Source organism: Gymnogyps californianus, chromosome 3 (assembly GCF_018139145.2).
Source record: "Gymnogyps californianus isolate 813 chromosome 3, ASM1813914v2, whole genome shotgun sequence".
Classification (NCBI taxonomy): Eukaryota; Metazoa; Chordata; class Aves; order Accipitriformes; family Cathartidae; genus Gymnogyps; species Gymnogyps californianus.
Window position 1 is genome coordinate 62,461,920 of NC_059473.1, and position 121,896 is coordinate 62,583,815.

Sequence of the window (121,896 nt, forward strand, 5' to 3'; positions counted from 1 at the left end):
ATAGCTGTCAGAGCACTGAAGCATATTTTTTTCATCTAGGGATTCATTTTCCTTCAAATTGCTTTGTTCATATTTAGTTCTACCCTTCGTGGCTGGCTTTGGAATGAATCACTTTCTTACACATCAGAAAAAAAAAGATCCATTACAGACGAAATGTCCCATATTTGCTTGAGAAGGACATGAACAAGAACATGAATTTTGCAAAATTACTGACTTTGCCAGCTTCCAAAAGAAATGTCTGTTGTGCTTTTTTACTTTTTTTGAGTCCTTGAAATCACGATTCCCATCATACAATTATCAGACAGAGGATTTTCAGGCAATATCAAACATGAATTATGCTGCAGGGTGTAGACCAAACCTTTAGAACTGTTCTTTTATACTAGGTGGAGATGATACAAAGATATCACTAATGGTTAGTGTTTTGATATGGAGACATAAGGCCAGCCCTGTGGCATTCATTAGTTCATGCTGCATCATCTTAGCAAAGGCTCTGCAACTGTTTAAACATGCTTAATAGTCACTTTGTACTGCTGGAGTAGAAGAGAATCTCAGCCTATTTCTGAAACATCTAACATTTTAAAATAAAACTGCTAAGTATCAGTGGCAATAAAATCAGTTTTCAGCATGTAAGAACTTCCTGCTCCTCTTACTCTTGTTCTTTCCTTCAAGTGTTTTTTGTGACAAAGAAACTAAGTAAAGATAACCAACTTTACACAGATATGAATGGCAAAAGTGACATTGCTGTCACTGAGAGAAATCCCTTGAAGTGGAAAGAACACCTCCAGCAAAGCTTTGGAGGGGAGATGAAAAACGAGCAAAACACAACATGCATTTTCAAAATTCATTCCAACATGAGAGAGGCATATAAAAGTGGTGTAGTTTAACCCCAGCCAGCAACTAAGCACCACGCAGCCGCTCCCTCACTCCTCCTCCCTCCCAGTGGGATGGGGACGGGAGTCGGGGAAAAAAAGGCAAAACTTGTGGGTTGAGATAAGAACAGTTTAATAACTAAAGTATAATACTAACAATAATAATAATGAAATATAATAATATTAGTAATGAAAAGGAATATCACCAAAAAAGGAAAAAAAAAAGAAAAAAAAGAAATAAAACTCAAGGAAGAAAAAAACCCAGTAATGCACAATGCAATTACTCATTACCTGCTGACCAATGCCCGAGCAGCGATCTGCCCCTCCCAGCCAACTCCCCCCTGTTTATATACTGAGCATGATGTTCCATGGTATGGAATATCCCTTTGGCTAGTTCGGGTCAGCTGCCCCGGCTGTGCTCCCTCCCAGCTTCTCTGCCAGCAAGCTGCTGTGCAAGCATGGGAAACTGAAAAATCCTTAACTTAGGATAAGCGCTACTTAGCAACAGCTAAAACATCAGCATGTTATAAACATTATTCTCACACTAAATCCAAAACACACTGTACCAGCTACTAAAAAGAAAATTAACTCTATCCCAGCCAAAACCAGGACAAAAAGATAATATCACATATATTTCAACCTTTCCTTTGGCTCAAGTTCCCAGCAAAAACCTATGCTGACAACAGAAATAGCTGCATAGTTTAAGATGTTACCACACCTCGCCAGAGGTTACGCAAATCTGCACCTCAGCACCTTCACAGCTTAGTCAAAACTGCTTTGAAAAGCGCATTTATCTCCAGTCACTGGATTTTGCATGGAAACAGCTGAGGTGAGGTGACTGCATACACTCTGCTCCATCAGTTACTCTAACAGTCCCTGCTAAAGACATACAGTGATAACATCTTAAATTGTACCAGCTAGATTTGCCTGGAACTCATCTAACCTCTCTTCGAGGTTCCACCATGCTCTTGGATCTTACATACATGGAGCCTGAATTAGCTAAGCTACTCTTTCACTAATTTCCCAGCATTATCACAGGCAGGTAACAGCCCTACTGACAACTCTTTTATGCTGTTGTCAAAGATCTCTATATCTTCCTACTTCCCAGCAGTCAGGAGAATGACTTGCTATTTTGGAATCACTGGCTGACCTACAAACTTCCTTCAGATCCATGGCTGGCAAGGTCATGAACCCATCACAGGGGACTGATTGTCCTACTGTTTACAAAAATAGGTAATGCCTTCCCCATAGTTAGCTTTTCTATTATTGTGTCAAGTGCTCCAGGAACTACATCTTGTCTCCAGGCCATTTGCTGTGGTAATTATTTCCTTAACAGAGGTGTGGTCCCACGTATGGAAGCAATGTTAGTATTTGATTTTCTCTGCAAAAGAAAATTTAGAAACAAAAGTCAACAGTGCTTGTATATAACCTGAAGTGAAGAAGCCTACACAATTCTGGGGCCAGTAGACACATTAAGCATTGCACCGAGGGCAAGTTCTTGGATACACAGCCTTGTTCATCTTCTTCCTCTTCTGCTTTCAGAAACAGAGGGAAAACAAATCTCAACTCCCCCAGGCAGTACACAGTCACATTCTCCTCTGGTTGTTACAGATTTGTTTCAGTGCCAAGTTTCTCTGTCTCTTTCTACACGGCATTCCCAGAAGCCCTGAATGCATTTATTAGCATTGTTAAGAGGATAAGTCCAAAATGAGAGAGACTTAAAAGTCTCTAAATAGTCCCATCTCAGCTCCAACTCAGCACTGAGCCTTAAATTTACTGTTTGGTTGGGGTTTTTTTTTCTTCACTAAATTTTCAAGACTGAGGCCCCTTCAGTGCTTAAAGAGTTGTCGTGAACACACACAGAGAACTATATCCTGGCTGGGGCAGGCTGGTGTACTCCCGTACCAAAACTGGCATCTCAGACAATCACAAAGCACTCGGTATCTGTGAACCCAGACAATGACTCAGGCTTTCGACAAAACAGAGGCAGAGGGGAAAAACAACTGTGGTTATCTGGTAATGCAGAGCTGTCTGGTCTTACTCCTACGGCAGAAGGCTTGGCCTCAGTCCTCCTCCTTTCCACCTGTGGGGCGCAGGGCTGCAGGCACTTGTCAGCTCAGGTCTGGAAGCAGAATAGCTGCACTGGAGTGACAGGGCACTGGAGCCTGTAAGCTGTGCTGAGCTCCTGCTCTGCTTCTCTGCTCCAGCTGGCTTGGACCCAGACAGCTCAAGTTTCTCTGCGTATCACTTCCCTCCTCTCCAGATTCTGGGGCCAGCGCAGGCAGAGAGGCAGCCCAGATCTGTTTGCACACAGGATTTAAGTTGTTTTCCTGTTGCGCGAAGCAGAGCAAACAAAGATGAAAAGGACAGCAGCTGGAATTACACAGCTTTGTAGAGATTCCATAACCATGTGTGCATTTCCTGTATCTGGAAATAAGGAGACAACTTTTCAAGCATTTTGCACTTGTAAAAGGCTGCTAAGTAAAGGGAAATTCACCCATCCTGCAACTTTAAGAGCTGCAGCTGCAGAGTGGAAACACAGAGCAGTAAGCAGTTTGCTTACCCACTGCTGCCTTCCTCATGCAGCAACTCTTTCTCCCTACTGCAGGGAGCATTTTTACCTGCTAAGAAGAACTAGCAGTAAGCTAGAAAACAATCAAAAGGGCTTTTTTTTCCTCCCCTCCCACTTTCTGCCTGGAGAGATTTAGAGCATGATTTCTGTGAGGAAAATAATCACAACCTGAAGCTGCTGTACCATCTTCTGGTTAACACTGCATGAAAGCATTCAGGGAGCTCCTCACCCACTTCCTTCAAAAGTCTAGAGGACAAAAAAATGAAAACATATTACACAGTCAGAGATGAATGAGGTACATCTATCATTCGTGGCTTTTTGTGCACAATCTGGTCACTCCGAAGAATGGTCATTCTTCAATTGAATCATGCTGCCGAATTATTTCTATCTCACTGTCGTGCTTTCTGTACAGTTACCTAACTATGTTCCTTACAGGAATTCAGTTTGCTTTCATTTCAGATTGCAAATAAGAAGAGAAACAACAGCAATAAGAATTACATAAATTTAAGTATGTGCTTTTATTTTGTACTTTCATGGCACATTTTGATTTGTAAACATTAAATTACCAGTCTCCTTCTTCATACGTTGAAAATAACCACCAGACATTTGAGAGCATTACCTGAGATTTTAAAAAAAAAAAAAAAAAAAAAGAGAGAGAGAGAGAGAGAGAGAGAGTTCTGGCATCTTTTACCTTACTCACATACAGTACCATTTTAGGAAGAATTACAAAAGGGAATGTTTTCCAAAATAGGACAGTTTCATTTTGGCTATAAAGACATAGAAAATACATCAAAACACCTTAGAATGATCAGCCTTATTCAGAGGATGTTGCAAGTCACTGTCTCAAACAATTCCATTAATGCATAGCTGAAACACTGCATCAGTCCTGCAGCAGCATGATATCAACGTTGTCATGAACACCTTGTAAAAGTAGCTCCCCTTGATAAGTGACAATCTTCCGTCGTTTTGCAGCCTTAAGAGTTCCCACTAGGGCTTCAAAGAGGTTGGCACACTTTTCATCAGCAAAGAGCACACCAAATTTCACGCTCACTTGTCCATCAGCATCTAAATACAAGATATAACATGAAACCACATGCAGATTTTCTTTCAGTTAGGAGATTACTGGGGAAACAAAGTGACATGCAGTCAGAACATTGAAAGTAAACCCCATGGTGTTTCCCAGTTTAGTGGGGAACATATTATGAATGCTGACGATAAATAGTACGCAGAACTCCTGCCTGGTATGACTTTCTCTTTTTTCCAGAGACTCATATCAAGGACCACATATCTGCTATGTTTATTTTTACTGATGACTTTCTGAAACCTATGACCAGCACAGGCTATTGAACCTCTTCAAAGCATAAGAAGGAAATTAGTTTTAAATAATTAAAATGTTAAAATATTTTTTCAAATAATTTTTTCCACTTATTAATATTTCACATTGAAAAAGATGCAATGTGAATTCATTTCTCACACAAAGCAAGAATTTTAAAATATACGTTAAGGTTAGCTAGTTTATTCCTAAAAGGCAGATGCAGTCATACAAAACGCAAGACGTACATATCCATTTAGGTTTTGAAAAACAAATGGAACTCAACGAAATTGCATCAGAACTGAAATATATGAGCAGGCAGCACATCCACAAATTGCATAAATATTTGTAAAGAAACAGGAGTTTTAACAATGAAAAACAATCTTAAGAGAAAAGGCTAGCTTCTAGGCAAGTTTAAGGAAGGTTGGGACTACACCTCTAACTCCTGGATTAGTTTTAGGCCTACAGATCAATTCCTTCCAAATAATACTATGATGAACAGAATTGAAGTGTATGAACTCTGAAGTTCAGAAGTTACCAAGGAAGGAGGTGGAAAGAAAAGGTGCCACTTTCTTCTGTGATGCCTGTAGTGAGTATTGGAAGTCTAAAGAAAAGGGTAATTTTGCAGTTGATTTTAGTGGGAGCAGGATTTCAGGCCTATATCCTCTGTGCTGCAGAGGCTTAAACATTTAACGTCATAACAGAACTACTTTAAAGGATGGGACACAGGGAGTACCATACAGTCCAACATTAAGTATATATGCAAGTTTTCAGGTTACCTGAGCCTGCTTAATTAAATTTGCCAAGTTTATAGGTTAATATAACATGACTACATCTATATGACATGTATGTCATATACATACATGTATGTATAACATGACTACATCTGTACAGTCAGAGGTATTACAATACTTACTTTTGGTTCCCAGTCGCCGAATCTCCTCAACTAAGAGGCTAATTTCATGTTCCACATTCATTGTGGTCTAAAAAGTAAAACAAATTTTGACAAAGTTATTAGGAGACCTGTAAATCCTTTGTGCCATCCTGGCCTGTTCTCAGTTCATCAGGAATGTCACAGCACTTTGTAAATCCCAGTAGCCTGGAGACACATGGCTACAGGATAATCCAAGATTTCAGTCTTGAATGGATAAAGAGCCTCCACACCTCCACATTTGAGGGAAGTGAACAGAAACTACAACCTCGGTACATTCTAAACACATATATAAGGAGCTAATCTCAAAATATGAAAAATGTGGGAAGGTCGGGGCGGGGGGAGGGTTGTTTGTTTTAAAGAATGAGCTTAAGCTGCCACAGAATCAGAGCATCCTGGTAACATCACAGGTCTTCAGGGGCTTTGCAACTTTCTGTCAGTGCCCTCAATAAAAATGGAACGTCTTCCTTTAAATTCCTCTCTGGGACATGTGGTAGATTTGTTTTTTTTAAACTACACCACAGCTTTCCACTTATCCTGGCACCATACCGCAGACATCCAGATGGTTACAGGAGGTCCACGCAGGCAGTGCCTGAAAGAACAGCAGCTACAGACCATGCCTGCTACTGAGAGCAGAACTGAACCAGAGACAAACTATGCAAGTGCCCTAAGAAGGCCAACATATATTTCCATTCATAGTGATCCCAAGGAACTACTACACTACCAAACATATCCTGTGCACCTCTTTGCTGTGAAACACAGCAATTTTCACCAATGTGCACCAATGCCTTGCAACAGTTTAGCCACATGCAACTTAGTAGATGGCAACACTACAGTCACATAAAACACTATTTGGCTACAAAGCGTCCGTGGTTAATAACCGCAGGCACCCGAAAGGTGTTTTGGGATCTGTGCTGTGCAAAGCGGCATCGACACAATGAAACCTTTAGATGTGGAACTCCTTAAGCAAAAACTGGCATCAAGGTAAGCACAAGAAACTGGGCCCCACAAAGAAAGCAAAGCGTCAAATGCAGCTTCCACAGGTGCTAACAGTGCAGCCTGGAACAAAAGCTATAGAGAGCACTTCTGGAGCTGAGCACTGTCTGGAAGGGGCTCAGTGAGCACTGAGACCCTCTCTATTGTTCAAGAAACCAGTATTTCTGCACAGATCTGGTAAGTAAGCGGAGTTAAAAAATTGACATCTGGATGCATCACAAACTCTTCCTAAGAGAGAAGCTTCCCCTCCTTTCTTTTTTTATTGAGTTAAAATAGGTAAGAGTGACATAGTTCCACTTCCTGACCCCTCATGATTTATCCAAGAGGAAAAAACCCTTTGTAATAGAGCCTGATTTTCAGATCCCAAATTCACTTGCAAAAATCTGTCTTTTTAACATGCAAAACTGAGCAAGCTTAGTATCAGCATGGGTTTCAGGCAAAGCCCCATCCAAACCACAGTTTCATCCCTAACGCATGGTAACAACAAACACTCAAATGGATATTAACAGACTCACACGTAATGTTGCAACAGGATGCGCTGCCGTGGTACCACTTCTGCAAAGCTGCCTTAAAAGGGCATGGCAGCAGGGCTGCAGAATTTTAATTGCCTCAGATGAATTCTACAAACTTTTAGATTTTGTTTAACTGAGCACTAAATATATTGTTACAAGTCACCGAGGAAACTATGACCCATCTACCAAAAAGCTTATACTATCATTATTAATTTGTCAAACTGCCAATTTTAATATTGGTCATTACAATGGTGTAATTAGCTTCTCTTTAAACATGTTCTTTTAACTTTAAAGGCTTTTTTACTTTAACTCTTTAAATTCCCATTAATTTAAAATTATTTTATCTCATACACATACACTGCCAATTTAAATAGCAACATTTAGAATTAAAAAAAAAAATTCTACATTATTATGCAACACTTTTGAGACCAGAGAACTGTGGCTGTGTAAGGAGCAAGGAAGAAGGGATTCTAGGTATTTTAAGAACACTTAAATACTTACTTTATATTGTCATATACTTGACACACCAACTATCAAAAGTGCACGCCAACTATTAAACGCTAATATTTCTGATGCCAATACATTGCTGGAAGCCAGCATGATTTTTCAGTACGTAGTATGAAAACTAAACTTCTCTTTATTTGCTGGAAATTCGCCTAGCAGTTATTTAGCACAAACACATCTCTCTGACCAAGCGCACCGACCTCGCCCGTTGCAGATGCTGCAAATACCTGAGAAGATGGCTCCTCGGCGGGCCCGCGTTTGGAGGCAGACCGCGGTCCCCTTCCCACCGAGGCACCCCCCGGCGGGACCCCCCCACACACCTCCCCGGGCTCTGCCGGGACACGGCCGGGCCGGGGCTCCCACCGCCGCCTGCGCAGGGCGCACCGGGCAACGGCCCCGCCCGGGCGAAGGGCAGCCGCCGGTAGCGGCGGGCGGGTGCGGCTGCCCGGGCAGCGCGCCTCTCTCCCCCCGGAGCGGAGGCAAGGACGGCTCCCCCCGGCGCGGCGGCACCCCCCGCCCGCTCCCGCTCCCGCTCCCCGCTGCCACTCACCCGCTGCCGTCGCCGCTCTCGCCGCGAGGGGCCGCCGCCGGCGGGAGCCGCGTGAGGCAGCGCGGGGGCAGCGGGGAAGGCGGGGGCAGGGCGGGGGGCGGGCGGCGGTTACCCGGCCTCCGCCGGGACCTCGCCCCGCCCGGCCGCCGCGGGGGCCAGGCCCCCTCCCGGCGCTGAGCTTCCCGCTGCCCCGGTGCGGCGCTCTCGGCCATTTTGGGTTCTGCCGTTGCTCGCTGCAGTAGGAGTCGGCCTGCCCTGCTGGCGTCCCTCTCCCGGTGGCATGCGAGGGCTGCCGGGCGGCAGCGTCCCGCGGGCACCCCGCCGCTGGCGCCGGGCCCGCCTCTACCTCGGCCCCTGGCAGGAGGCGAGCTCGCAGGCCGAGCGCTGGCCCTGCGCTCCGGGTTGAAGGGCTGTGTCGTTCTCCTCCCTGTGAGGACCTCACTCCTTTCCACATCAGTGACTCCCAACTTGGTGCCAGCTACAGATTTCACCAGCACACCTCGTTCTTTTCGTGACAAAGGCATTGGTGAGCATGTTCGGTAAAATGCCTTCCAAGGCCAGCCCTTCAGTAACTCTTCCAGTAGGTCTGCTCTCAATACACTGTGTTGCTTCGGTCACTTTCTGTCACCGTACCATGCCTCATACTCACCGTCTCCACTGGCTTCCCCAGGTGATACTACGCCACATTCTTTTCTTATGTCCCCCACATTTGTTTTCTCCTAGAAAAACAGTTCTCTTTCCAGAGAAAGTGACTGAGCTAGGTTAATATCATTTACCTTCGATAAAGTCATGTTGTGGTTTATCTAATTTTTCATTCAGCACCACGTCCTTGCACTCTACACTGTGGAGAGAAGGCAATTTATTCGCTACTGCTCTTGTCTCTCTTGCTTCCTCTTCACCTCACAGAAATATTTACATCTTCTCTCAAGGACAGAGGCACTAAACCCGAGAGCTGCATTAACTCCTACAAAGCAATGAGGCTGCCGCCAACTCGCTAGTCACAGGCAAGGCTCACACCAAATGTCTCCAGAAAATTCTCACCGGCACAGCTCAAGGCATTGCTGTTCCTGGCTGTCTCTCCCACCTCCTTATCAGGCATGACTGCCCCTAAAGCAGAGTTGGTATGAGAAGCTGTTTCCAGCCCTTGCAATTCACATTTTCATCCATTAGCTTCTGAAGGTGAGGCTGAGATACTTTCTCAGACTGTGAGCTGTGCCAGTTAGGTCTGGTCCCTTACTACATTCTCCCATCCCTCGTGTAAGGATGAATGAATAGCTAATGGCATCTTAAACCACTGCAGTGAGCTCTGCTAGGGGTCGTTTGGCAGAACCTGCAGATAAATTGATTTGCACAGTGGAAATGATGCCAAGAAGATCCCATTTTTATCACTCCAGGGACGTATAATGGGAGTCCAAGCCCTTTCCGTTTCCAAGGGGCTTTTTTGACGTTGGTGTTTTTATTAAAAGATTAACTTTTCCTTAGAATAATCACTATTTATCAGTAGCAGAATCTTTGGTTAGTCAAAAAAAACCCATGCTGCTTTCTGCCCAAGGAGCTCTATATTCAGCAGGTGACAGCATATCAAAACATTTTCCCAAACAGATTAGCTGTACTTAACATCAGCAAGGGGCGCTCTTTTCAAAAAACAAACCCTGATAAATTGATAGAGCTACATTCCTAAGTCGATAATGAAATTAATGAAATTTAAGTCTGTCTGAATTGAATCAAAAGACAGTGGAGAATTCTCAGAAAAATGCAGTATCTGAAGAGCATTGATGCTCTGTGTATATGATGGCACATGTGCTTATATTAAGGCATACTGCTTTTCCTAAGATCTTCGTTGTGTTGGCCAACACAATGCTAAATACCACAGCAAAAAAGATAGACTTTTAAGGAAAATCTGAGATAAAACTTTTAAAAGAGATTCTAATTAGTATGTTAGCAAATATGGCAAATTATTCCAGTTATTTAGCAGTACAGAATAAAAGTGCTTATTTTCTGTTTTCATTGTTAAGAACATGCTTTCAGTTGTATCACGCACGTACTCTAGATTTCTTAATCATCGGAACACCATTACATTTGCACAAATAATGTAGGCCTTAGCTCTGCGTAATGTGATTGTTATTATGGATAATTTATGTTTGATCAAGTAATTGTTTAGGACTTTTCAGACCACAGGTATTATTATTATGATGACGAAATCTATGTTAGAAATTCTAAGTCTATTTTGAATCATAGCCCCTAATTTATAAGCAGCAGATCAACTACACATCTGAGAAAGATGAACAAAAATCTGTAATTCCTTATCTTATTTTCTTTTAACCCTTTTTTTTGAGAAAGTACAAATTTTTTTTTTTAAATTCTGTCTTTTGAAAAGAAAGTGTCATGTACCCAAGTATTGGTCCCCAGGAACACATCAGGAGATCATCGAAATATGGTATGCTTTCATTGCTATTTCTTTCATGGCCCTTCCTTGTCATGTAATGTTAAAATAATTCTAGATAAATCAGTACTCAAAACCATCTGTTACCATGACAATTAAGGGAACAGTGATGCTGCCAAAGTATGAAAATGAGCTGGGCAGCATCAGAACTAAGTGACTGATTATGTCCTTACAGGGGCAGCAGCAGAGAGCAGGAAATGTGAAAATTATGGAGATGGTGATTTTCAGTCGTTCTGCTTCCACAAAATGATACTTTAAAAAAAAAAAAGTGCAAAATAGTCCTTTACAAGCACACAGGACAGACATGGAAATATTGCTCATACATATTTCATACAACTGGTTAAGGTCATCATCGGACTCATAATTTACATTCCCCTTTCTGCATTTACTAAAAGTGCTCCCCAAAAGTAATGAGATTCTGCCTTAAAACAGACTATTCTAATTTGACCTTCCTTGGCATCTCACTGTACTGTTACTGTCCCCCCAGATGCACAGTTTTACATCAAGGCAGCCAACAGAGGAATTATGCAACACAAGATTTAAAAACCAGCTTGAGAACACCACAGTAGACGTACTGGATCTGATCAAACAATCAATTTAACCCAACATTTTGCCTCCAGCAGTGACCAAGAGCAGGCATTTGGAAAACAGTATAATCAACGAAAACTATCGGTTGATCCCCTGGTTTCTCTCCTGGCTCCTGGCACTTACTGGAGCAAATAATTATTCCATCTTCTCCTTTCTCCATCACATTCATGCCTATAGCTCCCCCGTCACTCATCTTATTTTCAAGCTGAAGAGCCCTAGTTTTATTTAATCTCATGTAAGATGAATGCCTTTCCACGTTGCTGATCCTTCTTGTTGTTCTTTATAATTTTTCAAATAATTCCACGTTCTTTTTTTGGGATTGAATTAGTAGAACTGTCAGCATTATTCAGCATGTGGGTATAGTATATACAATGACATAATGATGTTTTCTGTTTTGTTCTCACTCCTAATAATTCCCAACATTTTACTCGCCTTTTTGAAAAGTGCTGAGCACTATCCACACTGGTTTAAAAAACTATTTCCAAAGTGGTAGTAATTGTCCTGTTACAGATAATTAGGATTATTTTCCCCCCAGTATATTACTTTGCATTTTTCAGCACCATTGGCTGTTTTACTGTGTGATTTGAAATAGGATCACACAAACTTTGTCACCTCTTTTCCCATGTCATCAATGACAGCTTTGAACAACACAGGTCCAGACAGAGATGGTACTAAGAATGCACTAGTAACCTCTCTTCCTCATGAAAGTTGACCATCAGCTCTACCTCTTTGTCTCCTCCTACCTTTCAGCTGTTTATTGATTCTGAGTGGAGCCTGTCTTCTTACCCCATGAGAAATTAGTTTTGTAAAAGTATTTAATGTTTACAGTAAACATGTTGTAAACATATCTGTTGTAACAGGTTTCTCCAGAGACAGGCACGTAGCAGCACGGGCCAAGCCTGAAAAATGTAGGAGAAAGTTACAAGGTCATTTGCTAGGTAATGGCCATCTTTTTCTGTTTTCCAGCATATATTAACTAAATATTCTCAAATTACTAGTATTTCTTGATAACCCATGCTGTTCTTGTTTTGTACAATACTGTTCTCTTGAATTTTTGTTGCATTATATGTGCTTGTGAATAGGCAGACATATGCACCACACATGCATACACACAGTTTTCTCTTGAGATCCTCCCCAGCTAAAAGCCATTAGAACTGCCACTGTGATTTGCAGATTTCACTGCTAGAAGAGATGTCTTCTTACATAGTCTAGGTCTTACTTTGTTCTTTCAACACATTTTTTTTGACTTGTTGATTTAGTAGAGACATGAGTTCCTGCCACATGTGCCTGTGTCCCATCCCTTTGCTTTCACACCAGCAACTTACACCTGTGCAAAGTGCCAGAGATTCTCCTTACTGTCTCCAACGCTGGACAGAAACTACAGTGCTGTGATTTAACCAGGAGTGCGCGTATGTGTCTTGTCCTAGCCCAGCCCCATTACGTATCTGTGCCGTTGGCCTGCCGTGAGTCACTTCTCAACATGGGTGTGCCGTATTTTGCAACCCACTGTAGGGTCGTGACTCAACATGAAGTCGTGAAGCCACTTCAGCCCAGGCTAAAACAGGTCTTTAAAAATATGTTTTCACATGATTTAAAGACTTCAAGTGGTAGAGGATCTCCTACATTCCTTATTCCTATGGACTTTGTAACACCACAGAAAAAGTAAGGTTCCTAGAACAAGACAGTGTCCTTGGCTGCAATGAGAAATTAAAAACCACAGCAGGTCAGTGCTGTTATAGAAATCTGAGGGGAATAAGCAATATTCAGAGAGTATGGTTGTTAGAGATAGTCAGAAGAACAACTATATTGTTTGAGACAAGCCAATCAACCAGGAAAATAGCACTCTATTCTCTTACGAACTCCGTATCCAAAGCATCTCCATCATTTTTGCTCCAATCATTAGTCTTACTTGGCCGCTCTCTCTGTCTTAAGTCAGCAGTTGTTTCAAGGGAGAAAATCATCTTACCAAAATGAAAAGCATAGTGATGCTCTGGGAAACTTTCCAAGAATTTTCCTGTAAAGCCGTGTTTTAAAATATTAATTGTATGGGCTCTTAGCTTTACTTTTCCTATAATGACCAAAAAAGCCCAAACCAAAACCAAAACAGAACAACGAAAAAACCCACTCTCTCTTTTTTCTCTCTCAATGAGTTGAAAAAGTAACCTAGCAAAACATAAGCATTTCTTTTAATGTAAAAGCAAACACGATGGACCCGCCTCAGAACAAGAGAGACTACAAATACCAACACAGTGACTGCTGACAGTCTTGGCACTTGAATGAGCACTTCCATTGAGGTAAATGGAATGATTCACTTATGCTGTTACTCACCTGTGTCTGTCCAGGAGAGGGGACTTATTTCAGAAATGGTCTCAGGGCATCATACCTTTCTTGTTATCCACTAGGTGCCTCAAACAATGTAATGCTGCTTCTTCCTAAATTAAGCATGTAAATCTTTACAACAGTTGAATAGAAAAGAGAAGGAATATTTAAAATCTTGACGTAAATTACTTGCTCTACCCCTAACCCAAGAGTAAACCTCTGTATGGAATGCCAGAAAGATGCTGCATCAGTACAGGCTAAAAGACTGGGCCCATAATGTTAGTTATACAGCACACACTGTAAAAAGAAGTATGGGATGACCCTAATCATGTGTCTGAGAGTAGTTACTTGAAAGCTGTAAGACTGAACTCAAAACCTCCCTAAATATGCACAGTCAGAATTAGTAGGGGGTTTATTCTGCGCTTGGGTGATGCTTTTCTGCACAAGAGGATGTGAAGTAAAGAGGATGTGCAGTAATGTCTTGAGGGAGCAAAGTATCAAAAAGTGTTTGGAGACAGTTTACAAAGAGAAAAAGAAATATATAAATATCTGATTGTATTTAATGTGTTTTATGGTGTTCTTTGCAATAACAGCTGAATATTTGAGAGAGAGGAACATGAAGACTAATTACTTTCTCAGATTCCTGGTATCAAAAATTCTCTTGTAGCAAGAAAACAGCAGTACATCTCCTGATCTCCAGACAGCATGGTAACAGCAGAATCATCCAGTCCGTCTGTCCCCTTGTTCGGTATGCATCATGAAAAAAAAATCACCTCCCCTTCTCCCTTTCCCTCCACACATATACATACACATACTGACATTTTGGGGACTTTTCCAGAAGACCAAAAATACTGGTTTTGCATAAAGATGTCAAATAATGGTGGCAGAGATGACAGTTACATTAATATAGAATTACTATGCACATCCACATCAAATACAGCTCTAGGTGTAATATCTTTATTTATTAGTTTCAAATTTCCTTCCTAAAGCTCAGGCATTTATAATGACTCACGACAGAAGTACATCAAATCTTTTCCTAAAGGAAATCTTATTGAAATAGAACTGTGGATTGACATTTGTCAGAATGCATTTACGTAACATGAAATCTTGTCATGGCAAAAGTCATTACACCAAATTATTTTTTAGTGAAATGTCAATAACTCCTTCTGGCCATGCAAGCATGGTTCACAGAAGTTTATAGTTGGCTAAAAAACATAAGAAAACTTTCTTTATCACTGGATTAATGATAGTTAATAATCATTTAATGCAAAAATCCTGTTTATAAGCATTTTTAGGGACAAACCTGTAATTTTGCTAGTCTACATTCCAGGTTCTTAGCTCAAAAACTGTGCTTAAGGTGCACATTGGATCATTTGAAGCTGATAATCTTTGCGATTACACTGAATTTATACTATATTTTAAAGTCAAGTACAGGAGCACTTTATTGGTTCCTGCATATGGGGAAGTGTATTTTTAGGGTCAAATTTATATATAAACTGCCTTTTAAGAATTCTTTTCTGGTTTCAAGATACAATGCCAGGTCTGAAATCCAAATGAGGTTCAAATTCGTAACTGATCAAACTTTATTAATTTCACTGGCACTGCAGCCACAAGTCTTTTGATCCTAAATAATTTGATTTCACATTGTTTGAAACTGCAACACAGAACAACGATCAGATTCCCAACACAGCTTCCCATAGAGCACTGCTAATGGTCTCACCTATTGACCTAATAGCCTAGGAGGAATTTCTCTCACGGTGTAGAAGGTCAAACTGTATGCTGATTTCAAATAGTAGACAAATACCTACCAGGGAAGTACTATAAGAACATCAAATTAATTTAAGCTTTTAAACACACCATATGGTTTGATTACAAATGATGTGCCAGTTTTCTCCTTCATCTAACACCTAAGTTTTATGAATTTTCAAGAATTTTTCATCTGCAAAGTTAACTGTAATTGTGAATCCCAAACTTCTGGAATAAGTCTTACCTTTTTTATTTTTCCTCGAGGAAATTTTGTCCAAGCATCTCTGACGTGTTGGAGAAGCTTAGATTTAAAAACATAGTTAAGAAAATTAAGTATAACCATCTTCTTGTTTGATTCATAGTTATTTTATGTAATTGTCTTATATGTATATAAATAATACTTGCTTCTTGAGGCGTTGTGACATCATATTTTGAAGCAAATCTTATTTGTTCTCTGTCACACAAATAGGACAAATGAATCTCACTTCCCTTATATTTACTTGAAGGAAGCACAAAAGCTGTCTTGCGCACAAGTGTTTTCTTTGTGGACTGTTACAGAAAATTCCCAGTGCACTTCCTCTGAATCCAAGTCTTCCTTACGTAAGTTTAGACCAGCTTCAACTTCCTTCCATTATTAGGAACCAGCATATTACTCCATGCTAAAAAGTTAATCTCCATTTTGAATTTAATGGAAGCTTATAAAATAATATAAGATGTCATGAAAGTATGCTTCTGATGGGCTGCAAATTTGGCAGAAACAATGGGGAGGGGGGTGGTGGGGCTGATGAGTCCAGACTTTATATATGTATTTCTGCTCTAAAACCCATAAATAACTGTAATTACGGTGCTAACAGGAAACAAAAATGGGAGGGGTAGTTTTATTTTTTCTTTAGACAATCAGTTGCATCATAGACTAAGCAAAGTAAGTCAGTGTAGGATGAGGAACTTACCAGCTACATAAACAAGGTATGCATGTCCATCAGAGGGAAAAGGTACATGTGGGCACAGGTACAGTATTTGGGATAAGGTACAGAGGAAATACTAGCCATCTTCCTCAGGAGTACATTCAGGAGAGGTAGCATCTTAAAATGGAAATAAAAAACCAGAACAGGGACTTATTCTCAGTTATTTTACAAAGTCACACAGCTGGAGCCATAAGAGGACAGTTGACAGAAGGCCTCTGGGTGGAGGAAAACCGGAGAAACCGTCTCTAAAACAGAGGCAACTGATCATTAGGTCAATCAGTGGATCAGTTCTGTCTAGTACTAGGGAGGCATGCAAAGCCAAAGACTCTGGCCAGCCAACTTTCCCTCTTTCCTCCTATTGAATTATTTCACTTGCCAGTGGAAGCAAAGGAGAAAAGAGATCTGATGGGAAAATGTAGTGAGAGCCTAACCTCTTGTTTTTTCTTAAAAGGGGGGGTTGTGACCTTTCATGCTCTAATCCTTTAGGAGACTTCCCTTGACCTCAGCTGGCATTTTCTCAGTGCACCTTTCAGAAGAAAGACTGACCACGATGCACACTGTTTAAAATAGCTGGTGTTGCACTAGGATGTACATCAGCCATGGAAAACTATTTATCTGCAGATGCCAGCAAAGTAGGACTGCTGTGAACTGCACAGAGAACAATTAACAATCTCTCTGAAAAGTCAGCAGGCATTTAAGAAATAATTGGGTAAAGTGCAGTGGCTAAGATTTTGAGCTGGAGTTGAAAGATCCCTAATTTTCAGCCACACTTTTAAATGGTGTTACCTGTGCATACACCTTACATCAGTATTCATCTCACCTGACTTTAGCTACCTAGAAGTAAGGTGTCTATTTTAAGTTAGTTATTTGACTAAATCCCTGCATGTATTCATAGTTATGTCTCTATAGTAAAGAAGAGAGATAAGTACCTCACCTTCCAAAAAGCACCACTATATAGAGAGCTTGTAGGTAGTAGGTCAGAGATGACAACTAACTTTTAGGTAGCTAAAGACACATGGAACAAATAATAGTTCTTTGGTCACAGCTGTAGGCTGAGAGACATATAAACTAAAGTACCAAGGCTGTATTGTTGACCCCATTCTATCAATTAACCAAAAATTCTCTAAGCAAACACACAAATTATCCTCAGTATTAACAGCTTCTCGCAATAGCAAATAGTCATCAATAAAGACTTGGTACGTCGGTTAATTGGTTACTACAGATCAGAATGTTTCTATCACAGAGGCAAACAGAAGGTGGAAGGACTAGTACCTCACACCAGAAGAAATGCAGGCGTTTTGTCGTTCATTTACTTTCTAAGGAATACACATCCTTTATTTCATTACTGGGAAATAGAGTTTGTATGTGTTCCCAAGCTAAAAACTGACTGCACAGGCTATTTTTCTCACAGGTCAGATGTGAGGAAACAGAGCCATTTCACTTCCTTCAAAATCTCTATATAAAGAGAAGAGGAAAATGGGACCAGACCTATTGTTCTTACAGTTTCCTGCCTCCTTTTTCACTATGCCTCATTTGAAAAAGCAAGGGTCTGCCACTTAGAGTGCATCATCTCTATTTAGTGTATTTGGATATCTAATAATATATAAATGGCTCTTGTAGTACACAGACAATATCAGAAAAGCCTTTACTGATAAAAAGGTTGTATGTCTAAGGTAGCTGCTGCCTCTGTTTTTCTTTCATATAAAATATAGTAGCTCTTCATTCAAAGTGTTCTCTCTCTTCCAAGATAATAAGATCAAACTATACAAATAAATAACCTGCCCACAAAATCTCAGTAAACTATTTTTGGGTTTCTTTTTGTCAGCTGTTTTTCCTCAGTCTTCAGTCATTTGAATGGCTGGAGTATGATGATCAAATATAAACAAGAGAAAGGTTTGAGCTACGAAGTACATTTGGCCCACTCTTGGCTACCCTAGTCCCAGGCTTTTTGCCAGGGTTGCAACAATTCTCATTGGAATGAAGTGGGACGTGGTACAAGAAGTTCCTGCTCTCACTCAGCAACGAGCTGTGACTGGAGATCTGGGGAAGCAAGCATGAGCCCACTGTACGCTCCCAGCAAGCCCTGCTTTGCTGTCTGGTGCTATTTCTTCGATCTGTACGAGATCCTCTGCAAAGGGACTGCAGGGATCGTGCCCGAGGCTTGTCCTTTCTGACTCAGCCATTTGTAAGACACCTGTAAAAACAAGCACTACCCAGACATTTCCCAAAGCTGGCCACGAAGAAACCTACTAGTACATCTCTCTCTGGGTCGGGAGAGGAAGAGGAGGGTGAGATAGCCTGCTACTTTCTAGCACCTGTTCAAGCTAGGAGATCTAGGCTGCCACCTTAGCCAGGTAACAGCAGCGCTTGGATTCCTGCAAAGAATCAGGGTTGCCTTTTATCACAACCGTTGTTTGATCTGTTGGGGAGTACAGGAGAGATACCAATTCGGGACACAACCTTTCAATCAGAGGGGCGACTATACATTCTAATCCCTTCCTAATGAAATTATTTTCTCTATGAGAGAGCCAAATTGCTCTTAGCCTGAAAGAAAAGGCGCACGGGAAGAGTAACGATGCAAAGAGCTGCTTTTCTTCACCTTTTATTTCACCCTCCAGTAAAAGAGAGATACGCGCTTCATGCGCTCAGAGTATTCTCTCTCCTCTGTCACAGACACAAATCCTGGCAAAGGACTTCGGCGGGAAGCACGCACAAGGGCACACACAAGTTAACGGTTACATGAAAAAATGCATGGATAGCAAAAGATGCAATCATCTCTGTATTTACGCACATATATTCATTCCATCCTGCCGGTTTCTCATACGCTCATTTTATGATTAATTTAAGAACTGTAAGATCTGAACCTTTTTCTAGAAGGAACAGGAGAAATAAAGTACTTGGCAATGATTCCACTTAAATTCAGAGAGCCGTAGCACTATGTAGGCTTAGCCCCAATTCTACCAAATATAGTCCCTCTAAAATGACTGGAACAGAACATGATGTTTCAAAAATAAAGAAATGTAATTTCTTTAGAACATTTGAATGTGTGTTAATTAAGTATATTTCCACTCTGCTCAAATAATAGGTTTAGTTCAAATAACATTTATTGATTTTACATTACAGGACTGTCATTAGCATTTGCTAACTGAGTCAAGTTTAGCAGGAAGTTATGATGGTAAGAGCTTTGCTTCAGGAATTATTTATACACTAATAGGAAAACTACATCTTCTCTGACATCTTGAGTCTCTTAATGCAAACAGAAGAAGTTTCAGTTCTGTGTATGTTGTATATATCTTACTGTTGAACTCAAAAAATGGGGTTTCTGTGAATAGGAATGGTAGTGCAATGAAAATGCTACCATATTTCAAAAACAATTTCTGCTCCCAAGTACACTAACGTAAACACAAAGTTATACTCCTCAATGTGATAGAATTATTATAGCTTTTACAACAATACATGTAAGTTGGGGACATGGAGGTGAGGTCAATGACCTAAAGGTAACTGTGGGTTTGGCTGTGGGGGTCAGGGCCAGCTGCGAGCCAGCTGCCGGAGGGGCAGCCACAGCCAGGGCCGACCTCGTCCCATGGGAGCTGCCTTCATCTGAGGCTCTGCTGCAGGGCCTGGCCGGAGCTGCAGCCCCAGCATGTCGCAGCCCTGCCTGTCCCTGGCTACGGGCCGCTGGTCCAGACCTCCCGGCCCTGCCCGGTGCCCTGGCTGGGGGTGGCGGGATGGGACTTAGAGGCAAAGATAGCCACTGCCCGTCTGGTCATCACGCTCGGCTCCCGGCTTCCCTTGCTAATCCCTGACAATCAATGTGGATAAAGAGATGTAATTGGAAATAGATCTTCAAAATAAGTCAAGATGTTCGGAAGAAAAAAAAAAAGAAAAAGATAGGACAGGGGACAAAAAAATAACATAAAAATTAGAAAGTGTGAAGAAATGAGAGTCTGTAAAACATATTAAAGCAAAGCTATATAGAGAGAGAGACCTTTAATTATTAGACTCCTTCCTACAGCCACCACAGATGGAGCATACAGCATTCTTAATATCCCTTCTATACCTGACTCAAACATCAGAGAAATGTCATAACACTGTTGTTTTTAACAAAAGAAGCAGTTTTGAAAGCGCACTGGGGTGTTTTTGATGTAGAGGACTTTAAGAAAAAGAAATAAACTAGATTATTGCTATCTTAAACAAATATAAGACACAGAGGGAGTTTTACATCTTATTTATCTTAACATATCAAGAGCAGCCCACATCACCATGGAGAAAAAGGAAGGGATTAAAATCCTTGGGAAACTGATCTTAATGGAAAACAGCTAAAAGAACAGGCTGAGTCAAATTCTGACCAAGAGGCAGAATCACACTGTGAAATAACAAACTGGTGAATCCAGAATAGAGAAGGTACCAACGCACAAGGAAAAGGCGAGTTGGAGTACGAATCCCAAGACTATCAATATAGTGGAGGATTGTATTGCTAGTGTGAGGAAGAAATACGTAGAAAGAAAGGTTAAAGGGAGGAATTAAAATCCTTGAGTAACTGTTTATAACTGAAAACTGTTAAGGAAAAAACAGCAAAATGGAAACTAAAATGTAAGTGAAATGGAAAAGGAAAGATACTTTCATACATATGGCTAAAAGCAGAGAGTAGGAAAAGGAAGGAGGGGTGAGTATATGTGTAATATGGGAAACAGAGATGTGGAATTTTGCTTTCAGGACTTCTTCACACCTTGTAACCATTTTCTGACAAATTCAGTAAGGTGCCAGAAGTTTCCTGAAGTAGCCGTTAACAACCCTCCCAGACGGAGATCATTATTCAATGGAATAATGATCCATTAGGAAGGGATAACATCCTCTTCCATCAGCAAGTTACAGTGCACTTCCACATTCAGGGAGCAAGAGAAAAAAGTACGAGAACAATGAGAACTGCTCAAGAATCCACGGAGACGGGAGCTAAGTAAATAAAGGTAGTGAAGGAGGTATAAGACTGTTTTCAGACTAGCTGGGGCTTCAGTAATATAAATTTTAGGGCTTCAAAACAAAGATAGATATTGAGGGACTACAAAGGTAACCCAAATCATTAAGAAAAAGTAATTTGAATATAACCTTATCATACTTCAAGGCAGTTGTTATCAATATATAAATAATTTTATGAAGAATCATGTATGTTAGATAGTGCCAAAAAGTACAAAGAAAAGTTAAACTACCTTACGCCTCCTGACTCTACAAAACTATTGAGAGTATATTTATAAAAGAGGATGTAGACACTGTCATGAATAATCTGTAAATAAATACGGCAGCAAGACCAGATGGATTTATAGTTAAATGTTGAAAGGCTCTAAAAGGAGTTTTAATTTCTGTAAGAAGAGACTTATTTGATAGTATCATGCAAGCAGGAGACATCCTCTCCTTTCGGAAGGAACAAGGATCGTTTTAAACTCTAAAGAGAGGTGGGATTTGACCAGCTGCTCAGGCTTCTGAGGTGCTGAGGTAAATATGAAAAGTCACGCTCCCTTCAATTCATCCTCTAAAGGAATTCCTCTCTGGAACCTACCAAACACATACAGCTGTGCTGGGGTGAGGGTAGGTGCCCCTCACCTTTTGAGATACGGAGATGAAATCTCATGTAGAAGTCTGCCAAAATCATAAAGGAGTAAAGGTTTCTCCTTTCCAGTGTCTTCCACTTTGATTTTTTTAATCAAAAAAGTTTTCCTTTAGAGCCTTTCATTTGACTGCTTACTCCTTTCAATCAATTGACGTATTTGGATGAAAGAGAAAAGGGGGCAATTTTTGAAATACGTGCAACTTTTACAAGGACCATGATAGATATATACAAATTAAAAGCTTAAAGGAGAGACCGGGGAAAACTGAGCAGGCACAATGGTGAATGATATGAAAAAGGCATTATTCATTCTCCATTGAGGAAATTTATACAGAGAAATATTATTAAATACTCCACAGATAGTAGATGTCTCCAGCCAGGATCCCATACATATTTCAGTGGTGACACAACAAACTAGGGAGGCTGCTGAGAAAGAAGTTATTTTCCCTCACGGGATGTGCCTGCACAGAGGTGCAGGAGGGACCAGAATGACCACATTGCGGTGAGTAATAACATGGCTTTAGATCCACCGTTTGCTTGCTGAATGCTCCTTGCAAAGGCGCTCTCCTTGTACAGAAGGAAAAAACAACACCCCCCTCATTGTTATGTCTGCTGCATGGCTCTGTGCGGAAAGGATTTTTTCATCCACCACGGAGAATCTCATAGCCTTTAATGTGGGAGGCCCTTTTGATGGAGAACAATCCCAGCAGGACTGGTAGAACAGAGAGTAGGTTCTTTGAAATATGGATGCCATTTCGTGGCAGGTAAAAGCAGCAGCAGCAGGTGAAACCTGACCATATGACAAAACTGATGTTTTTCAAAACTGCAAGAATGTAAACATCAAGGTTGGAAGGAGGTTGTAAACTGTAACACACAGAACATACATGCAGAAATTTACAAAAGTATGGGTACAAACATCTGTAAAGTGGCTATATTTGCATCTAAATGTTGCTTCTATACAAAGGAAATAAGGATGCTTTTAGAAAAGCAGAACAGGGACTACTTTCACTTGTAAGTTTTAACACCATTCTCAAAATATTCTTCTGTCTGGGAATAAAGTACTCTACCTCCAAAAGGATCTTCTTTTTTGAAAAGATCAGGCAGTAACAATAAAACAGCTCTAAAGTCTGAGACAGCAAGTTTTTTTAAACATCTCCCATTCATTTCTAGCCTTAATCTACTTGTCTTTCCACTGAAGAATCAGGATAGAACAAGTTCCCGTAACTCCTGATGAGCTGCAAGTAAAGGAGTATATTGACAGAGATTGTAAAACCTGCTCCACAGCATTATGTATGCGGAAGAATGTAGAAAGGCAATGACAAATAACCTCAGGGCCATTTTTCTAAACTTGGGGAACCAGGTGCAAGACGGAAAGTGGACCTAAATACATACTTAATAAGGCTGAAAGTTACTTGAAAATGTTTTAATAAAAAAATAAAAATCTGAGCATATAGCTTACTTTGGTGCAAATAAGGTGGTACATGAGACCCACTAACTGTTATAAGAACTCAGAGATTCAGAGGCCCATCAAAAGCAGGTAGACCCTAGACATGGCACTCCCACTACACTTGATGAAGACTAGACCCTGCATATGTGTGTGAGTTACGTTTATTTTTAGAAACGAGTCTCAGCATGTGTAACAACTCATTTTTAGAAACCAATAGTAATTTCACAGCTGATGATAAAAGATAGTGAAACCTGAGCAGTGTTTTAACTGGCATTTCCCTTAAATGAATAAAACATTACTTTTTTTTTTTTAGTAGCAATAGACATACATATTTCTGGTCACATATCAAGTTGTAAAAGTATTCCTTTTCTAAAAAAAATAATGTTTGATTGATTTATAATTTGGCTCTGATTCTAAGAGTTGTTATGGGCAGCGAAACAACCTTGCACTTCCTTCCATCTGGGTAATTAGACTTGGCCTTCCTATGACTATGATGATTTTCTCTGACTTTGATCTCTTAATAGGATAACTGCTTTGATATCAATATATGTCATCTGAGAGCTGCTTCACAGAAAATAAAATACAGTAAAATTAGGCACAATGTGGAGGCTAGCTTAACTCTTAGCTATTCAGAGCTCTGAATTCTAAGAAGATATACTAAAAAGAGAGAATAAAAGGTACAATACCTAAAAAGCCAAGAAAAGTTCCTCGTCTTGCTCTGTTTAAGCCATAATTCAAGGCAGTTAAATCAAGTTTTTTACGTACCAAAGGCTGAATCTACTACATCAAAAATGTATCACCAATGATACATTTTGGTGGGTATTTTGCCATAAACCTTCTTCTTTGCGTATCTAATACGAGCTCTGGGAAATGCTGTGATACAGATCTTTCCAAACCAAAAGAACTAAAAATAGAAATATGGTTTCATTGTTTGGGTCAGTTGCACTGAAAAGTGCAAATACAGAGAAGTTAATATATCTCACAAACATGCAGGAATACTATTTTCCTCAGTTCATCCTGTGGCAAACAGCGTATTCTCCAGGCAAACAAAACAAATCCTCATTGAGAATTCACTGAAAAGATTTTTCTTTTTTTTAATCTCATTAGATGCTAAGTCTGGCCTGATGGGAACAGGTAATGTTCTGAACAGCAGATCCCTCCTCAGCCTGCAGGTTTGCAAGGGGCCTATCAGGGAGGGGAAGGGAGATCGCATAGCCAAACACAGAAACATTGCACTGGGACTCTTTGAGGCAAAGATGCTTCCCCCACATGTAGATCTTGGGAATTAGAAATTAATTTGGTACACCTCATGTCATTCCTATTCTTTCTGCTGAGTTGTTGAACTAGCACAAAGCAAGAAGGTAAGTTTATGGTACAGGACCTGGAAATGAGACTCAACAACCTGTTTTCCAAAATAGCTACCTAGACGGCTTCAGAGTGGTGCTACACACAGTGAAAAGCCTGGCATATTCCCCAAAAGCATACAACTCTCCAGTAAGCAATGACGTGACATTTTCACATGACACACCACGGGTTTAGTGAAATATACAGTTATTAAACTTACTTCAGAATTGTTTGGCATTTGGACGTGTGGGAATAGTCCATTCTAGGGAACCTCCTCCCTGTATTTTTCTTTGTGTCTTGCACAAACTGTTGCAGCCAAGTGATCCCCATTAATGTTAAAAGAGTGCACCCACTGCAAAAAAGCAAATAATAAAATAGCAACTCAATTAAAATAGTAAGATGTTCAGATTACTTTTAGACATAAAATTAAAAATTATTTTGACAATAAAAGTATTTTGGGGTCCTTACACTAACTTATGAAGAACTTTATAGCTACAGATATATATTTATCTTTCAAACTCCAGTGCCCCAACTAGCATACAATCACTGAACCTGTAAGAAGCAAAGGCACTTGAACCCAGTCATCTGCTAGTAAGTGATTTAAAAACCTCTCCTACAAATGGGTCTGTATAACTAACAGACTTGCAGTATGCAATTTAGCTGTGGAGAAAAGGTTACATTCGTTTTACTTGCAGAGATACTGATGTGACAATAGCTCCAATTAAGTGACAGACGATGCTAAATTGGCCTTATCTAAGTCTATAAAATCATAATAACTAGACATAATATAAAGAAGTTAATTATTTATTCAGTATAGCCTATTTTGAGGAATTTTAACTAACTGAGAAATGTAATCAATCTGTGTGGTTTCATCATTAATATCATTTGGGGTTGCAAAAGCCTGGTAATGGTACATTTCTGGGAAGATCCTTTTGTCTGTTATTTTAACTATAGGCTAACATATCAGTGGTTTTCAGAAACTTTAGTTAGCAGCAAAAGGATATACTGTGTATTTCAAATGGCAAGAAAGATGAATCTCTGCTTTAAGTTCAGAACATAACCATCTTAAGAGGCAGAAAGGATGAGGTGCTTAAGAGAAGTAGAGCAGCTGGCAACAGCAATCTGGAAAGAGAAAAATCGGAAGATTTGTGAAGGAAGGTGAAGTGGAAAAAGGGAAGAAGGATAAATTAAAAACGAGAGGATGCCTCTAAGTATGAAGTACTGGACTGCCACCTTAGCGGGATTTAAATCAGATCAGGTAGTCAAAAGGGTCTAGCAGCAGACCACGCATTCGGCATGGGCCCTTTACTCTGTCAGGGATGTTAGACTTCCTCCAGAAATGAAAGTAGCTTGGAGGGAACCAACTTTGTCAGTGTACTGGAGCGAGAGCATAGATTTACCCAGAGAAACTCACAAAATCCAGGAAAACACAGTCAAGAGACACAGAGTGAGAGCTCTCGCTGAAGAGATAGGTGAGCTCTTGTCTATTCTTTCTCGGAAGACTGATGTATGGAGTTACTATCCAGGCTACTTCTTGTGTGTTATGTGGTGTTGCTGCCTAAGGCATTGATAGTGGAGAGAGACAGTATACTGAGGAAAGTAATAATTTTTAACAGGGCCTATGTAGCAGAACGGCTAATTCTTCACCAGTTACCAGGAAAAACCTGTACTGGTGACGGTCCTGTGTGCCCCCAGACCCTCGGAAGGCAGGCTCAGGAAGCCGCTCAACCCCGCCTCAGCCCCCCACGCTGGTGCTGGCGAGGCAGGTGGCTCGCTCTCGCCTGCTTTCCAGGCTGGTCCGCAAGAGGTGAACGCTGCGGAGCTTGCCAGCAAGGCAGGTGACCCCCAGAGCCCCGCGGGACCGGGATGCCTGCGTGGGCAGCGCTGCCGCGCGTCCCCACGGGATTTACCGGGGAGCTTCCTCGGGGGCCTGAGCAGCCGGCGGCAGTCACGGCCAGGCCAGCGAGTGAGACGCCAACGCCGCCGCCGCCGCCGCCGCGAGGAAAGCGGGGGTTCCCCCGCGGGGAGCCGAGTGCCAGCGCACCAGGGCTGCGGGCCCGGCAGCCCGAGGAGAGCTCAAGGCGTCCCTGAGGAGAGCTCCCACCGCGGAGCCACCGCGGAGCCGCCGCGGCCCTGCCCCCCCGCCACACCCATAGGGGGCGCTGCCGCGCACGGCCGCACCGCACATCCGGGCCCCGGAAGGGGGCCGTGCGCCCGGGCGGCCACCGCTCCCCCTCACCCCTTCCCCCCCTCCCGGGGACGCCGCCGATGGCGTCGGCAGCGCGACGCGGGGAGAGGGCGGGCCCGTAGGCGGTGGGGAACGCTGTTGGCCCTTTTCCCTGCTAGCCCCGCCCCCCCCGGGCCTGGCGCTTCCGCCGCCGCTCGCGCGGAGGGGGCGGGCTCCCCGCGGCGCGGAGGGGACGGCGGCGCGCGGCGCTGGGCGCTCTACCCCGCCTCCCTTTGCGGGGCGCGCGCTCGCCGGGCGGTCGGCGCAGGCGCAGGGGAAGGCGCGCAGGCGCGCCGCCGTGCGGGCGGGTGGGCGGCCGGTTGGCGGCGGGGAAGGTGTGAGCAGCCGCTCGCGCACGGCGGTTGGCTGGGGCGCGCGGCGGCCGGCGGCGTCCCCGTGTTCCCCCCCCCTCACACACACACCCCGCGACGGGCCGGGCGGCGCGAGGCAGCCCCGCGCGCTCTCCGCTGCCCCCCCGCCGGCCGGGCCGCCGCCGTTGGATGCGGGGCGGCGGCGGCGGCAGCGCCGCGCGGAGCCGGGGTGTAAGATGGAGGGCCTGACGCTGAGCGAGGCGGAGCAGCGCTACTACTGCGACCTCTTCTCCTACTGCGACACCGAGAGCACCAAGAAGGTGGCGTCCAACGGGCGGGTCCTGGAGCTCTTCCGCGCCGCGCAGCTGCCCAACGACGTGGTCATGCAGGTAGCCGTTGCGGGCCCCCGGGGGGCGGCGGGCTCGGGCACCGCCCCGCCGTTGCTGCCCGCGGGGAGACAGCCCCGTCCGGTGTTGCCGCCTCTCCCCTCCGCCGCGCTCGGCTCGGCCCTCGCCCCCTTGCCCGCCCGGCAGCCCTTTGGCGGGGGTCGTCCCGCCGGTGGTGGCGGGCCAGGGCGGGGAGGCCGGAGCGGGACCCGCCAGGAGACTCGGGAGCTATTGTCCGGCCCAGGAGCCGGCCACCTGAGCCCGGGCAGGAGGGGGAGGCTGAGACTCTCCGGCGGAGAGGGAAGGGCGGGGGGTGCAGCGAGTTGCTGCGCTGGGCATGCCTGTAGCAGGCCCCCCCTTATGTACTTGTGGGGCCTCTGACTACGAGGCTGGGAAGGGGCTGTTGATAATCTCTGCTGGCAGCGTCCAGCAACTGGTAGGAAAGTGTCTTGTTTGCTTTGTGTCGGCAGAGGCCATCCAAAGCATGAGAACCCCAAAGCATTTTGGGGATGTGGGGGAGATTCATCCCACAGTCTGCTGATGAAGAGCAACACAGAAGGAAATCTGGGTTTGTATCATTGGGTGGTACTGACGCTGATCCACTTCACCTAAGCCATGCAGTCTTTTTCGGACATCGTTTCCCGGCAGGTATTAACTTACCTGTAGTCATCAAAACATTTCTAACAATGAAAAATGCAGTGTTAAGAATGACACGGGCCCATACTTGCACTGTGTATGTGTACAGTTTTAGCACTTACTTCCTTGGCCAGGTTACGTCTAAAAGGAGTAGCAGTATTGCAGAGCTACCGACATACAAAAGGGAAAGTCTGCTCTGATGTGCCTTGTGTAATTATTTGAGGAAAGTATTCCCAGTGAACCATTCTTAAGAGCAGCTGTTTGTAATAATTTGCTGCTTCTGCAGTTCCCTCTGTCATTGTTCAGTGCTTTAAAGTTTATGTAGCGTTTTGAGCTGCTGTAGGTAAAACTGTATCTAAAAAGCCATGCTGCCTTTTATGCAGTTTCATCCTCAGCCTAGTGAGATAAGCAGCCCTTTTAACAAAGCATTAAAGTTACTGTAGCCAGAAATACAGTACACAAATTTCAGCGTTCTGCAGTTTCAGGACAATACTTAACTAGTGTTAGTGTTAATGTGTTTTGGGCTCCTAAGAGCAACTTGGTTAGTTAAAATGAGTTTAAGATGCAAAGAAGTAGAAGAGGGCTGAATAAGAAATGCTTCTTACTGGTAAAACTGGTAATCTCTTATTTGATGACTTGCTAGACTGGACTTAATGGTAAGAGAGTCTGCATGCTCAGTATTATGAGTGAGGTTTCTCAAGGGCCACCCACTGCTTTTTGCGTGTGGCCAACCAATTTTAGAAAAATCATCCCAGGAAAGTGAATGTTTACATGTTTGTTGTATTTAAAATCTATTTTCCATAAAACTTGTCTGGATCACTGTATAGATAAAGTAGGCTAGTGCTGGGGATTTTGTTTTACGCAGGGATTTAGTGCAAGAACTTGGAAAGACTTGGAAGTACTTGGAATTTTGAATACAAGTGGCCACAGATTATATCCTTACCTGTTGCAGAGGAGGTCAGATATTTTCTTGCAAAGTAGATCGCATCTGAAGAAGAGAAACTACTCGGGCATGATTCCATGGGTTCTAAATAAATTAACTCAAGAAGCAGACCTGGCTTATCACCATAGTGATCTCAAGGAAAACCTTGCAGTTAAAACTGCAAACAAGATATTAGATTGCCTGAGGAATGAGACTGTAAATAATACAAAGAAAGTCAAAATGCCCTTAGCAGTTTGACCCATTATGAATATCTTGTGCAATCACTGTTGGTCACCTGTAAAGTACCTCGTACTTGTCAGGGAGAGAATCTAGTTGTTTTATGTTCTCCTTGAAGTATGGCTGTACCTCAGGTTGACGCAGGCATGAATACATTGGATGGGGGTTATTCGAAGGGAAATTGCATTTGATGCTTTGGAAGCTGTGACTATGTAACTAAAACCTCAAGATGATATAGCTTAAGAAATAAGGAAACCCTGTGAAGGAGGTGGAATTGTCTTTTGACCACATGGTGCTGTGTTCTTACCTGTTCATTTGAAGCACTTGATGCTTGTGTGGAAAGGAACTTGATTCAGTTAACCAGTTCTTATATAATCCTGGAATGCAACCGTACTACTAGTCACGTGAATGCTAAGTACCTTCGTAGGTGTGCAAAACAGTACAAAATTACCGCTTTTCAAACTCATGGGGACCAAGTAGTCCTGAGGAACTACCTCCAAGTTTTTCCTCTTCAGTAGTACAGGTCTGTAGATACCTTTGAATAATTCAGAATTGATTCTGTTGGAAATTAAAATGTATGACAGTTGCATTTTTAGACCCATAACTTGTTTTGCTTGCAAATGTGTTGTTTAAAAGCTGGATATACATGCAACCTTTCCCGCAAAGAGTTATGTTTATGTGAGATATCTGTCTTGCAGCAGGAAAAGTTAATACGTGAGGCTAATTGTTCCTAATCATTCTCATTTCTGCCTCTAACGGACAGTCAGCTGCCTATTAAATGGGAATAAATGAACATATAGAAGACTGAAACAGTTATGGTTGCTGTATAGAAATCATATGTTCACAAAGCAACAAAACCCTGGAAAAGAAAAGCTATATGTCCACTTAGTACACATCTACAAAAGGACAGCTTTATTACCAGAACAAAAATACCACACCAAAGGTGTTACAATCTTAACTGCACATGTGAGAACACCAACCTTTATTAACCCATATTTCTGCCTTTTTTGCACATCCTTGAAATCGGCATTAAGGTAGAAGATTTGCATAAAACAGTGAATAAATGTACGTGTGTTGGGATAACAAGTCCAGCTACTTCACAACAGTTACATGAGTCTTTAAATTGCTCTCAGGGTGTGGTTTCACATTGCAGCTAAACCAATCTAATGGTGAGTTGCCACTGAAGGAGGTGGTTCAGTCTTCCCCCAGCCACGTGCTCCTGCTGCTGCTTCTCCTTGCAAAGGCGCTAGTGCCTGTCCGATGCTGTAGTATGCTGGCATCAGGGGCTACGCAGGCAGAAAATTAATCACAATTTTTTGTTGATTTTAACTTTGTATCAGCTAACGGTGGGGTTGAATGAATGCCTGTGCTGGCACAAGGAAGGAGGCAGGAAAATGATTTCCTGGTGGAGGGGAAGAGGAGAACCGTCCTTTTTCCAGAGTGACTGGGTATTTCAGTTGTGACCTAGCATGGGTTTCATGGTAGCTTAAACCACTAGAAGCTGGAGCTGCCTTATGCTGGCACTGACATTCATTTGAACAGACAGTGAGCTGGTTCAGGGAGCTTGTTCAGCCAAAAGTTAGGGCTTTTTGTCAAGTCATTTTTCACTTGACTCAGCTGCCTGAGCTCATGGCTCAGTTGCATGTGCATCAGTGTTTGTATTAGCAAGTAGTATGACACAACGCAAGTGATGCTGAGGAGCTGCCATCCACCCTCTATATGTATTTCAGAAGCTTTCCTTTGATAAAGTTCTGGCCTGGTCCTGTAGACTGGATGTTAGCTGGGATTCAGTAGGTGCACTCCTAGAGTGTATCTTCTAGGTTAGCTTCATACAAAAGAAATCTAGTTGCCTATTCTGGAGTGGCTGCACAATACAAACCAGAGCAGTGAGGGTGATCAGGAAATTGGCTTCAAAAGCACATTTCACATCTGACCTAAAATGCTAATGTAGGTATGCTATTAAAGTCAGTTTTTGGTGCCTCTGTACTGGTGGTGAAGTTGCTTGTAAAAGCTACAGTCAGCCAAAAAATGTATTGTGAAGTTCATTACTTGTGCATGGGATTAATATAATAGCTGTCCCATTTGTTCAATTTGTAGAATTGTTATTTAGGTCATTCAATCACAGAACATTTTATGAACTTGCGCTCTTTTCTTTGATTATGAATAATAGAAACTTCACAAGATAAGAAGCAAATCAGTTATGCATATGATACTCATTTGAAATTAATAAGTCAAGGCATCTTGCTTTAGAACACAACATTACTATAAAACAGCAAATATGTGAGTACTTGCATGTACTTTCTCTAAAACGAATGAATTGTCATCTTCAGTGTTGGCATTGTACAGCGATGTTACCTGACTAATTTAGTGTTAGAAAATCTTCGAAATGACAGATGGATTGTACAGTTATGCCCGGTTTCTTCAGTTACAATATGCTTGCATTAGCCCATTAAAAACCTCATGTAAAGCCTATTTTTGGCTCTTGTTAGCCAATTTCAAGCTTTTTTTTCATTTCTAAGGAGTCTTTACAGACAGATTAGTTTTGATTGTTCTTGTGTCATTGATGGAAAAAATTGCTGTCTCTGGTTGTCTACCTCAACTCCCTGTCAGAGTTTGCTGCCTTCACATCAAAAGTTGTAAGAAAGTGCATACCTGTGATGCAGCTCTTTCATTGTAAAGTCCAGACTCTTAGCATAAAGCCTCGTTCATCAACTACAATTTCTGCACTGTGCAGAAAAACAGCTAAGGTGCAGGCATATGCTGCCTTCTGTTGTTCTTGGGGTGATAGCTTTTGGCAAACATAGGCAACAGACAACTTGGAATGGTAGTTTCCTCAGATGCCAGAGCTCATCCGCTCGCATGCGGTGCAATTATGATTGGAATTATAATCCATAGGCAGAACATGGCAAAACGAAATTGCAGGTTCTTGATTTAAAATGTTGGCCTCTTTGTTGGAGGATGGATATAGAGAGAAAGGGATCTAAGAAAATTAAAAACTTGTTCACAGTGATTTTATTGTTGCAGTTAGTGTTTCAGTGATTTTTCCTACACAAAGACTACCTGTTTATCAAATCAGTAGAATTTACTAAATGCCAGCTGCAAATGGAAGCTGAGCCAGGGCATGCTTAGGATTACCTGTGTGGTGGAGACATGCAGAAGACTCAACCTTGTTCTGGTTAATTTGCTGAATTTATTATCTTTTCAGAACTGGTCGGGTAAGAAGTTAGAATTCCTTCTATGCAGCAAGTCCCATGCCTTCCTTTCAGCGATTTGGATATGGAGTATATTTAAAAATACATAGCACTTTCAGATCTTTAAAAAAAAAGTATGCTGTGTAAAAAGCTTTCGTCTCCTAATACTAACCTTTATGTAATCTGCAAACAAGCGCAAATTTTAAAAAGAAATCAGTTAATTGAATCCAACCCATACATTTTGGGTTTATATTTTTTATTTTAAAGCTTACAGCTTTTCTACATGACATTTTAAAATAAAATTAGTTTAGATTTCTTCTGAGGCAATATTCACAACAGGTCATTATTAAGGCATTTTTCCAGTGTAGAAATGTATAACTATAGCATTTTTCTTACTCATTCGTAATATTTTGTTAGCCTGAGTGCCATAAAGTTGATGAGTCTGTAGCCTTTTATGATTATAATCATACTAATTTATATATAATATTTATATATTTAAAGGATGTTTGTACATACTTTATGCTGTATCTCAGTTCTTGTTTAGGAAATAAGAGTTGTTAGAAATCTGTTGTAAATGTAAATGGTGCCTGGATCTGCAGTTAAGAATATCCAATTTGTTAATTACGTATTTTTTTCCACTGAAATGCTACTGTAATCGAGTATTTTTCTTTCCGCTCAGCTGAGCGGTAGGTTAGTTTTGTTTCTCTGTAATGATGAGATATATAAGCAATCTACTTTCTGTTAGTGCCAGAAATGGCTCCTAGTCTGCTTTGTAACCTGTGAATTGTGCTTTGAGTTTTCTGCAGTATTCTGGTAAAAATGTTTACTTTAATGATGTTACAGTCACAGAGACTATAGTGGGCTGCAAATTGTTTTCTCTTTACAGTTAATTAGTTTGAGTAGTCTCATCTCGGCAGCATTTAGTCAGAGAATAATCATTGTTTTTGAAACGAAAGGCAGGAAGTTAATGGCAAAACTTTAGGAGTGTGGATTAAGTCTATTAGACTTACATTTGTTTTCAGCTGATTTCTCAGTGTAATTGTTTTTGAGCCCTTGAAATTGACTGGCATTCATTTATATAGTAAATAATTCTTTCATAATTCTGTATGCCAGCACAGCACTCAGCTAATTTCAAGTATCACAGCTCAGCTTTGTTTGAAAACAGTTTATTTTTTTCATTTTAAATGTGCTGTTGGATGACAGCAGGGATGATTAATATCCATTCTGACATGACTGGATAGAATTCTAAAATCTATTCAGAAATATCAGGGCCTTTGGCAAATACAGCTGTCTTAGAATCAAGTTAGCTGTACAAAATTACAGATTGTAAACTTGATCTTCTTCCTGTAAAGATGATTCTTTTGTATGAGAAGTTTTGAGCACTTTACCCACTGTCTGTGAAAAATGGCAAACATGCCTTCATCTTAGTCTAATCTTCAATAAATATTACTGCAGATACTGTGAAATTATAGGACTTTGCTGGCAGTCTCTATGACTTTTCAATTATATTTGCTAGCTTTCAAAATATTAGTCCTTACAGACAAGTTTCACACCTATTGGGTCATAAATATTTGCTGTTTAGATTAGTCCTTCTTGTAGAATTCCTAGACTTCAAATTGGAGTTCTGTGCTGTGCTTAAATGAGTTTGAAGTCGGAAGTGAGTGTGGGAGCAATATGTTGACTGTCAGATTTTTCTCACTGGAATTCCAGTAACGATTAGTGTAAGAATATATTTCCCACTTGTTCTTTCCTTTAGCATTTCTTTAGACTATAGGGGTATTATTAATCCAGTGGTGTCAGTCTTTCTAAACTAACATACTGAGTTGGTGATAATGTTTGTGACTTGCTTGTTTTTCCAACTGGGGTTGGCGTCTAAAGAGTTAAATTATCCCCTGTGCTTGTTATACAAAAAATACATTATAACTTAGACATGCCTGTCTGTGTATAGGAACTGTGTTTTGATAGGTTAAAGGACTTGGAAAAGATGACAGTCTGACCTGAAATTCTGGAATGATTGACTTCTGACATCTAAAATGCTGCTGAAGTATGGTAACAGAGCAACGAGTAGACTCAGTTTCAAATAGATCTTTCAAGTTCAGTAATCCCAGAAAAGGGTGACCAGGACTGAGCTGTGTAAAATTTAGCATTAGGTGCTGACTTACTCCTGCTTCAGACTGTTAGTCGTGAATTTTGTAGAAAAGTCTGTTCTTACTGCAATAGTGTGTACGACTTGTTTTTTTCTGAATTAAAATGTCTTAAATCATTTAAGACCTAGTGTTAGCAGCTCTGTTCTGGGTCTCAAATGTAGCTCTGTATAAACGTGCAGTTTTTAGAGCTTTAACTGAGGTTTGTTTAAAATTTGATAGACACATTGTTAAGACTTGTAGGCCTTACTGGGAGAAGGAGAGCAGTGCAAAGCTAAGTAACTAATTAACACTGGTCAGATTGATGCTCAGAGGAAAACAGATTGGAGTCTGTGTTTTTATACTGTATTTTTGTACCACTTTTTGAGACGTATTGGTAAAGAGTTTGCTTTTTTATATATATACTGGTCAAATTGATGCTCAGAGGAAAACAGATTGAGATGGGAAAGTAGCGTAAAGTAATGGGCACAGTAGCTTCAGGTAAATTGGTATGGAAGTGCTCAGGAATAACAAGACCAGATCTGAGCAGTCCTATTTGGCCAGGCCACAGGACGACCACTAATTTTGGCATCAGAGAATGCCTTAATCTTCATTTTACATTAGCAAGAAGCCAGAAGCTTGTGTTCATTCTTTGAGGCTTTTTTGTCTTATGTTTGTTCTGGCATAGGGATGAAAGGTGATGTGTGGAGAAAATATTAAAATCAAAAAAGTAAGAAAATAATGATTAGCAAGGAATATCAGTCACTGGAATGCTTCAATTATAAAGGAGGTCTGAAAGGAATCAAAATGTCTGTATAAATGCTGCTCTTCAGCATTTAGCGCTTAAATAGAAATTTTGCAGGAAAAATATTCAACTTAATGCTGCATGGCAGGAGCATCCACAATTAGGACATCCATGTGACCTCCCTTGCACTATTTGTTATTGGAGTAATAATTTGAAATGCTAAATATATTATTGCTGTAAAATATCTCTCCAATGCCTGCTGAAGCTACATGCTTTCTTGGTGCTTATATGCATACTTTGGCTGCCACCATTTGTTCTAGAAGATAAAATCACTTGAGGGTTATAGAATCATCCTGGAGTCTCGAATCATCACAGACTGGCTCAGGCGTTGAGAGTTCTTGCTAAAGTGTGTTTCTTCATCTCCTATTGCTTGAACTCTTCATGGCACCACCAGGAAAAAGGAGACACCCTTGTTTTGAGGGCAGTTCTTAGCGGCCTGATATGTGAATTTATCTTTCCCTTCTAAGGAGAGTTTCTTTGGGCAAGGCAAAGAAGTTGGAGTTGCAAGTGCTCTTGATGTGACGTTCTGTTCAGTTGCCTCATTTCTACCTTTTGTGCCCCTCTTAAATGCAAAGCACACAACTTTCTTGAGGCTGCAGCCTTACAAGAAGTTTAGAGTCAAATGAATGAACTATTGCTACCAGGCACATGTTCCCACGTGCCTTGTAGCTGCTGAGGTGTTTGTTAGTTGTACAATAGATAGATTCAGTTTAATAAAAGAGCAGATAACTAATACAGTAACTTTTTGCTGGCTTACTGAGTGGAGTAATCGTACTGTGTGATCAGATAGATGAGCAGCAGTTAGTGCTCAGGAATGGGGAACAGTGCAGCTGAGAACAGAGGAGGGAGGAGCTATTTAGGTTAAGCAGTAATGTAAAATTGCATAGGAAGAGGAGACAGGTATGTGGAATATCTCCTTTTAAAAAGAACCTCTCTTTATGCATCAAGAATTAGAAATGGTTCTTGTAGGACTGTCTTGCTGCTTCAGATTTTTTTTATTTCCAGTTCTTCTTGCTGCTTTATTACCATTACTGCTTGTAAGGTACCTTTCTCATGATCACCTACTCTGCCAGAAGAACATCAGTAGAGAGAATCTTAATGCAAGCAAAGAGCAACTTTGCCTTGAGGTCTTCCAGCTATGATTTTTTTACTTGGGAGGATAGTACTTGCTTTCTAAGTGAGTGTTCTTCTGGCTGTCTGGATTTTCCTTTGTTGGTGCTATTGAACATGTCAGAAAGGAATATGCTTCTTTATTCTGTCCTCTTTTTGAGGGTATTTGGCAATAATTTGTTTATGAGTTATAGTCAAGTAGGACAGTATGGCTCTAGATCTTTGGAGAAACGACCCCTCTAAATCAGTATCTTGAACTTTTTTTGTAGTTGCATGTAGGGTGCGTCTGCCTCATCTTTAGGGATTGATTGATGGTGGTTACCGTGTACTGCCAAATCAAGTAGGGAACCACTGACCTGTAGAGAGCTGTGGAGCTCTACATAAGAGGCTCTGCAGGTAAGATTCAAGTGTATGGCTTGTAACAGCTTTTGCAGGAGCTGTTAGCAAGACAACAAACTTTGAACGCAAATGGAAAAATCAAAGCTACTGCATTAGGAAGTGTCTTTAATAAGTGAGGCTAATCCACTGTGAACCTGGTGCTATCAGGAACAACAGGAGATGCTGCAGACCACTTTTGGAATGGGTTGAGGTCAGGAATGACCTAAAACATAACTGGTTCAAAAAGTACTACAGTAGGTGAAAATTCTATGGTGGTTTTGTGTGTGTGTGTGTGGTGTTCAACATATTCACTTGTTAAGATATGTATTTATTATGTGCATCTGTCATAAATCTGAGTTTTAAATTTTCAGTGCTTTTTGTCTGCTGCTTTTCTATTAACAGAGTGAAAGCATGACTCCAAATCTGCCAACCCTTACTCAGGGAGTGGACACCTGTGTAGAACAGGTCCCAAAGTACAGGGGCAGAATCATTCCTCTGAGGCTTGAAATACTGGGTCATTTTTTGAACAGCTGATTCTTTATTTCTGATGTGATTAATTCTGAAATTTCATTTGATTGAAACTTATGTATGTTTGAACCTGAAATGACCTGTGGAATGGAAAAGTTTAGTTCTAAGTATCTATAGAGAATTAATTGTCAGAGCTGATAAGTAGCTTTTTCTTCCTGTTGGTGTTTTAGCAGTCTGCTTCCACTGTGGATATGTGCAATGTGAAAATCAAGGGTGGAGAAGTATTAGGAGAGGCTCAAACAGCAGGAGACTAAATAGTTCATTGCCAGAGAGTGTGTGTTGTCTTGGAAGTCCTCCAATACTATTGGTTTTATTTCTTTAAAGACCTGTGTTCTGAAGCCAGGTTTGTGGCATTGACTGAGATCCATCTTCATGGAATAGTCAGTAAGACTTAAAAGGAAGACCTTACTATTCGTTATGCAACAAAGTGCAACAATGTCCCAAATACACCCTGTGCCTGGGAATTCTTAGTATCAATTAATTAACTATATTTACTACTATGCTTCTTAAGTACCTAATAAGATAAACGTATGTATTAGAGGTAATGTTATACTTGCTGTTCAGCACATGAACATTTCCTACTTCACACTTATTGAATTAAATATAGCAGTTCTTGATATTCTTCATAAATGCATTTTGCAAATGATCTTCGGGTAGGTGTAAGCCTGTTTCAATGTTTGTTGTATACTGCTATGAGTGCTGAAACATAGAATTCAGAGCAATACTTAGACTGTTTCTTTTAGTGGTGTTTTCTGTCCTGTCTAATTTTTTTTTTCTTGTGTGCCACCATGTGCCAAGGTTTGTGGAGCCTTGCAGAGAACTGGGTCAGAGACTTGACTTGGTTAAAAATAACTCATCAAAAGAAGGATCTTTGTCAGTTCTCTATCTCGATTCTGCTACGCAGTGCTGTCAACAACTGTTGCATCTGAGAAGCTACCTGTCAAGTGAGATTTTTCTGAAGAAAAGTTAAAAAGTCTTGATGAATAACTAATCAGTATTGGTTTGTCCAGTTGATGATAGGTGAGACACTGTAGTTAGAAAACTGTGTCGGGCTGTGGTCTGCAATTAGTGAGACAGATTGAGATAAATGAAGTGACAGGAATTGATCTATTGAGCAGTGGTTGCAGAATAACAAGATTAGAAGGTAACGAATTGTAAGGGAAGAAATGTATTCAATCTAGGAAAAAAGCGCGAAGGAGTTTTTCATAGGTCTTTGGTACGTAGTGATGGTCAGGGTTTTTTTCTGCTACAATAGCAATGATTAGGAAGTATTTTTTTCAACTTCCCTTATACATCCCCAGATTACATTACACTGTAGACATATGGTCAATTTTTGTTGTAGCTGAGGTGAGTGGATTACATGACTTCAGGAGAGCACCTTTGTAGGACAGCATATTCTAGTACCCAATTTGAGGCTGTATTCCAATAAACTTTTAATTTGGAACATGTCCCGTCATATCTGTTAATGCTTAAGTTTGCAAAGAGCTGTAGAATTCTCATAAATGAATTGCTACATATGGGATACAGAAGTAACATTGACATGATAATGTTTTTCATTTTAAACTGTGAAACAAAATCAATCTGTAATCAGTTGCATTTTTATTAAATAACCTAAAACTGAATGCAGGTTATTCTTTTTAATTTTTTAGCTTTTTTATCTGAAGTAAACCGTTAGCTTTTTTTAATGTATTGCTTGCTTTTCATTAAAAGGTTATTGTCAATATGCACAGTAAAACTCAAAAATCATGTACTATATAGTGAAGCACAAGTATATTGATATGGTCTGGTTTAGCTCAAGTTTGTATCAAATATTGTAAAATGAATGTGAAAACTTGTTTTGCACCTCTGGTGCATGGTTTATATGATATTGCTCATAGTGATTGTTTCATTTAAACATAAGAGAAGACTTTCATACTGTAAGGGTGATCAAACACTGGAAGAGGTTGCTCAGAGAGGTTGTAGAGTCTCCCTCCTTGGATATACTCAAAATCCAATTGGACGGGGTCCTAAGCCACCTGCTGTAGCTGAGTCTGCTTTGAACAGGGGGAGTGGAGTGGACCACAAGAGGACCTTTCCAAGCTCAACTATTCTGTGATTCTATGTAGGGTTTCTTTGTGTTTATTAATTAAAAAAAGTCTTACACCAACAATACAAATGTGAAAATTCCTGCCAAGTCACAGTAGGACTACTAGAATACCTCAAATTAAGAATGTGTTAATAAAATCAGGACCAAAATGTATATTCTGAATCCCAGTTCTCCTTTCTTGCCTTGTATCAATATGTGATTTTTTTTTTTAATTTTTTTTTTTTTTAAGTGGGTAGACTTGTGTTAATGTCCTAGTTCGGATGAGGTGATACAAAAGATCCTCCTTTGAGTTTGTTCACTCCCCCCTCCCGTTGGCATACACCACGTATGTTGTGACTTCCAGCCTTCAAAAGTTGCCTTAAAGTTTTGCCTCTTACCACTCTCTGGTGTGGAACAGTAGGTACTTTAGTAACTCTCTCCAAGCAGATGAAATATTTTTATCTTTACTATGTAGGTGACATGCATGTTGCTTCATTTATTTTACCATTGAAGTCTTCCCTGCTTAAATACTGTTGTATTTTTGCATTAATAATGTTTACAGATAATGGGCTTGATTGCCTTGTAGAAGAACCTGGAGGCAGGGGGACTGTGATATTCTGGAAGACCGTCCCAGGGAGGTTTTCTGAGTTCTGGAAAGCGCATTTCACCACATTTGATTGAGATGTGATTTGTTCCACTTCACCTAGAATTTTTAAAGGTTCTCAAGTCTTAGTTTTTTTGGTTCACAAACATTTCCAAGTTCAAGGACCTCTTATTTGAAACCTGTAAGAATTCTAGAAGGTATGTGATTGAAACGGTGCCCTTTGTCAACATACTGCTTCCTGTGCATATCTGATCTGTGCCAACTCCTGATATTGTTGATGCTGCTGTTAATTCTTTGCAGTATGATGACTGAGTGTGCAATTTCATAATTTACAGCTACTGCACTGAGTTGTTTCTTGGTTTGGTTTTGTTTTTTTGGCTTTTGCATCAACAGCTTCCAGCAATTCTGGAGCTTCACAGAGTTGTTGGCCTTAATCTGGTTAATTGCAGTAGTGTGACCTCAGGATCTTCATATCTAAGGAGATGAAAACAGTCATGGAGCATTTTGTCTTGAATATGGCTCTGCATTCCTTGAAGAGTTTAAGGAAATTCTTTATTGTCTCTCTTCCTAAGAAGATGAAAGCCCTAAACATAAATCTCAGAGAAGCAATCCCTTGATTATTTTGTTATTATTATCCACCCCACACACACCCCACCCCCCGTCAGTATAGCTTATTACCTGTTGAATGTTTAAATCCTCCTTCAAGGAGATTATAGGTAGACTGTTTTGAGTATGTTCAAGCATGCTGTCAGTCAGCAGAGGAGTCTCCGCTAGATGTTTGCATTTAACGATTTTACTCAACCTTCAGTCATGTTTCTGGTTGGGTTATATTCTGTGTTTGAAATAGAGAACTCCTTTAGCTATCTATGGGTGGATTTGACAGCTACTTGTTCAGCAGCATAAGGGCATTCTTTTTTGTTGGTTGGGGTTTTTTTAATCCTTAACTTTTTCCTTTTCTTGATACTTACATCTAGTGTATTTTCTACACTTATATCTATTTACTTTGAATCCATGCTTGTCTTTTCTTTCTAATACTTATCTGCCATGGTAGCTTAATTATTAATTCAGTTTTTAACTCAAGTTTTTTTCAATCTGGCAGTACTGACTAGCTGCAAACAGGGTAATTTCTAGTCCAGCACTGGCTTTGAAATTGCCCAAAGCCATTACTGCCTAATGATTCCATAGGCTCCAAATGCCTGCGTCATTGCTTCCTTTCATAAGAAGCTTTTCCAGAGTCTGCTTTGCTATTCATCTGTCAATGCTAGGCCACTGGATGCACAAGCTTTTTCTGTGTTGGGTGTAGTCAAGTATGTGGATGTTCATCAGTCTTCCAAGGACTTTTAAAAAAAGGAACTGCTCTTGCTATCGCACTGGTTTTGATTGTTAGCTGTCTCTTGAATCTCCACTGCTTTAGTTCTGCCAGTTATTTAAACTTAGTATAATTATTTTTGGCATTAGGTTGGGTACAGGCAATTTATTTTAGATGTTGATGCCTCAATGTTTTTATTGTTTGAATTGTCACCTGTCAATTTACACTGTCACTTATTTCCTTGTGGCACTTTTTGTAGTCCAGCCAACCTATTGAAACTAAAGTATTGTATTCAACTGTATTGAATTATTTTCTTTTAGTTAATGAACTTTAGAAAATGCCCTGTTATCCCCTGACTTCTGTCCAGACATCATGCTGCAGAAATACTACAATGGGAAAATACAAGTAACACAGGTGCTGTAGGACAATGTGGGAAGTGTAACGCAGACCTACCCAAGTGATTTAATGCAGCTAGCTTCTGTCCAGCAGGATTTGAGCTGTATGCACAGCCCTAGACTTGCTGATCCTCTTGGGACTTCTTTGGGACTAAGCGTTTGTCAAATTTCCACACCTTCTGGACAGGTTTTACGACAGCTTATTTTCATGAGGTCCTAGAATCCTGGTGCATGGTAAGGAAATACCCAAGCAGCTTCTTGTTGAGCCATATCTAGCTCAACTGTAGTTAATAAACCCATCCATTTGTCTGATTGTGCGGAGTTACCGAAGTCTATTTCCTGCTTCAGCACTGCTGAAGCATACAGACTAACTTCATGGATCATGTGGTTCAGTTGCTGCTATGTGAAAACGTAGTTGAGTTTTTCAGTTGGAACTTGCCTGCAAGCAGGGCTACTCTGCCTTTCAGAACTGTGTCCTCTGAAAGCTGGGAAATCTTTCAGGACAGCTTTCTCTAAGCCCACTAGCAGTCCATCCCAGTAGTTAGGAAAATGAGCAGATGTGTCAAGAGACCAGATTTGCCAAACAGGTAACTTATGACTGAGCTCTGGTGGGAAGGGTGAGGAGAGAAATTAGCACCCATGGATGCAGATGAGGCTGAGATTCTCAGCGCATTCTCTGCATTGATCTTCACAGACAAGGTCTTATGGACCTTTGTGCCTGGAGATGGGATTGAAGGAGGAGAGAAACTAATAGTACTACAAGAAGATTGATGGATCTCTTGAGAAATACCAAGTTCATGGGATTAGGTGGGATGCTTCTGAGGGCGTCGAGAGAGCTAGCTGATGTCATTGCAAGCCAGCTTTCTCTCTGAATAGTTGTGGAGATCAGGGTGGTCCTCAGTGGCTGGAGAAAGACATGTTGAAGCTGTCTTCAGGAAGGGCGGGAAGATTAGTTTGGGGAACTGCAGGCTGGTCAGCTGCACTTTGGTCCCTGAGACTTTGTGGAGCAAGTCTGCTTGGAAGCCATTTCTTAGGCATATGAAGGTGAAAACAGTAATTAGGATTAGCAAGCATGGATTTACCAAGGGTACTTTTCAACCAGACTGTCTGCTGTGAGGGAGAGACTAGAACTGTGGTTGAGAGAAAAGCAGTGATGTCATCTATCTTGACTTCAACAAGGCTTTCACCATGGTGTCCAAGAGCATCCCTGTGTCTCATTTGGAACATTACAGTCTAGATGAGATTGCTAGGTAGATAAAAAGACAGTCTGGATCATTGAGCTCAGTCTGATTTGGGATGTGTCATGCTTAGTATCTTATCAGTGACCTGGCACAAGCAGGAATGCACCCTCAGCAAGTTTGCATGTCTTCGATGTGGAGGCAGTGCAGTCAGTATGTGTGAATACATGGTTACTGTCTGGAGGGACTAAAATTTCTCAAAATTCATAACAAGACAAAACCACCTTTCCGTTACATAGAACACAGGGGAAGAAAAGGGAATAAGACAACACCACTTCTTTGTTTTATTTCTTAAATGAAACAGCATTTGTGGCATTGTTTGGAGAACCTGAAGTTCTGCATTCTCCTTCAATGCTGAAATCCGTGCATATGATGTGTGATTACTTCTTTGTGTTCTGAATGAAAGCTTTACAGGTTTGTTTTATAAGTTAAAAGTTGAGCTACAGCAAGCCTATATCAGAAGAGGCTGGAAGATATAATTTGCAGTTGTCTGGCTTTTTCACTTTTTCTAAATTCTAACCTCATCATTGAAATTCTTCAGGAAGAAATTTTGGGGGCAGACCATTTCTCTAACTTGATCAGTAACACACTGTTCAATTTTGTCTGAGAATTATTTGAAAGTCTTCATTTTGTGTTTCTGAATTACATCTGACAATATAATACTATACTGAATGCTGTTCCTTTGCTGTTGCAGTTACTGAAGGCAGACAATATAGCTGCTAATGGAATAGCTAATAGTGACATAAGATGTTTGTTATGTGTTTTCTTGTTGGGTTTTTTGGGTTTTTTGTTTGGTTGGTTTTTTTAAACAGGAACATGACCCCACTTACTCACTGTATCTCACATCAGCTCTGGAGAACCTCTAAAGCCTAGGTGAAAGAAAAGGTGGATAATTGGGAAAAACTTAAGTTTTAGACTTGGTGCTTTTGCTGGTTGTGAGGAATCACATACTCTGACTCATGTCACATAATATTTAGAGATTGCACGTGAAGTTGTTACTGAAAGATTGTATATAGGAAGTTGTTATGAGCATTTTATGCAAGGCATGCTGCTCTTAAATGTATGAAATCGCCTCTGTAGAGCAGTTCGTGGTTTAAGTTTCTTTGTAGAAGTAACTATGTGTTTTGTTTCAGATTATGGAGCTCTGTGGTGCAACAAGACTTGGCTATTTTGGAAGAAGTCAATTTTACATTGCTTTGAAACTTGTTGCTGTGGCCCAATCTGGTCTCCCTCTAAGAGTGGAAAGCTTAAATACAGGTAAATCACAGGATTGAGGAGGAACTGAGTTGCTAAGCGGAATTATTTTCCTTGGTTCACAGGTTCTTGTAGAGTAACCTTGTAAATTAGTGTGGTATGTCTTTTTATACATGTTGCTAACTGAAAAAAAAATTGTGGAGAGACTATGAGGGAGTGTATTCTTACTATGCAATAAATATGAGGTGAAATGCCTTACTCTTATTGAGTAAGTATTGTGTTCATCATGGAGGAAATGAACAACTACTACTGACTATTGTGTAGGTTCAAGTTCATTTTATAGATTACTAATGTGAGAACTTGTGTGCTATATCCTCTGAATAAAGTACTAATAGGACTAATGTGAATTGGAAGGAAAAGAAGAATGCAACATTTGCAGGCCTTTGTAGTTGCTGAGTTTATGAAGCCTTGATTGTAACAAATGAAAGGTCATATTCTCTAAAATCACATTCCTTTGCTTGACAGTTTTCTCCCTTAGCACAAATATGAAGATTAGTGGTTTAAGATTTTTCTAGTGAAAAACCTGACCTGTAAAAGATCTTTGAAGTCTGTTATCAGCCAAAACACCTGTTATCCTACTTTTCAAAGGTCAGCTGTGGTGTGGGTAGTGAAATAGGAACTAGAGAAAGACTCACTCTGGGAAGTTCAGAACGGCAGAAAGAGCTTTGATATGAGACTCTACTGTAGCCTTGTGAGTGACATAAGTGGATCCATGTCAGTGTTGCTCTGTAAGATGAAAAGAGGCTTAGGAAGATGAAGTAGTGAGTTTTAAGCCACTGTAGCCCTTTGCAGCGTAGTACACAACTCACAACTTAAAAATAGCTTTGGAGCACAGCTTTGCTGTGTCACCAGTTAAGGTGACTTCCCTAGTAGATTTTATGTCTGTAGAATACATACTATGATATAATTTATATATGCTAGTAATTAAAAGGAAGCTTAGGAGTTTTTTGTGTCTAAAGGATATAGATTAAACAGAGTAGTTAAGGAGACTATGTTAGAAACAACCTGATAGGACTGAGGTGTTTGACAAAGCTATAAAAAAGGAATCATCATGTATACTTTTACAGTTATGTTTATTCTAGGCTCGTACAAACAGTATATACTGCTTTCATGGGTTTTTTTGTAGCTTTTCCAAAAAGTGCATGGTTTCAGTCAACATTTTGCTACTATTCAAGTTGCATTCTGCTCATAAGCCACCCTATGTTTATAAAGTTTCCCTAGTTTTCCTGATGAGTCTTCCCAAATCTAAAACTTCAGCAAGTTGTAGTAGAATGCCCTAGAATCAGAAAGTTGGAAAAGGGACCTTTGACTCTTAATATCCGATAGAACTGGGACTTGGTATAACAATTGTGAGATTTCTCATCAAATGCACATTGAAGAAGGCAAAGACTAAAATCTGTGTATGTAGCTTTTTCCAGGGTTTTTATATGCTTGGGTTTATTTTAATGCAAGATACCTTAACTGGAAGGTGCTTATCTATTTAAAAAAAAAAAATACGGGAAGAAATTTGAATGAAGGAATTGAAATGAAGGTACAGAATTAATTCCAAAATATAAAATATGTTGCTGTAAAATTAGCAGCCATTGCAACTTTTATAATGGAATAAATTTCCTTGACTCATGACAATACTAGAAATACTTGTAATGGTTTGTGGACTTCTAGGAATAATTTTCTGTAACTGGTTCCAAACCTACTAAATACAATGAGTACAATTGACAGAACATTTATTTTTACCCTAACTGTTTTTAGCTTTGGTTGTCTGTTGCCTTGGTTGCAGTGGTTCCAGTCCTGTCTATGAAGTTCCTGCTTCTAGGATGATTCAAGTGTTGTTGTAGCAGCTACTAAACAGCTAAAATACAGCAGGCTGAAGACTTATAAAATGATTCTGAGCTTGGGTTACCTTCCTTTGAAAACTGGGGTTCAGCAGCCTGGCCAGCTGGGTTCTGCCCACAGTCCATCTCCAAGACGTCTTGAAGAGGAACTCTTAGAGCCATCCCAAACTAAACCGTATACTCTCTCTCTTCGAAGTAAAACATTTAAAATCAGTTAAAGCTTATATTTTAGGACACCTACTTTTTAGCTCTGCATTCTATGCATATTTTATTCAATGATTTTCTTAATGTTATTCACTCTCTTATCTTGGTATTTTCTCTCCCCTTCTCTTGTTTCTTTTGCTCTTTGGTTCACTGTGTCTCTTCAGTAGGCAGGAAGCTTGCTTTATGTGAGTTGCTGAGTGGAGACTACAGTCAAATTTTGAGTACTAAGTCCATCCAACACAAGTGTCATCCAATTGATTCTTAGTTAACTAAGTGCTTTTTTGTTTACTCAGATATGCAGTGTAGTAAAAATACTGGCTTTAGTTATTATACTACAAGCCTCTAAATCTGTTGTTCCTTTGCTGTCCCAGAAAATTATCCTTCCAGGAAGCTAAAAATTGAGAAATTAATGAGCGGTGTCTATTTCAAAGTAATATTTGTTTTCTAAGTATGGAATACAGTTTTTGGTGGAAGAAACTGTTAACAAGGATGTGGGCATAAAAAGTACAGAGAACTTTCTGATTTATTCAGTATCAAGATTTAATTCCAGTCATAACAGCTGTCGCATTTATAATTGAGGGATTTCTGAATGGTAACAAATGTTGTAGTGTAGACAGAGAGGAGAGAGGTAAAAATGGCAGATTTCAGTTGGCCATGTAGAAACTTAGTACAGCAAAACAGACCTATATTTATCTAGTCTTGTTTTTAAAGACGACAGTAGGGTATTTTGTGTTCCTTCTGAGCCCTCTATATTATTTTGTGAAATAGTGCTAGATATCTCATGCCAAAGCCTCGTGTTGGAACAACTGATTGCATAGACTTCCCCTCTGTCAGTTGCGTGTTCTAGTGTCTGTAGTATCTCATTTTGCAAGCATACAAATTTTCACTTGTATGCAATGAATTTTTCACTTTTTGGCTGGCTGTAGTTCACTGTTTAGCTATGTGAGTAACTTTCCTAGTGCAACGTGGGGTACAATGCTCATGTGAAAATTGGCATCTAGGAACGAGGAAGGCATCAGGAACTGCTTTAACAGTGTTTCCACGTGAAGGGTAACCACAAATTTAGCAAAGAGACTGTGTTGCATGCTCCTTCCCTGTGAGGAAAGCTGTTTGGCATGTTGAATTGCGCTTAGTGACAGAGGCTTAAGTCAAGAATGTATGTTCTTACTGGAGTGTTGTTCTTTAATACTGGATACATAAAGATGTCTGTGGATACATAGTTGTTGAATACTATGGATTCAAATGACACTGTTCAAATACAAATCAGTTTGATGTTTAATTTTTGTGTAATAAATTGTATGCAAGTTCATCTCATATTTTAATACAATTGGTAGTAGCACTGACTCATTTTCAATACCAAAAGTAATCGATGTAAGCAGTCAGCAAGAGAAATTAAATTTGAGCCATGCTTGTAAATTTGTTTTGTGTTGGAAAAATAATTTCCAAGCAAGCTGTACAGCAGATTCGCAGTTTATTTTTATTCACAGTGGACCAGTAAGAAAGCTGTGGTTGGGATTCAGAAAAATGGTAGAAATATTGCAGTGAAAAATTGAAGACTTACACGGCCTCATTTTTATATCAGACTACTCTGAACCATGGTACATAAAGCTAAGGACCTCCTAGCATTTTGTAGAAACTTTGTAGGTGTTCGTAACAAAGTGAGGCGATATTGGAATGTTCCCAGTTGTATCCCAGTAAAACAGCTAATTTAGCTTTTATTGTAGAAAGGTGTACACAGATGTGTTTAAGCAATAGTTGCAATTTTTGCAATAAAACTAGATTATATTATCTGTTGTGAGCTGATGTCATGTTTATATTCACTAAAAGATGATGTTGAATATACTGCAGTATTTTAGCATTTGTTTTGTGGATGAACCATTCTGTATGAAGACTCTAATTTTATATATGTGCTAGAAATGGTAGATAAATTTTGAAAATCACACTTCAATAATTAAATGTTGGCAAAACTAAGAAAAAATGAGCTAAATCCAGATTATCTGATTGCTACTGCACTTAATGCAGAGTTGTTTTGCAAAACTGTTACGGAGCTATGTGAAGTCCTCTTTGTATACCAAAACCAGAACTTGGGTAGCAGAATCGTGAAGTATAATGCAGAAAGGGTATTTGCTTTTTTCCAGCTGGCAGATGTTGGCTTGACTGTAGCAGCAGTCTCAGTGTTTAAGTAATTGAGGCACATGTGAAATTTTAAATACAAAATAGAACTGCATTTTTTTAAAGCATCATACTTCTGTATAGTAAATGGCCTGCTCTTTTTTTTAACAGTAAAGGACCTCCCTCTTCCCAGATTTGTTGTGTCAAAGAATGAACAAGAATCAAGACATACAGCCTTGTATTCTTCAGATGCTGATAACCCAGCTTCATACTCAGGTGTGATTCCTCCTCCACCTGGCAGGATACAAGTCAAAAAAGGCTCTGTGAGCCATGATGCTGTTCAGCAACGTACATCAACTGATCAACAGGTAAGTTAACTTAAAAGATTAAATGGGACTCTTAACCACTACTTTGCTGCGTAGGTGTCAATTTGATAGGGTTTCTAAGCTTTGTTGCTTTTATAATAATTTCTTTTTAAAAAAAAATCATACTGATATATATTATACATGAAGACCACATATGCTTCTGAAATATTTGCATGTAGGAGACATTTTTAATGAAGTCTAATAATCTGTGTTTAAAATATTGGTGGTAATGGACAAAGAATTGAGACAGAAAAGAAAATCAATGTGTAAGATATGATAGCAAATATCAAGTTGTAATCATTATGATATTAATACCTTGTTTATTAGATAGTTCACATTGGATTCCTGGTTATTGGAACAGTGGTACTGAATGCCGTGGAAGACTGGATTTCTAGTCCTTCAACATGCTCCAATAGCTTTAAATCTGAAATACTTTATTTAGGAAAAAAAATTTTAAAATCTCACAGTTACTTTTCTCTGCCTTACATTTTATTGTTCAGCTATTTAATTGTTAAGTAGAGACAGTGAGAACCAGAGATAACAGAAGTATTCACATAGCTTTTTATTGTGTTCTAATAAAGAGAAAACTGATTTCCTTTTGCTCACTGGTTCTTTCATCTTCAGCTACAGGATATCTGAATGAATGAAAACTGTAAAGGCTTACAATTCTGTGCCTCCTCATAATTCCTTGGTTTTTTTATAGTCTTTACACTCTCTTTCCATGGGGAAATCTTTTCTGGTTGTCTTTTCTACAAGCAAGAACACTGAGTACAAATATTAAATTTTGCTGAGTGTATGTTTGTCTGTGCATAACTGTTGAATGACCTGTTTTCTTTTCCATGGTATGCTCTTTTCTGGGCTTGTTTTGTAAAGAATCGAGGAACTTGCAGACATCCCTTAATCTCTCTGGGAATCAAGGAATCACTCATAAACATTTATTAATCTCTCTGGGAATAGCCCAGACTGATCCAATATAAAGAAAAAGCAAATTAGCAGAGGCTGTCCGTAATCAGTGTTTGGCTGCCACTTCCTTTCTCCCAAACGGGAGATGGGGACTGTAATGAAAGGTGGGCTGGCAGTAGATCTGAAGATATCTTGTGGTTGTCTAGTTTTGGGTAGGTGTGTTTGAGAGAGCTCCCAAGCGCTTAATGAAGAAATCAACAATTGCAAATCTCTTTGATCTGATGGTGGGGTTTTAGTTTGATTGAAGTAGTGTTTTCTATGCTTCCATCATGGTGTTGAATTTATTTAGTGAACAGCTGTAATTTGATACAGGAATCTGTACTGGTGTAACTTTAAAATAACAAAAAAAATCTGATGTTTGAGGTCTTCAAGTTCTGGATAAAGAAGCCACATATTCACAAAGGTGTATAAGCATCCAAATTTCATTTCTTCATCTTGGCTGATAGAAGCAGCTTGGTATCTCTCTTTCACACAAGTCTGTCTGGGATCATCAGAATAAAGAAGCTCTGTGTATAAGTCCTTTGAGAGATCTGGCCCAGAAAACAGACTTGGAGCAAATGTAACAGACAACACAGCATTGAGTCCAGCAGTTTTAAGCTGTGTTCATGGTCTAGAACGTCAGGGAAGTATTGTCTGATTTTGCACCCTGTTGTAAAACTGCATTTTCTGTGGCTGATTCTACATTTCTGACTGTACAATGAATCCATTCAAGCAGCCTTCTTGTCCCAGTCTACTACTAATTGATTTGGATACCATGTTAGAAAAAAGCTGAGAAAGGGGCTTGAGCCCAGGTTTCTCGCTTGACCACATAAATACTCTAATTGGGTTATTTTCCAAAAGACGGATACAGCTTTTATCCATGTTTTTGTAGAAATTGCTGATTCAGTTGTCTTTACCTGGAGGTACCGCTCAGATTTATAAAATCTAGAAAGAGGTTCAGACTGTGAATTCTCATTATATGCCACCTCTTTCAGTGATGAGGATGAGAAGAGCTGAAGTCTAAGAAGTAAATTACAGCATGTCATTCTCCTAGGGATCACTGTTCTTTCTGGAGGAATTTAAGTGTCAAAGTTAAGCTTGGGTATTTCAGTCTTAGAGCTTGTCACGTAGCTGTTAAATACTCCATTAGTGAGTTTGGGGTTCTTTTTTTTCCTTAAACTGTTCACTGGCTTTGATAATATACCTGGCACGTCAAAATACATTGATTTCATAAAATACTCTGGCTGAAATGTTATTTGTATGAAATCATAAGATATCTTAATCTTTATGTTTAAAAACTGGGTTCATTCATGTGCAGCTTCCCATATTGGTGAGATTTGTCATGCATAGGTTAATATATTATGATTACAAATAATTTATGTAAAAGAGTTTTACTTAGAGTATTGTCTACTGAAATGTCCTAGCTAGAACTACTACTTTATCAATGCATTATTTTGGCAGTTCCCCTCAATGAGCTTCACTTGGAGGCAGGGCATCAGGAAATGGCAATCAGGTTGTGTTTCCAAAGTTAGCTATAAATGAGGTCATCTTTTAAAGTAAGCGTGAGCTAAATTCAGTAACATCCTTTTTTCTATGTCTAGCCATTTTTGTGGTGGCATTTTTATGGCTAAGTATTATGTAAATATAGCACTGGCCAGAAGTTTGTATCTTTTTAATATTTTTAGTGTTAATAGATGATGACTGAAGTCACGCCCAGCTGTCATGGAAGCTGCAGAACTGATTCTAGGAGTCAAGCCAAATAATGAAAGATGCCTTCACTCACTAGATGGCATATTGACTGCACATCCTAGCGGAGATAAAACATTGGGGGAAAATTTTTTTTTTTTCCTGCTGGCATAATTTCTTCTTCCTGAATAATATAGGCTAAGTAGATTTGAACACTTCTGCTGACAATGTGACATCTATACAAGTACTTTTGTTGACATAGGTATGTTAACCATGGTGTACATATATCTATACCTTGGTAGTAGCAGGTGTGCTACTCAAAATGTTAATTTAGGCCAATCTTGAGAATCTAGATTCTGTTGAGTTCTTGTGCTTTTTTAAAAGAAATCCTCCTAGTAGAATTAGGAGCTGTCATTGTAGAGGGAAGCTTTTTTGGCTGCTTTTTTTAAAAGGAATAAGACAAATGTACTGAAAACAGTTTCTTAGAAGAAGCAGCAATGTTGAGATAAGGAAGTGTTTTCTGTCTTCTGAAAGTAGCTTACAAGCAACTAAATGTTCTCAATATCAGTCTGTTAGATATTGCCTTTGGATGCTTTGTGTTTTGTTAAAGCCAAAAAGCAAATACTTTTTCCAGTGTCTTTAAGTGTGATCCAGGTGTTGATCAGGTACTGCTTTAGGATACTTTCACCTGGCTTGCCACCTTTTCCAGGAAAGGGGGGTAGCTAGTTTCAATAGATGTTGAGGCTCTAACAGCTGAAAAACATGCATCTGGCAAATGCTCATAGGCTGAACCTTGCTATATCCAGGTGAAAATAAAAGGTAAATCTGCAGGTACTCATCTACCTATGTGTGCATTAAGAATAATACTAGTGCTCTAGACTATACTGATTTATTGCCGTATCAGTGCAGCCTTAGGAGGGGACAGCTCAAATTTGGCACCTGTAGCAGTCAACATTTGATCATTTCAACTTTTTTTTTAACTATGTGAGAAGTGTGTGACTTTCCTTTGAGGTTTTACCAGTAGTCCATTTCTGTTCGCTTCTGTTTTGTAGATTGAACAGGTAATTCCAGGTAAAATATATCTGGTATTAAATAAATTGTTTAGGAGCACAGAACTGGAAAAAACCTCTTGTGTCATTGAGTCTAACCCTCTATTATCATGAGAAATTGTATTAGATAATGAGTTTTTAAAAAATAATCAGGGTTCTCTCTTGAAATCGCAGCCTTTTATCCACATTGGCCATATTGGAGAAAACTATTCCAGAGCCTTAGTAGGAATATAGTGGGATATTAGTGGGAATATGGTGGGAATTCCTACTTAACTTTACTCCAGTCAGGTAATACCTGTTCTTTTAACAGCTTTGTCCTTAGTATTTGCTGCAGAATGCCACCAGTATTTACTAGAAAACCATTGTATTACCCCTTAGCTTTGTTTTGCTTGACAAAACAATCCATAGTCTCAGTTCCGTTCAATAAAGTAGTTACCAGTAATCCTCATAATCTTTCTCTGCCTTTGATCCAATTTGAATTTGTTCTTATTGAAAATATTTTACTAGATTTGTATTTCTTGTTCCAAATGAGATCTCACCAGTGTTAATACTATTTTGTAGGTTACTTCCCTACTTCTGCTTGACATCTCTCACCTCATATACCTTAGCAGCTGTGAATAAAGCAAATATGTCATATTTGACATACTGTAGTGGTCTGATAGTTGACCTGTGCATCCAGTCTTCTGTTTTCAGCTGATTAATACCAAAATGCATAATGAGAATCAATTTCCACTATGCAAGAAACTGTATTTTCTATTTTAAAACCTGATAGTTCACTGTTACCTATGTCCTGAAAGGAATCCATCCATCTGCCTCCCTACATTTGTTGTCAGAATTCATCAGCATGCTATTTAGTGTGCATAATCAGTTACCTAAAGTATCAAATTAGATCATTCTCCAAATCAGTCATTCAGGAGCATTATTAGAAACTTCCCTTCAATCCCATAGTTCCCATTCTAATACAGTCCAGCTTTGCTCCTTCTGTAGCCAGTGCTTTTGCACCTTAGATTCTTGTATTAATCTCCACATTGTTGGAATTATCTTCTGTAGCACCCCACTGAAGTATGCTAAGGTTCAGCTTAAATGTAGTGCAGTTCCTTTGTGCAGAAAATCACAAAAATAGTATCAGCCAACTAAAGTAAAATTTCCCATGCTGTGATTGATCCCTTTTCCATTTGTCTCTGGTTTTTTAATTACTATTTTCTTCAAAACCTAGTCTAAAACCTTTCAAACTGTTGAGGTCAGACTAACAAGTTTGTAATTGGCTGAACCACACATGCCCTCTCTAAAAAGGTGTAGTGCTGCATGTGGAGAAGTTCACATTGAACCTTGGACTATTTTGTTCTTCAGTATGAATGCTAGTTGATTACAAAAACGGGTTCTGCAATGCAATTACCATCTCTAGCATAATCTTTCTTCTTGATGGATCTGTTCCCTGACTCTTATGCAGGCTGTGTGGTATCAGGACCTGGATCACAACACCCTTAGAGCTACCCTTCGGATACCATGTCTGGCTTCATTGTCTCTGGAATTCTCCTTAGGAGGCTTTCTTCTGGCCTGAGGTGTGAGATCCAGGAAAAGGTTTATAATCTCATTTGACTCATGTATGCTTGCAATGCCCTTTTGAGGTTGAGATCCCTCCAGAGTTGCTTTAGCATAGTATTGTGTTGCCTAACGCCAGTTTGTTTGACTTATCTTCACTAAGGTTCTTCTTTTAGAGCCATATATTATATCACCTTTTTTAATTAACATGCTATTTTTAGTAACTGCTTGTCAGTCCAAAAAAAGTCCAAGTTCTGAGTTCTTCATAGTGTCTTGGTTTTTGTAATTCCAGTTTGACAAAAGTCATGCTTTTTTATAATTTTTTTTAATGTGACTTTTTAAAAAAAAATTGAGATGGATTACTTAATTTTTGCCTGTTAGCTATAACCTTATTTTTTGATTAGTTATTGAGAAGAATGTTCTTAGCAGTTTGATTTAACATGAAAAAGTTAAATAGTTATTAACTATGTCAACATGCTTTTGTTCAGATCTGTTTTCTGGAATAATGTAAAGAGGAAAAATAAATGTCTTAAGATAGTAAAAACCAGAACGTTGTAATTGCTTTGATTTTTATTGAGGTTTGTTTGGAGAGAAATTAAAAGCTAGTGTTTTAAATGTTTAAATATAATTGCATTGAAAGTGCTAAAACAGTTTATCAAAATAAGATTTTAATAGTAGCTGATCTAATAAATGATATATCAACTACAGTATGCAGATGGTTACTAGAATTGTCAAAGTTCCCAAAGAGGTTAAGTGGGCAACTTCTGTTAAAATTGGTGAAATTCAAAATCGCTGAGTTATCAGTAACCCAAATTAGGCAAACTGTTGTAGTTGTTACATGTTAGGATTTTGAAGAACAATTAAGTTAGGTTCTGTAACCTAATAGTCTCAGAAAAATCTGATCCCGGATATTTCAGGCTTTCAGAATTAGTTTCTTTTATTAGAACATTGGACAGATGAAAGTGAACAACCCAGCTTCCTCAGCTGCAGCATACACTCTCATAAACTCTCAAAACACTCTCAGTTTATGAGAGTGTATGTTGCAGTTGAGGACCAGAAGTAGTTCTAATGAATATACTGCCTCTGTTTGTGAAGCTCAATGCAAAATTGAAGTGGAAACTGCGTGCAATAAACCATGTTTTCTAGGCATGAGTATATGAAAATGACTACTTCTTACCCACTGCACAGGCAGATACATAGTTGATGTTAACCTATATATAAGGGGTGAATGAACCTGTATGTAATTGCACTTTCAGGAAATCCGTACTCACTGTGTTTTCCCATGACTGTTTTTGAATGAGAGTCAATGTTTCTATAGTCCTGCCTCCTCCCCAGTCTTTTCTGGCTTGCATCTTCCTTCTTTACACTTGCATCGAGCCATCAGTGTTTTGGCTAAGCCATTTTTTATATATATGTGTGTGTACACGCTTATATATTTGTGTGTGTATAAATACATATACACACATATACATATTTTTTAAAAATAATTAAGGAGTTTAGCTCTCCTAAGCTTCTAGTAAGCTAGATCAATGAATGCCATGAGTGGTATATGCGAGTGACTGGGATTGCACGAGGGAAAGACGGTGCCAGAGTAATGCCATCTAAATTTGGTTTAAACTGTTTTGGAAATTGTGTCTTGTAATGACAGTAAAGCTGAAGATGTGGCTTGTCCCTCCTCTGGAAGCTTTTTGACATCAGAGTTGGTGACATGCTTTTGCTGTTTAATAATTTTGGAGTCCATAAGCTGAAGCTCCAAATCAATTGTGGGAAATCTGTAAACGTTCAGAATTCTGATACAATGTTGACTGGAACATTGAGAACAAAGTTAATTATTTATTATGCTTGTACTTCTGATGATCTGATTACCGTTATTACATGCTTTACAGAATCACATGAACAACATGTAAAGTAAACATTTAGAAGAATTGAAGTTGAGGATCATATTTACAATTTCTTCCTATGCCTTGAGCATAAGGCCAAATGTTAGATGGAGGCTTACTGAATAGCCACAGTTGGCAGCTTCATTGGGGCAAGGCTGCTTCACGAGGACTATGTGTCAAGAGTTGTAATGTTCACATGCAGTTACTAGAAGTAGTGAGTGATTTCCTTTAGGTAGACTGTCATATGTTTGTCTGCCTCAGGTTTTCTTCTGTGTCTTTCTGGACCATCTGACTTATCAGAGTAACAGTACTGGACTAAATGAATAGTATCTGTGACCAGGCATAGCTTTCCCTAGGTTTACTCATGGTAGTTTGTCTAAAAATTCAAACATCCTTCAAATCTTGTTTGATAAGATGGCTTGTATAAATGCAAATAGAAGAGGAAGCTTTTCATTGATTTCAGTGATGCATCATCATGGTTCTCCTAACACCTGTTGCACTGTGCTAAGCAGACTAACCATTCAACCTCAGTTCTAGCTTCCACCCTGCAAGTGGCACTCTGGATACCCTGACAACTTCCCCTCTTGCCCCCGTGTACCTGTAAGGGTAAGAATGTATTGTCATCTAAAATAAATTTCTTGTCAAGTAAGATGCTAAGAGGAGGAATCTTCAGGCAAATTTCAGAAAGGCATGTAACTGCAACAAGAAAATCTTGAACTGGTGGAGGTACTGTGGAAAAACAGTGACTTTGACTGTGTGGTCAGCTGGTCCCTGAATTAAAAGCTGAAGTGAATTAGTACTGCTCCCAGCCACTTCGTAATACTCTTATGGGCGTCATTTAAATGCTTTGAATGGAAAATTCTAAATCTTGTGGCCTGGGAACCTGTTTAAGGAAATCTGACTCAATGGTCAGAACTTTCAGAAAATATCTCGGTTGCAGAATCAACCAGGCTGGCCATGTATCCCAGGAAGTATGAAAATCAGAGGGGAAGAAAGGTGAAAGTTTACATCAACACATTAGAAAGTAACCAGTCATCATGGCCCTAAAACTTTTTTCTTAGGATGTGTGTAGTTTTAGTATGTACCTTGCTTGGAGAAAAGCTTTTTTATGGCTTTTTCTCACTGCCTTTTAGACTTTTGCAGATGTAATATTGATTAAAAAGCATAATGACCTTTGAATATTGGGCAAAGTAAACCAGTTCAGTTTTGGGAATCTTCTGTAAGCCTACACTCAGTCTGGCTGTTGGTACTTGATAGTATGTTAACAGTAGTTAACATAGAGTACCGAACTTTTTTTTTGGTCTACTGCTGAAACAAGTTTTGAGATTTTTAGCTTTGTTCTTGCTTTTCAGGAAACTTGGAGTTCAAGCTTTGCCTTTGCGTTCTTGTACTTATTTTCACTAATACAGTTTAGTTCAAATTGGGAGATCTGGCAAACAGGAATTTCAGAAGATCTGGATATAGGGAGGAAATTACTTTCTACTATATAAATACTTTACTCTGCACAATATTGTTGTGGTTTAACCCCAGTCAGAAGCCAAGCACCACACAGCCACTCCCTCGCTCCCCGTCCCCCTCCCCCTGCTCCAGGTGGGATGGGGAGAAGAATTGGGAAAGAAGGCAGAAATCATGGGTTGAGATAAGAACAGTTTAATAACTAAAGTAAAATATAAAATTAACAATAATAATAATGAAATACAATAATACTAATACTAATAGTAATGAAAAGGAATATAACAAAAAAGGGGGGGGGGGGGGGGGGAAGGAAAGAATCCCAGTGATGCACAATGCAGTTGCTCACCACCCGCTGACCGATGCCAGAGCTGTGATCCGCGCCGCCCGGCCAACTCCCCCCCGTTTATATACTGGGCATGACGCTCCATGGTATGGAATATCCCTTTGGCTGGTTCGGGTCAGCTGCCCCGGCTCTGCTCCCTCCCAGCTTCTTGCACACCTGCTTGCTGGCAGAGCATGGGAAACTAAAAAGTCCTTGGCTTAGGATAAGCGCTATGTAGCAACAGCTAAAACATCAGCGTGTTATCAACATTATTCTCACACTAAATCCAAAACACAGCACTGTACCAGCTACTAAGAAGAGCTACTAAGAAGAGTTAACACTGTCCCGGCTGAAACCAGGACAAATATAAATTATTTTTCCTGTGTATTTTATTTGAAATGGAATAATCTAGTAATCTGAATGTCTCATGAGAACTGATGCCAGGTAGAAATTGCATGTGTGATTCTCTGTTTTCCTACCTGTTCAGGGAGAATATAGTACAATATAAGATTAAAGAGAAGCTTGAACCTTAACATCAGGGCAAAACTACCTTGTAATTTGTACAGCAGAGAAGTATATCCTAGATGCATCATTCTTTGAAAAAATTACATCTATGTTTTTGCATATTAAAAAAAATTATGTGGCCTGTCTAGTGATTTTTTTTTCAGTGTTTAATTTTTGTTTGCTTTTTAAATGAAAGTAACTGATTGTGAATCACTTGATGAAAATTAGGTATAATAATCAGTTGTACAGTAAGTAATCTTTTCTTTTGAGACCTGGGTTCAAATGTAACTTTTATCACAAGTGAAAGTGAGTCTTATAATCTGGTTTCCTTTGTAGACAAGTCATTTAGCTTGGCATTGCTGTTGTCTTAAGAATGCCAAGTTAAAAATATATTAGATGACATTGTTTGAAGTAAATGTGTCCAGTCTCAGTCATACTGTACCTGACTTCTCCTGTTCCCTCATTTTAATAAGTACTAAAATTTTCACTCTAAAATGAGACTTTAACTGCAGTGATGGTTGTTCCTAGAAATAATGATTTTAGATAGGCTTTTATGTATTTAGTTATTTAGTAAAAAACTTAAAAGGTTCCTTTGTTTTATTAGGAGTCCACATCTCCAGTTGTTTCACCACAGCAATCCCCACCAACCTCTCCACATACATGGAGGAAGCACAACCGCCATCCCAGCGGAGGGAATAATGAACGACCTCTTGCTGGACCTGGGCCTTTTTGGGCTCCATTTAGTGAAGCACAACCAGGTATAAATGTCTTCTGTTATGCTTCAGCTATAACCCAAAGTTGTGACATTCTTAAATAAGTATATTAAATGAGTTTAGGGCAGTTTATCTTTGTATTTGCCAATCCTGGAAACTTCCTTGCAGATTCAAATGTTCATGTTGATGGCAGCACTGTGGAACCTGTGGTCTTGCATATGGCAGATCCATTTCTTAGTGTAGTATGGGAAATGCTTAGAGTTTGGAGGGAGGGAAAGAGAGTATGAAAGTTCCCTAGTGGAAAGTTTTCTAATACAAAACTGACATCCTATTGAAATTGTGTAGGAACTGGCAGTATGCCCAAAAATGTGGGAAGCTCAAAGGAAAGCAGCAGATAATGTATTGTTTGTTTGAATTATGTTTCTGGTAGATTAGATGAATTGTCAGAACAACTAATTCTCTTAACATTTTTTTGCTTTCTTTAAAGTTTATGTAAACATAACTGAAGCTACTGTATCTTCAATCTGTCAAGGTAGAACCACTTGTTTCAGTAAAGGTTTTCATCCTTTATTGTTCTTCATTTAACATGAAGACCCTCCATGTTGTTGTATCGCTGTGCTCAGATTTAAAAAGCTTTCCCCCTTAATATCTCATATTTCAAAAAGCTCTGTTTTCTTTTCTGATATCTGATAGACTTAATAAATTCGGGAACAGCGGAGCAATTCTAATTCACATTCTGGTTTTGATGATACTGCTAAACAATATGTTGCATTTTGTAGGCCGTAGTTTCAGATTGAACTGTGGTTGGTTGGTTTATTTGTTGTGATATTCCAAAATTAATCTGTTACCTTTTAATTTATCGTCATTCTGTAGTTATAAGCATCCATGGAGGACCAGGGATTCTGTTGTTAGGATTGGTTGGATAAGGAAATAAAACTTATTTTAGAAGTGAAATGGGTTGTATGCAGAGGTTTATGCTAGCATCCTGAATGTTGTTTGCTAGTAAGTGCCAGTCAATTTAGAATTAAAAAATAAAGATTATTAGACTGCTCACTGCATATATAATCACTTCTAAGGGTTCAGTCCAGGCACTGTGATTTTTCAGCAGTCAATTTCTTAATTTTTTTCTTGCGTAGTTTAGTTGATTTGCTTTTCTTGCAAGCTGAAATACAAGTTTGTCTGGTAGCTGATTTCTAACTTGTGAAGTTTTTCTAACTTACGAAGTCAAGGACTCCAGGAAAGTATGCAAACTATTCCTACTGCTGAAGAGTTCAATATTGTCCTTTTAAAAATGAAGTTGTAATACCGTGTTAATAGTTTGGCAATGCTTTCCCTGTGATGTCTAATCGATAAATTTTTCAGTAGTAGTCTGAAAATATTTCTGAACTAGCTCAATATTCACCAATTTTATATTCCATACTGAAACATATTCATAGTGTGTCTGTTATAGAAGGATTGTCTACTCTGCCAATGCGAAGGATAGAGTGGATTTTCATATATTAGTTTAACAAAAATCATCATCCTGATTCACTGTGAGTGGTTTCTTTTGCACTGCAGATGATTAATTATTCCTTTGAATTTCAGCTGTTGTAGACAGTTCGTCATTCTTTTTCCCTCTCTTGAGCCTACTTTTTAAGGACAGTATTTTGTAGAAAAATAATGTTCTGCTGACATTTAGGTAGAACCCGATAGACTGTTGGTTACTTTTCTTAAAATCAAGATTGATTTTAAGATCAAATCTTGATTCCAATGCAAGATGTTCTTGAGAAATCAGGTAATTTGCAAGTATGTGATATTATTTCAGTAGTATTTAAGGCAGGACTATGCTATTTCACTTGTGATGCAAGAAAAATAAGAACCCAGGTCTCTGGTTGTATTTCACATTATGTGAAACATTGTTTGAGGGTGATGGGGTTGTCCACTGGAAGCATGGAACCTCAAGTGTGAAAATGTTTCTGATGGGTCTAATAATAAACTGATGTTACCTTAAACCAGAAGGACAAAAATCAAAACATATTTTTTTTGTTTGGAGAAGATGTGTTTAAAGAGGAAGATTCTGACATGCATAGTAAAGACACTCCATAGTATCATCATACTCCCACCATGAACAAAATTAAATAGTGCTTTCTGTAATGAATTGGGCTGTAGAATAATTAGATAAGACTCAATTGTTGTTTTTTAAAAATCTTACACCTTGTCTTGTATCAGAAGTCTTAAGCATAACTTATAGCTGTAGTTCTCAATTTCTTGAGGAAGAAAACCTGTTCTCATCTCAACAGAGCAAAAGAATTTGGATTTTACAAGTTTTTTTTGCTACTGTGTTGTCCGGTAATTCAGTTAGGATAGTGTTAGTGATGCTTCATAAGTAGCTGGACTCTGAGGTACTGTCATGACTAGCTCAGTGTGGTTACACATACGAAATCAGAAGCCAAAGCTTGTTACCATCTTTCTTCAAGCCTTTTTGTAAAGAGAGCCCCGAAGGGTGCATGTATTTTACTTCAATATCAGGAATTAAAAGTTCAGTGACAGACATTGATCACCTGTGTAGAATGAAGTTTGTAGTTAGTTCAGGTCTCATCCTTAAATGTCGGAGTCAATTCTATTAAAACCTGAGTCTCTCAAGTCTTCCAGGTGTCTTTGATTTAATAGTTTAAGATAAAGCTGTTTAAAAATCATGCTATGTCCCAGTTCTGACTTTCATCTCTGATCTGGCTCAGTCTTCATAGAATAATACAGTGGATGACTGAACCCCTTGTAGGAAACAGAACTGTATATGAGATGAAAGCCTTCTGTTCCTATAGTCACAAGAGGGGGGAAAAAAAAACCCCAAACTTCATACTTTTACCTTTTCAGCTCATTTTGCACTACAGCTTCAGCTGCTAGAAGGATGCCCATGGTGACAAACTTGGGAGGAAGAACCAGTTCCCCACCTCAAATGATAGTTGAGTGGCATGTCAGAATAGGGGCTAGAAATTATTTTTTATTACCTTTTGTAGCCTGTTTGGACTGGAAGCAAAGCAGAGCATTTATATTGGTAGTATCCAAATAATGATTTCAAAATAGTAAAAAAATCTGAGGTCTTCTGTTCAGTCATAGGATGTCTGTTAGCTTTCTTTGGCATTACATCAAATTTCTGTTCTGATGTCTGAATATGTATGAGAACTTGCAGCCCTAAGCCACACTTCCTTCTTTTCCTTGTTGGGAGAGATTTTGCTGCAGTTCATGAAATCAAGAACCAGAAAACTTCATGGACAGAAGTGGAACATGTCTACTGTGCTAACAGTTGACTTTCATCCTTAGAGTCCTAAGATATTTACTGTGCTTGCAGGGGACTGAATAGTCCTTTGTCTCCTAGTTACTGCTTCAGTAACTGTTGATAATTGGCCTTGTTACAAGTTAAGGATTATTCTTACCTGGATGTGATCATTCAGGGAGGGAAGAGCTCTACAGCATTTTATCTTACTGCCAAAATTGTACTCACCTTCTGGATTTGCTTCATCACAAATTGGTGGTAAGGAGAGCTCTTGCTAGTTTATGAAGTTAGTTGAAAATTTAGTTCTCTGTGAGTAAACCCACATTTGTATAGTTATTGAAAAGTACAAGCTACTCAGATGTTATCTAGACTATTTCTTACACTTACATTTGTAGCTTAAAGTGAGGGGGTGACTTTTCTCCCACAGGAAATGAGATAATTTTCAACAAGTTATCAATGTGTTGGTAAGATATTCAAGCTAGAGGAGAAAGGATATAAAGCAGCCACAGGAATTCAAGTTAGGTCTTCATACTAAACATAACACATTAGACTTCACCAGCTAGTTCAAATCTGATAGTTCGTCTTGGGCCTACTTTCCATTCAAAGTGCTGTTAATGGTGTTCTCACTGATGAAAATGCACAGAGACCACTGAAGGTTATTTCTTCATTGGGTTACACATCATAAAATAAAAATACACCGATTGTTCCAAGGCTTCTCTGTGACCTGGTTTTCTTCCACCTTCCCTTCTACCTCAGTGTTCCCAGTCTGGTTTTGTAGTTTAAGAAGAGAGTGAGGGGTGACTATCTCTAATTCAAATGTCAAATAGATGTTGTTTTAATGATTGAGAATTGAGTTACTGGCTGGTGGCAGTCCAGGAGTATGTGTGTAGATGCAGGTGTCCACAGTTACTAGTTAAGTAATCTTTCTCTAGTGTTCTCCGGCCTTCCCATCCTGCATCCTAAAACGTTGCATCACAGAGTGAAAAACAGGAACAGGAAAGCAAGAGTATTCTTGTTGGGATTATTTGAACAGGGGACAAAGGAAACAGTCCTTGTAATATTTGTAAAGTACTCGGAAGGTATGACAGTTTGGTGCTACTGGCATCTCTGTCGCTGTCAAAGTACTACTTTGGAAGAGGTGCTGTGCTAAGTGGGGTACAAATTGAAATGTTCTAAGACAAGCTGTTGGGAGAAGTAAAGGCAGAGTAAACATGTATAAGGTTAGTGGTAATAATGTCAGTGTCTGAGGGTCAGAGAGCCATTGTATCGAAAGTAAAATTTGAGTGTGGCATATCCATAGGAGAGATGGGAAGGACTTGTCTGAATCTTACTGTCTATTAGCCCTGTGCTGAGAGAGACTGAGCTTTTCTGCACATTTTCTTTCTAGTGTTCTAGAGTTAGGCCAGCTACTGAAGAAGAACCCCAAGGCAAAAAGCATTGTCAAACTCATTGCCTATTCTCAGCAATTTTGGATAAAGTCAGTAGAAGCTCCATGCCACATCAGGAGCTTCCAGAAGTGGAGGACAAATTTGGGAACAAAAGCCGTAGTTAATAGTGGCTTTTTATCCTAGTAAAGCTAACTTAAAAACAAAAAAACCCAACCAAACAAAAAAAACACAAAACCACACACAAAACCGCCTTGATATTCTCATATTTTGATGAAATTCAGAAATAATGTAACCTCTCAATTTTGTATATTTGATTTCTCTCCTCCTTCAAAAAATCTTTCTCCCCTGGAAATCTCAATTTTTACTCCATGTAATGCAAGATTAAATGTGTTGTGCACAATTATGGCTATTGTACATACGAGAAGAGCAAAGATAAACCAGTTCTAAGCATTTTTCTCATTACTTTCTCGTAGGAAAAACGTCATTTATGGAATGAAAGAGTAATTGCATGCTGCCAGATATTAAATAGCAATTTTGTATACTAACAATGTTACTGTCACTTTAGATGTTAGCCCTCAGTGTGCCTCATTGATTCTCAGATTTCCTTCACTGTTTACTGCAGATTGTGTACCAGTAGTGTCATCAGTCTCCAAGAACCTGAAATTGTTGATATTCGTCAGCTTCATAAATAGATTGCCTATATATAAATGGGCTTCTCATAGCAATATTTCTCAGTCAGCATCTTGACAATAAATTCTTGGGTTTTATTGCTTCAATTCAGATCTTAGTGGCAGGATTAAAATTGTGACATTAATGTCATATTTCTTGTTTGTGGGTTGTGTGGAGGGCTTACAGAAACTCACAAGAAGTTGACCTGCCTTTTAAAAGGAAATCTGCTTGTACATACGAGGCAGAAATTCCTATCTAAGTATGAGTTTAACATATTTCAAGAGAAAGCATTTAAGTGCAAGAAGAATAGATTAAAGTAATTAGTTTCACAACTGCTGTTTAGATTTAAGTTGTTCAGCATTTCTTTTAGGAGGCAAGGAATAGAATGGAGTCCTGGGATTCTTCTAGACTTGTTCTAGATGGTTTCTTTTCCCTCTGATCTGAGTTCCTTAAATTTTTAATTTGCAACTGCAATTTAAGAGCATTTTGAGGCGTTTGTACGTAGAGCAGTGGGTGGCCAAATCTTTCTATAGTTGCTTCATCGTTATTTTAATATTAAGACATTGAACATCGGCAGTACTTCAGAAGTAGATTATAACAAGGCACTGGGTGAATCTCAGTTATTGTGTTCCAGATAGTTAATACGTAGCAGATTTCAGCACTCTATATGGATGCCTTTTATTATTCTTGGCCTGTTTTTAAGCAACTGATTTAAGTTAGTCTAGAAATAATTTAGCAAAAAAAATTTATCTGTGCCAAAAAGCCTGATTCTTAAGAGGAATTCCCAAGGCTTTGTTCTTTGAATGGCAAACTAAAAGCTAAAAAAGAAAAAAGTTTAATGGTAATAAAGTTGCATGCTAATATCATATGCCACTTTTAAATAGCTGTTTGTCCATACAAGTGTTGCTCATTTCAATTAAGTGAAAATCTGGAGTATTAACTCATTCAAAACCCATTAAATGGGTAAAACCCAATTTACATTTTACATATGTTGCAATAAGCTTGTTCCTCACTTCTGTCTTTTTAGTGCAGATTTAAGCTGACCTAATGTAAAAATCTACAGGAATGAGTTGTCAGGAGGTGAGCTTTGTCACCTTGGTGCAATTTGGTTTTCATTTTCTTCACCATTCTACAAGTGTGTATCTCCCTGACAGGAGCATGTGTTTCAGGGTTTGTTTTTTTTTTTTTTTGAGTGCTTTCCATATCCATAGTTCTTACTCAGTTTTCAAGGTTGTCTTTTGAAAAGGAAATGTTTCTTCTACTTTCAGGCTCATCTACTTCTAGTGATCCCATATGGTCTGGCCATTCACCACCACCCCATCAAGAAAATTGGGTCAGTTTTGCAGATACCCCACCAACCAGTGCTCTTTTAGCCATGCATCCTGCTTCTGTCCAGGTGTGACACTTTATTGGTATTTGATTTGCTTCATTCAGATTGATGTTGCAATCTTTTTTTTTTTTATAATTTTTATTGCAGATGTTTACTGTGTATCTGTGCTGTAGTCTGTTCAGTGCTGTTTACCCAACAGATACTTGTTTCATTGAGTTGACTTCATTTGGAATGATTAACTGGAGGCTACTAATTTTAAAAAAGTCAACAATTATGACTGTAAAACATTTGTGTTCAGCTTTTTTGCATATGTGCCATACTTTTTTTTTCTGCTTACATACCTGCAGTCATTCCTATCCATATGTATCAGTGTGCAAAAATACCCTGTCGTTATCCTGTAGATGCAATCTGCTGATGGTTTCCTGCAGTTTTTAAACTACTGCGAGATTTAACTATGCTTTATTTTTTGAAGGCAAGAAGTTGAGAATTCATAGAAACATTTTAGGTAGATAATACTGAGGAAAAATATTTCATTTCAGGACCAGACAACAGTACGAACTGTAGCATCAGCTACAACAACAAATGAAATTCGTAGGCAATCAAGTAGTTATGATGACCCCTGGAAAATAACTGATGAACAAAGGCAATATTATGTTAATCAGTTTAAAACCATTCAACCTGATCTAAATGGATTTATACCAGGTAAGTTACTCTTTAAAAAGTATAATTGTGGGTGCAGCAGTTCTGTTACAAAGACTTTGTTGTGTACTTAGGTTTGCATACCATTTTGAAGAAAGTTCTGCATTTTACTGATAATGTTCTAGTAAACTCCAATGTAATTCAAGAAAGGACTTGAAACTAATTTGCCTTTTTCCTTCGTTTAACCCTAGTAATTAGAGCCATTTTTCCCAAAACCTTTGCTGAATAGCTCATCTCCTTTATCATAACTCTAAGTCTTCTAATGATTTAACTTGCTTTAAATATTAAAAATGGTTGTTGTAATTTTTCAGGATCTGCAGCTAAAGAATTTTTCACTAAGTCAAAACTACCTATTCTTGAACTTTCTCATATTTGGTAAGTGTGGTGTGTCTTTATTTGGGATAATTACTTAGAAAGATGACAGCTATCTGGCAGTCATCTATAATAATCTACTTACTAGATGATGTTATTAAGTGAAATTTCACTAGTACTCTAATATGTTCAGTCCTACTCACATTTATGCCAATATTACTTTCGTGGGCTTTAATGGGTCTAGGCTGGCACTATTTACAAGGCATTTTGAGCTTTTGAAGAAATTTCAGACACTTCATAGTAAGAAGTAATGTATTTGAGGTTTTTATTGTTAAAGATGCATTTAAATTTAAATAATTCCTTATCTATATATATTTATTCAAGTCTAAGTTTAAATGAAATGTACAGATGCAAATAGTTTTAAATGCACTTAGTGGGACTTGATGACAAATTTAGCTTTGACTTGGTACAAAGCTTGTATTTCATTGTCTTCTGGAATTTGTACTGCATCATTGCATGCTATCATTAAATGGCTTACCTTGGCAGATTTGATCTTTCTTTCAGTGTAATGATTTCTAATTCAGGTATTTTCCCATTTAAAATAAATCATGTTGCGTCAGCACTATTGTTTCTTTAGTATACATTGCCAAAAATCTGAGGCCAATAATATTGTGTAGTACTGTCTTAAATGAGTTAAAAACCTGGAGAGATAAAAGCGGGTTTAAATGGTCTTTAAGCTCTAAGAAATGTTATTAATGAAGGCTCGTCTTCTTTGAAGAGTAAAGCATGTAGCGCTAATATGAAGTGTTTAATAGGGTAAAATGAACTATAAACTGCATTCTTTGATCTTCCAAGTAGCACAACAGAATTATGCCTTTTGGAAATAAAATAACCTTAAGAAATTTTATTTATACTAAGTTCTCCTTTTTAGGGAACTGTCAGATTTTGATAAAGATGGTGCACTGACATTGGACGAGTTCTGCGCTGCATTTCATCTGGTAGTTGCTAGGAAGAATGGGTATGATTTGCCAGAAAAGTTACCTGAAAGTTTAATGCCCAAACTGATTGATTTGGAAGACTCGACGGGTAAGACATGCTTCAACACAAATTTCACTATTTTCAAATGATGGTATAGTTGTTACAGTATATCAGCAGATATTTATAGGTTTGTATGAGCATAACGCATTAGTCAATATGAAGTAAAGCAGTGTGCAATTTTTAGAAGTCTTAATCGGTGCTCAGAGCTAATCTGAGCACGTATGTATTTCTGTACAGGGCGATGTTATTTAGCAACAGTACACATATTGACTATTACATTTGGAAATCCTGCCTGTGTCCTTTAAAGGTTAAGGAAAACAAAATTGTCACAGTATGGATTTTATTCATGATCAGCTATTGTATTCCAAATTCCCAATCCAGCTATACTTCAAACTTGCTTTCAAATGAATATGCTTTCTGTTCACCCTCATTTCTGAAAATATGGCATGAGTTTCTAAGTCTTGAAGGTACTTAGAAAATATTCCCAGATTCAATGCTAGAGGTAGGACTGTGTAGTTTAAAAGTACAGGATCAGTAGCATAGATTTTTTTTTTTTTTTTTTTTTTTTTTTTTAATTCTACTCCTGACTTGACAGCAGGATTTATCCTCCATTGCTTTGGCACCTAGTCTTTCTGTGCATAGTCCTTTACCTTTGGATGCTCCCAGATAAACCATTGAACGTGAGTTCTGCTTGTTAATATGTGCCAAAAACTCAGTCCTGTAACTGAAAAGCAAACTACTGTTCCATGTAAAAGTGGTGTTTAAAAACAGGATGTTTGTGGCCATCTTCCTTTTTTTATTTTAAAACAGATAAAGGAACCTGAATATTTTAAAACTGCTTTAGACTACTTTTTAACAAGCAGTCTTTGCTTGGAAAGTCAGGTTATACTGTGGGTGCACAAGTACTATGATTTCCTAGAATTTTATTTCTTTTTACTAAATACTTCAAAGGGGGTCTCTTCATACTGTGTTTGTAGGATGTCAAAGACTTTCATCTGACAGTTATTGATGAGTTCTTAGACTAGATACTGTGGCTTTTACTACCTTTGCTTTGATAATTAAACCATTTTTTGTGGGAGTAGCTTGGCTCCTCAAAGAACCTTCCCAACAGCAGTCAGCCACAGCTGGAGTGTTTTCAGTATGAGTAAGCATTTTGCTATGACGAAGACATTCATAAGAAGTATCTGCACTCAATTGGGTGAATACCTAGCAAGTGTCTAAAACCTACCCATTCTGTCTATTTTTGTGTTAAGGTGATGACCAAGCAAAAATCTTGATAGGAAATGGAGTAACATTTATTTGTATAAACCATTGTTGTTTTTAAAAAAAAAACAAAAAAACCCAAAAAAAACCCCAACAACTATATCTGTACCTGACCTACTGTCTTTATTGGTAGTAGATTTCAAGGTTTTTATCATTTAACTAAAGTTGTCTGGAAACTTTATAAATTGGACATTAAATCGAAAAGTGTTATGTGTATGTTTCTTGTTCTTATATTACAGGCAACTTTGTTAATATAAAACTTTGACTTATTTTCGTGAGGTACAAAGTGGTCTTTGAATTTGAGGAAAAACTGCTTTTAAAAGTAGTTAAAAAAAAAAAAAAAGTTTTCCTTCTGGTATTACAGGGAAGTTACCCTGTTCTAGCGAATGTTAAAAGGTTACCATGCTGTGTAAGCTGTGCTTAAAAAAAAAAAAAGTTCTGATTGATACTTGATTCTGCTGTTATTAATAGCTACAATGAAAAGTGACAGTTCTTGCAAACTTGTTGATTTTTATCCAATTAACTAGATGATTTTTTTTTTTTAATTTGGGCCACCAGTATTAGAAATAGCTAATCTTTTCTAGTACCTAACATGATTTATCACCAAAACTTCTATGTTGAATAAAAGACTTTAGGAGAAGTTATTGACATGGCTATAGTTTTACTGTAGTAGCAGATTAGTTACAAATCGACAGTATACATTTACTATTTTAATCTAAATTAAAAGTTGCTCATAGGTCTATGTGCAGACTAATGCGCATGTTAAATTACATTGGTTCAACTTAAGGACTGTAAATCAGCCTAGAAAGATCAACCAGTTAAATTTCTGTAATAATTTTTTCTTTTTAGTTCCCATTAAAGCTGTATTTCAATAAAGCTTACTTCCAACAGCCTTCTCAGGAGTAGAAACTGTAAAGTATGGCACCAGAGTGTCTTTCTGAGTCCATTTTTTTTCATGGGATACAACTTTCTCAAAGAAAGAAATTGTTAATGATCTTCTGTTGACTGAAGCCTCAGTGTGAATAACATACTTTCAAACTGTTCAAGAAGGTGAATTACTTGAATGTCTTTTTAAACCAATGTGCAAGATGGTAAACTTTATTTCAAAAGTGTTAACAATACCATTATTAATTCTGTCCTTTTGTTAGAAACTTTCCCCTTGATCTTCCATGCTTCTGCTCTGTGCTTGAAACTTGCTGTCTCTTTTCATTTTTGACTTTTGAACTAGTGGCCAGCAGATAGAAAAGTAACAGAGGGCTCCTTGCACCCTACATCTCTGCTCGGACAGAGGGAGGGAAGAACTCTTGTGGTCTACTCTGGCAGCCCCTCCCTCATCAGCCCCTGTGAATCTATTAGGTGACCAACAGCAGGTGTCCCAAACCTGTTAACGTATTGGTCTTGTCTTACATCTGGTTTCATGACCAGGGATATGTATTTCTCTTGCATGACATAGACCTATTGTATAATAAAGCATTTATATAGTTGGTCATTTTTCTGGCATAGCACCACCTCTACAGAATTTTAATAGAAAAAAAATGTTAAATGGGGTGCTAATATCTTTCTGCTGAGTAGAGAGAGAAATCAGGTGGTTTAAGTTCTTAGAATAATGTAGTAATTTTACAATACATTTGAATGGGTTTAGTATTTTGAATTGGATCGTATACTTCAAAGAATTATTTGGATTGCAGCAGCTCCACTTAAGATATAACCTTGTGTTGTGGTATTTGTAGATAGATAATGTCAGCTCTTCAGAATGAGCAAGATCTGTCTGCATAAGAAAAGCCTGTAGAAGAAAACTGCAGTGAATGAAAATGGGAGCATGAAGTCAGGCAGTTTTTGTACAAATACTTCTCTAAGTGCTTATATGTTTATTTTATGAATTGAATACTGTTGATAGCATCTGCATCTGTCTTGGCAGAATTTATGATCTGTAGCTGAAAAGAGTACTAGTCTCACTTCCTGTTATGTAAATAAATGTGAATATTTTCCTTTACACTCAATTTTATCTCAGTTACTGAAAGTTACCAACCCTTTACAAAACTCAAAGCAAGTTTTGCTTTTCTGTGAATTTGGGTTTTTTTGTTTGGGCTGCTGCAACAATGCCATTTCTTTGTAAGAAAAAAAATCTGCCATGCTTTGTGTCTTACATAACTTAATTACTTTAACCCCTGAAGTTTTCCATAGGTGTCTTATGCATGTTTCGTGCAGATACTGGCAAAATTCCTTGAATTACAGGTAGCTGCGTAGTCTGTCCACAGCAGTTTTCAGCCTTACCTTTGGACCTTGTGTTTAACTCTAGTCATTGGTTCAGTTATCTAGTGCACCACTGTTGAAATGAGAATTTTGAGTACTTAACTCATTAGAAAATTTTTATTCATATATTACACTTCAGAGCAATTGATATGCAATATGCATTCCTAAAACATTACCACTGGCATATTTTGAACTTAGTGTATTATTTTGTGTACAATGACCACAGCATGTCATCCTGACTACTTGGTGACATCATTGCGCCTGTAACTACCAGCTTGATGTAGCCTATTTTTTATTGCCAGATGCTTTTTGCATGAAGCAAGTACTAGATGCCGTTTCTATCTGGAATAATTTGTAAAGCCATTTTCCCTAAAGGACAGTAGTACAAGATGCTGGACGCTGGGCACAATTTTGAGAACGTTGATTCTCAACCTGATGTCTGGCTGTTTGCAGGAAGTTTACAAGACCTTTGAAATTTTGATGAGTTACTGGTTTCCGTGTGTGGCTTTTTTCGTGTCAGTAGCACCTCAGTCTCCCCTGGCCTCAAGATGGGACAATTAATTTCTTTCTGGACTTCAGTGTTTTGGCTATTCTTTTTAGGCTGTGCCTCTTGCTGTCCCCAGAAGCACTTTGGAGACAATAATGGGTTGTTGGTTTTCAAAGGTGCAGTTGGTCACCATTGACTATTCGTTTCCAGTTCAATTTGACGCTGGATTTGTTATGAGTTTCTTCTGAATGGAAGACAACAGACAGAATATTGAGCTGTCATAGCAGAAGAGCAGGCTGCAGAATTCAGCTCTTCAGGAGCCTGAAACCAGTCCTTTTTATAAATTTTAATCAATTTTTGGTACAGTGTATCACACATTCTTGTGGCAGTCATCTTCAATCACATATCTATCAAGCAGTCCTTTTAAATGGTAATTTAATTAAGCCATCTTTCCTCTTGTGCAGTATTTTGTCTTGTTCAGAGTTTTAATTCTTTGGACTACAAACATCTTGTTAATATGTCTAGCTACTTATCAGTCACTCTTTCAACTGTTCATGTTACGTTATAAAGTTGTAATCTGAACTTCAGTTTTTTGAGGCTTTCAATGCATTGCTTTAGCTTGTATTGTGGTATCTAGCAACATAGAAGACGCTGTAAGCCGGACTTTACTGTGTTATGCAGAATGCTTAATCTGCTGTTCAGATTTACTTTACCCAATTCTCTTATAGTTTGAACAGAATAAAAATAAGTGTGCTGCATCATGAAAATTTGTACAGCTCTGAAGAAGGAGTGTTTCTGCAAGGGACTGTACTTGCTGAAAGCTCGGAGAAAACTGAAATAATAGTAACAATGTACAGTTGCAATGTGATAGCTGCTAGACTTGTTCAATTTGCAAAATGTGGTGAATGGAAACACCATTGTTTAATAAGGAAGCTTAAAACTTAAAATATTCTTTGGGGAATAATCTAAGGGAATGGTTTTCTTCATCTGTTTTCGTATTTTTGGTTTGTGTTTGCATTGATATACTGGTTTTGCTTTAACCTTTCATATAAGGAAGTATTTTGTTCTGTAAGATAAACTTCTCAGTGCTGGATTTGATCTAATAAACATTAGCGTGAAGTTATTTTCTCATTATGTAAGAAAGGATTATATTTATTTCTACATGTAATCAAAATCTAAAAAGGCTATTTAAAAGCCAAAGTACAGGGAGATAGTATGGTACAGAGCAATCTTCAAAGTCCAATTTTCAGAAAGATCCTCAAAATAAGAGTAGCACCTGATCAATAGTATATTTGACTTGAATGAATGTTTTTTGTCTGCTGCTAAGTATTTACTTGGAAAAGATGAAACCAAAGGGTACTTTGCACTTTCCATGATATGTGAGCAGCTCTTTGAGAATAAACTGAATGCAATTCATGATTTTGGTTTATAGTGATTCCTGTCATTTCAGAAGTTGGGGAACAGACTGGTGAGGTAGGTTACTCCAGCTCTCCAGCAGAAGCACCTCCAAGCAAGTCTCCATCAATGCCATCCCTAAACCAGACCTGGCCAGAATTGAATCAGAGCAGTGAGGTTAGCCCTTTTATTTAAGAGTTATTTCATTGCCAGTCAATAACTAAATTGTGTATGCATCCATAATTCATCATAAGTGGATTGTTGATCACAAATTGTGAAAAAGTTAGCAGGACAGTAGACACAGGAAGGTTCTACACATGTTAAATTGTAAAAAAGGTAATGTTCTCCTAATTTTTCTGTCTCGATGTGAGATGAGCTACTATTTAAAATGTTGTCATTAATGGTAATTAAGCTTTATATTAATCACAAAATGATCTCATAGCATTTATTGGAAAAGTTGAATTAATTCCTGATTTTTTTCATTTACGGCAGGTTTTTGGTTGGGGTTTTTTGTTACCTCTGAAGGGCTTTTATAGCTAACGCTTTTGCAAAACTTCAAAATAAATTTCTGATGGATCTGGACATTGAGACTTATTTCTGGAGGTGATTTTACCCTGAAATATGAAATACCTCACTAGTAATGTAGAGAAGTCATAGCTCTGGGTTTGTTTCAGAAGCAAAGACTCAAAGTTGAATCTGAAGCCAACCGTTGGCTAAATTTATTTAAATTTTAAATTCTTACTGTTATGTGCTGCTACTTTATCATCCTTTACCATACATATTTGCTATATAAGCAGTCTTATATAGTAAAGCTGTATTTTGTCAGAATTTGAAACTGAAGTTACCAAACAGGATTCTCCCCCCCCCCCCCCCCCCCCCCCCCCCCCCCCCCCCCCCCCGAGATGTCCATTGTTTAAAAAGCCTGTAAGGGATTGATTCCTAGAGTTTTTCTTGTTGCTCTGTTTTAAGATTTTTTCCTTTGACTTAGAATAAACCAATGTTTTATTCTAAGAGCTACTTCAGAGACTCAGATGAGTTCCTGACTGCAACCATACTACAAAGATAATGTAGGCTTATTTTTCATTATAAGGGGAAAAAAAGGGAAAAGTATTGAAATTATTTTTGAAAAACTCTTTTTAATATTCTGAGATACTCAAGAAGAATCTAAAACTTGTTTTAACATCTAAGATACTCGGCTCCTGACAGAACTATTATCTTACCTGCTTCTCTTATTGAAAGAGTTTTTTGTGGTTTTCTTCTTTCTTCATTAGACTTCAAGTGAATAGAAGATTAGTAGTAAACGATTTAGACAAACCAAAGGACAGTCAGTATGAAACAGAAAATAAGCAAATTTTTAGGATTAAAGTTAGGAGCAGAGAGGAAATTTTCTTCCTCTCTCATGAGAAAGGACTTTGTAAAGTCTGCTCTGCCTCTTAAGGGCAAATGTTAGCCTCACAATGATGTCCTTACCAAGTGAAAAACGTAGGAAATGATTTAGTGATTCTTAGTTGTTCTGTTTGACAGAGTGACTCTTAGACTGCTGGTAGGAAGCTATGCTTTAGGAGGGAGGTGAGCAGATATTCAGTTGTTGCTAAAAAGCTGTAAATGTCTGCAACTATATTAAAATTTGCATTGATACATTCCCTCATGTTTGCAATAAAGATTTAATAAGCTAATCATTTGGTAAGCTGCATCGTAATTGAACAGATTCCTTCAGTGTCCAGTGCAACTAAAACCAATTGAATAGAGTGATTGCACTAGTGGAACAAAGTTAATTACAATTCTGTCAGCCAAAATCTTGTGTTATAAAACTGACTTTGTCTATTCCGATAGATAATGTGGTATTTTCTTTCTGAAAATCTACTAAAACTTTTAAGAGGTTTGGAAAAGTTCTCACACTAAATATACTACCAGATACTAACTATACTAAAATAAGAGTTGAACATTTATTAAATGTTAACAGTTTTTTGTTCTAACACAAAGGAATTTCTGATTTTTCAGGTATATTGCTGTGCATGCTTCTTGCTCCTCAGGATTTTCTTTTCAGTATGAGTCAGGTCAAAGTCCTCAAGGTTTTAACGCTATGAAAAAATTTCTGGTATTACTGCAGGCACTAGTCTAATTGTTTCCTCTTTGAACCTCTTACAACTGTCATCAACAAATGAATTGCTTGAAAAAGCTATGCATCTTTGGATCATCTGCCTTTCCAGGCAGTTTCATCCCCGTTAGTTTCAAAACTGTTGGTTACTCTGTTCTTTCTAGCTCATAGTTGATTTTTAGACTGCAGTTGCCAGGCTCAGTTACTGGCAAGTGACTTGTGAGTAAGCTCACAAGTATGGACCAAGGCATCAATCTCAAACTTCAGGATAGAGAGCACCATGAAAATCCACCTAACTCTGGATACTACATGCTTCACATTCTCATCTCTTCACTCATCACTTCTTTCTCACTTCAGACATCTTTTCCATCCAGTCTCAAAGCTGAGCACTTAGTTCTGAGAGCTTAAAATAAAATTGAAAAGCCTACTAAATTTTTGTTGAAAACAGTCTAGTGTTATATGGTCATATGAGCTTTGACACAGATACGCAGATGTGTTTTTGAGTTCACAACTGTTACACCTTGTTTCAAATGTTTTGGTGTTCTTTTAGTAATGGTTCAGGTTGTTGTGAGTTTTAGTTTCTAGTAATTAACGTTTTGAAAATATTTTTGAAACATTTTTGCAAGTCTAGAAGACAAGTATTTTAGTTTCAGCTAGTAGGAGTTTTATCCTAGCAAATCAGTTGTATTGTCAGTGCTCTTAAACCTTGCACAGAGTTTGAGATGCAGTCCAGTAGATCCTTAATATATGTAGCTTTCTATTAACCAGGGAATTAGCAGTAACTAGCTTCTGGTAGTATTTCAGGATGGAGCACAATAGCATATTCCCCAGAGCAGTCAGGAGGTGTTGGTGTTCGTTTGTCTGTGCCCAGCTAGGGAGCCTGAGGACAAGTAATAAATGTCCTGCAGTTTGGCTTCAAGAGGAGTAAAATAAGAGGTAAATTCAGCATCCATCTCTAAGAAATAATATTTTAGCATTGATCTTAACTGTGACATAGATGCTGTATGCATTTATGGAAGTTTTGAAAAATTAAGAAACTATTTCTGTAATCAAATGGTCTGTTTGCCAGTCTCACCGGTAACTTTGAAGCCACTGGCCAAGTCAAGTTTAAAAGCTAAAAAATTTATTTTAGGTAGTCCTAAAATATTTAGGTAGTCCTAAAATAAATATTAATGCATGTTTCATGAAAACGAGCAGCTGTGTTAAACGCAAGAGGCCAAATCGGGAAAGGCTGGCAGAACTTGGCCATTAAGTTTCTGACTTGGTAAAAACTGGCTCACTCAACAGGTTTGTATAGCTCAAAACTACATGCAATGCTGCCTTTTCATGAAGGAGTGGAGTGACACAGAGGTGAACTGTTTAATACAGGGAGTGAGACAGAACAGTTAGGAAGGGAAACCTTACATCCTTACTGAAAAGGTTTCATTAGATTCTGTCCATGAAGGGGGTAGTTTTGTGTGTTTAAAAAAAAAAAAAAAAAGAAACAAAAAAACCAAAACCCCACCAGCACCCACAAAAAACAACCAGAAAAAACCCATACCCAAAAACCCATATGAACAGTATCCCATAATCTTTGCCTTAATTTAAAGTTTGAAATGAGGAGATAAGGCTCTGTCTCTACAAGGAGCAGCACCATGCATGAAAACACTTAGAAATTTAGTTAATCTTTTTCTGAATTTAGTTTCAGCTGATTGAAAACAGTTATTTAGGAATTTCCATAAAGAGTTATTTCTGAAATAACTGTTTTAGACGAGGTTCACATACAGGCCATTCACCGAATATAGTTTGGTGTAGAGGAGCACATGAGATTAGGTTGAGTAACACCATATAGTTTGTCCTGTATCTTCTGGAATCATTTACATTGATTTGCCTGTAGAGATGGGACAAGAATATTGATCTGTTTTCACAGCTATGCTAACATCATTTTGTTAAATTTTCTGAGCACTTGTGTTTGTAATTTTTGTTGTAGTGTTTGAAACTTGGTTAATATTTACTTGTTATTTTACCAAAATACAACAAGTTTAGCATTCCTGTTGTGATTTGTAACCTGGTTTCTGGATCACAGACTAATTTTATGTACTTTGGTACTTTGTTGATCCAGTTGTGGCTGTAGCTTAACTTACTAAGCATGAGGACTCTTGACAACCGTGTATTGATACAGCATGCCTGTGTCTTATAAAATTGATCAGAGATTGACTTACTTGCTTTTAGCAATCAACAATATGTTTGAATTTAATTCTTTGCCTTGTCAGTGATTTAGACTTGTAAAAATGCTCTTTTACAGCATAGAATCACTTCTAAGGGGTTGCACTGGCAAGCTGAACTGGTGTAATTGGAGTACTCTGGTCAGTGTTCATTTGTCTGGGATTTTGTAAGAAAATCACCATTTACGAAATACATTTGAAACTTGGCAGCTACAAAGCTGAGGAACCTTTCTGTGGGTTTTATAATTAGAAATACACACAATGTGTCACTGATTTTATCTTTACAGTATTTGAAAGGCTTAACCAGTTTTTTACTTGTATGATTTTCATTGGCAACCATGAACTCTGAAGGTACTTCTTTGTTGACTGTGCACCTGTATCTTCATTATGAAATGTGAATGTAAAGATTAATATTGACAGATAACAAACTTGGTTGCACAACAGTCTCAGACTGAAAGAGAAGTACTTCATGTGTATTAGTGTGCTTTCCAAGTCAAGTACTGTCCAGTGCAAATACAGTACTTTCCAGTGCAACCTCTGAACTACTATGCTAAGTCTCCTCAGTGATCTTTTACTCCCATCTTTCTCATCATGCTGACTTCTCTCCTCTGTCTGTTCAGCAGTGGGAGACATTTAGCGAACGCTCTTCAAGCTCACAAACTCTGACCCAATTTGATTCTAACATTGCACCAGCTGATCCTGTAAGTCAATCACTTAGCTTGCTTGTTTGAAATTAATTTTATTAACACTGAATTTCCATTCATTGTATTTAGCTGTTATGCATGATTCCATGGACTGCTTTTTGGGGAATGGTGGCAGGCTTCTTAATTTTTTTTGCTTATTTTAGGAATATAAATTTTCTAGTACTGCTCATGTTTAATATCTGAGTGCAGAGAGTGCTTTTTTCCCTTGATTTTGATGTAATACAACACCCTATCAAAACCTGTGTTACACAAAGTATTTAAACATAATGTTTTTGAAAATATTTATAAGTCAGTGCAAGGGCCACTCCCAGTGATAAACCAGTCCTGTTCTAGATTTTGGCTTCAGTGTTGTTTTGGGTTTTTTCAAGTTGCAGAGCTTGATTTGCACAAACTCTTAGGAGTTGACAATGCCAACTTCACTGAAAAAAACTACTGGGCTTTCATGGGTGTGGTATTTCATATTCCTAATGTTTTCACCAAGTTATATTAATAAGGATTTTAGTATTTCTCCAGCTAAACCTGTGCTGTTCTAATGCTTTACTCAGTGAGGAGTGCTCTGAAGGATTATGTAGTTAAATATCTTGCCAAGTTTGGGAGCCAGAAATTCACTACTGTGTTTCAAGTTCTGCTCGTTTTAAACTTCACAGCATGCGACATTGAAGCAGTTCTGAAATGCATTAAAATTACTTCGGTATTTAGCTGCTGCTTTCATCCTCCTTTTCTTACAGATTTAATTACCACTGTTAGTGTCCATTTTAATTTAATTAATTACAGTGTCCACTTGGTTATATAACAAAATATAATAGGTGTACATAATATGCATTTAACTGCTTTTAGTATTAAACAGGTCACTTCTGAAAAGATATAATACATAAATATACATATATTTTAAATACATCAGTGCTCCACTCTCAGAGTTAGCACTGATATGTGGAAATAGCATTTCTAGATGCTGGAAGCTAGAATTCAGACTTCACTGTTCCCTGTGCTCAGAATTGCCCTTAGTAAACGTTCAAAACAAATCAAAATGTCATACTTGAAAAAGGGCTGGTTTTCACTTTATCCGAGACAGACTTTTTTTGTTTAGATGTACTGTGTTTTTATGTTTTAATGAAGTAAACACGATGGAAATCAGTTTATGTTTGTTTCTTACTGTGTATAATTGCTTGACAGTAAAGAGCTATCGCTGTCTTGTTTCCACAGTAGGATAGTAATTTATTTTTACAGAAAATTAGTAAATGACAGAAATCTGAAGTTTGAAATTTTTCCCATATGTTGATTATCTAAAAAGTAGAACAGGGATGATACATGGAAAACTCATTTGTAGCCGTATATGTGTTTGTGTGTGTATATGTGTGTGTATGCATGTGTGTATAAACAAATTCAATAGAAATACAAAAAATGCACTGGGAGATCACATTCTTGAGTCATTTTCTTACAATGCGTGTAGTTGAGAAAAATTTTAAAGAATGGTGAGCATCCCTGGTGCTTGCTGAGATAACAGACTTTGGGAATAGATACTTCAGAGTCTTTCTTTTCATATGAAAATAAGAACAAATGACAACGAGTTTTCAGTAGCAGTGTGCAGACTTCTTATTTTAGCAGTCTCAACAGTGATGCATAGGACTGATTTATTGAACAACTCCTGCTTTCCCAAAGAGAGAATCAGCTTTCTTGAGCAGTTGTTAATAACTAACTAAAGAGTAAATTTGTAGACAGGTTTTTTTCTCTTTTTGTTGGAAAAGCAGCTGCTTTGGAGGTAAAAGATAAGTGGAAAAAGTAAAACAGTACATCCATTCCCCGGTATGGGAACATAATTTGCCTATTATAAGTGAAAGTTGGTAACATGTGAAGTTGGTTTGTGTAAAATTAGATTCATGATCTGAATTAATACATTATATAAAAATCCATTTAACTATTTGAGACATGATTTTTGTAGTAGCTGCACATTAGATTACAGCAGAGGACTGAAGTAGCTACAGCAAGAGTGATCTTTACCTGATAATCCCATCATAGGGGGGAAAAAAGGCAATATATTTTCAAGTGATAACTATTCCTAAAAGCCTGGTGCAACAAGAGTGTTTGTGCTGTGACTACAATGTGGTTTTAAAAGTTTATATTTGCAACAAGAATAGTGCAAGTCAGTTTAAACAGTTTTAGAAAATATTAATGTAAATGTATTATGCTTGGTGAAATTGATCTACTTGAGTAGTCAGAACAGATTAAATTTCTGATACAAGGGTAGTTTCGAAACTTTTGTTATTTCTAGGGACAGAATATAATCTGGGATTTTTTTTTGTGCTGTCATTGTCCCACCCATTCATATATTCTGAATATAGATGACAGTAAAAAAAAACTCAGACAGCTATGTCCATATTTAGGTTAGTTGTGAACAAACAAAAAGTTTGAGATTTTTTTAAGCTATTTACACTCAGTCTCCAAACCAAATGGAAAGGGCTCTCTATGAAGTACATTAAAATGGAGTCCATTGTCTGAGCTACAAAGAAAATGCCTAAGTGTAAGGTCAACGCCTACCTAGAGATATATTCCATAGGGTTTATTATCCTAAAGTTTAGAAGATTTTACTATTTTAAAGACTCCTGAAACAATTTGTCTTAAGCAACTATGAAGTACCTATTTTATAGATAATTACTCATACTATTTAAAGAGGCCATAACTTTATGAGGCATCGTAAGTAAAGCCGAGGAGTGGGGTTTTGAAATTGTGGTGAGGTGGTTTTTTGGTTTGTTTGGTTTGGTTTGGTTTTTAGAAGATGTACTTCAAGTAACAGATATCTAGTATGCCAAAAACGGTGGAAAGCTGGTAAAATTCAGGTCCTATTTACAGCTCAAGTTATCTATAGAAACATTTCTAGTGCCCTTTTAAAGAAGTATGCTAGGTTACACCTTATAAATCGTTAGAGAAACTTCAGCTTATAGAGCTTTGGTTTTATGGGTGTATCCAATTCCCTGGAACTACGTAAAAAATTAAATTTATGAAATTTTTTTCAGAAATGACATTTTGCATGGTGTCAGAGACTCTTAATAGAACAATTTAAAACTAGATTAACATCAGTTAACTATGATCTCCTCCACAGGACACTGCAATTGTGCACCCAGTTCCCATAAGAATGACTCCAAGCAAAATCCACATGCAGGAAATGGAGCTTAAAAGAACTGGAAGTGGTAGGATGTTTTCTCTTGCTAATGAGGAAAGTTTGGTACAATTAGGGTTGGCTTTGTTTCCTTAAACATGCTGACTTCTTTTCTTCTCCTTAGATTAATATATCTGGCGTTGTAACCAGCATAATTAATGAGATTCTCTGAGTTAAGAATTAGAGTACTGTTCAGAGAGGTGCAGAGTTTGAATTGGCCATTTGCTACAGTGAGGATTTCACCATCTATAGGAGATCATTGCTTGGAGTAGTTCAGGAGCATCATGATATAGATTTGATTTGAGCCTCCAGGAGAATGTCTAGGTTTCCTTATTAAATACTGAAGGAGACTGTGAAGATGGAGAACATAGCCTGCATTGATAAAGCTTGTTTTACTGTGGTCAGAAATACTGAGTTTATTATTTTGAAACCTGACAGCATTTGGGAGTATTGGCAGGCCTTTTTTTTTTTTTTTTTTTTTTAATACTCTGGTAAATAGTAAGCAAGGTGGTTTGATAATTTTCCTTGAGGAGCAGTGGAGTCTCAATTTATAGATGTGTCCCAGTATGCCAGTGTTTCCTAAAGTCATGTAACTCATGCACAATCTTCAGCATATGAGAATAAACAAGTATCCACAACATATTTTGTCTAAAATTTCCTTAGCCTTGTAAGTAGGTAAAGATTCCCAACTCTTAACACTGAGAAACAGAAATAACGCTATTACAAAGTAAAACTTCAAAGTTAAAATAATTCATAAACCAAAAGTGTTAAAATACAACAATTTTAGTCTTGAGTGCAGCACTTCAGATAAGGGCAGAAAACTAATGTAAAGCTTTGGCATCGGAAGTAAAGGCTAATTTGAATACATTTGTTTATTTACACTTGTTTTTCCATCTAGATCATGCTAACCCTACTAGCCCACTACTTGTGAAACCACCTGATCTCCCAGAAGAAAACAAAATGAGTTCATCTGTAAAATTTACATCTGGAAATACAGTTAGTAAGTATCAAAGTACTTTCTGATGTCATTTTTTACATTACACAAAATGTAGGTCTGGTACATTCTTCAGTGAATGAAAACTTGCTAGATAGTAGAAGCTCTAAAATGAGATAAACTTATTCTAAGAATAGAGACATTTCTGATACAAAGTATATTTTAGAAGTAGTAATTAAGCAAGTTCTACTGATGTTACTGCAGTTGTTTTCCTGCCATATATGTTCAAAAAAGCTCATTTTTGTTAGCTCTTTTCCATCTTCCTGTTTTCTCTTTTAATCTTAGGATGGGAAACTGAAATGTATGGAAAGTGGAATTGACTAAGTAGTAGTTGATTCTACTTCCTCAGAACCGTGTGACAACATGTTTTCTGAAGAGTGAAAACCTGTTGACTACAAAATTTTCAGGCAATTCTCATCTGGTTTAGCTACTAAGAAAATGTGATAGACTTCTAGATTTCTTCTTTAGGTACAGCTTTTCAACTGTTTATTTGCTTCTAATAGCCTTTTTCATTTTCAGTATCTCCTGTGTCCAAAACATTTTGCATTATTTTTATTTGATTAGCCCACTTGTCTAATATGGAGAGAGGTCCCAGATTATATGTAGCCTGAATGAATCTCTGGAGTCTGTTTCTGAGGGTTTTTTTGTTTTCTTTAAGCTGGGAACTTTTCTTCAGTAAAAATAAGATTTGAAGAACTCATTACTTTGAGTCCTTTGTGTTAGTAAGACAGAAGTATTTTGGTTGGTTTGTAATACAGGAGTAATTTAGAAAGTGCCTTTTTGCAATGTGTTTTGCTTTCCTCATGAACTCTGTTTCAGTGGCACTCTTCGTTCTGAGCAATGTCTTGAGCCTGTCTGTCTTTTTTTTTTCAAGCAGAGTTCTGTTTTTACTAGGTAGTCTTCTGATGCAAAAGAAAGAATGAGCAAACATGGTCTTTTAGTGGGGAAACTACTACTGTATGCAGGATCTAAGTTCTGAGAGCCTTTCTGTACTCCCTTTTCCTTATCCGAGTGTAGCTTAACCTTTGATAAAGGGCCTGTAACTGTAATTATACCAAGAAGTACTCTTCCCTCAGAAGAAGAATGTAGTGAAATAAAACAAACCCTATTGCAGTGTAACATAAAGCCACCCTGTAGTACCTCAAGCTGTACTTATTGTGGGATGCCCATCCTTTTTCTGAAGAAATGGCTCTTGTCAATATTGTAAGTAATTTGGATGGTTGACACCTTTTAGGTGAATCCTGAAGAAATCATGTCATACAAGCTAACTCTAGAAAACGAATTTCTGATGCTTAAAAAAACCACTATAAATCTAACAGGATTTTTTTGTGCAGACTTGCTGTCTTGGTAATTACATTTATTAATGTTCTTTAGTGTCATACTTTAATAGTGTATCTGAGCACCTTCTATGCTAAATCAGTGACAATGTCTATAGTGCGCTTCCTTGAGCTGTTGGGCTGGATTCATTTTTCAGTGTTTGCTTTAGTTGCTTGTTTTTGTTTAGCTGTGCCAGAATTCATCTGAGAATAGGGAGTCTCAATCTTAATTTAAGCAAGTCCTTTTCTAAGTGGGTTTTGTTGTTTGGGTTTTTTTATATATCGCTGTTTTGGAAGTGTTGTTTCATAAATGGGTATTCTTAAGAACATTTCTTCTAGAATGTTTTGTTCATAAGTTCACCTGCTTTTTTCTGCACTGTACAGAAGAGTACAGATTTCTTAGTGTTTTATTGATCAAAATTTAGATGCAGGTTAATTATTTTACTTCTCATAGTCTACTGTTCATGGATCAATATATTAAAATAGTATTTGAACTGAGAACCAATTGAGAATACGTAAGCATCATCTTGATCTTGAGAAATTAGCATTTTGTCTTTATTTTCCTTGCTTTATATCAACAGTAATTCAGCTTGGAAGTTATGAATTTGTAAACAGCAGCTCAGACCTAAGCCAGGAAGCAGGGACAAACTTTTCCATTGCATGAGATAAGAAAAGTCAGTAGGCATAGGCACTGGACAGTTGTCTTTCTGTGCAAGCTGTGTGGTTTGGAACAAAGTAGAGAGGATCCGTAACCTCAGAAAGTGATAACTGGGGAAGTTCATCAATAATTCTTCTGATTGCTGGACACTCAGTGTTGAAACTGTTACTATGCAAGTAAAAATAAAAGCAGCAAAAATAACTGCTGTTTTCCCAAATTGTTTTAACTTTAAAGCAACATACTACTTCAATATGTCATTAAGGACAATTTTGTGAATGTTATTTTAAACTCCTGCTAAATGATATAAACGAGATCGTAAATACTGCAATCAGAAGGGAAGGATAATCTAAATCCCCTTCCTTCGTAATGAAATACAACGCTGGAGACTAACTTGTATTACTAGCATTGAAAAGTAGAAACCTGCCTTGAGGACAAAAATAACATTGCAAAAATCTCTGTATCCTTCATAATGGGTACTTTACCTGACTATCATGCTTACGTTACTGGAAATACTGAAAAAGGATTCTGTTAGATTTAAGATTGTGTTCAAACTCCTGCGTTTGGATTAGCCAATATTGGTGCAGTATGAAGATTACATTTGCTACGTGACCATCCTTTGCCTTATATGACCATTAAAATTGTTTATTGTCCAAATGTCTTTGAAATTGGTTTGGAAATACTTCTTCTATTATCAGTGTAAACCTAGTAGTTTTGTACTGAAATTATGTAAAATTTTTTCGTCCAGAAGGGCTTACTTTTTCCTCTTTAGAAGTGTGATTACTTGAATTCTTGTTTGACTAGGTTATATGACATACTGAATGGCTTGAGAAATATACCGAGTACTAGAGATGTTTGGATTGGAGAGAGATAATTTCATTCACCACATAACCAACTTCTGCTTAAAACTTAATTTTCTCACGTGATCCTTGAAAACTTAAATGTCATCTCATGGTAGACATTTCTGTTTCTTTTTTTTAAAGAATGTCTATATAGATATTTTTTAGTACTTTGTAGTCCTCTTTGAGTAGACACACCTGTAAACCTGCAAAATAATTTCTAATCTGAAATGAACTTGAAATAAGGTATTCCTCAGCTGACTGCATGGTAAAGGTCTCAAGCCAGCTTCGCTAGATTAATGTACCTGCAGTTTTAAGGAGGGGGAAAAAAAAAAAAGTAACAGGTAAGAATGTGCCTTGCTGAACAGGAAAGTCACCTCTGCAGGATTCTTGTCTCTGGGTCCTAGTTGATGTGTCTCAACACTTTTGAAAACTTTCATGTCCTAGGAGGTTAAAGTAATCCTTTGAGACTGGGTAATTCAGAAAAATCTTTATGTTCTTGAGTAGAATTTTCCTCTTTACTGATAACTAATCAGGTGAGTCTCATTGCTCCAGTGACTTTCCACCTTGAATTGTGCTTTACCAGGTGCTCTGGAATCTTCCCTTGTGATAAATTATTCTGAGATCCATTTTTCTGTCTACATTAATTCCACACAAATCTTGTGATGTTGGTGAGACTCCTCATTTCTGGGGAAAAAACCTCAAGCTTTGCACAGCTTTTAAGGGTAAGGGTGTCCTTAAGGAGGCTGTCTACGTGATGCTGTAATAGCATCTTTCATTTTTATAGGTTGCCTTAACTAAAAGCTGTGAAAGCTTTTAGAAAGATTTAGTCCAAAACAGAGCTGACTACCAGCCTTGAAGGTACAGAAGTTACAGTAGTAGCAAAGCTACCGAGTTCATCTGTGTACTGTACATATCTTTTCCTTTTTCTGACTTCTAAGGTTGGTGACAATCCTTCAGCACTTCTAAAATCAAGCATGTCCTACACCTTGCTTTTTTTTTTTTTTTTCTTGGATGTCCCTTACTCTTGTTGGTTAGATTGTTGAAGTGATAATGTCAAGTGTTTAAAAATTATTGCTTATGAAGCTTACATTTTGTATTTTAAATACAACGTTATTGTCATTGTTTATTCTTCATTACATCCCAACAGTAACTCATAGTATTGGGCGAGGGGAGTTGGTTTGTGTTGAATCCTTCAGTTATTCAGACTCAAGCATTTTGAATTCTGCCCAGATGATACCTTACAGGGAAGCAATACAAGGACATAAACCTTTTAAAAAAAAAAAAAATTGGATATTTGTAATTATATATTACCTATATCTGTTAGGGTATATTAATGATGCAAAACAAATATGAAACTTTGTACGTTCTTTTGCCAGCAGATGGTTACAGCAGTTCGGACTCCTATACTTCAGATCCAGAGCAAATTGGAAGCACTGTAACGCGGCAACGGTCAGTAGAGTAGCAACTGAAAAAAAATAAATAAAAGGTGTTTAGAGAAGCCTGTTCTGAACTTCTGGTTGTTTGACAACTAGCTTGTAAAACGATGGCTAAATAGATTCTTAACTTTAACACTTGGGAATCTGGAGACAGTCTGTTTTCTAATGCATTAACAGTGTATGCTGTTCCTGCTAATGTGTAAAGTGAAAATTAAAAAAATACTGTAGTCTAAAAAGTTGTTTGAGATCGGCCAGTCAGATGAAACTCCATGTTCAGTCAGAAATCTTGATAAAGACTTTCTCCTTAAACACAAGGGAATGTAAGTACAGGAGATCATGATGTTGCTTGAAACCAGTTTTTTGTATTTTTAAAAATATCCATTAGGCATTAATGGAGAAGGACCTTGTGACTTTTTAGCATAAAAGAAGAATAAAACATAAATTAGAAATATCACGGCAGTAACTCAATCTCTTTTAATAATGGGCTTTTATAAAATGAAGGGCAGTTGTAGGCCCAACATAAATTAAGGGATTGGAGGAAGCTATGCAAACACATAATCAACAACTGCATCGTTTGACATAAGAGAATGTGCTGTACTAGCTGGTGCTAATTGTTCCCATTAAATCTGCCTGAATAGGATTAAAAACCAGCTACGCCATTAACCATCTTACAATCAGTTTCAGAGGTAAGTTTCAAAACAAAAATAATTAGGGTGACTTCAATAGCAAAGAAAGATTTGCAATTGCCTCTCAGTACAGCAGCTTGAAAACTTCTTTCCTCCGTTGTTATTTCATGGCAAATTTGATTGGTTGTCCTGCTTCTATGTATGTTTTTGCACTATCAACATGATGGTTTCAACGTGTTCTTTTCATCTCTAATTTTGGGTTGGGTTCTCTTGCTGAACTTGTGTGGATGAATGAAGCTTTCTGATGAGCTGCCGCTTTATGGCACAGGTAGCTTCTATCCAGATCTGGCAGTTCTGGCAGTGTCCATCCAAGAAATTTTTCTCCCACTTCCTCTTTTACTTCCTTCCACTGATATCTCTTCTACCAATTGCAACCTTATCTATAGAGATGACATTGTCCTTAACCTTGTCATTAGTCCAGAGTACTTTTTGTATTTTCAAAAAGCAAAAACTGGCAAGACTATGTAAGATAATGATACTTCAGGAGTATCCTAAACCACTTTCTCCCTTTTTTAATCCTATACTTGTGCCTTTTATATTAGACTAGCTAGAGGGATGACCATAGGAGTCAGTGTAATTATATTTGTATCTCATCAGCTGGAGGGTTATGCAATGTTACAGAAGCATTGTCCTGGAGAGTATATTAAGAAAGCAAATTTTTCTATTGTGATAACTCAATTTTCTGCCTGGACTTATACATTCAGGAATATCAGATTTTGTGTGAAACATAGGTACCTCTTACCTCTCCTAGTTTTATATCTTATGATAGTTATGGAAGAATGTTACAGAAGTCAGTTGTAGAAAAGATTTTATCACTTATTTATGAGTTGAATAAAAGAGTAGCTTTATTCATGTCAGTGATTCAGTAAATCTATCTTGTTCAAATTGGACTAGTTAAGAAGTTTCTGCAAGCTGTTTTTAAATGGAAGCTGTACAAAAATTCTGTATACAATAAATCCCACTTAAATGGCACGTAGTGCAGTACTTCATCCTTCTATCCTTTCTTATGTGTACTCGATGAACTTACAACAGGTATCCACTAGATGGTGATCCTACCTAGGAGTTAAAATTTCTGAAGATGCTACCAAGTATACATATCTGGAAAATTTCAGGCAGAGAATTAAATAGCTATCTCATACACTGAGATACTCCTTAAGCTCAATGTACCTGGAGGCAAGTCCAACAGAAACTTAATATTCTTCTTCAGTGATGTTGAACTTAACTCATTTAAAACCTAATCAGGATGTTGACTGCATCTTACATACTTTGCAAATTATAGTGACTACCATCTGGATGGAATTGCCATATTTAGGATTCTCTGTTCCTGAACTATCATTGTTTGGGATGTGTGTCAGGCTGTTGGTTTCCCAAAGATAAATTACTTTTGGTAATATAAGAATAATTTGGATAACGGAGATTTAAGTAAATAGAAATATAAAAACAATTGTGAAATCAAAGAATATCAGAAGTTTAAAACTGATTTTGCAATCTTCAAAATCAATGGCAGTCAGGCTCTTTTCCATCTATCAAACTTTATTTTTTAATTGCATACTTTGAAGAACTTTTGAATTTTAGTTCTGTTGTAGCTGCCTAAAATCACTACAGAAGCTTATATGTTTTGCAGATCACATTCAGGAACGTCTCCAGATAACACTGCACCACCGCCGCCCCCTCCAAGGCCTCATCCTTCTCATTCTCGGTCATCATCTTTAGATATGAACAGATCCTTTTCAGTTACCCCAGGTAGATATACTGTGTTCCTAGTGTATATTATTTTTCAGCACATAACATTCCTGAAGCAGACAACTTTTTTTTTCCTCTGAAGAAAGATTTAGAGTGTGTTTCTAAAAGACTGCTTCTGAATGAAAAAGCTGAAAATGTTGTCACTCTTCCTGTTTGCATTAAAATTTGTACTCCACTTTGCTTAAGCAGATAATTTAGAAGTAAATTCTGAATGCTGGCATTGTAGTCCTTTGAATGTGGGAAGCGAAGTCAGGAAATAACATTTTGGTAGCATACCCACATGCAATGAATTGCATCTGCCAGTAAATTTTCAAGAGGAGTTCTTTTGCTATCGGATGTATTAGAGGCTGGTGTTAAGTATTTCACTTCAGAGGAAGTGATTAAAGATCGCTTCTGATGCTCTGCTTAAAGGTTTTTATTGTATTTCTGACTTGTCAGTACTTTTCAATTCAGGATCACAAAGTATGAGAAAATGTTAAGAGTGTATAATGAGGGTAAAAGAAGAAAAGGACTAAGATCAGAAAAGTATGACCATGTCTATACTTTGAGCTGGAACAAAGGACAAGATCCATGTTCTGATTCCTTGTTTTGTCTGTTTGCAAATTTGAAAGGAGTTGACATTACAATTGTGGTCCTCAATATGACAGGTTAATATGTAGGCAAAATGCAGGATTTCTTCAGGTTGACAAGTCAAAAAATTAGATAGCACTGTAATGTGAAGAGTAACAATCTTGGCCAAACGCTATGCCTCTTTTACAGGACAGCAACAGGCTGGAGTTGTTGCCTATCCCCCTGCAGTGCCTCCAAGACCACAGCCTTCACAGGTGATGTTGTCACTTTTGAAAAATCATACTCTAACTTGGTGCATCATTTTTATCTAACTCTGAATTTTAACTTATCTCTAAAATGAGTAACATTGCTTGGTATTTTTTGAAACCACCAGGATGTGAATGATGGCAAAACCTATACTATAGCCAAATGTTAGCCCTTCCTGAATAAAGAATTGCTTCTGGTGGAACCATGGGAAGGGGTGAAAGTAGAGATTGAAGAGGAATGAGTGGCTCTGGAGCTCTGAATTGTGGGAAAGAGGAAAGTTACACTTTCACATTTCGTTACCTGTCCCTGTGTAGCTCATAGGCCATAACGCAGACTGAGAGAGCAATCTTTCGAAGTTTTGCAAAATAAGTGTTTGTTTTCCATCCGTCTGGCACAGGGTATAGTTTTACATAACATGTCTGCTCCCAAAAGGAGTGATCCCACTTCTTCCTTTGTCATAGACTTGGTGATCTTTGCAGTCCTGGTCTGAGTCAGTTCAGTTAGCTGATTTGGTAGAAAACAAATCCTGCAAAAGTTGTTTTTTCTTTGTCTCAATGAGCTGAATCCTTCAACTGCTGTGCAGATCTGACGTGGGAGAGAGAAAATTGCTTTTCAGTTGTTTTTCAGCAGCAGCTGCTTGTTAGAATCTGAGTTAGCAGCAATCGAAGTCAGTCAATGGACTGAGAAATCATCTGCAAGGAAAGAGGGTACGATGACAGACATATTCCATACAGTGTGATCACATAAACATGTTTCCCTGTGGAACTAGACTAAAAAGCTGTATCAAGCCTGACAGAGCCAAGCTGGAGTGTATTACAGCAGAAACATCTACTGTCCAATGAGTTTAGCTAGTCCTACGGTGCATCCATCTTTGGTCTCATTGTCTGGATAATAGCACATCTGATTGAGCTTCCTTTTCTCTTAAATATTTCTCTATTTTTATAAACACAGAGAGTGGTCTATCTGTCTGTGTCTTGAATGAAATGCACTTTGTCCTACTGACAGGACATAAATCTTTGTCCACTAAAAAGGCAAATCTTTAATGTTCTGTCACAAACTGTTGTTTGGCGAGATTCTTTGCATCAGATAACTATGTTAAGAACAATGTCACTAAATATTTTAGTTACTTTATTGCAGGGTGCAGGTCCTCATGTGCATCGTCCAGTAGATGCTGATGGCCTAATAGCTCATACCAGTACCTCACCTCAACAAATACCAGAACAGCCAAATTTTGCAGACTTCAGCCAGTTTGAGGCATTTGCTGTTTCAGGTGTAAAAGAGGAAGAAGGTGAAATTGAAACACACTCAGAAGTCTTGCAGGTGAGCAGAAGTGAAGATCCTGTCAATTGCTTAATACCACCAACAGTTATGAGACTTTGTTAAAACCTACTTCTGCTGTTTGAACTCAGTGGGGTTTTTTTATGGTGTCCCAATCCATTGCTAAAACGCTATTACATTACACACTGCTGCACTTATTTAGTAATTACCAAACACCTAGGCAGAAGAAATTCCTTTCTTGTCAGTTCTTGATTGTAATTCAGAAGATTTTGTACTTGTTAACATAGATGTGCACAAACATAATTGTGTTGGTGTATTTAGGACTTAGCACAGGCAAAACTTTTCTTCTGCTCACTCTTGCCAGCCTTCCAGATGACTTACTGGTAAGTTTTATAGTCTGTCTTAATAAATGAGATGACTGTCAAGTATCGTAAAAATCTGCTAAAATTCAATTAATTTGGTTTTGTTCAAAGCCATTGGACAAACAGCTAAAGTGAATAGAGCTCTGGCATCCTTCTATAATAGATTGTTAGAGATGTTTACAAAACCTTGTTTCCTACTACAGACACAGGGCTTAAAAGTTTGGCAGCCTCAGGGTTTATTCCTATTAATGTCATAATAGCTTACTGCTATTACATGAATTACTTCATGTTTTCCTTTCATAATTTGTAGCCTTCATCCAGATTGTAAGTTTTCTGGGGCACTTCTGCATCCTCGGTTGCAAAAGTACCTGTGGTGCTTTAAAGTTCTCGCAACTATCAGCAGCATGTTCTTGCTTCCCTTAATCAGGAAGGTCAATGACGTAGAACCATTTGAGCACTCTCCATGTACCTCATTGCAAAATCATCTATGTTAGCTTAAGCTGCCACTGAAAACTGCTTAAGTTAAGCTTGCTGATTGTTTTGCATTGAGGTGGATGGAGAACAGTCGCATTGTGTTGCACTGGAGGGATTAACCTTTGGCAGTAACAAATAGATAGTGGTGGTAATGTAATAGCAGAAACAGCTGTAGCAGTTTCTCATCAGGCCACAGCCTCTTATGTACTATACAGTGCCTCATAACACTGGGGACTTGACTTTATTCAGAGGTTTTTCAACATCTGGAGTAGAATGCTTGAGAGCAGAGTGCTTTCAAGTAACTACTTTGTCTTTTTTTCATAGTGATTTTAGATTCTGTACCGAACCTTAATTTCTGAATCAAAAGACAGATCTGACTATTGATTCTGGAAGTACAGCTTTTTACTTATGTGCCTCTTCTGTAAGCTGCTTCCAGGTGAAAACACTGTTTGTGACCAAGATAGTTTTAGATGGTTTTGTTCCAAAGCAGGTGGTAGTATTGTATTCCAGCTTGTGCTTCTAAAGACGACTTGAACTGGAATTTTAGATGTTAAGTGTATTCATGCATCAGAAACACAGCATACTTGTATTTATTCCAACTGTTGCCAAATGAAATATTTGTTAAGAAGTAGTTTTCTAAATATAGTTTATATCCCTTTAGGTTGAAAAGCCCTCTGATTCTGCAAGTTCTCTTAGAGTTGCCAAAGCAGATGGAAGAGTTGAAGACAAAGCACCTGCTAATGTCCCCACTAGTGTGGTATGCAAAGTACACTTGGAAGGAGAGCACAGTTGTCTGATGTATATGAAATTATATGTCTGTTTTGATTTGCAACAGCAACTTTATACGCTTCCACTTGAACCCAGTTTTCTTAGGTCTAATATGTGCTTGAAATAGGCAGGTGTATGGTGAATTTTTGCATCATGTTCATGATTAGCTTTATTCTCAAGATAGCAGAAAATTAAGATACTTGTGTGTGTTCAAATTTTTGAAATAGAGCAAAACTTTTAGTGCAGAACTTGGTTATCAGTAGCTTTTTTTTTTTGTTACAGACACATAATTACTGGGGGGGAAGCGTGCTCTGAGATGTTGTGTATTTGCAATTGTCAATTGTACCATGGTGTTTCTGCTTGCACAGTTCTTTGTCAGTGTGTAGCAACTTACTGCCCTTTCACCAGGGGGTAGGATTTAGTACTTAAGTTTTTTTCCAGACTGTATGAGAATGCAGCTAGATGCCCGTCTGAAAATATCTGATGGGTTTTAAATTCAGTTAGCTCAGTAGCTGGTTTTAAGAATATGTAACACAAACAAGTTACCAGATTATAATCCAAGTAAAATACAGTTTGTGAGAATTAATAGGCTGTGTTTTCCTCTTCAGGGTAAAGGCACTACCCCACTTGCTCCACCACCAAAGCCTATTCGCAGAAGGTTAAAGTCAGAAGATGAGCTAAGACCTGAAGCTGAGGAACATACACAGAAAACAGGTGTCATAGCTGCTGTTCTTGCTTCACAGCCATCTATTCCTAGGTAACCCAAGAAGTGTATAAATACATCTGTTACTGGAAAGTTTACATTTAAACAGCATACACGCTTTCTGTTCCAGGAGTTGCAAACAATTTCAGTGTGTTTGAATTAGATTAATTTAACAGTTTAAAGGTTTTTGGTTTTTAAACAAGATTATCCCGAAGCCTCTACTACTGGGAGGCCTTTTAGGGATCTTGAATTTTGGAGTGTGAACTCTTCTTAATTTCTGCAACTATGTTGGAAATAAGTGGTGGAAGTGTTAAGATGTAGTGTTTAATTTTAAATAACGGTGGCTATGAACAGTCCAAAATGTGCAGTCTTTGTGTCCTAGCATGAAAGTAGACTATTACATTAGTCACTTTGAGGTAAATTAATGTGGTACAGTGTGTTGGGACTTCAGAAAATTGATTATGACAAGTTTTTAAAATGTGCTGCTTGCTGTTTCATTGAAACCAAGTATGTGTGGCTTCCATGCAAACAAACAAGGTTAATCGAGCCAGGCAGAAGAGGGAAAATTAAAAGTGTAACAAGTTAAAAAAATTTGAAAAGAGGATTCTGCTCATGTAAAAAAGAGGGACTATAAATGAGACATTCAGCGAAGTGACGAAATGACTTATTACAATACTTCTAATATATTCTCAGATCAGTGGGGAAAGACAAGAAGGCAATTCAGGCATCAATCAGACGTAACAAGGAAACCAACACTGTTTTGGCCAGATTGAATAGTGAACTACAGCAGCAACTAAAGGTAATTCCATAATCTTTGTCTGTTTAAGAGAAGAGCCTGAGAGGGCAAGATGTTAGCGATGCACAGTAACAGGCATCTCTGCAAACCAATGATATACATAGTAGAGGGAAGATATATATATATATAAAAAAAAAATTTAGTTGTTTTTGTAGATCATAGAATATACCTAATTGCGACAAGCTTTGTGAAATTACAAAGTGAATTACTTTGTGAATTTACTACTACAAAACACATTTTTCAATGTATTGATTTGTTTTCAGCTACACTAAAAATAAAAAAGCAGAAATCTTAACTTAGTATTAATAATTCAAGGTAGCTGCTGTGGTCATCAGATACTTTAAAAGCAGCATTGAGAAGAGCAGCTAGGTGGCTTGCTTTCCTCTGAAGGAAAAAGCAAACCTTAAAGTCTTAATAAAATCATAAATATTTTTAAACAAATACAATAATCTGGAATACAAAACTTGCAGCTTAATAAGAACAACAGTAGTCATCTGTTTATCTAGGTCAGCTATTATCATTTTGGATTTATCTGTAAGCACCATCTTAACATCTTTCTCTTGCCATCTTTCTTACCTTAAGAGATCTGATTTTAATTATCAAGTTAATAAAAAAATCTTAAATGTAAACTTGAATTAATGTGATACTGTCTAGACTGGAAGATAGGCCATTTCAACAGCTATCAAGCCTGAATTTCACTTGTTACTGTTTATGAGAGTCAAGGTGCGTAAAATTCACATAAGACGAAAAACCGGGGAAAAAACATTGAGTTTCCAATCCTTTAACTGAGATGAGAGCGTACCCCCTTAACATTTTAGACTTCATTTGAAAATCTTATAGTTGGGTTTGCAGCTGGTTACAACTTTGTGGTTTTGGGTGATTTGAAAGAAATGAAAAAATACTAAATGGCTTCACCTTTGAGCAAAGTATTGATTTTCATTTACGAGTAATTACTAGCTAGCCAATCTTTTATTCAGATTATGGGAAGAGTTCTCCAGATTCTAGAAAAGACGTTAGTTCTCAAAACTGAAGCTCACATTTAGCAGTTTTGATCACATGAGGGAATTTTTAATATTCATTCTCTGTGGACAGTCAGTAGAAAATCTTTCTTTTGTAGGATGTTCTTGAAGAGAGAATCTCCCTGGAAGTCCAACTGGAACAACTTCGACCCTTCTCTCACCTCTAAGCCTACTGCCGTTAACTGTGAATTTACTAATTTTGAAAGGGTTATTGGTTTCGAAGCCTATTTAAAGATCCATGCATCTAGCTCAGTGCACTCTATTCTACATTAAATGTTGTGGTTCTGTTTTGTCAATTTGTCCACTTTTGTATTTAAGTATTTTAATTTCAGTACAGAGAAAAAAAAAAACTTTTTCCTTGAATGTGACACTGCCTCTCACATCATTTTCTGTGGGCATCCGTGATCTTTGTTGGACTTGAGTTTGCAGAGTTTGTCGCCAAAATTTCCAACTGGAATTTTTTAGTGGTTTCTTTTTTCCCGTTGAAACATCTTTGCAGAAGAGGATTGCTAATCAGTTGACTTTAAACTTTAAGCACATAAACTCTTCTTTTGCTATGGCATTTATTTTATTGTGCCAGAAAAGAGAAATAGTAGTAATCTGTCATTAGCCGATGTTACTTCCCAAGCTGCCTTTCACAATTGGAAAGTTTTTCACAATTCTAGAAAGCCTGCCTCTTTGCAATAAACCAACTTATTCAGGTTAACAGAGTTCTTGCAGGCTGTTTGCCGTATCAGCTGCATTTGATTTTGTGTTTTCGTTGCATACATTATAGAGTATGTAACCACAGATTGCCAGGTGTTCACATTTTGTCCATTCATGATCCTGATTCAGCAGCATGCATATAAAGATTTATGGTACAATTGGTAGTCTATCGAACAGACCTTTTTCAGTCCTCCCTTTTGTGAGGAGAGTTGGGTGTAAATCCCCAACATATTAATTACATGTTACCGAAGCACCACCTGTAATTGCATGTTTCACGCATTACCTTTTAATAACAGATCACGTCCACCAGTCTTCACTATAACAAATTGTATTGTCAAGTAATGTGTCAATACCTCTATGAACTTCTAATTCCCAGCAAAAAAAAAAAAAAAGATAAAAACAAAAAATGAACAGTTTGCTTCTTAGGAATTCTGGGGTACCTTCTGTCATCTTGTTTCCAGGCCTTATTTCTCTGGCATATAGACAAGCTTCACTATTAACAAGAGTTCCCTGAGTGTATCCTGCTATTCAGGTTGATGTACTGTATTAGGATTTGTTGTATATTGTACGATACACACCTTTTGATCTCATATGTAAATTTGCATTAATTGCTGACTAACAGCAGATATTCTATTTAATGGCTTCTTCTGGCTGTGGGATCATAGATGTTTAACTGCATGGATGTATCTCTGCAGAATCAGAACTAGCAATTGTGTGATTTTTACACCAATAAAACAGCACAATATTTTAATTTTGTTGATTCATCTTTACCTGGGAATTGAAACTCATTCAAATGGGGGGAGGGGTTTATTACAGGTCCGCAGGGAATTTTTTTTGTAATTTTGTGGCATGTACGAGAAACAGTTGATCATAATCCCTTGACCATTTTCTTCCCTCATTTTTTAGCTGTTGGTCAGAAGTGAAATTCTCTTGGTAATCTGTGGCTATACTCCTTTTGTATCCTCCTATAAGCAAATTTAATACAGTTATAACTTGTAAAAAGTAAATGCTAGTACTGACTTGGGTCAAAGAAATGTATAGTTCTTTAGTCTTCATTTCTGGTTTGATTTCCTTGAGAGTACCTTTCAAAATTAAAATTAAGTGGATTGCCTGTTAGCAGTCCTTATCTTCACTGTCTCACTTCTGTGCTTAAATGAAATTCTCTTAACATCTGCTTCCCTTCCAAAAGGATAGCTCAAGTCAGATTTTTCCACTGGATATGCTGTTTGTTACAGTGGAAAAAGAAGTATTTCTCTTTTTGGTTAACAGATATAGATTGGATAATTATGGTTAATTTTTATTGCTATAACTATTCCAACATTTTTTCAAATGTCATGGAAGAGTTGCAGATGGCTTATGTATATAATCCAAAGCAACACTCCCTGGTATGAAAGACATGAATGTCATAGTTGCATGAAAGATGGTACTTTCTATTTGCAGGTAAAGGGATTAAGAAATGATAGCTAAGTGGGCACAAAGGTTACATATAAATTACATTTTAACTACATCTTGCCAATTAGTTGATAAAGTGCAAGACTTTGACTTCAAAAAATAAGATATAACTAGGGAAATGCAAAAAAACCCCAAACCAAAACAAAAAAAACCCAAACCAAAACCCAAAACAAAACTAAAAAACTTTATAAAGTTGATGGCCTAATCACTTCTATTATAACTGCCAAGTAGCAAGAAGAGTATTTTAAAAAGTGGGGAAAGTGGTCACTTACTGTAGTTAAAGAATGTTGATTTCAAACCAACTGTATCTTGTCCATAGTTTATTTTAAAGTTAAAAATACATTTTTAAAATAGTACTATTTTCATATTAATATTTAAGTATTAAGCCTGTGTTTATAGCAGCAGGATTCTTAAATCAGAATTTAACATTTTAAGCTTAAATGTAAAAAGCCTTTTACATTCAAATGTGCCATGTACATATGAATTTCTGTAACATCCCTGTCTTTCTAGTAGAATGACAAGTTAGTGTCTCAAGTGAAGAACTTAGGCAATCTGAACATTTTTGTGTCTTGCCAACAAGTCTATTTTTAAGAATTTTTGTGGATTACTTTTAATGCATCATTCAGTACGTTTTAAACCAGTCTTTCATGATCAGAAGAGCTCCTAAATGAAAAATTACTTATGTCTTAAGAACATCACTGCCAATGATATTCAGAAGTTACCTCACTTAGTAATGTAACCCAACTTTAATCCCTTATAAAATAATTTCCCTGTCTTCTCCGTTTGTTTGATCTTGATCTAGCTACTTGATGCATTCTTTTTATGAACTTAGATTGTAAGCTCTTTGGGGCAAGGAATTATGTACCATACAAAAGGTGTGCTCTCTATATTGCAAGTATAAATGTAGACTACTAAATAGTATGGAGTGTGATTCATGTACCCAGCTAGGATGGATGGACAGCAGCATGAATTTCTGAAACACCTGCAAAAAGTTTTTCTTTGGACTTTGTGATTGGGGGAGTGTCTCTTTTCTCATTTGATTAGCATTTCCTTTGTTTCTCCTACTAATGTGCCTCTTTCTTCATTCCACCTGCTTTGGAGTTGCTTTTCTCTCCATTCATTGCCTATCTTTGGACTGCAGAGAAGATTTCCAAAATGCAAAGGTGAAAAGCCACGTTTTTTGAGCAGTATTTTAAGTCTACCCAATGTAAGCTAGTATTTTCAATTTTTTTGTACTTCACATGCCCCTCATTTTACTTGCAATTGTATAGTACATGAACTAGAGGATCTCTTATTGCTGAAAATGTCTTGTGTGGGATAAACAAAGTTGAGGTTATAAAAACTTAAAACTAAAGAAAATAAATTTGCAGCATTGTTTCTTGTGTGAGATGTCTGTCCCTTATGGATGGGGTGTGCTGTGTTTCCACTCTACCTTTAGGGCAAAGTTGAGTTACTCTCCTGCGTTCAGCTATGCACAGAGTTTGTCTCTAAATGCAACTTTACGGATGACCTAGTCTGAATCACTTTTTTCCTAAAAGAAAAAAAAAAAATTTAAAAAAATCACTGTCTCTTGACTCATTCTTGTCTTAGTTTCTAGTAGAATGTAGTTTCATGAAATGGTAATATGTTACAAAAATATGTTACTCCCAAGTGAGTAATAACAATGCAATTCTTACTCTGTGTGGAAGATTAAAAAATAACTTGTGTATTTTAAACATATTTGCATGCTTAAGTTGCTTAAATACTTTACAAAGCAGTCCGTGTGCAGTTGAGTATTCATTTGTACTCCCCAAAGTTCCATTTTTTGAGACATGCAACTTGATTTCATAAGCAGAATTCCAGCTTGTTTTGCCATGCATATTGATCTACTAATCATTTATAATACAGCTCTCTAGAAGAAAACACGTGAAAACCAAGGACGTTATTCTCTAATAACAAAAAAATTTTAAATGTTATGTTCTCTTAATAGTCTTTGAAAACAACTAACTAGTGGTTGTATAGGAACAATGTTAAAAATGTCTATATACTAATAACCAAATGAGACTATACAGTGTTGTCCTGATAATTAGTACCCAAGCAAAATAGAAACCTTGTTTTTCACAGGAGTCTTTGAATTAATTGCTTTTCAAAATTCTATTATGTGTTTGGGGGGAGGGTTTAATACTGTGTAACTTCCTTTCAGTAATATTTCTTTAAGTTGCCAAAATGGGTTTTAAAGGTGCAATTCCTGCATTAAAGCTAGATTGTACACTAATTGTACCTAAACTGTACACTGCTGATTGTACCTGGTTGTACACTATTAGTGTATTCCAGAGTGATTTTACAGTACTTTTTTCCAGCTTACTGATATATAGGTATTCAATGTCTTGCATTTAAGTTATTGTCAAATAGCCCTTGTTTCATTATAATACTCAAAAATTCAGAATTGTAACTCTACGAAATACTAAGTCTGTGATCTCACAGCTTACATCCAAAGTTTTAAGAAGACTGTTAGTACTATTTATCACACTTTGACAGCATACTGTAGCACAGCAAGCTACGTGAATTCTCTTCCATCTCTGGCAGAATATGTTCTTGACACTTTTACAGATATTAAGAATGCATCTAATCTGGAAGCGGTTGAAATTACTCTGTCGTTTTGATTGGTCTTGATTATGAGTGACCTAGGAAATGAACAAAACATCATAAATAGTGAAAGCAATTTAAACTGCCATTCAGTGGTATATTTAGCAATACTGCTGTTGAACCTTACATGATTGGAGTATTTGTTTCCCAGTCTACTGAGGAGCTCACAGAGACAGAGATACATCCTACTCTACAATGCATGTAAATTCTTTGATCTATCCTATATAGCAGCAATGGTGGCTTTTGCTTTCTGTCATCTAACTTCAGAGGTCTAACTGTATTTCTCTCTTTGGCTCAAATAAGACTGTGTTTAAACTGACAGAAGAGGGTATGCTCCATGGGGTGGAACAAGTTAAATGTAAGAAGCAGCACTTTGAATTGGGAACGTCTTGTGCAAGGAGCCTGTTGTCTTTGGTATCCGTTCAAAAGGCAAATAAGACAGACTAGCATTTGAAAGAACAGTTGCATATTGAGAAAGGAGGCACTAAAAATCAATGGTGTGCCCTGACATGCAGTTGGGAGTGGGGAGTGGAATAAGCATTACAGCAGTTGCTGTAAACTGTAAACGCTTGTGTACATGAACACTTGTTAAGGGCTTCTGAAGGTCTCGCAGACGTGATTGGCTGTGTCTGACTTGGCAAAAAGGTATGTATAGTAGGTAGCTTCAGCAATATATGATTTCTCAGCAGAAGCCGAAGGAAATACTTTGGGCACCCCTGTGATATCTTAGGAGTGTGTTTCATTAAACTGCCGTGGAATTCAGCACTTAGTACAAAGTGCTGTTGTGCCTTATTTTGCAGATCTTGAACTGATACAAAGCTTGAGTTCAGTCTAAGTATGAAAATACAGTATGTATTTCAAGAAAAAGATTATGGAAGGAATTTATAGGAAGTAGTAATTCAATGTATTCTATCAGAAAATGCAGAAGTGATATGCCTCCAACTTTGTGTTTTCTGTTACGTATCCCTGCCTTTGGAAGAAGTGTTGCAATTTACAGCAAACCCTTCTCCTAGAGCTTCAATCCCACTGTCTTTCACTGCCCTCATGAAGGAACTTAGTCACCTGCTTTCTGATCAGAAGGAACCAAGAGGTCATAGAAAAATCAAGAGGTCCTTTTGCTGTAGAAGGGCACTTAAAAGGAATATATTCCTTGGTTTGCTCTGCACTTTGTCTTTGGGGATAAAGTATGTTGAAGCAAGAAAATTCCCATGGAAAAGCAGTATTAATTCACATGTCATTTTATCAAAATTAAAAGGCTGATCACTTTGATGGATTTTATGGTTTCCACCAAGTTGCTTCCATAGGTGGGCTCACTAACCAAGAAACATGCTAAAATTGATAATCTCTTAGAACTTTTCACGCTAGAAGTATCAATGTTGTTCTGTGAATGGGTTTTTATCCTTTTTTCTTGTAGCCTTTTCAAACAATGAAATCCTTTGAAGTTTTAAAACCTTTTTGTAAGTAGCTGTGCATGTAGAATTGTAGGAAAATTTTTGTTCTGCTTGTGGAAAAAAAATTTATCCATTGATTTAAATGGGGTTGCATTTCAACTGTCACAACTCAAGACTGTCCTGATCTGAATTAGTACAAAGTGAGTATAGCCAAAAATTGAACTGAAAATAGATAAGATGTTGACTCCAAGCTAGAATTTGGGGTGTAAAATTTTGATAAAGATGGTATTATGATGTATTATTTTACATATTATTTTATATTCGTGTCCTCACACTTTAAAACCAACAGTAAGGATAAGAAAAATGGGGGCAAATAGATTGAATGCTGGATCCAAAGGAAGCTTGCAACTGTGTGTAGCGGTATCTATAGATGTAGTGCTATTGTCCAACTCGGGTACTTGATACTATGTGCTTAATTATAAGTCTGAATACATGTTTACCTCGTCTAAATTAGGTAGGAATAGGGTTGAGATTTGCAATTTTTATGCTGCATCCACATGTTTGGATGATCAAGCTGGTAACTTCAAAATTAACTTACTGAGTGAAACTTTCGATGAATTATGCGAATTTCTGTGTACTCCTCGCTTGGGCATATAAATTTACCAATAGACATGTGAAATTGTGCAGGCATGCAGCTTTCTTTCCAAGCAAGTCTGTATTTTAAGTGCATTCCTGAGACGTTAAGGAGAAAGTACAGCCTGATGCAAACTCGTAGTACAGTACATCTAGTTGCTGTGAAGTTGCATAAAGTTAATAGTCTTAATACAAAATTCATTCTTGTTTCACGTGGATTTACGATCTGCTTATAGTTGTCTTTAGAAAACTTCAGTCCTGATATGGGATCCTGTGGAATCAAATCTTCGTTCAAACTAACTCTTCTATCAAACAAGCTGTGAGAAGTTCCTTTTCATTTCCAGCACGATAAACGTGGACTTCTGTTGTCAATCTCAGCTTTACCCTGCAAACTAGTGAGTCTGCAGGATAAAGCATGTTGCTGAAGAAGTTTGTACATAAAGTCTGAAGGGGTAGACTGAACTTAATTTGCTTAAGGTCTGGGCTGACTTGACTTTGGAAATGTTTCTGTCAGAATATCTAAGATCTGCCTAGGTTTCAAATGAGAACAAAAGAAATTGTTATTCTGTAAAATATAAGCCAAGTTAGTTGGGCTTTTTAAACTTTTTAAAACTAATTTTACTAATCTAAAAACATTTCCAGCCTACTTTTTAGACTGGTGCTTAGCATATGTTTGTAGTATTAAGACTAATTATTCTTTTTCATTCTTGAGTTAGGAGGTAACCCAGTGAGAGGTTTCTGGTTTTGTTGTTAAGATCCTCAGGATCTCTATGAATTCAAGACACCTTATAAATGTACAGCTTTGCTCTCAGACCATGTTTGGTTTGGTAGCCTATTTAGCCCCTTACTACTGCTCTGAAAGTATTAAGATGCTTATAACTTTTAGCCTGTAGAAGGTAAGAAGACGACTTTTTCTCAATGAGGTTGCATATTCTTTCTTGTAAAACCAGTGACAGTTGAAGTAGGTCTGCCAAGGTTACATTTTGAACCAGCTGAATTGCCAACTTTTAAAACTCAAATAAGGAATGCTTTTTTCTTGTAGTTTCTGTGGGTTTTATTTTACATTAAATTAGATTGAAAGTCCTGACAGAAATTGAAACAATTTTTATTTGTTGCAATGGTAGTCTGAATGGTTTTAACCTGGAATGCTGATTTTCATTGTCTTCTAACATACCCCTGTTTTCTTTCACAGGTGCATTGCAGTTCTTAGGGTTCCATATAAATGTTTCTTGTATTGGCACATGCTTAACTGTTAGACTGTATTTGTTCTAGTATTTTGAAATTTTCAGTCTTTTCAGTATTTTGGCCTTTGGCTTAGTGCTGCAATATTGCATTGATCAGGGTGGTCAGATTATTTGCAAACTGCTTTTTCTTGCATTCGCTCTGGTCCCAGTCTTCCAGTTTGTGGGAAAACTTAGTTTGTTCTCGGTTGTTTCATGTTCTGGTTTTTGTTGTTTTAATACTATTAAAGACCTGTATGTTGGAGGTCTCATACTGATCTTGGTATTTCTAAATAGGAGGGGAAAAAATTATGATCTATTACAATGATTAACTTTTTAAGAATCAAAATTTAGATCTAATGTCAGCCATTAGAAATACCATACGGAGTTTTTCTTTTAGAATAGATTTAGAGCTCTCATGGAAGCGTGCCATAAGTCTCTGTGTAAAGCCTTATTTCAGCGAAGTTCAGCGCTAATATGGAAATCTGTCACGTCAGGTCTCATTGCAGAATTGGAGCCACAGGCATTTCTGATATATTAGAGCTCTTGACTTGCATTATCTTTTGCTGCTACAGATTGTCATTAAAGAAAAGAAAAACAACCGCCTTCCAGGGATAGGGGTGTGAAGAGCCAGCAGTATGAGCAAAACGGGAGTAAGGGCTCCCAGCTCAGTCCAGTGCCCCAGGCAGCAGTGTGGCTTCCAGTCACTTGAGATAATGGATACTATCTCAGCAGCTCTTTGGAGCAGATTCTTGCTTGCCTGTCTTAGTTGCTAGGGCACACTCACTCAGTTGTAAGATCATGGTATTGGAGAAGATCGCTTGAACATAAACATTGCTTCGGATGTTGCTTTCCGTGGAATGAAACAAACCTTCACAATTTCCAGTGTTTGCACGTAGCTCTTCTCACTTGTGAGCAGCTCCCTGGCAAGCTTGGTTCATATGTCTGCTGTGTCTTCACCCTAAAATCCGACTTAGTTGAAGGTCTGTGACTGGTGGAGGTTTAGAACAAGACACTAAGGGGATAAAATAGAGAATTGCTTCACATGGCTTGAGAAGAAAAAGTTTGGGGTTTTTTTAACACTTGCATAATTGTAAAACAGAAGGGTGATGGCCTCATAATTGAAAAGTTGTCCTGCAGTTATTCAGTTACAATTATCCCTTTAATGCAGAGATCCTGAAAAAAGCTTGTGTTCTTTACTAAGTAAATATAGGGCAACCTGTCAAATCAACAACCTAAACTTGAGTTTAAAACTGTATCAGCAGCTCTGGCCATCAGTGAAATATTTTTCTTAAAACATTTAAAATTTTGTTCTAGGATAGATCAGAAGTTGTAGTGAAAATGTCACGTTCATGGTGTTTGAAGAAAGATGTATTTTCGGTATTCCTGCATGAAGCAGGACTTTTCACTCTGAGGCTGAGTAAAATTTTGGTGCTGTTAACTCAGTAGTGTTAAATTTCTGTAGTGTTAGGGACTAACAGCTGAAACGCAGCACCACCTTCTCCTGGTTTCGGCTGGGACAGAGTTAACTCTCTTCTTAGTAGCTGGTACAGTGCTGTGTTTTGGATTTAGTGTGAGAATAATGTTGATAACACGCTGATGTTTTAGTTGTTGCTAAGTAGCGCTTATCTTAAGCCAAGGACTTTTCAGTTTCCCATGCTCTGCCAGCAAGCAGGTGTGCAAGAAGCTGGGAGGGAGCACAGCCAGGGCAGCTGACCCGAACTAGCCAAAGGGGTATTCCATACCATAGAACGTCATGCCCAGTATATAAACTGGGGGGAGTTGGCTGGGAGGCGCGGATCGCGGTTCGGGAACTAACTGGGCATCGGTTAGCGGGTGGTGAGCAATTGCATTATGCATCCCTGTTTTTTTTTTTTCTCTCCCCCCCCCCCTCCTTTTTTTGTTGCATTCCTTTTCATTACTATTATTATATTTCATTATTACTATTGTTAGTATTATATTTTACTGTAGTTATTAAACTGTTCTTATCTCAACCCACGAGTTTTACTTTTGTTTTCTTTCCTTTCCTCCTCCTCACCCCACTGGGAGGGGGAGGGGGAAACGGCTGCATGGTGCTGAGTTGCTGACTGGGGTTAAACCACGACACACCTCAAGTTTCACTTGGTTCTGATGATGGTTTAAACAACAAAGTGATTTAAAAAACATTTTTTTTCTGCTCCATAATATCTATAGATGCTTTTTTCTTTTGATCAGAGGACAAGAACAAAAGAGAATTGAATTCATGGCAAGGATTATTGTTAAAAGTACGCAAATCAAAATTATGTATTCCTTGAGGCATTCAGCTCTGAATTCTGCTTACAAATTCCAAAATAAAAATGGTCTCTAGGTACCTGCTTAGCAAAAAGTAGCACTTGCTACAGAAATACTGGTATGTGCATTTCTGTGTCTATTTTCCTGGGCATTTTCATCTTCTAGCATTTATATAGTAAGCTGTAGCTTAAAAATATACAGAAAACAATGTAAAATAATTTCACTGTTTATAGACTATATCTGGTGATTTACATGTTCTTACTCATCCTGCAGGTAGTCCTGTGATTCAGAGATCTTATTTTCTGTGATACGTTTGAGAACTAAATAGAAACTTTTTTGCATTTGAGTAGGAAATACATTGTTTAAAGTATTTACTTGCATTAAGCTTTTAAAATTATTCCTTGGTCTAGCTACTATAGTTTTTGTCAACTTTTTTTGACTGGCAGAAGTCTTAAATATGTGTGTGTTACAATGATTATGATTATAACAACTCTGGTAAAAGCTTTTAAAGTAAGTATTAGCAATGCAGTGAAACTTATTGCAGTAACAAACTCCTGAGAAAATGCTTTTAAAGGCTCTGCATCCCCAGCCGTGTCCGAGTGCATCCTGCATGACAGACTTTAGTTACGAGAAGCAAACTTGGCTCGTACGTCTTCATGCCTCGTTTTCTTGTAAGAGCCCAATGGCAATCTGTGTTTGTCTTTGGCACTGCTCCAGTCTGAGCAGTGTTTTTCTGACAGAGGTGTGAATGTCCTTTAAGGACGTACGGTGAGCCGTGAAACACTGATTTGACCTAAAACAGACATTGAGGCTAAACCCCAAGCACTGGCAGGTAAGTGGGTTAACTGACCAGCTAGCCTGTAGGTACACGTTATACTGAAGAGAGAGGGGTACACCTGAATGCATGGACCAAGTCACGTTCCGTGCAGGGGTAATTTCTGAGCTCTGCGTATATAATTGTGGGGGAAAAAAGCAAATACTAATTGGTTTTCTTTATTAGCCAACAATAAGGTGTCTGCTTTATCCACGAACGAGTCAATGTGATACTTAGCTGGATTAATCATGCAGTCCTTATCCCAGCACTGTACATTGTGACTCCTACGTGTTGTTTATGTTGTAGAGTTCATAAAACCAAGCTGTGCTCATCCACTTTCTTTATCTATTTGCATGTGTTACAAGTGGTTGATGAGGCTTTAACAACTTGCAGATTCCTAGTCAAAACTAAAAGAAAATGAGCTAAGTTATAAGTAAGAGCTAAGCTAGTAACACTATTCTTTTTAAAAAATGTTCCATTTTAATAGTCAGACTCTCTTTATTTTGGGACTTTAAAAACTAAAGCATTTCAAGCAATTGTTTGACTAGTCAAAAACAGACAATGCAAGAACTGGTTTATAAACCTTGTTTTGGGTCAAAATTAAAAATCAAGCTAAAAATTATCAAAACTGAACTGACTCTTTAGAGAACCAAATAGTAGTATAGGGATCTGCGGTTATTCCAGAATCTGAGACCTGCTTAAACAAATTGTAAAGTACACTGTTATTACAGGAAATTAATATTTATTGTATTACATGTGGTCAGCCTTAATTCCTTAGTAAGTGTTATGCAAAGTGTGTCACTGTTTTTCAAAACCTAGCTGAGAAGGATCACTAGGAGAAGTATTAATTTAAAGCTGATTTTCTTGGCTGTAGGTCATGAACTGCAGCTTTTGTTTTTATTGTTCTTCAGGATCCAGACATCATGCACTTAGTCTGAGAACAAGACCATCAATCAAAGGATACGCCTGGAGTGTGCCATTCACCGGGGAGCAGACAGATGCCTTTTTGAACGTTTCATCATGTTGGTAGTTTTAAAAGGAAAAATCTGAGTTTGCTTGCACAGGAATTCAGGCTCAGGTTTACTCAAGGCCTTTTGTACAGAAAAATGGTGAGAAACTGTCAGTTGAGAATCCCTTGCTCTCTTCTTGTCTCCCAGCTTGGCAATATGAGCTCTAGTGCTGCTCTGGCTGGAGTGTTGATCTTGGTACTTGGTCAGTCTTATAGAGTGACCTTCTGACCAGAAGAAAAAACTTTGTAAGCAATAGTAGGCAGTCTCTGCAAGTAGTTTCTGTATTCAGCAGCTACTTACCACAAGACACTGCTAATAAGGGTTCCAGCGTAGGGAGAAGAAGAGAGGAATGCCTTTGTGTCAGAGCCAGGGACAATCATCTAACTAAACATTGTGTAAATATGTATAGCACAACAGAGTTGTTAATGTGAGAACAGATATTTAAATAACTAAGCTGTTGTTTCTTCAGGTATTAAGAAATACTGCTTTGTTTTACTTGCATCAATTTTATCTGACGAAGTTCAATTAACCCCTCACCTAAAGTCTGTTCCAGCTCTTACTGAGTGTCATGCACGACCTCCCCTCAGCAGGCAGGTGTTCAGCCATTTCAAGGAAAGCAGAGACTCTGCACACATAGCAGTTGCTTGGGAAGACGAATGCCGCAACCACAAACTTCCCCCCCTTCCTCCTCCTTCCCCCAAGCTTTTATTGCTCAGGTCGGGAATATCCCTTTGGTCAGTTGGGGGCAGCTCTCCTGCCTGTGTCCTCTCCCAACCTTCTGCCCAACCCCAGCCTCCTCGGGTCGGGGGGAGTCTTTGTCACCTACTCTAGGTTTTCCATTGCGTTGTCACGGTGGCACCACTTCACTACTGCAGACACAGAAACCATGTGCGCATTTACAAGGACATGGTGTCTCTGCACCAGTGATGTGAAGTGGTGCCGCTACGGTGATGCAATGCAAAATCTAGAGGAGGTGACACCAAAGCACGTACAGGCTCTGCAAGGGACTCTAGCAGCAGCATTTTTGGGTTCCCTCCTCCTAGCGTATTCATGCTGTTGCAAAAGTATTTCTTTTAAAGAGTTAAATCTGAAGTGAGCTGGAGACTAGAGACAAAAAATAATTTCCCTGATACTGTCCTGCTAGAGAGGGAGCTGTTTGAAAGTTTGCATCTTTTTAATATGTGTCAAACTCTGTGTAAAGACAGTGCTTACCAGTCTAAACATATATCCATGCAAAACAGGTGTGGTGATCATGTTGAAGTATTGGGTAGTAACAAGGAACACCTTGCTTCCACTCCTTACTCTATTTGAGGGTGTCCCATTTTTTACGCACCTTTCAAAATGACAATATAAATTCCTAATGTAATAGAGCAACCTGAAGAAAAACTTGAGGATTTTGAAAATGCATGCTGTAGTGTTGTTTTCCAAGACCCAGCATATTTCATGCTTTAGGAATCTCCTACTGTCACACCCTGCTGCTATTTGTTAGACTCTTTCATTAGGGAGAGCAAGTGAAGAGTCAGTAGCGCCCTAATGTTACAGCCCTGCCAGGCTGGATTTTTTTTCCAGCATGCACAATTCTGGAGGCTTGAAAATGTTTCTGAAACCCTGCCCAAAGAGAGCCCTTGGAGTGGTGCTTCTACTCCCGATCCACCTCACCAGCGGTTCTTTGGCTAAATACGTTTACAGAAGTAATAGTGCGTTCTATTGTAACATGTTGTTCGTTTGCTATTGAAGACCCCGCTTCTCTGGCAGAAAACCCAACTTCATTACCTAGTAATGTGGGATTGCACATTTATAAACTTAGGCAGTTCAGCCACTCTGTGTATTTTTATGCCATGTCTTAGTGGGCTGGATGGCAGAGAAAGCCTTTTCCAGTGCTGCTGTCATATGGGGAGCAGGGAGTTTAAAAACATGCTTTTGATGTTTGTAAAGTACAAATTACTGGTAATCATTTCCCTTGTAAATCCACACTTGGCACACTTTTATCTTCTCCCAAGGTAGATTTAGCCCAAGGGGCTACAACTTTCAAATGTGTGTGACAAAAATCAAGAAATGGCTATCAAGTTTTCCATTTCAGACTAGCAGCCTCATGAGTGCTCAGCTGCTTCGAGGGGACCGCTGTTTTTTGTTTGTATGTTTTTCTGAATCCATGGCTGTAGGTTTAAATTACATCTGCTGAGGTAGTTTCATGAGCTTCTGAGAACAATTATTTCAGGCCAGTCTGGAACTCAAAAGACATTGCCTCACCTTAGAAACCGAGTCTCCTGCCAACTTTGAATTTCAGTCACATTCTTGGGATGAAACCCTCATGGTTTCCACTAAATTGAAGACATTGAATTTACAGTGCCTCTACTGCAAGTGCTTCTGGCGCAGAAGACAACAACTGCTGCTGCATCAGAAGGCAAAGATGTGTCAGCTAGTTAATTAGGATGAAGAGAGAAGTTGAGCTCCTCCATCAAGGTGGTTGTGCACCAAAAGCCAAATCATCATTTGTATTTTTGATGCAGTAGACTCTGTTACCCTTATCAATCATTGCATTCTGAGAGGTGCTTTACATTTTGTGTTGAAACCAGCTCCAGTAGTTTGAACATCTAGAGCATTGTTTTTTACAGAGTGATACAATCAGTTTCTCTGCTGCCAGATTGAAAGATACATCCTTTGTTTCTTCAAAAGCAAAGCTGAAAGGGTGTGATGTGGAGGAGTATTTTTTCCTGCAAGCTTTCAACAATTTTAAAGAAATTATAAAATATGCTATAGCACTAGTAGCGCATTCTCAAGAGCAAAGAAGCAAACATACAACTAGTGTGAAGTCTTTCTAGGTTGGCACCTAGAAATTGAAACACGCCAGCTGATCTGCAGCTCGTTTGCGTTCATCGGTAGCCTGTCACAACTCCTCGCTGTGAGCCAGCTGAAGCCCAGAACTGTGTTTAGATTGTTCTGCTTTATGGATGCAGGTCTAATAAAAATATCTCCTCTCCATTTACAGTGCCGTTGTTACCCGGGGCCTGCTCTGATGTCTCGTCCCTGCTGGCAAATGTTTTACGCTGCATGCTGGTTGGTATTTCTGGGCAGCCAGTCGAGGATTTGGTATGTACGCGTTCATATTAAATATTCCATCTTTTTATAGTGAGTGAAGAGGGCTGTGACAAAGCCCATGTTTTGTGATGACGACAGTGAGATGCACAAGGCATAGATCACTGCCAGTGAATTTAATTATTGGTAATTAAAAAGGAATAAATTTCCAGTATCGCTGGCTAAAACACGTCCTGCGTTAGTAATCCTAAACGGTCTCTGAGCTCAGTGCTCACATATGGACAGAGCTGATTCGTGTATGTGACATTTGACATGAAGTGCCAGATCGGATCGCATGAGGAGTGACGAGATGCATTTAGAAGAAACAACGCTAACACGCAGTAAGCCTGCTCGCACCCTTGTGTGCTTTGGGATAGTCCAGGCCAAATTTGGCTGCCATCTTCATTTTTAAGAAGTGAGCTCTGTGCCCAGCTTCCCTGTGATAGACAAGCTCCTCTCTAAAAAAAAGTACCCTCGAAGCACCTGTTACACCTACAAGAGTTGGTTTTTACAGAAGGGAATAGTTGGGGAATTACCCACATGAAAACAGGAGGTTTGACTTCTCGGAAGAAGCTTGAGACTTGATGTGGACAAAGCATTCCCACATCTGCTCCTATCCCAGGGCAAGAGTTGGGTTTTATTGCCTTTTATGGGAAATGTGTAATTTCCTTCGCTTTTTTTGTCTGAAAGATTAGAGTATAACTCATGCGAAAATCATGAACCTGTGTTTGAAGAAATAAAACAAATAGACACACTCAATTCTCTGTCTGCTTTGGGAAGGTGAGGAGAGTGAGGTAGCATTTTTAAATTTCTGTAATGAATAGAACTAAAAGTAAAAATACATGTTTCAAGAGTTGAAGCATATGAAAAATGCAAAGCATCATACACTGACGCTTCAGAATCCCTGCGTACACTGTGTTAAAGGTGAAATACTTTGAACTGCAACGTACCCGTGATGAACTGGGATCAATGGGGATACTGAACAGGCATTAAGTGTCAATATCCAGCACAAAACATGAAGAATGTGACGTGGTTGTGAAGTCTCAGTATGTTGTGTGTGATTTATATAGCTCTAACGTGCCACTGAATCTATAGTAAATACTCCCGATTTCTTACTGATTGTACTAAATTTACAGGTCGTGATCCAAATTTAACCAGGCGCTTTTTTTTTTTTAACTTTGCTCTTCTGCCTTTGCTCCTTGTACCGTTGTGTTACTATAGTTGTAAAACACAACCTGTGAACACTAACAGAATCAGGTCAGTAGGCCTCGATAAATTTATGTTTCTGTTCCTTTACACAAATGAGAATTTCAAGACAAAACTCAGCATGGGTAGGTTAGCATTTGTATACATCTGTCACTTTAATAAACTTACTGGAAAAAAAAAATCAGTCCTTACCTATTTGTATTGAAACTTATTTTTAGAGTTCAGTATATTTTCTAAACAAAAGATGTCTGCCTTAATAATTTGTCTTGCTGTTTTTGAAGGAGGCAGCAGTTAATTTAATACCACTGACTCTCATCTCTTCCAAATCCTCTTTTCTTAGATATTTGCCTTTCCTACTAGCTCTTCTTCCTGATTTTTATTTTCTTTTTTAGTTCACTGAGGTTCCACAGATGTCTCTTGGAGTGAGGTAATCTAGATCAGTGACGCAGGAAAGAGCATCTTCTTTCAAACACCGTATCTGTTTATCAGTGTGAGTTTAGGCCAGGAAACATTCAATATTAATACACTTTTATCTCCATAAACAACTCTTCAGGAAACAAGATAACAGAAAAGGAGCTCATTTTCTGCAGCCACTTATGTACTTCTGTAATTACAAAAGACTGTCCACAAATATGTTACAGTAGATTTTTTTTTCTTTTCCTGCGAGAGCCTAGAAATGTGATTAGTTTATTACCACACAAAGAAGCTCAGTCCCTCAAAGATCTTGCTACAAAATTTTCCTGTATGAATCCAAAAGATCATGAGCATACGCCACTAATGGATTGTGTAAAAGACGCAAATTTGTATCCAGGAGGAGGCAAGAGAATTTTAATTTCTTAATTATTTGCCATTAATGCATTCTTTGTGACTTGTGATTGCCTGTGGGCTTAAGGTGGTGGAAAAAGAAGGTGCTAATTCTTGTATAATTCTAAACAGCTGCTTGAGAAAGGTATTTGTTTATGTCCATATCTCAGATTATACCTATGCATTATGTACTTGCATGAACTGCTACAGAAATTTAGAGATCAAGACATCCAACAGACCATGCATTTGTAAGTTATTTGAAATGTGTTTGAAGTCATAAGCCTAAGAAGAGTTAGATGACGGAGCCCAAAAAGGAAAAAGAATTCTCTCTATTGTAGAATAGCTTAAACTATGAAAGCTACTGGTTAAAAGTGTGTTTTGGGACCAGTATGCATTACGACGCTGCAGTATACCACACTGGCAGTAAGTTGCTCGTGAGCGTACAGCTCTCCTCCTGAATCAAAATGAGCTGCAAGAATGTCTTTTTTTCCTTGTATAAATGCACCTCTGCTAGTGACTTTGGCCGCCATAACTAGCCTCACACCTTTACACACCTTGAGGCATGAGGCTAAAACGTGCTGCTTTTTTGCCTGATGTTCAGAAGTCTGCACAGAAACAAGGCCATAGTGCTGACAGTGGGAAGTTACTGTGCAGAAAAGGGTAACTGCCCAATTATTGGTTAAAGAGTGGGGAAAAAACCCCCAACCTTGGCTTCATTTTGTGAGGAGCATGTTGTATTCTAGTCCTCCTAAGCTGTCTTTGGATTTCACAACATCACAGGTACATAACCAGCAGCAGGCTGGGACTTTGAGGTACTTTTACCAGCTTGCAAAACTCCTAGAGAAATCTCAACAACGAAGGAGATAACAAGAACATCCCAAAGGAAAAGCCCAGCTGGGATCCCTACTGGTTCATTAATCGCTGAGATTTGCCTGACAGGCGAGGCGGGCAGTAACAGTGTTTCAGGCTGAATTTGTAGCCAGAGCACACTGTGGTGTTTAAATGATCTCTCGCCAGCTGCAGAGTGCAGACTTGGCGCTACATGTGATTCCAAAAGGAGCTGGAGCTCGTGGAATCCACGACTACATCTTGCGGCTGAAGAAGCATCTTCTCCAAAGATCCCGAACAAAAGGGCATCTTTTGTTCCCTGGCCAAGTGCCCACTTTGGGCGGATGAAAGCTTTGCTCTCAAGTAGAAGGATAAAGATTTCATTCTTTGGGCAGTAAGTATGTACAATAGAGAATCTGGATGTATTACCTAAAAACTGAATATAAAATAAATCTAGAACCAAAGGCATAGTTTGATGGACTAGGATAGAAATTTTGGATCTAAAACCAGCCTGATTTTACACTACTACAGGCTCTTCTTCTCTGACTGTGAACACAAAGATGATACCAATTAATACCAGACTATTTATAACATAGGAATGACTACAAAATTGCATATACTGGATTTATTGAACTGTAACTGTTTAACCAATTGTGGAATTTCACAATACTTAATGAAATTATGTGGACTGCTAGCATGCATGCTAGTTCTAATTTAGTGACATTTTATAATTATTCATGGTAATGAAAAAAAGTAAACTCTACAAACATTCAGACCATGCAAGAACTTGTATCTTCTTAACACACCCAAACAGATAGCAACTTCTCTAAATGAAACGTCATATATTTAAAAGGTTTTACTTTATTAACAATAAATTAATCTGGCATCACTGATCAACAAAACACTAAAGATATAGTGTGCAGATTGTCCACATACTGATCAGAAAGGCAACATCATCGCTACCTTCACAAAAACTGGAGAACTGCTAAAACTTATATACATATATCATTTTCAACCATATGAACAACACTGAGCAGAAGAAATGTACTTCCAAGTTTCCCTAATTTTTCTATTAAATAAGGCAATAATAAAAAGCATAGCGTCACAATAACCTAATTAAAACTCTAGATACTGAGTCCTGACATAATGCAGCGCTCAGAGGAATGTGCAAAAATAAACACTTGGATTTGCACTTTGATTATTCATTGTTTAAAATTTAAAAAAAAAAAAAACAAACCCAACCCAACACAAACCCACAACTGTTCCAGATTCCACTGTCACGAAAAACAAAAGAAAAGCTTCTGGGAGAATCCAAATTGACAAAGCTGTTCTTTCAGCCCGTGGTGCTATTTGGAATATCTTGAGCATCTGCTAAATGTAGTTTTTGGCTGAAGCAAACCATTAAGGAATAACATTTTCACATATAGATAAGGTATAAACAAGATAGCAGTGTTTCACAAAACTATGCTTAGTCCTGTGACGTGTATGCACTAGTCCAGATGAATTCAATTCTATTAAGGCCTATGCTAGTTCTCAACCAGTGGATTAATCTTCCTCGATGAGACTTAAGCATTACATACCTCCAGAATTAGCTGGCGGATCAAGGGGGACAGCAGATTATTTTTATCACTATTATGTGATACTATTATCACATTCCACTTGTGTTCTTTACGAGACCTAGCCTTAAACAGCTTTCCACAGACATGGAGAATGTATATACCAGTGCAGTATCTTAAGTCCCAAACCAGAGTCCCACCTTCCTCAATGCATACAAAGCGTGTAACATCAGACATCACTAGACTGCAGTATAAACTGAATGCAACATTCCTCAACTGTGTCCTTAGCTTATCAAAAGCACAATGTAAAAGACAAGCTAAGGCATTCAGCTTTATCTTCTTCTGGGTGAGCCAGGAGCACGCGTTTGTTCAATTACCAAAGCTCTGCTGAAGTATTTGACTCAACCATAGTCTCACCCTAGAAATAAAAAATTAGGCCAGTCTGCTATTCAGAGTAAAATCAGTGATAAACAGCTGCGCATATTTCTAGAAAAAACTAGAAGGTAATAGGATTCACTTATCAATGGGACAGAACACTTCTGAATCCTGTGGAAGGAATATTACTATGTATGTTTGTTCCAGAATGTCTCGGCAAGATGCATGTAGAAAGACCCTGCTTCACATGGGCTTTGCCATCAACTGTCAACACATTGTCTAAAGTGGTACACGCTAGCTAAATAAATTGCCATATGAAAAAACAGCCTGTAACTACAAGTGTTAAGATCCAGTCATTTATGTATTGGAAGAACCTAAAATCCACGCTGTATTACAGTACTAATTTAAAAGAAAGGACGTTATTGAAGCGATTTGACTCCTGTAAAGACACCAGTTACTGAGGAAATATACTGTAATTTGATTACAGTTAACAATAATTATAATGCAAAATAGACATTTAAGGAAAAGGATACATAGATGAATTCAGTTCTTCTAGCTGCAATATAAATGTAGAAAGAATCAGAAACGGCATTTCAGTTAGTCAAATAAATGCAACAATTATGCTGACATGATGAAATAAATACATTAAAACAATGAAGGAAATCACTAATAGTTTGGGCTAAAATGTATGATTTTATTACAAAAAGCAAAGCAAACCTGCACTGAATTCTACACCAACAGAGCTAAGTCCCAAACTAAGTTTAAATCTGCCAATCTCAGGAAATTTAAAGAAATTTTAACAGTTTTGGGGTTTACGGAAATACACTAGAGCAAGCAGAAACCGAAAGTGTAGAATTATACAGGTCTAAACTCCTTGTTACGTGTGGTCTTCCCCAGATGCAGGAGGATGGACCACAGGGAAAATGGTCGTAGTTCCCTGGTACATTGGCTGTCTCTAAACAGGCCTACATCCTCAGTTTACAGCTAGAATGTTCCACTCACCAAAACAAGCAGCAGCCTATAAAAAAAGAAAACAAGGTACTGTGTTTTCTCAAAACCAAGATGAGGGCAGGGCTTATGTCGTGGTTCATTACAGAACTATGTTCCCCTCAACTGTAAATCACTGCCCACCCAGTAGTGTTGTTTTCCTGAGCTGAGTGCTGTGGGCAAAGTTCCATGTTTTCTGCCTTCCCAGTACTTACATCTGACAGCAGCCTATCCAGGTTGGAGTCACTGGCTAGTTTTCTTTTATCTTCAGGGAGTTCTTCCAGCTCCCCGTAGAGCTCCAGATTGAGGCGAGCAAGTTTCTCCTGCATACTCCGCACGTGCTCCATCTGCTCTATGGAACATTCATTTCCTAAAAGGATGAGCAACAGCTTTAGACTAAGAAACCTGAGAGACCAAGTGAGGGTGTGAAGATGCAGCTTTTTACATCAGAGAAGAGGAATTTAAACATCAAATTTACACGTTGATTTGCTTTCTCAGTGATTTCTCTCTGTTTCACTACCGAAGGTTCTGTCATCCTGTCTGGTGTTATGTTGTGCTGAACTTACGATAACCACTGAACGTACTAAACTGGTTTTTAGAATATACGAATCATCTCACACCAAAGACAACCTTACAATAGGACTATCATTTAAAAATGCAGTAAGATCTATTAAGTTATGTTAAACCGCATTTCATATAGCAGAGACCAATATGACAAACCGGCAGTCTGTCCATACAGCACATTTGTTTGCAAATGTTACCATCGTATAGCTATAAAACCAATTATTGTATACAGACAATTCACGCACTTACCAAATGCTTGAAGTTTGCCAGAGTGGAAGTCATTCAGGAGACTCAGAAGTCCCCTTTCCATTTCCTGGACATCTGACACATCTGTGAGAAAAGAATGCTGGATTGGTGCTGCCTGTGCCCCTTTTGCTTCGCCTCCTGGAGGTTTGGCTTTCTCTTTTATTACGCTGAAAAAAAAAAATTAAACAAAACAAAAAGATTACTTCCTGCTTTCGCTTTCACTGAGAATCTGAAATGTAAGATAAGTGTACATCTGGGCTTTGAAAATGAAATGGAAAATATATAATACATATTTCAATCACTCCTTTTAAGTTAAAAAACCGATCACCAGTTTGTCTTAAAAATAAAGAACAACATCACTATCTTGACAGTTCGATACTGCAAAATGAAGGATTCCAGCAATCTGCTTTCCTACTAATAGTGGGAAACATCAATGGAGCACATGTGTGTAATGGCCATCTTAATAATCTAGAAAGGACCATTACCCAACAAGGACACGTGGTGCATGGGGCATTATCTACATAAAATCACCCAAAAAGCATCTGCAAACTCTCTTTAAGCCAGAGAGAAAAACCCTCAGCAATCATACACTCCTGTTGTTGCATACACCTATAGACCGCAACCAGTGTAGAAAACAACTCGTTATAACCTATACAGGAAGGTGACCTTGCCTCCAGATAAATTTTCCTAGAGCTCTTTCTTCCCAATTTCAAATAACATCCCAATTTTGTAAAACTCACCATCAAAAGCAATCTCCCAGTACTCTTAACCCATACCAAATGGAACTAGTCCATGCCCAAACAAATGTTAAACATGCTAAAAATTCTCTGCAGCCCCCCCTGCAACAAAACCATCAAAATGCACAGATCCCATACGTTTTTCTCTAGACATAGAATTTATTCAGAGCACCACGTGCCCATAGAAACTACATGGATGAAAATGAATAACCGCTCTAAATCCAAATGAACACACAATCAATATGGAAGCTAAACGCACAATTACCAGTGAGAAGCAGCACATTTCATCTCTGACCCAGAGACAGACAGACAGACAGACTGCATCCTAACCGAATACAATTCAGGTAAGGTGCTGTTTTCATCCCTGACTTGCCCATCCATGCATGCACGCAGCCTTTCTCTCACACTGGCATGGCTGCTTCTGCAGCTTTATGGTGAGTCTGTTCAGAAACTGATTCAGTGAAAAATTTTGAGCCTAAAATTAAAATTTAGAATACTATGGGATATTAAAAAAATCACAGGCTTAGTAAAGAGGCTCTATTTAATTAGTGACAATAATAGGGTTTACAGCATAGTAAGCCCCACCCTTTCCTTGAATGTTCCCATGCTCTGCAAGTCATAAATTCTCTCTTTCCTATGGAAAATAATCATTCTTTTTCCAGCCTAACAACTTCTGTAGTCTATAAACATTGTATAGACTACATAGTCTGCATGCTGGAACTACTAACGGTCCAACAATTATCATATCTGGTTCAACTCAGAGCAACACATCTCAATTTACGTTTAACTTTGGCTATTTCTGCTTCAACTTCAGACTTAAAGAAAGGTGTGTATGCCAGAAAGGTCATCGATTTTTTCCACCTGTATCTGAAGTTTAATACAATGTATTACCACTCCTAGAAAACTTATTTCATTAGATTCTTGCAGATGAAGAGAAAATGAATTAAATACTCCTACTCCACTATCGTAACAGCAGTTCATCCTCACATTGTTATGCCAGTTACCACTCCTGCTTGGAAAGTTCAAGGAATTGTCCATATTATCACTGCTTGGTAAGCTTGACTTAACAACTGAGCAAGATGTCCTTTTCCAAAACTTAAAGCAAAAAGGACATTTTCTTCTCTAGCCAATATTGTGGGCTACAAGAAACAAATTTCTAGTACATTCCAGAATAGTGTTGAGACTTACAGTTGTAAACTGTACAGGCAGCTGCAGAAACCACCAATTCATAGCACATTAGTATTTATTATTATTTCCCTCAAAATATTAACACATTTTCCCTGAAAAATAATGTATAGACTTTACATTGCAGAAATTCATTATTCATCAGGCCAATACTGGATCCTTCAAACAGACTATCTGTGCTAATGATGACAGTTCAGTATTTAATCTTCAGCTAACACGTACAGGTCAATAAACTCGGCTGCCTCTCTCTAGCTAACATTTCACTTTAAAATCCCTCTTCACTCATTTTACTGTATCTGTCACAGCCAAAAAATATATTTTCTGACATGCAGGAAAATGAACATTCTCAAACTGAAATAGATGTATCATCAATAACACACAAACTATTCCAAAATGGTACTTTCTGAAGAGCTGATTGCCGCTCTGTGCATGAGTATGGCCTGGGAGCTCCTGCTGCCCCCACTGACAGGTCCCCAAACAAAAAACACCCGGAAATTCCAGTTCTAGCTCATCCTGTTCAATTTACGTCCTCCATTTCCTGCCCTACTTGTCAGTTCCAACCTTGCAGTCATGTAATATTTTATTTGTTCCTCAAGCTGTACATCTGGGGCTCTGCTGTCTCCCATACGATGCCCACATTTGCCATATTTGATCACCCAACTCTTGTCTTTCACCAGTCACATCATGTTATCATCTCTTCAGCTAAATTGTTATCAGCATGAGTCTACAGCATTGTGTAACATTTTATAAAGCTTACAAGAAGAGTATCGAGCACCTTCCTTTTCTGTAAAATAACTACTATATTGCATTAAACACAAATCGCTTTGCTAAAAAGACACGTCATCAAAAATTTTCACAAGTCTGAAGCTCTTTGTTTTCATTCTGTCCCAGTCAGTCTAAACACCTTTTAGACCGTCTGAGCATTGGCAGGTTTCTGGCTCTCACTTCCACTGAGCTTGCAAGATGGTCCCAAGCTTACCGTTTTAACTTTGTTTTTTGTACTGCAGGCTGTGGTGCAGGATTTGAAAAGGCTGTACTTTTACTGACTGGCACTGAGTTTTTCTTGGAGTTAGCAACCTGAGCAGGGTGACTGGTAGATGATTTGGGGCTCCTCCTCTTGATTTTCCTTTCTTCCATTTCTTCCAATTTTCTGCATCTAGACTAATTTCTTGTCCTCCAAAGGGAAGAAAAAAAAGTAAGAAACTTCCATTAAAATTGGCATTTACAATAAAAGCAAGGAAAAAAACAGGTCACAGTGCATGGAAATACAGCTCTATAGTTTCTTCAAAGATGAACAGTCATTCATTTCTTCAAACAAGAGAATCCAGTTTTCAGGAGAAGCTGCCCAGGCCTGCCTGATCGGCAAAACAGGCAGGAATTAAAATCTTCTGCATCAGCTTCAGCCGACCGGTACCTCAAAATGATCTCACGCTTTGTGTCCCATGGATTATTGCTAGAAAAGACCATGACTACTCAAGTCCACGCCAATCAAAATACTGAGAAATGATGGTGGCAAGAGGCTGCTGTGATTCATCCTTGCCAAATAACCTCCTCTACAGGGAGAGGCAATGGCCTTGTCAAAACTCATTTGATGCCGAGTTATTATTGCTATTATATATGCTACTGATGGGTGCTACCCAACAATGTATATGCTAGATTGCTGCTATTACATACGCTATTACTGGGTGCTACCTAATAATCTCCTCGCCTGGGGAAACGCCGCCTCTGAAATCCACCACCGCATTGAGGCGGCAGAGGGTACCGTGGGCACAGCGATGTAAACCCCAGGGCGCCATCGCTCACCCACTGAGGAGCGCTTTCCCCACCACCACCTCCCGCAGTAACGATCCCTGCCCTTTGGCACGGACAGCCCCTACTATATGCCGCCATTTTATTAGCAGGGAGACTTGGGACGCCGCCTGCCACTCCGGGAGGACGACCACCCCCTCCCCGACCCCTCACCAACCGCCGCCCCCTCCTCCCCGGCGCACGTTAAACGGTCGCCGAAACGCAGGCCCCGCCCCCCGCCACCTGTGGGGAGGCCCCGCCCCCGGAGCCGCGCGCGGACCCCCCCCCCCCCACCCCGGCCTCGCCGGCTCTCACCCCTCCCCCACGGAAGCGGCAGGCTCAGCCCGGCGCGCAGGTCACATGACTGCGATTTGGGGCGGAGCGGCCCGGCTGCCCTGCGAGATGCATTGTGGGAGTCCCGCCCCCTGCCGGCGGCGGTACGCCCTCGGCGGGCAGGGCGACTACCGTTCCCAGAATCCCCCGCGGCAAGAGGCGGCCGGCTCGGAACGCGCGCAGGGCGCCTAAGTCGGCGCCGGGAGGGGCCGAGCGCTTCCCTGCGCATGCGTGATGAACGGAGCTTCTCCCCCCCCCCCCCTCCGCGTGCAGGGGCGGGGCCGCGCGAGAGCGGGTTGCCGGGTGGAGCCGGAGCAGCCGTTAACGGTTGAAAGGGGCGGCGCCGCCAGCCGCCTCCTGCAGCGCTCCGAGGGGCAGCCGGGGGGGGTAGGGGTCGCTGCTTCCGAGGTGGACAGCTGCCTCTGGCCTCAGTGTCTCCACAGGGGCGGGAGCCCTCTGCCGCGGGCCGCATCGCCGCCTGCTGCCGTCGGGCCCTCCAGTTTGCACATGCGTGTCGGGCTCGTCACGGAGGCGTCGCTGACCGTGCTAGAAATGCCGGTGAAACAACAAATTCCGTAGCTCTTAAAATGTGAGAAAAGCGAGGAGAGCAGAATGGTTAGAGAAGGGATTGTCGCCTCCTCGGCAGCAGCGCATTTCATGCCCCATGGGGCTTTCGGAGCTCTGTCACTCACAGAGATAGAGAAGCTCGAACGTGAATGTTTTTGTAGGTTTGAAGCTTTAGTTTGCTGCGAGACAGATTCTCGTCAACGACAGGCCGTGTACGCCAGATGGCAGCATCACTTCGCACTCTGGAGCTCTTCAAGCCTCGGCTGTTCTTTACCTTTCCCTTCCCGGCTGCTGAGCTCTCTATTCAGAAGTAGCAGGGGTAGATAACAGCTCTGATAGACAAGGAGGACCCACTCTTCTGTCG

General features: G+C 38.5%; 3 protein-coding genes across 17 annotated transcripts; 1 reads left to right on the plus strand and 2 right to left on the minus strand.

Moving 5' to 3' along the window:
• Positions 1–4,096: 4,096 nt before the first annotated feature.
• On the minus strand, positions 4,097–13,623 carry ABRACL (ABRA C-terminal like). Of its 4 annotated transcripts, none has more exons than XM_050894724.1 (3): positions 13,606–13,623; positions 5,670–5,736; positions 4,097–4,506 (listed from the first exon to the last, which is right to left on the minus strand). In XM_050894724.1, exons 2-3 carry the CDS (start codon positions 5,728–5,730, stop codon positions 4,322–4,324), a joined length of 246 nt encoding a protein of 81 aa, XP_050750681.1. In that variant the 5' UTR covers positions 5,731–5,736; positions 13,606–13,623; the 3' UTR covers positions 4,097–4,321. The 4 variants fall into 4 exon arrangements, with proteins under 4 accessions (XP_050750681.1, XP_050750678.1, XP_050750679.1 ...); XM_050894721.1 differs by lacking the exon at positions 13,606–13,623 and adding an exon at positions 9,023–9,037; XM_050894722.1 differs by lacking the exon at positions 13,606–13,623 and adding an exon at positions 8,247–8,285.
• A 13,806-nt stretch (positions 13,624–27,429) lies between these two features.
• REPS1 (RALBP1 associated Eps domain containing 1) lies at positions 27,430–97,140 on the plus strand. Of its 11 annotated transcripts, none has more exons than XM_050893504.1 (20): positions 27,430–27,627; positions 44,299–44,422; positions 48,739–48,935; positions 58,917–59,070; positions 65,604–65,731; positions 66,205–66,367; positions 66,676–66,739; positions 67,608–67,762; positions 73,150–73,289; positions 78,035–78,115; positions 81,216–81,303; positions 82,171–82,272; positions 86,456–86,528; positions 88,826–88,944; positions 89,704–89,768; positions 90,898–91,080; positions 92,536–92,631; positions 93,251–93,399; positions 94,039–94,144; positions 95,259–97,140. In XM_050893504.1, exons 1-20 carry the CDS (start codon positions 27,475–27,477, stop codon positions 95,325–95,327), a joined length of 2,409 nt encoding a protein of 802 aa, XP_050749461.1. In that variant the 5' UTR covers positions 27,430–27,474; the 3' UTR covers positions 95,328–97,140. The 11 variants fall into 11 exon arrangements, with proteins under 11 accessions (XP_050749461.1, XP_050749466.1, XP_050749463.1 ...); XM_050893509.1 differs by having other exon boundaries at positions 93,251–93,356; positions 94,044–94,144; XM_050893506.1 differs by having other exon boundaries at positions 86,459–86,528.
• Positions 97,141–113,810: 16,670 nt separating this feature from the next.
• Positions 113,811–120,986, minus strand: CCDC28A (coiled-coil domain containing 28A). Of its 2 annotated transcripts, none has more exons than XM_050894062.1 (6): positions 120,948–120,986; positions 119,824–120,018; positions 116,926–117,089; positions 116,328–116,482; positions 115,659–115,681; positions 113,811–114,582 (listed from the first exon to the last, which is right to left on the minus strand). In XM_050894062.1, the coding sequence occupies exons 2-6, from the start codon at positions 119,979–119,981 to the stop codon at positions 114,528–114,530; spliced, it is 555 nt and encodes a 184-aa protein (XP_050750019.1). In that variant the 5' UTR covers positions 119,982–120,018; positions 120,948–120,986; the 3' UTR covers positions 113,811–114,527. The 2 variants fall into 2 exon arrangements, with proteins under 2 accessions (XP_050750019.1, XP_050750018.1); XM_050894061.1 differs by lacking the exon at positions 120,948–120,986 and adding an exon at positions 120,537–120,634.
• Positions 120,987–121,896: the final 910 nt, after the last annotated feature.

What these genes read in the sequence shown, in the direction of transcription:
- ABRACL (XM_050894721.1), bottom strand. An exon ending in TCGGCGACTGGGAACCAAAA is followed by an intron (nt 4,507 to 5,669) that starts GTAAGTATTGTA and finishes TCTTGTATTTAG; the next exon opens with ATGCTGATGGACAAGTGAGC.
- REPS1 (XM_050893504.1), top strand. Translation starts at nt 27,475, where the DNA reads ATGGAGGGCCTGACGCTGAGCGAGGCGGAGCAGCGCTACTACTGCGAC. An exon ending in TACATCTGGAAATACAGTTA is followed by an intron (nt 82,273 to 86,455) that starts GTAAGTATCAAA and finishes TTCTTTTGCCAG; the next exon opens with CAGATGGTTACAGCAGTTCG. An exon ending in AGCACTGTAACGCGGCAACG is followed by an intron (nt 86,529 to 88,825) that starts GTCAGTAGAGTA and finishes TATGTTTTGCAG; the next exon opens with ATCACATTCAGGAACGTCTC.
- CCDC28A (XM_050894062.1), bottom strand. Translation starts at nt 119,981, where the DNA reads ATGGAAGAAAGGAAAATCAAGAGGAGGAGCCCCAAATCATCTACCAGT. An exon ending in CAAAAAACAAAGTTAAAACG is followed by an intron (nt 117,090 to 119,823) that starts GTAAGCTTGGGA and finishes TTTTTTTTTCAG; the next exon opens with CGTAATAAAAGAGAAAGCCA. An exon ending in TGGCAAACTTCAAGCATTTG is followed by an intron (nt 116,483 to 116,925) that starts GTAAGTGCGTGA and finishes TCATCCTTTTAG; the next exon opens with GAAATGAATGTTCCATAGAG.